Here is a 129,736-nt window from a genome sequence, read left to right as displayed (position 1 = left end):
TGTTGCTCTTGAGTGCGGGAATGTAATAGATGTCTATAACAAGTTTTTTCTCATCGGTTTTGCTTTGAAACAGGATTGATCCCTTCCCTCCTATTTCCAACGCACGATCCATCTCCGAACTTTACCTTGCCCTTTATGTTCTCGTTGAGCTCCGAAAAGAACGTCTTGTTACCAGTCATGTGGTTACTAGCTCCATTATCAAGATACCAAACTCCTTCTTCCTTCTTGTTGGTATCGTAGTTCGTTGGTATTATTCTCTCTTCATTCAAAAACACAATTTCATGCATATAAAGTGATATCTCAGCCTTCTCTCCACTTTATTTGCTTCGCCCTTTGTGTCCTCTCCGGACATACGGAGGCGAAGTGGCCAGACTTGTCACAACGATAACAAATTATTTTTGATCTATCCTTCTTTTCTTTCCCTCGGCTTTGATCACTGTGATTTGTTTCTCGTTCTTGTGTGTTGGTCCTTCCTCTGCCTCGTCCCTTGTTTTCTCTTCCTCCTCTTCCACGTCCTCTTCCTCGTGACGACGTAGAACTGTGATCTTCGGAGTTTGAGTATAACAGTTTGTTTTGCGTTTCTCCATGGTTCTCCTCATCAACAATACGTTCTTCATAGGCCTTTAGTCTTCCAACAATATCTTCAAATTCGTAGATTTTAAATCTAGAATCCGCTCGAGGGTCGCTATGATATGAATGTACTTGCTTCAGTAGACCATTGAGAAATTTCTTCACAAGTTTGGTTTTCTCAATCGTTTGTCCAAGTGAGGCTGATTTAGATGCAATCTCGGATAACTTTCCCGCAAAGTTATCTATTGTATCCGTGTCGTTCATCTTAACTCTCTCAAACTCTGATATTAGGGTTTGGAGCCTTGCTTCCTTGACACGATCAGCACCTAGATGACGAGATTTAATTGCATTTCATATCTCCTTTGAGGTCTCTCTCTCACCGACTTGTAAGACAAGAGACTCCGGGATTGCTTGAAACAATAATCCAATGGCGATATTGTTTTTATCTGCATCTGTCGTTCCAGGTTCGATTGTGTCCCAAACTTTATATATCTTCATCAACACCTTCATTCTCATGGCCCATACCGTATAATTTGTGGCGTTTAGTATAGGACATTGAATTGACGAAGGCGTGAATTCTTTTGGCCGTGTTGCACGCCGCTCCCATAGTTCTACATTTACAAGAATACGTTCGTATGATCTTCGTATTGGTGTTTAACGAGAGGCTGTTAGGATCGACTTATCCTGCAGCTCTGATACCAAATATAGTTTCTTAAGCACTTAGCATTTGAATAAAAACTACCTTTTTTTATTGATGTTTAGAAAATCTTTTCTAAAAACTAAACACAAAGCTAATGCTTTTTCTTGAGGGATACCACAACTCGGCATCTCCTTATATAGTAAATTCTCATTGAACAAACTCCTATTTCTATACGTAATGGAAAACTACTTTTTTTCTTTTCTTAATAGAAATAGCTATGTTCCTTATTTAGCCTATCGTATCCTTTAACCGACTTGTTACGGATGTCTTGAGCTCGACGTTATTGAAGCTTATCCAACATAACTCATTTTCCATTTTAGTGGATACCTTACGGCATGCACAACAGAAGTATTTTCTAAAAGACAACAAGTCTTAAACTCAACATTCCATTTAACTAACAAGAAGAAGACGACAAAGGTCGGTCCATATCGATTCAAAGTATAAAAGACAAATGGCTGCCGTCCATTTGGAGTTCTCTGTTCCTGTTTTCGAATCCTGTAAGATCGGGGGAAATTGTTGCCTTGTCTAGGTTACTAGTCACCAATGAAGTGATGCTGAGATGGGATCTCCACTCTTGCGGTGGCTGTTGCTGTGTTGGTAGCTTGATCATGAAAAGCCTTTGTTAGGCCCACTATAAATTCCAAACCCAACCCAAAACATCTAATTCAATTACCCCACTATTATATACGGCTAGATCTCCTTAGTTAGTTGACGTCAGGTGTGACTTTAGTATCCAAAAATGACTGACACGTCATGCGAACAAACAAACACGTGTCTCCTCCTCCGTTGTCGTTTGCTTCCCTCAAATCCATCGACACCGTGTATTTTGAAACTAAAACACAAATAATTCATAAAAAAACAATATCAATGGCTGCCAGTTTTTGATTCCCCTCGTGATCTTTCACAAATTTTATGTTTCAGGATTTAGCAGGAATTTCTTATCCCTTATGTGCAATCTTTGATTGCTTCTAGGCACTTTGCCTCCCTTTTTTTTTAAAAAAAAAAAAAAACAGTGCTTGAGCTTTTGCCTATGCAAAGAAACAAAGAATCTAAAATCTTTTCTTCAATTTGAAAAATTACTCGATATTATCTTCTTTAACATTTTCATTCACAAATATATACGAGACTTCATCCTTTAAGCCATTATTACAGATGCTTGTTATCTTATTAGTTAAATTTTATTTTACAATAATACAGACAATTCATATTTAAAATGACAAGAGATTCAAGAAGAGTTAATTTGACATTATTATCGACTATTAGCTAATGATAATCAGTAACAATAATAATTTATTAATATCATATCAGTATTATTTAATTAAATGTGTTGGTTGTCTATAAAAAAATTATTTTAAAAAGTGATATTTTATGAAAATAAAAAAGCTGAGAAAATAAATTTCGTAATGTGAAGATAAAGAAGGGATAATAGTATTTAATATTCTTAAATGCTTCCTTTGTTGAGTGATTGAAAGAGGAGTTTGGATTTTCTTTTCTTTTCTGTTTCTTTTGAAATAATCATAAAATAAAAGAAAAGGCCAAATGGAAAATAAAAGGAAAAATATAAGGTTACAAAAAAAGAAGTATTCAAATCAATTTAATATTCAGAATAAACCAATAAGCATATTGGTGATTTAAATAGTAAAAAATTAAAAAAATCTTGACAGCACCGATGGATTTGCCTTTTCAATAGTTGAAATATGCTTTTGGAAAATTTTCGACTTCCCGCATATAATGCACGCATAGACACATCGCGATTTCTTTTGAATCGCAGTTGGTCGTTAGGGCACAACGAGGTCTTGCGAGAAAATATCTCTCACGTGATCATCAGTCCAGCATTGGGTCCCTCAGAATAAAAGCAAAAACCAGTGATATGTCTTAATGTACAATATCAAGAAGTAAGAAGCACACCTGATGTTGTGTCTGCAATTCCCAACACCTCCATATGCGCAAGTCCTGCCATGAACTTACGAATCAGCGTCGGTGGGTGCTTGCTTGGGTTTTCCAAACAGACACGACATGTTATTTTGTAATACCTCTTATATACGTGATAAGAACTGAAAACGAACAAAAGATATGCATGAATCGAATATGTGGATCATGTCTGATTTTAAGGTAAAACAAAAAACAATTAATATATATATGTAATTGTGGCACTGGAGCCTTCTTCCACATGGGTACGTGTGGCACAAGCAGGCTTTATGCGAGAAAACCTCTCAAAAGTCCACGACCTATCGTTGGTTATATTAATATATATATATATATATATATATACTGTTGCTTTCTCGATCACAATTCACAACTGAATTATGGGTGCGCATCACTAAGGATGGCCACGAATGATCATCATAAATGGATTCATTGGCTTGAATAGGTAAATTTCACAAGGAAAGTATGGGTGTCCAGTGTTCACTGACCACCACCGACGGCAAGGACATTGTACTGGCATACCCTATCCAAACCACGTGCAGATGTCTTTCGCGTGTGGGAAGAATGAAAAAGGCCTGCATACATGTAATAATGACCGTTGCGAGCTTTTTGTGGTGCACACAACCCGAATGCAGTAATTTCTTTATTTTTATATTTTGAAATTCTTACATTCAATTAAAAGAAAGGAAAATGAGTTAGTGTTTGAACTTAAGACCACCGACCACAAGTATGTACAGCTTTTATGGTGGATGCTGAAAGAAATTTAGTGGCGTACGGGAACTATCATTGGATTTCATGATATTTTCATTCTGTTTTAGGAATATATGAGTGTGGGAGCGTGATACCGGATATTCAATACCACCAATTCCAAATTAAATTAGATAAATTCACAATAAGGCCAAAAAAGGAAAATTTTAAGAATCAAAATTTAAAAAGAAGAAACATTCTCCAGAAATCTGTAAAAACTAGCAATTAAAACTGTAAATTTGTGAGAAAGAATTAAGCATCTCTGGTTCTTGCTTACTTTTAACGGATTGACTGCTTACTCCATTCCCTTATATTCCTTGCTTTTGTTGCCTTGTCTCTCAAGGAGTGTTTTTATTCACTTAAAATTCATAACTCGCCTCATAAATTTTATTATTTCTTTTGTATTTGAGCCCTCAAATAAAATACATATATATATAAAAATACATACTTTTGTATTTCCTTTTTAACTGCAAATAAAATAAAACTTAAACTCGAATTGAAATATAGAATTAGTGCTTGACATTACATATAATTGAGTACTTAAGATACTATACATATAATTAAGCAGTATATTACAAGTCCTTAATTCGAAGCAGTAATTTCTGCAAGTGAAGGCGGTACCCTAAGCGGCGCCGTGATCTCCGCCAAAATTTGGGAAAAGTTAATGCTGGCTTTCGGCTCTGCCCTCGGGTCCATGTGGGCCAAGGAAATCCAAACCATTCAACCATCTACTCCATCTTACCTAAAAACGTCTGACCCATATTTATTACATTGAAAGAAATCAATGAAAAAGAAAACTGCTATGTGCTTTTACTTATTGATAAATGGACTTATGTGTTACTTTTGACAAATAATTATTTTGCAATTTCCTCTGTTTTTCAATTCTTTTTTTGCCTCATTTTCATAGCTCAATTAACTTATAGTATTAATAATTTATATTTTAAAAGCAATATAACATCATTTATCAATAATAATATTATTAGTTGGATGCCTCAATATTATTAATATAAATATTCTTTATATCTTACGTAAATATTATTTTATAGAATAATTGTTTTTGTAATAAGGAAATTTAACATGTATAAAAGAGTGACTTAGAACTAGAGATGCTCTTAATTTATTATCAAATACATTATTATGTTAATATGTGATGTGAAGCCGAATCTGATTTCCTTCCTTTGATGGCCCAGATATAGAGAGAAAGAGTGGGTACAAAAGATAATAGTCTACCAAACAGCGTATCTGACGACCACCATATATTTACTTACTTTGTGAACTTTATTATTAACGATATCCTGCCAAAGTCTAATAATTAACCTAATCTCACCATCACCGTTAGTTTTTTCTTGAATTATAATCATGATTTAGACATTTTCTACACTCGCGTTGGGTAATATAAAGTAACATATTCATTCCATCTTTGTATAGTAACTGACATTTTGTTTTGTTTTTAGCCACTTGCCTTATTTGAGAGTAAGCTCGTGCGAAGAAAGTACTTTCCCATGTATCGCCACCATCGCCATTAGTTTTTCTTCAAGGAAAAAAGTACTTTCTTACCTGCATAAGCATTCACAAAATCTTCATCGATCTTGTTCTTTGCAAGCATCTAGAGAAACAGAAAGGAGAAAGAAGAGAAAATGAAGTACTGGGGTCTTGTTTTCCTTGCGATTCTTGTATTTCAGAAACAGGGGATGTTTCTGCAAGTAAAAGCAGCAGATGATGGGTTCGTAAGCACTAAAGGAGTGCAATTTATGTTGAATGGAAGTCCATTTTATGCAAATGGATTCAATGCATACTGGCTTATGTATTTTGCAACTGACAATTCTATGAGAAACAAAGTCTCATCTGTTTTTCAAGAAGCTAGAAACCATGGCCTTACCCTTGCAAGAACTTGGGCTTTCAATGATGGCCAAGATAGAGCTTTACAATATTCTCCTGGTTCCTATAATGAGCAGGCCTTTCAGGTTAGTCTTATACCCTTGTCAATTTCTCTCTCTCTCTCTCTCTCTATATATATATACTTTGCAAAAGATCTGATGATCATTTGATCTGGTTTCTAATTTTCTTCTTCTTCTTCTTCTTCTTCCCTTATTTATTTTATTTTAAATTTCCATTTTCTTTGGGGTTTAAAGGGGTTGGATTTTGTAATATCTGAAGCAAAGAGAAATGGGATTAAGCTGGTGTTGAGTTTGGTGAACAACTACGAGAGCTTTGGAGGGAAAAAGCAGTATGTGAACTGGGCAAGGAGTCAAGGCCAGTCTATTTCATCTGATGATGATTTCTTTACAAATTCTGTAGTTAAAGGATACTACAAGAATCATATTAAGGTCAGTTTCTCTCTCTCTCTTTTTTATCATCATTATTATTTCTGATGATAGCCCTGAAAGGTTAAATAACTGGCTGTTGAACCTTCACTCCTATTAGTTGATACAAGTTGATTTAAATTTTAATTCTTTCACCTTAGGTAATGAAAATTCAAAATAAACATTGTTAACTTCAGTGGATAAATTTAGTAATTACTCTGAAATTTTTAACCTTTGTGTGATAAGACTGTTCTCACAAGGAGGAACAGCATCACTGGAGTTGCTTACAAAGATGAACCAACAATCATGGCTTGGGAGCTTATGAATGAGCCGAGATGCACCTCTGATCCTTCAGGAAAGACCATTCAGGTTGGAGGCATCTCTTTTCTTACGAGTGAAAACAAGTGCATATATATATATATATATATATATAAAGCATGGTCTATAAGTTTAGAATTTGGTTTAATTGTGCTTCTTATGGCAGACCTGGATTACAGAGATGGCTTCTTACGTGAAATCCATTGATAGCAACCACTTACTAGAGGCAGGCTTGGAAGGGTTTTATGGGCAGTCATCATCAGAGAAACAGCACTACAATCCAAACTTTCAAATAGGGACAGATTTCGTTGCGAATAATCAGATCCCTGACATTGACTTTGCCACTGTTCACTCTTACCCTGACCAATGGTAAATTTTGGAAATATCAATTCTGCCATATATTTTTCTAGGTAATAAGCTCAATGATATAGCTGATAATATGGGACAATATTCTTTTTGAACAGGCTACCTAGTGCAGATGACGAGAGCCAGCAATCTTTCTTGAACGATTGGCTCAACAATCACATTCAGGATGCACAGAACATTCTTCACAAGCCAGTTCTCTTTGCAGAGTTTGGAAAATCATCAAGAACCGCTGCTTATAACCAAAGGGATCAGCTGTTTAACACAGTCTACTGGGCTATATATTCGTCGGCAAGAGGTGGAGGTGCAGCTGCAGGTGGCATGTTCTGGCAACTTTTCACTGGAGGAATGGATTCGTTCCGTGATGGATATGAGGTAGTCTTCAATGAGAACCCCTCGACAGCCGGTATTATAGCTGATCAATCTCAAAAGCTCAATAAGATTCGAAAGATGTATGCAAGACTTAGGAACATTGAGAAGTGGAATAGAGCACGGCAGATTAGAACAGCTCAGTGGTGGGCTGGGAACAATAGCAATAAAATAAAAAACTGAGGAAACAAGTTAAAGAAAAGCTCCAATCATATCAGACTAGTAACGTATAAAACACTCCATAAAACTAATATAACAAGTTGTATCAAGAAGTTCCAAATTTGAGAAGGGTGCTCCTCCCCTCTTCCTACTCTACTCAACTAAAAATGATAGGTAATGGCAGCTCCGATCGCATGGAAGAGTGTAGGATCGACAGAATTGTTAATTCATTACTTGCATTATTTGTAATATGTGCCTTCCCAGTGTCATGTATGAATATTGAAACCATCTATCTATATAAAGAAAGCTTAGCGCTTTGATTATTCTAAGAGGTTAGACCACCGCCTTTTACAGGATGATGTTCTGTCACTCGTAGAAGGAACATATAATTTACATATATAATCATTATTGATTCGGGCTCGACGCAACCGAGTTAAGATGTTAGATTAAGTGCTTCGTCAGCTCCATTGCTGGCTGAATTCGAATAGGAAGCCCTTTCAATGATTCTTAGATAATGGTTCCGTCGTTAATTGTTGCATTCTCCATTATAACCGTGATCCCAGATCTAATATAAAATCCTTCTTCTGGCCTCTCTGCTTCTTGAACACCCTGAAAGAAAGGAAGCATTGTATAAGCCAAGATTACCAAATTAAATACAATAAGGAATTGAAGAATAATCGGTTCCTTCACAAATGTAACTGTAAATTTTCTATCAGAGAGATGCATAGAATCAAAATGACACTTGAATTGCACAAAAAAGGCAAGCTTACATCAGCATTTGTGATGACTACACCTCTTCCAATCTTGGCATTCTTGTCAATGATGCAATTCCTTTAAGAAAATGACAAACGTTCAGCCAACAAATTCATGTATTCACTGTGAAAATATCAATTGTGTATTTAAGTTGTTAAACAGCGTCATCTTAAGATCACTATCTCATAGCTATCAAATTGACACATCCCATTCTACATCCTGGAAATTTCTGTGCGGAGACAGATATCCCCTTTAATTCTCACCTGATTTTGGTATTCTGCCCAACACCAATGGGAACCTTTCCTTCTGCTTGTAGAGAGGCAATTTCAGATTCAGTTTGATAGTAATCTGCACCCATCATCATAGTATCCTGCAAAGATTAGCAAGTTTCCATTAACAGTGTCCATTTCCATAATTGAGGAAATCCAAACTGGAAGTGTATAATAATAAAATTTCATCTCAAGCATAAAGAAAATCCTATTTTAATAAAATGGTGCTGGATTCCATTTCTAATAATCATTCACGTGACTCCTGCTGCCAATTCCTCATCTCGAATGAAATCTTGAATCACATAAAATGTAAGTCAGACCAATCTCTCGGCATCATTACAAGACTGTCCTATATGTATATTAAAGAGTATTAACCAACAGGGTCTCAGAAATTGGTACAAGGAGCGGAAGTCATTCTTGTTTTATGACAACCTGTGTTTGGCCAATCCAATTAAATTAGAAAAGAGTTAATTATAATGCTATTTCATCCAGAAGGCTGCTTCAGTAATGAAAATTTCTCACCAAAAGGAGGTCCTACTAACTCATTAGCTAAAAGAGACGGCGGCGGACGAATATTGCAGAGAAAAAGAAAGTAAGCTCACCATAAGCTCAACAGCACTCTCTAATCTTGAACGTACACCAACTATAGAATGCTTAATGCTACATTCTTGCAAGAAGCAGCCATGTGAAATTATGGCATCTACAATCTGAAATAAACAAATGCGTGGTAAGATGCAACAACCTCAAATACTACCAAAATATTTCAGTTCAGAATCATACCCTGCATTGATCAACTTTTGTAGGTGGCAAGAATCTAGGAGAAGTGAAGAATGGTGTCTTTGGATCATAAAATTCAAATTTTGGTGGCTGCATGAGATGGAAAATATCTGATGAGTTTCCAAAAGCATAGCCTCTTTTTAGGAATGAAAAGTAAATATTAAAAAGGAATTTCTGCCCATTGCTAGGTAGGTTTACCATTGATATTTAACAAGAACAAAATAATATATTTCTCATTGGAATAAATCAATTACCATTTACCACCCTTTCCTAAGTATATGACAACGGTACCAACCTGTTCTGTCAGGGCCAAATTAGCATCAAAAAATGACTTTATAGTCCCGATATCTTCCCAATAATCATTGAACAAATATGCCTGACAAAGTAAAAGAAACAAGAAATCCAATAATTAATTACAGATTAAACTTAAAACACAAAATTACCAGAAATGAAAAATTAAAAGAAAAGTAGTTCATCTCACAAATTCGGTTTTTGGTTATCAATCTCACCTGGACATTGTGGTCCTTCACAGCATATGGAATAACTTCAGACCCAAAGTCAATGCATGATGGATAACTCCATCTAAGAAGCTTACATAAGACCTCAGTTCTAAACACGTAAACGCCCATTGATGCAATGTAAGGATATTGTAAAGCATCTTGCTTCGATAATCCAAGAAGCTTGGTATCAATTTGCTGCAGAGAAAATGTGCAATTACTAAATCAAAATAATAATATACAAGCCATCTAGTAAGACTAAACATAGGGAAACTGAGTACAATAGAATACCATTGCTTTCAGGTCAAGACCCTTAGGTTTCTCAGCGAATTGGATGATGCGTCCAGTGTTGTCTATCTTCATTAGTCCATAGTCCGATGCGCGGCTGCAAAATAAATAATTTGGGATGTATTTCAGGTTTCATTAAAAGAATGAGTATCTATTTATTAATGCTGAAATAGTTACCATCCTGAACAAGAATTGTTTACAGATCATTTAACTAGTCAATTACAATCAGAAAAGAACAGGCAATCAAGAAACCTGGTAAATTATTTTCCTATGATATGCATGTCAAGCCTAGTGGAGGATTTATACTAATTATCAAGACCATGGACCATGATATTAGATTACATCAGACTACCTGTCATCCATGGGTACACAGGAAACAGTAATATCTGCACCCGAGTCAATATGCTTCTGCAAGTACAATAGACATTGATAAGCAGAAATCAGATTTTCAGAAATCAAGCATGCAAGGAGAGAATTCTTGGATCTTAACATTCCAGCAAGGTGCAGAATCACTGACCTGCACAAACTCCATATAATCCATCCGGTAAAGATGATCACCAGACAATATCAATACATTCTCCACATTCTTGTTCTTTGCATCCTGAATGGATCATATGAAAACCAATTTATACTGAAAATGCGGAGCTTGAAACACATAAAAGAAAAGTATAGAATTTTAAGTCCTCACTTCAAAGACCCATATGAATTGCCTGACAGCGTCTGCTGTTCCTTGAAACCACTTATTTCCTGCCTCTCCTGGTGTTTTAGTGGCAGCCAGAACCTGGTCCATGGGAGATTATGCCTCAAAAAGTTTGTAAAGCAACGATTTGTATGCCAATATAGAATTCGGAACCACCCAAAAAATGCAGGGAACGGAATAACTTTATAATGTATTTCAGCTAGTACTAGTACTAATCAGTTCGGCAACTTAAATATGACTTCGTTCGTGAAAATTGTATATTACCTCCACGAAACCATCTCCAAAATTAACACCATTTCCAAAGTTATACGTACGAGCAAGGTGACGATTGAGTGAGAAGGAGTTAAACTGTGTCATAATAAAAATCTTCCTTATACCACTATTAATGCAGTTACTCATTGGAATGTCAATCAGCCTGTAACATCCTCCAATTGGAACCTACCAAGAAAATATAAAATTAATGCACATTCGTCGTCTTTTTTTCTTTCTTTTGCAATATAAACAAATACAGTCATCAGCCTTCAATCCAAAAGAAACGACGATTTCCTGCCATGTTGCATCAGTGAATTCCTTTTATATATACACAAACAAATTAATTAATTTCTGTACGATATCTAAAGTCTACGTTTAACTCAAAAAGCTAAATCTTAGAAAAACGTGTGCTTGCAATATCTTACCGCTGGCTTGGCTCGTTTACTTGTAAGAGGAAAGAGGCGTGTCCCAGCACCTCCACCCAATATGATCGAAGCTACTTTTTTTGGGTCTGCCCTTGGTGTTTCAAAAACTGGTGTATCAAATGTCTAAAGCCAAAAAAACGAAATTTTTGAACACTTGAGCATCAACAACCGAATGTAATGAAAGAAGGAAGAAACAGAAGTCACTTTTAACTTTCTGGGTATACAAAAGGAACGCTAAAGGTCAAAACTTGATATGTTCTCAAACTTTTTAAATGCCAATAATAATGTAAGTGTGTTTTTACTTACTAGGGTCTCTTGGTTAAAATCTGACGTGAGAACAGAGTAGGTGACTACAGGCTTGACCGTCTTAATACGCTTACCATTTTCTGTTCTCAAATTTTTCATCTGCGCACTAAATTTCTTGGCTTTTAGGCTTCGGTTAATACTCTCTCCGCAAAAAGGAGTACCTCTATTGACATCTAGAGCATTGGCAGCAACCCTCAGGGCCGCGCAGCAAGAATCCATTGCTGAACTAACCAAGAAATTAATGACCCAGATTATGCTTCACAGAAAATATGCAATGAGTAAATTAAGATCCAAGGATATTGGAATCTTAAAATGGAAAGACATATGACATTGTGTGTAGAATCAAAGTGAAAAGGCAGGATTATTTTTGTACTCCACACCTAATGGTACCAGAGTTACACAGGTACGAATTAGAACAAGGAAAATAGAAGAGAAAACCGAGATCAAAAGAGAGAGGCGGAGGTACCAAGATGTGAAAAAGAGTAAGAGTTCAAGGCAAGGGAGGGAGGGAGGGAGGAATTTGAATAGAGAAGTGATTGTTGTGAGCGTGTATCTTTGAAGCAATGTCACGAGGAATGGCAGAGAGCTAAAAATAGTTTATAGAAAATTCCACAAAACAGCAAAACTGTGAGTCAGTGATCTGTAGGCCACTTCCAGCTCCACAGTATGCGGTTGCCACACACTTCCAGGGAATTTTTTGAAGGAGTCTTTCTCAGCTCAAACTCCTTTTTATTTCAAAGCTCCGTGTTTATCTTTTATGTGTTTCTTTTTGCGTTAAACACTATTTAATTCTTTTTATTATATCAAAATTTTATTAAATTTTAATGAACCAGTTCCGGTCAGATTTATTAATTAAATAATTAAATGAATAGATTTAAAATTATAATTTTTTTTAAATTATAATTATTAAATTCATTTAAAATTAATTGTATTATTGTATATTATTAAAATAAAATTTTATTTTCAAAACAAATTAATTTTAATATCTACTTATAATAATTAACTAAAAGAATTTTACTAACCTTTATAATATTTGATTTAAATAACTTTAAACATAATAAAATTATTTAAATTTACAATAATAATATTAATTTATATAATCTAATTTCAATTATTAATACAAAATTAATATTTCTAATTAAAAATATCATTCCATTACTATTTTATTTATATATTATAATTAAATTATTAAAAATAAAAATAAAAATAATTAATTATATCTTAATCTAGTAAAATAATTTAGACATTAATTAGTTTCACTGAGAAATATTAAAGTTGAACATTTCATAATAATTTTATGTGTTAAAAATAGAATTTTTATAGTCATTCAAAAACAATTGATATAAATAAAATTTTTAGTATAATTTAATTTTAGCGTTTAATAAAAATAATAATAATTTAACTATTTATTTTATTTAAAAATATAAGTAATTAATAAAATTAAATAAAAATACTTTTAAATTCTAAAAGAATTAAATTATACTAAAAATATTAAATTTTATTATTTTAATTAAAAATTAAAGCTAACTTATACTAAAAATGTAAATTTATTTTAACTTAATATTTATAATTTATCTGTTTAATTCTTCAATTAATATGAAAAGATATACTAATTTATTTAAAAAATATTTATATGAATTGATATTACATGAATAATAGCCTTTTAATCATAATCAAATAAATATTTCAATGATTCTCGTGTTCATGCTAATAAAATAACTGCATAAATATAAATTATTTCACGATACTAATAATTTTCAAATAAAATTTAAATTTACTAAAATTAGAAATATATCTCTCCTGCTAAAGAAATATATGTATGTTCACATCATTAAATTTTAATTTTATATTATATTAATTTTAGATATTTTAGCATTTATGTGCTTTTCTTTGAACATATTCATTTTATATATATTATGAGAAATATTGAGGAGAATTGAGTATTCTTTTTTATTTAATTGTTTTATTATTATTTTTATTTTTATGAAAATCAATTACGGAGACTTCGTGTAGCCAAAGATATTTGTTTTGTATTTGAGAAAAGAGGTAACAGGGAGCAAGTGAAGTGACAATTTTCGGAGATTTGAGTTTAGTAAGTGACGGGTGGCTGAGAACGAATGAACCGTCGTGCGACGACTCCCACGTGGTGTCGCTGTCTCCGTCCCCTCGTTGTCCCTGTCACTGGCTGTGCGTCAGACCTACCCATTCCCTTCCACCAACATCTTCTGATTTTTATGTTGTGCTGGCGTTTTATAAATTATTGGTTAGGGTAATTCCACTGCTAAACTACAAATTTTCATGGCCCGGACCAGATGTTAGAAGAAAATGCTTCTATGCGTCTGGTCTTTTGCTGCGCCTGGCAAGCATTTCATGCCCTTCATCAGATATGTACTCTACGCTACATACAATACAAGCTTCTCTTTCTTGTCTAGCATGTCAATTCTCATGTTTACCCCATTTTGAAAAGCAAGCCAACGGAAAGACATCTTGGGTCTATAATTGAATTATAAGATCGAAATTTATAAAAGGCCCAGATAATAGCCCATAGACGAGCCTCTCATCCAAAGCCAATAAAGCCCATAAAGAGAGGCTCATTATTCTTGGATCCAAATAAACTGAAAGCAAAAAGCCCAACAACCACAAGTAACCTCATCCCCAATCACATACGTTGCCACCGTCAGTATCACCACTCCTCTTCCTTCACAATTCACTCCAAGCGAAAACATGGCGCACACTCTAACCAACACATTCCTGCAAATTAAACCATTGTCTCCTCCGCTTGTACCCATCAAGAAGGTCAATTCAAAACATTCCAATTTTCTCAATTTCATTTCTCCTCTCAGTTCAGTTATTTAATATTTCCCTATTTGAATAGCAGGTAAAGGCGAGTGCAGTGAGGAATTTTAACCTGCAGGTGACGTGCAGGAAAAAAGACATTCACCCGGAATTTCATGAGGACGCTAAAGTGTATTGCAATGGAGAATTGGTGATGACCACAGGTGGGACTCAGAAGGAGTACGTAGTTGATGTTTGGTCCGGTAACCATCCGTTTTACCTCGGTAACCGCTCGGCTGTCCTTGTCGACGCCGACCAGGTCGAGAAGTTTCGCAAAAAATTCGGTGAATTGTCTCAGATTATGGAAATTCCTGTTCTTAAAGGCGAAATTATTTTGCCTTCTAGGAAAAAGTCTGCCAAAGGGAAAAAGAAGTAAACAAGAAAGAGGGTTTGTGTTTTATTTTGGTAATCGTGTAATTGCCTGTTAGTTCTTTGATGGAATGCATATTATTTGGGTATGTTAATTTGGCTAGCATATTCTCTTTAAGTTATTTGCTATGTTTTCTTGTGAGATCGACGTATTGTGCTGCTGCAATTTGTATATTTTTGGTGCTTAATGTGTGGGTTTAGTCACTGTTATTGGAGCATGATAAAAGAATAGAAAGTCGGACTGAGATTATATCTACTTTTTTATAATTTGAGGAATTGGATTCAGAATTTGAACTTTTAGGCAGTTAAAAAGCAAGCGACTTTTCAGCCTTCAGGTACAGAATTTGCAAAAATATGCCTTTGCTAATACTAATAATACCTTGTCATTACTTTAAGTATTTGTTGATAGAGGATGTGACATGGATTTGGTATCAAATGCTAAACTATTGGTTTCTATTATCATCAATTTCATGTTTTATATTTGATTTATTTGGTTGAGAATGTATTGCTCTATTTGCCAAAATGTTATGGTATGAGGACGTGAAATCTCGTTGTTATCCTTAGCTAATTTGAGGATGTTAATGCTGTTGGATGAAGTTAAGATGGCGGTATTCTCCTTTCAGAAAAAGACTATAAGTTAGTCCAGTTCTTGGCTTCTCTCAAGGAAAAAGGATATTGTAATTGGATTTTCAGAAGGGTTTTCTTCATGAATGCCTTTTTTCTTCCCCTTTATCAGCCACCAAAACAATAGAACAAGGTTTACCTGTGTTGCTCAAGGCATATCCAATTATCTACAAGTGGGTCTGTCTCTGCGCAGACCTGGACAGGCATAGACATCTGGATGCACACACCTTCTTACATACATAGGCAGAGTAAGGGATACTTTCAGCAAAAGTTTATTTGCATTAATGAGAGGAAAGAGAAACCTTGTTGACATAGTTCATTGCTGGTTATTTAGTAGATACTCTGGCACACTGGTAGTAGTAATATCATCTCTACAGAGTTGGTTTGTGAAATTTTACACTCAAGAGCATAGCAATAGTGCTTAGAGCTTGATTAACATTTGAAGTAACAGAAACATGCAACTCCTGGGAACTGTGCATGGCAAGCTCCATGCAAGGCGCCCTCCCAATTCTTGCATTGACGGTCACAGTTCTTCGTGCTTCCACAAAATCCTGACCATGTCTTGCTGCGCCTCTGGCAAACTTTTGCTTGTGTTACTTGCATCTCTGCATTCCGCCAAACATAATCTCAGAGTAAAATTATGAATTTGCAAACACATGCACATACACTTACAAACTCGCAAACGAAAACATAGAGCACCTAGTGGCAGCATGTAAAGATGATATAAGAAGATTTGTTAGGGATTTGTACCTGTAGAAACAAGGAGGAAGAGGAAGATAAAGAGGCAGAGTAGGGTGGGAAAATGTAGCTTAGCCATCGTTTTCCTAGTCGATATCCAAAAAAGGGAGTATGCAAGGTCGTATTTATAGCCTGTATCCTTCAATTCAAGATTAGAATTTTTATTTCATCATCATCACATGGATCGACATACCGTGTCTATATGCATGTAAGGGTAGACAACAGAACACAAGAAGTTTGAAAATCTGGATTGGATTATAGATGATAAACGACAATAACGTTCAGCAAACTCGGCTGCACCTTATGAAATTCAGACTGCAAAATGTCTACTGAGATTTGACTCTTCTTTGATGAAGATGAGAGCAGACTGGATTAATATCCAAGTATTGAGGTCAGAAGAGTTGGACTTGAGCTGCATTGTGGGCGGCAAGTGGACAAGGCTCATTGAGTCTCATGGGCTTATGGGAATTAAATTGTTTCAAACTGGGAGCCTTTGTGCGACAATTATGAACTTTTGTTTGTAAGGTTGCCACACTGGATCACTATCCAATTGTAGCTTTTCAATTAATACTGCCTTCCAACTACTGGATACAAAACTTTGTAGTAATTTATTATTGGTGTATGCCACTACTTTAAATTCTTCCTTTTTCTTTTTGCTGTTTGGCTTTAGCATTGCATGATTCTCCTTCTGGAAAAATGTTCCCTCTTCTGTTCCTTTTTCCCTCTTTTAATTAATACTTGCACGGATTTCTTTTCATTCCTTCTTATCCAACTAGCTTTAAGGTCCTCTCTCGCAGATATATTTAAGGGCGATGACAGAAAAGCATCCACCAAAAAGGAGCATAATTAAAGAATTTTATAATTTTATTTTTCTTCAAATACTTGTATTGAGTCAATTGCAGTTGGTTGGTCCAACTGTCATTTATCGTAATATTTCTGATGACTGTTGTCAATCTAAGTAGAATGAGTGATAAATAAGAGGATAACTAAAATTAAAAAAGTGCCGTTCTATTTGACTATTTGGGCAATTGATATATTATATTTGGCTGTGACGATTGCAATTCAAGTGCACTGACGAAACACCAACGACTGCTGTGTCAATCGTATTGGCTCTTCGTCTGAGTCATTCAATAACTACTATCATTTTATGACAGGATAATGTATCTATGCTTTCTCTAAAATTTACCTTTTCACTGTAACGAGAGGAAGTGATAAAGTCACGGTTAGGTTCTTACAAGTGGCAGATTGTTTGTGATCTGGCAGCAAAGGATTCACCCATCGAATCTGGGGAAATATAGAAGCTCTCTAGTGTAAGAAAAAGATTGACATTATTATTACTTGGCGAGTGAGATTCTTGCTTTCTATCACTCCCTTTGTTCATCTCTCTCTCCTTTTCTTCTGGGTTTTCCTTTTCGGGGATAATTTTGCTTTACTTAAGCTGTTTAAACAGCTGGGCAGTTGTGGAAAGGCACCTGCACACTTGTTTCCACATCATCTTGCAAGAAAAAAGTATTGCCCTAATACTTACACAGAAGATTATTATGTTCATAAATAAATCTCGTTTTCAAAAAATAAAAACATTTTTTCTGGGAAGCAACATTTTAAATTCCAAAAGCAAAGAACTAAATAGATAAAAAAAAAATAAAAATGGTTTGTTAATAACTTAATGAAGTAATGTACTGCTTATATTAATCTATCAGTGCCCATTTTCTTTTTAGTTACATAAATCACCACCACATCTTATGTCATTATAGATATCCTTACTGATAAGATTGTGGTCAATGTTTGTTGGTAGTTCACATTAAAAAAGAAAAAACAATACTTGTCAACTTGTATTTATTTTTACAAACATATATGTATATATATATATATATATATATATATTTGCAGACATGAAGATATTAGTAAAATATATTAGTACATATTCTTATGTAAGTGCAATTAAATTAGAATTGAAAGAAAATCCTGTTATCCTATAGCTAGTTGTTGATGATGCTTTTTGCAATTAAAAGGAAAGGTCGGGATGGATAATACTGGAGCTGGACCAAATGGTACTGGCTGCTTGTGATCTTATCCAACTTCTGTATTCTACTGGTCTCATCCAACTTTTATTTATTTTTCTTAAACTGATTATCCACCTTCAGGACGTACTTGACGAGAGAAACGTTCATTCGCTTGTTTTTCTTTTCCTTTTTTTAATTTTTTCTTGCAAAGAGGGGCACGCTTCCGAAGTTGACACGACTCGATTAAAGTTACAATCTCATTTGGGACGATTTAAGATTTTTCACCCACCCAACTTTCACATGAAAATTAATTGGCGCTATCTATACTTTAAAAGTCTTCTTCTTCTTTTTCTTTTGGCATGCATAAATTTAACTTTAAACCCAATTAAACAAAAAGAAATTCAGTTATGCATAAAAAATATACATGAAATTGGCCTCATCTGTTCCTATAACATAATATAAACTTATAATTTGGTTTTCGGTCCATTTCAATAATAAGAAATTGGAAAATAAATATTTCAAACATAATCTCCCATGACCAAATATGCAGTCAAAAGAAGTGATGTATATGGGGGAAGAGTCAATCTTCTAGTTGCCGTTGATATAATTCATTCTATTATTGCAAACGACACCTAATGTAGCCAAATCATCCCATTTCCCCATTCTCAGTGTTTTCTTTTTATTTTTCTCTCCTTCTGAATTGTTTCGGGGACTTAGTATTATAAGTTTATTTTTCATTTTTTTAGTTTGTTAGGATTGGAGACCATGAACTATAAGTCACACAACACACTTGCTACTTATTTATATATCTCTACCATAAACATGATAATTTATATAAATCCAATGAATATACCTGAATTTCGTCATTTAAATAAAATCATGGGATGGCCTGACTATACATATACATGGTAATTGGTAAGCCACAATAATTGAAACCAGTTAATTTTAAAAATTAATTTGCACGTATTTGTTCCTTTTCTTTTAATTAATAAAACAAATACGGAATAGGAAGTCTCACAAAATTATAACAGATTTATACAAAAGCATGTTAATTCAATTTGTTAATATAGAAAATAACACTTATTTAAATCGTGTTTAATTGGAAGTAGATATTAGATATGCATGATTATGACATGAATCTTTGGATATGTGTTTTGGGTCAGAACAAGCAATTGGCTGCTAGTCTTTCCACATAAACCCTAGAGATGCATAATGCATGATTACCTTTTTATTTTGTTGGGGACCCAAAAGCGACCGTAACTTTTTTCCTTTATTCTTAAATTTTTTAATGCTAGATAGTTTTGTTAATGAAGCATCATCTTTACCTAATCTCAACCTATTAGTCACTCAATTAATGACGGGCAGTGTGGAGCTGAGAGAGCTAATAAAAATTTAAGCAGATAAATGCACTTTCGTGCAACACTGTATTTACCCTTGGATGTGACAGTGTCTTCAAAGGGCTTATCGCGAAGCTGACTTTCATGCCAATTTGATTCTCTTGTTTGTATGCAGCACAGCTAAAACTCAGCTTCAAATACCAAACCTGGTTGATTTAAGAATTACAATTTATGTTATGTGTCTGAAGGATTAATGGGTTTTACTTGTACAGTAAGATAAAGGAACAGTCTATTATCCTTCTCTAATTTTCTTTTTTCTAATGCCGTTTGATAAAAGAAAAAATCTCTCCTTTTTGTATAACATTGTCCTTTATAGAAACTCCTGAGTCAAAACCCCTAGTCCTGGTCCCAAAAACCATAAATAAAAACTACTGGTCTCTTAATTTTTCTTCTCTCTTTTTTCTTAATTCTAATGGTTGAGTTTCATGTCACACGTGATCTTCGCTACTAGTGCTTGCTTGCTTGTTGGTCCCTTTGATTTCCCAAGAATGTATGATATGATATATTAGAGCCTGCCTTTTTATTTACATTATCTTTTAAAGAAAACTGTCTCAATTTTATTTTTATTTTTTTGGTTACACATTATTTGGTCCCCTTTTTCTTCCATTGTTTTCTGTTCCACGATGAATGTAGTGTTTCGTCTGTAAGTTTTTCTTGATCAATTATCTCTGACCGCCGCCGCCGCCGCCACCACCACTACCAGTAGTTAAAAGATTCCAGTTTAGAAATAAATGAATTTTATCTGAATAACATAAAAGTGTCCTTTAAAAATTGTATGATAATCTACGCAATTGTTTCTTTTCTTTTCTTTTTCTCTTTTTTTTCTTTTTTAAGTTCAAGTCCGTGCTCCCTTTTCCTTCCTTCTAATTTATTTTTCACTGTGTGTGTACTTGAGTTTTAATTTCCGGATTAAACCTTCAAAGATGCCACTCAATATATTCGTGATTCCCATATTTCTTTTTGGATAATGACTTTGAAATTCCAAAGAGTTTTGCAGTTCCTATTATCCAATTTAAGTTTTTATATCTTATATTTGAGCTACTGAATGTTTTCAAAATTCTCTCATTTTTATAATAAAATGTAATTCTTATTTTTATAATTTTATTTTCAAGTTTTTTTTTTTTTAAAAAAGTGACGTGTTTTAGTCTTTTTTTATATTCTCATTTAAAAAATTAAATTATTAGGTAAAGTATGAAATACAATCTTTAAGTATGCAATGATGTTAAAACTCTTAAAGTTTTGTTTTACAGCTTGCAAGAGTCTTGTTTGGTACAATCTAAAACTTGAAGAATTATATATATAGTTAAAATTTGAAAATTGGGCTAATGAGAATTTGTTTGACTAAAGGTGTGACTGACGGAGAGGGTTTATTTTTATTTTTTGTAAATGTTAGAAATTGATTGTAAAAAGGAAACTTTAGGATTTAATTGTAAAAAATATAAAACATTTAAGACTTTCCGAAGGGGTGATCCCTCTTTCTTTCAGCTATTTTCTTTGATTTGGGTTTAAAAGAAAGGTAAATAAGGATAGAGGATTGGACTTTGTACTAGCCATATGTTAAAAGCTGCTAAATTATATTTTTATAATCACTGTCTTAATATTCCATTTTACATGCATTTGTCAATGTTAATGTAGTAATATGTAGTTTGGCATATGGGTTCTTCATTCATCCCTTTGACAATTTTGCGAGAAGTTTGTATTAAAAGACTTATTCTATATTTACTATTAAAATTTTAATAACTTTACATTAAGAAAAAGTCTAATAAAATATAAAGCGTATCACTTTTCAAACTTACAGAAATAATTTATGTCAAGAAAAAGGATTTTAAGGTTATCAAATTGAAGTGTAAGGAATTGTCATGGGACAGTAATAGAAATATATTTAAAAATAAGGACTGCAGTGAAATTCACCCCTATATATGAGAGTAATGGTTACGGTGGCTAGTCTATACATTGAGTTAAAAGAAGTCGGTGTCCCCCTCGCGCGCGCGTCCATCAAGTCCAAGTCTTTATATACGTACAGGTCAATTTCCATTACTCATTCTACCACGAGGCCTCGAAAAATAAAAAGCCGGTAAACTCCCAGCTAATTAGTTAATTGGGAAACATAATTTAAAATTTTTAATAAACAATTAATCCATTGCATTCATTTCTAATTAACTCAATTTTTATTTTATTTTTTGGGTTTATTGAAAAAACGGTTATTAACTAGGTTCTTTTTTCCCACTAACTGAACTAACCATTTTTTTTAATTGTAGATTAATTTTTTTGTTCAAAACTTATAAATATTTTATGTGAATTTTTTAAAAATTTTAATTATTATAACTGCCGCATCCTACAATTGACTGAAATTATGAGTTCAGTATAAAATTTGTGTGCCGAAAAGATAGGGGAAAAAAGAAAAAAGAAAAAAAAAAAAGGGTTTTCCAGTTGCTCAAAGAAAAAAAAGAAAAAGAATAATAATTCTTCACGAGAAGTCAAGCTCAGGTCTATAAAAGCCTGGAAAATAAACCTCTGGCATCGCCAGTTTCGTTTTACTACTTCCTTAGTCTCTCCTTCGCGGCTGAAGAAAAGAAAAAGATTAAAAAAAAAAAACAAAAAAAGATCATTGAACTCTCTCAGCTCAATTGCACTCACTATCATATTTTCATTATATACTTCGGTTGATCATCAAAATGGCTTCCTCTGAGTTTGATACATTAAAAGCTGAAAAAGCCGACGCCATGAGAAGATACAAACGACAGAGAATCTTTACACTCTGTTTACACTTGGCAGTTACTTTCGCTCTTCTATGGTGGTTCATTAGTTTGATCATTCCTGTCGTTGAAGGCATGCCGTCACTTTATCTCCCTCTTTTAAACCATCAGTTCGTCATTTTTGGCCTGATCAACACGCTCGTTTTCCTTATATACAGTTTCTCCACCTCAAACCAGAACCACAACGTGTCTAATCACAACCTTTACGACCAATACGTCTCCTTCTCCTCCTCCTATCACCGGAAAACGCTGTCCGACGAGGAAAAAGAAAATCAGAAACAAACAGTCGTCTCGCCGGCACCGGAGATTATTCAACCGGAAGAGATTATCTTTAGCGACAAACAGATTGTTCATTACGAGAATGTTGCTGCTATTGATCATGAGAATCAAGTACGCGACCTTATGGTTCCAGAAAGTACTACAGTTGATGATACAGAAGACAAGCGTTTTATGAGGACGCAATCCGAGAAGTATGCGGTGGAGGAGAAGAAGAAGAAGAGGAGGAGTCAACGAAGAGTATTGCGGCGCTCGGAGACAGAAATTAATGGAAGGGAAATGGTAGTGGTTGCCGGTGGTGGTGATCGGAGACACAGTAAGTCAATAAAGGATATGAATAATGAAGAGTTCAGGCTTACAATTGAGAGTTTTATAGCTAGTAAAAAGAAGAGTTTGAGAGATGAGAATTTTGCTGCTCTAATGCAAGAGAAAGAGGAGTAATTTACTGTTGTGATTAATAGCGGTAAGAAAAAGTGAATAGAGAGATTAAAAACGGAAGGAATTAGGCATTAAGAAGTTAAAATCTATCTCGATTTTAACGAAAGTAGATTGTATGTAAATAGCATAATTCCTGTTTGATGGCAATTATGAATTATGAATTATGAGTTTCTTTTGCCATTTTCAATCGTTACAGTAAGCATTTCTATGCAAAATCCATTTCTTTTCTTGATGGCTTTTTAATTTTCCTTAAATTTGTTCTCGGTCAATTGAATCTGTTTTGGTGAAGTTTTGAAGTACAGATAATGTTGTGTCCTTCCCTGCCTGAAAGTTTAAAAGAAATGACTTGTGAAAAATATGAGATGAATCCAGTTTTGCTTGTGTAATTGGTGACGGGGATTTATCACTACCAAAATCATACAGCTTTCTTTTTTGCTTGCCCAGAACATGAAAGTGATGTCTAGCTACAATTAAGGACATTCTTTCTTTTATTATTACAAAAGCAAGAGAAGAAAAGCACCCCTTTTCTTTAACCCCCTCTTGTTATTACACGTAAGAATCAGGTGATACCATCTGCATTTCGGCACCCTTCTGCGCAGCAAGAAAGATTTTCAATATCTCGATATGTATTGGGACCTGATTACTCATTAATTAATTTGTTCATCATCTTTGAACAGCGACAGTTATTATTAGTGGTATTTTAAATAATAAATTATGCAACAAATAGATGCATAATCTTCTTATAGATTTTGTGTTTTTTCCTTTTGTTTATAGCCTCATAATAATCCTGTTTTAGAAGTAGGGGATGGACTTTGGAATTCAATGCAATGTGGAGATAGATGTTTCAACAAATTAGACAAAGACCATAATTTTCTTTATGTATGATTAGCAGTCTCTTCTTAGATAGCCGCAAAATTGGGCTTTTCTTAAGTGCACGATTGCTCTAAGCCAAAATAGAGTAAATTGTATATAGCCTCTAAAAAGTTGCAATGTTCTGAAGCCGAACGTCTTTTGTTCTTTTTCTCCCCACGCTTTAGTTTAGGCTAGGTTTAGAGTAATTAGAACTTAATTTGTTCCAAAGGTTTCTCACAGATTAGATAGAGCATGAAGGCAAAAGTTGCCACCCACCCCTTCCTCCACATTGTCTCTTGTAGGGACACAACAATGATTCCCTATTCCTTCCGCTCTGCTTCCTATTCTTATTGTTCTATCATAATTTTCTTTCTTAAAAATTTGTCGTTCTCTTCTTTTTCTTTAGATTGTTTAAAATGATAGGAACCCCACTTAGAAGGTAAAAGGTAGAGAAAATATGGTTAGTTTATTGGTGGTTGCAAGAAAGAAGTGTCTTCTATTAATTCTGTATAACGAAGCAGCTTGGTCTTAGTCTTATCCACTTGTCCTGGGAGTTATGCAGCATAAGGGATAAATATGATCCCTTTGCTTATTTTCTTCTCTTTTGTTATTGTATATTTTAGCAAGGGACTGGCAATTATTTTCTTGGACCTTGACGAACCTCTTTTTTTGTCCATTTAGTAGCTCAATATTTGGTCCAATTTTATTTAATGCAAACCACCACCAGCCGAGATAAGACTTGGTCGGTTTTTCAATTCTATGGGAAGTACAATTCCTTCTCCCTCTCTCACCTTAACAACTTATTAAAATTAATAAATGGATAGAAAACAGTATAAAGGGAAGAAGGAAAACACTGACTGCAGTTTCCTGTAATTGTGTTTTGACCACGGCAGGGATTTTTTACTTTCTTTTTTGAAATAACGGCAAGGATTTTAAGAGGAATAGACAATTGTCAAAATGGGCTTGGGCCATCACATTTAAAAGTGGGATGCAAATCAATTGTGGGGCAAGGTTTTGGTATGTCTTTTTATTTATTTATTTATTTATTTCTGTAATTTAAATTTAGGAATTCCTCATTTACTTAATAAATCTAGCCAAACTGAATCCCCTATGTTCACTTAACATTGACAAGCTTCTATGAATCTTAATTAAGCCTTTGATTAATATATATAAAATTTAAGAATATTCTCCGATAAAATCATGTCAATAGAAATTAATATCTCATCATAGAATATTATATAAAATACGTAAAGTTAACATAACAATATAAATATCGGTTAATATTGAAATATTTAAGTTTTATAAAATAAAAGAGGAATGAATAATTATTTATTAACAAATTAAACTTCATTATAATCTTAAAATAAATAAATAAGCTACATGTAATTCTAATAAAATCTAAATAAGTTGCTCACAGGCTTAAACTTAACCTGTTTATAATCAAAAGGAGTTCGAATGAAGCAGGTGAAGTTACTGAACTTTTCATACTTAGAAACCTCTTATTTCTTGAATTCTTAAAACAGGATTTTGCTATTCTATTTAATATAATTCTTGTTTTGGTACCTTATTTATTGTTTCTCGATGATGGGCCTTGTCTCTCTAACAGAAATCGATGTAGTTTTCTATATAATAACCAAAAATATGAAATGGAAGTAATAGAGACAACAACTATTTATAAATAGAATGACCAAAACTTTGTACTAAACCTGTCCTTATAGTGAAGCAATGCTCTTGTCTTTCAGGTTTGTCATTTCTTTCCCTCCTAGCTGTCACATGACCCCCAAAAGAAAAACAAAGAAACCCTTAATTTCTCTTTTACACAAAAAAAAAAATTGAAATCTAAAACACCAAATGTTTTGAGCCTATTACACTTGTAATACTATGCAACCATAATCCTTATGTAATAAGATTTTATCTAAATAACAAGTTGGATTTATAGAAATTAGAAGATAATGGGTCTGTGACAAATTCATTTAAGTCAGATATTTGTAAAGACATAAATGATTGGCTAAGTCAACATCAGAACCTATTCATGAGTAATTGGATTAGAAATTTAATTAATGTTGCAACCAGAAATTGCAACAAATCATAAACTATACTAAAAGAAATGTTGTCCCCACAGTTTGTTTTTGAGATTCCCAAGTAGCAGAGCCTTTTCTAGCTACATTTCAAGTGTCAATTATTTCTTATTTCTAATCACATAATTAACCTTTTCTAGACTTTTGGATGGTGGAATTAAACAAATGATTCAGTGTCATTTTTTGAATTGAACACATATTTGTTTCTTTTACTTTTAAAATCTGGTGCTGAATATTAAAATAGACATTGCATTCATGATTGTGAAGTAGATGACAAATCATATATGGACCAGCTCCTTTTAAGTAATCAGTGCTTAACATATTTCATATATATTAAAAATTTCCTGAGAAATATCCAAAATGTAGATGTAGTGCAGAATTTGGGTTGCAATTCAAGTTTCTCATGAAAAATTCGAGTTTTTACGAATTAATTTTGGTTGTGAAAACACATTCATAAAATTTATTAGTCTATATATATTTCAGGTTTATGCCCCCTTATTTTTCTTTTTTCTTTTTTCTTTTTTCTCAAAGAGAATATTTAATTTTTATTATATATTTATATTTTGTTTATTACCCTTATAAAAAATTATAAATTAATTGTAAAATCACTAACAAAAACTCTAGTATATAAGTAATTAAGTAGCAGAAAGAGCATTACTTAATAGGAAAGCAAGAATTGGGGAACGTGGAGTTGATCTAAAGGGGCTAATATCAAATTGGCAAAAAAGGCATGCATTCGTGTGAAGCAGGCGGCCACAATATAATGAGCCATCAATTTCTAGTATTAAAATGTAACTAGGCCAATCAAAAATAGGAGGACCCTAAGGAACTCAGCAAAAAGAAAAATATGAGAATTATTTTAATATTAACATCACTACAGCCAAGTTAAAATTTATGATATTAATTAATGATCCACCATCCAATTATTGGCATATTTATAAATTTACAGGCATTAATGATGTTTGGAGTGATGGTGTGGTTGGGAAACAATACCATATTATAATTATATATATACACATATATTAATCCATTAACAAATTAAACAGTAGCTACTTGGCAATGGAAATTGCATATATATTATACAGAACCGAATTGGGTTCTTTTTTACTAGAATAATAATGGTATGTGATATGACGAAGACCTTCGAATAAGAATTTTTCTTTTTAAGAGCCCAACTGTAGGCCTCAGGCGTAATAGAGTTCCGCACGAGAACGGGATTCATGGAGCTGAATGAGAGCTGGTTAGTGAGAAATGATTTGACCCCACCAGCCAAACAAGAAAGGGTTTGGTTCTGTTATTTGAGAAGAAAGTGAGTCGAAATCGAAGAGATTGTGATATGCCCTAGGATTAAGGGTTGTATGCCTGCCTGGTTTGGGGATGTAACATATACATATATAGGACAATGCCGGTTCTGCTGGCTCAGGGATAGACATTGGATATTGATTTTGTGCATAGAGTTTGGTATTCATTTTAATATGTTACCAACATATGCCATGTACCCACCTAAAACGTCTGTGCGGGTTTCCCTTTCATAAAAAAAAAAAAAAAAAATTAGAATTAGAATAAATAATTTATAATTATATATTATAAGAAACAATAAATTATTTAGTAATTGCCTATAGGGTACAACTTCAATGTGCTCACTGTGCCCCTATCTCAATGTCATTTTATGCGAATTTAATAGATTAGTTATGAACAATACTATACAAAGATAAGACTCACACCACATCTATTCACACATCAATTTCCATTTGAAAAGTTCCAGAAGTTCATTTCAAGGTCTATTTCTCTTATCTGATTTTCATTCGAAATTAATCTAGCTTGCATCTAATTACTGATATGACAGGCCAGGATATAAACTAATATAATTTGTATGATTATTGAATAAATTGTCTCAGGGAATTGACGATCGCATGCAATAAAAAAGAAATTCAAATCTGTTATTGTTCATCAGGTTTTCAACATAGATTAGATAAATGCAAGAGAGCCTACTTTAACTCCACAATGCAAAGATCATGCATAATAAAAAATGTTCTCAGCTTAGCAAATGCTTTGATACATTCTGAAAGTCAACATAATATCTAGATACTTTTGACCTTCTTCTTCCTTGTTCATACATGTCATGCTAATATATGACTTAGACTTGGAGAATTACACTAACTGCTAAGATTAGGTGACTGATCTCCACTTTAACTACCCAATTAGCTCTGCAAACAAAGCTCTCTTTATTTTCCCCTTTTAACTTTTATTTTAAGATCCTGATTGGTGTAATAACTAATTATACAAATAAATATGTAATAACTAATTGCATATTTATTTATTTTATAGATCATTTCATCTCTTATGCTTCTGTTTTATGAATATTTAACTACCCATTATAATACTATTCATATAATGAGTTACTAATCATTTTCCTTTTAACAACCCATATTATCTTTATTAGTGCTGTGGAGTTTTATTTTATGGAGGGGCAGCACCCTTAATTTGTAATGCTAGTAACATGGATCGGACAACCAGATTTTAATCTTGAGAAAAGTGCCCACTTCTCTATACTCGAGTCTGAAGCAAGCAACTTCCACCTGCACAATCGAAGTTCATCTTTTACTTGCATAATATTGATAAAGTGTGATCATTACTTCGTAAGATTAGCTGTTGAGTAAGAAATGGAATAAGTGATACTATATAACACATGGCTAAGCCAAAATATATCTCTTGTTAAAGAAAACTTACTCGTATGTGGTGATAAGACGGTGGAGGAATACAAGCATCATGGCTTTTGCCATGTTCATACCCAAACATGTTCTTCTTCCCATTCCAAATGCTAAGAAGCTATACGGCTTAGAGTCATCCTGTAAAATAAAAGACATACAATTTCAATTTGCTATAGTAAAAAGAAAAAAGAAGAAGTTACTTCCCAAGAATTACATACAATAATTTGATGAGATATATATATAAAATAATTATAAAATTTAAAAATATGTGTCGTTCTAACATTGTCAAATCGATAATAGCAATAGAACTTATATGTTCATTATGCAATAATTAAGTGCAATATACCAAAAATAGTCAAGATCGATAAATATAAAGATAGAATTTAACAGAAGAGAATTGGGTTTGACATGGATCATAAACATACCTCAAATCTTGGTGGATGGAAATTGTTGGATTCCTCGTATAGAATAGGATCGCGATGTATTGATCTAGCATCAATATTAACATTCCACCCTTTCATTATCTTAAATCCTATAGGAGAAAATTCATTGAAAAAGTGAACAAAGACTTATAAATGATATTATTATTACTAAGAAATTTTCTTGACAAAAAGAGATATATTTTGATGTATGAGCAGGAGACAAACCTTCAATCTCACAGTCCTCAAGTGCTAATCTTGGGAACCAGGGAACAACAGATGCCATCCTTAATGATTCTTTAACCACCTGTTCATCAGTATTAATTACAAATTCAGTATTTAAGAATATTGAAAACATTTACGCTTGATCTTTCTTGACAAACAGTTTCACAACAGAAAGTTTTATTTGTTTCGCAGAGTGTATGTTAAATCTTTAAGGGCTCACGAAGAAAGCTGGCAGTGAGTTTTATATACTTGCTGTTACCTTAGAAGCATATGGCATCTCACTAAGATCTTCCAACGAAAGAAATTGTCCCTCTGAAGCAATTTTCTCTGCAATATGAAATTGCTCAGCCTGCTCCAATCAAGAAGCAATATAATTTCACTTTGAGTTTATTTAGTCAGGAAATAAGAACCCTAGCTGGTAGTTTAATTATATTTTAGAATGGAAAAGATGGTACTCACACAAAGTGTGTCTAAAACATTTTGATTTTCACCTACGTACTTAACCATCCATGTGATAGCACTTGCTGTTGTATCCTGACCTGCGTATTATCATCACATATTATTTACCAACATATTTGTTACTCTACCAATAATCTGATAGTTATCCTGCGTTAACACCAGTTTCTGACCTGCAATTATCATAGTTAATATGTTATCTTTAATCTCTGGATCTGTCAGCTTAAAGGCTCCATCGGAACATGACTTTTCGTCTCCTATTAAAAGTTGCTGTAGAAAATCTCGCTGATTGGTATCTGAGCATCTTCTTCTATTAACCATCATCATTTCTAGTCTGTTCATGATTCTTTTCCTGGCCTGAATCATCATTATTTTTTTTTTAAGAACATCTGAGTTCATAAATCATAACCAATAGATAAAGCGACTTTTATGGGCTTATAATTATTGTGCAGATTACCTTGAGGCCTTTGTGGAATCTAGTGCAGGGAAGTCTGAGAGGGAATGCAAGCATTGCTTCACAAACATGAGTTATATCGTCTTGCAACATTTGTAGTTCTTGTTCATTTTCTATACTCATCAACATCTTGCACATAGCTTTGAAGGTTATCTGCCTCAATTACAATGCCAAAATTCAACCAATTGTTATAGCTTTGAAGCGTGTCTTGCCTCAATAACAGTACCATAGATGCTTAAGACTGCAAAATTAGCACAAGATGGGTCATCCTAGAAAAATTGGAATCATAAGGCCCATCATAGGTATCGTCATTTGTTTCGGCCTACTGTCACTTGAGCCTATAATGGCATCATTTGAACTTAAAAAGGACATTCGGGAAAACATGGGCACCACGTTTTAAAGTGGCCGACAGATTCAGTATAGCATGGGCCATTGCAAATTACAAGTAGGGATGGAGACAAATAAGGGCCTAAGAAACCCAACTTGCACCTTACTTCTTTCTTTTTTATAAGAGAATTAAAATATTTTAGAAATTTTTAAAAATTAATAAAAGATATCATTTTTATAGTATAATTTTTTAAATATATCATTTATTATTTTTTTAAAACAATACAGTAATGATTATTTTTCAGTTATTCTTTTATTATTTTACTAGAAAAGCAATCGAATAAAAAAAAATGAATAAGATTGTAATTTTTTCAAAAAAAATTAAAAGACTGCATTTTTTATATTTTAAATACAGTAAGAATTGAAAAAAGTACAACACTGTAAATTTGAGTAGAAAATATAGATATTTTAATTATTATTATTTTTTTAAATGTGCCTTGGGCAATAGTTGAACCCGGCTTGAAGTTGAAATAAGTCCGTTTCGAACCTCTAGTCATGGTTACAAGATTGAGTTTCAGACTAAGAGAATCAACTTTCAAATGTTATTTTTTCAAAAAATAAACATGTTTAAGTTATTAGATTAAAAATAACAATTAACAAAATAAGAGATTATTATTTTTTTACATTACAATTAGTAATATATAAAATATTAGATATTGATGATAAAAAAGTTAATGCTTAGTAATAATTTTATTTTTTTATTTAAATTAGCCCGACCGCTAGTTCAAGTTAGCAAAAAGATGTTTAAGGGATAGTTATTCCTGTTCTGTTGCCCATTAGATATTGACCCTTTTATGAATTAAAAAAAAAAAAAAGTTGAAAAGAATAGCCTCTTTCTTTATTGTTACATGTTGATCCATGCATCCTAATTATTAAATTATTTAGTTTTAAATACGAGTCTAGTCAATTTTAGTCAGATTTTATATTTAGATATGCTTATTGACTAACCTAATTTTTTTATGTTTGGAAGTTTAAAAATATTAAACCTAATATTTTATCACATAAGAACATTGGTATATTGGAATTTTTATTTTTATAATTATTTAAATTTAAAAATATTAAATCTAATAATATAGATTAAATCACGAGAGTTTTTTTATCTAAATTTAGTGTATACACCACAACTAATAGAAGAGTGGTATGTATGTATGAGTATTTTACACTTTGATATTAGATAATTAACACATATTTTATCATTTAAAACTAATAAATATTATATCAATCATCTAACAGTTTAATACTATAAGTGGGGACATATGCGCCAAACCTAGACAAGAATTTTCTCCAAATCAAGAAAGCTTGTAAATAACTAACCTTAAGTGCCTGGTCAAGCACAATTACAGTGCCCATATTTTTCCAGCTATGGAGACTTGTGATAACGAGCTGATCAAATTGTTCGATGAAGAGAGAAAGTGAAGTGGTGGAGAATAGATTTATCAAACGGCTCCGTATCAGTTTATGATGCAGGTGAGAAGCACACAGGAGACTTTGATCTCCAACAAGCTCTGCAATTGATTTAATGTATTTCTTTGTAAATTTACCAGACTCGTTGTTTAATATCGTCTTAGCTGACTCCGTGCTTGAAATAAAGACATGTGTCTGCCCAAATATGCTCGTCTTGAAGCAGTTTCCGTACCTGAATTCAAAATAAAAATTAAAGTTTGTGTTCTTGGTATAATAATGTTACTAATTTAGAAATTACAATTAAAAAAAAGAAAAGAAATCGGAGTAATTAATTAAGACCTTAGACGACGAACTCTGACAAAGTCGTAGAAACCTTTGTCACTGTTGATGGCAGAAATGAACTGTAGGGTCTCTCCAATCAAAGGCAGTCCTCTACTACCAGGTGGAATATTAGCCAGGGATTCCTGAAAAGGACCCCAAAGCATCTTCCTTAATATAAATAACAACAAAAGCAGAACAAGAACTGCGTAAAAACAAAGGCAATAAGGATTTGCATCTGCCGAAAGGAAAGAATGCATTTTGGTTTATATTTGATGGTGGGAGAAGAAAATTAGTATATAAAGCTACGCTAATTCTCTGCTTGTATTAATAAATGAAAACTTGGATAATTAGTACTAGAACTACTTTTCCAACCATTCATGTCTTGAAAATAAAATATAAAAAATCTTAGACAAGTGTACGGTTGAAAAAATAGATGTTTGTATTTTGGCTTACATGCTCAAATATGATCCTTCGAATAGTGCAATGGTGCCCTTGAATGTGGACACCCAACCGCAGATTAATAATAACATTTTGAGTGGTTTCAGAAAGAAAAGATGACAATAATAATAATAATGTAATGGGTTGTCAAGTCAATGCATTGATGTATTTAATGGCCCAGGTCAAAAGCAAAATTCATTACAAAAGAACAAACCACAGATGATGATAATATAATAGACTAATAGTAAAGAGTATGAGTTATGCTCCTTTACAAATGCATCAAAAGAAAAAGAAAAAAAAGAGGTGAGTGAGAGAGAGAGAAGGGAAATTAAAGGAACAAAGAACCTTATTATCTTTCCTGATAAGTAACAATAGCTGGTGTCTCATTGAGTACTTAGTTTTTTGCAGAAACTCTGCTTCTTTCCAATGGCATCTCGTCTTTTTATGTATATGTATTTATTATCTCTTTTGGACATATGGGATCTGCATGCTCTCGATAATTAACCTCTAAACCTACTCCATAAGATATTTAGAGTCGTATCCTTGCATTTCTTTCTTAAAATCTAAAGAATTATTCAGTACTATAGAGTCAAACTCCTCCAGTATCACTATATATATTTTGATAATGGCAGAAAATTGACCTAGAATATTAATTACGATTTGTTCTTGATTTATATTGTAATTATTTCATTTTCTAATAAATAAAATACCATATAATTATCTATGATAAAATATTTCGCAATAAGGTATTACTACGGATCTTCTACTTATAAAAGAAAGAGAGAAATAAATAAATAACAAACAGACCTCTTTAATTCTAGAGATACTTCATTTCCTAACTGATCGTAAAAGCTTTATTAAGATTAAATCAGAGCAGCATCTTCATTTTATTACATGTAGTGTAATACTACTACATATTAGTAAGACAGAACCCACAAAAAATTAACCAGGTTCATGAATCGGGTGGCCTTTTAGCCGCCAAGCCATGATTACTGCTCCTTCCTTAACAAAGAAATTACCAAGTTAACGTACTTGGTTCTATTCTTGGACAAGTAATCATCCACCAGCTCGCCAAACCTCTTAAATAATTCGTCCATTATGTGACTACCAAAATGAGTTTCCAGCATCGACTCCACCACTGCTCTAATTGTCTTGGATACCCTTTGACCACGAGTTAGTGCAGCGGTTGTCACATGCCCATCATTAGATCCTCCATCCCAATCAATTTCAAAGGCTTCAAGGCGATCAATTATGAAAGACCCTTCTTTTTGTACCTCTAACTTCATTTCTTCTGCGCAGGGTGCATAGTAAGGGGCATTAAAAGAATCAACCTTTTCCTCTTTAATCTTTCCCTGCACGTACGATTACAATAAAGGTAACCCTGAAATCTTTATATTGACTGGAGACAGAACAATTCTGATTCCCATGTTAACAAGTTGGTTTTTAGTGTTTTATCCATTCAATCACATCTTGATATTTCCTAATGAGATTATTCTTTGTAGGTAATTGACATATATTGGTGGCTGAAAGGATGAGTGCCAATCATTGATTAAGATATAAAAAGGTACCAGGTATTGCTCCACTATGCTTTTGAAACGACATGACTTAATAATATTATTGCCATAGATTGCTTCAATATAAATCCAGCCTAATCTTTTATTCGAAATGGACAATCTTATGTTCAAATTCAATATTCTTAAATAAATTCTCAACTCAATTATTTGTGTCATATTACGAGTTTATATAGTTTTCATAATTTCTTAGTTCCTCTCATATGGATATTAAGGTCGGACTAGAGTTTTTAAAATGGTATAAATTGAGTAAATCCCTTTCTCCACAAACCCTCTTAGTCCAATCAGGCAATCATAAACTCTGCATCTTTTTATAACCCGTTAGCCTCTTACTTCACCTTTTGAGTTCTAAGGTTAGGTTTGAGTTTTTAATAGACATCTGTACTAGAGAATGAAAATCTTAACTTTTCTATGGAGTGTGAGGGTAAATCTTGAGCCATGAGCATGTCTATCTATCTGATTTAAAAGAGCAAAGATAGAATGGAAAAATTTCCAATTATTTTGGTGGAGTTAAAAAGAAAATGCAAGATTTAAGAAGTGCACCTCTGAAACCATGCTCATTAGTGCTTTTGCTAACAGCTCCCAGTGATAGCAACTTTCTTCAGTAGTGGGATCAGAAGATCTCCTGCCCATGAATGACAAAACCATGCAGCCACCAGGAACTAATTCCTCAGAACGTGATTTTAGAAACATTGAAAAATCCTTCTGGTACTGCTTCGAGTATGCTTCCAGTACAAAACTTGGACTGCTCTTTGAAATGTATATCTTTCCCTTGTTCACGGGGTTGCTTACGTATCTTTCTAAACCAGTTGGAACCTGTATGTTCATATTGGACACTTCTTGTCAGGCTTGCAACAGACATTAACAGTGAGATATTAATTCTCTAAAATAACATTAAAGAAAAGTATGATTTTTTTTTTTGTCAAGTAAAATATTTTGAATAATAGTTTTTCAAATTATTTAATGTCGATTAGGATTCAAAATTGAAAATTTATAGTCATAAGATGACTCTTTGTACTAATTAAGTTATACTTGATTCATATTTTATTACGAAATTATTTTTTATGATTTGCATAATTTAAAAATATGGCATGAGTGTTAACATCATAAATCCATTTGAAAGTACATGAATGATAGTCTTTTGGTTAGCTTAAGAAGGCTACTTATTTGAAAGGTGTCAGAAAATAAGGAAACCCATTTTCAACAACTTGGCTCCATTCATATTTCCTTTGCTCCTTTATTTTTGGCATTTTCAAAGAGTTAATAATTATTTAGTTGAAACTTGTCTGCGCTATTGAATTTTTTTTACTTAGGGTCTATGTCTCTATTTATATATTAAATTGATAAGTAATTGACATGTATTTATTAGTTTAAAATGATTAAACATGTATAAATTATCTAATATCAAAATATAAAACACTTATACATATATATATTACTTTCTTATTAGTTATAGGGCATATTTGGTTCAGCTGATAAATTTAGCTAGTAGCTAGTGGCTGATAGCTGATGGCTAATAATTAAACTGTTTGGTAGAATTTTATTAGCAGTTGTTGTTAGTATGTTAAATGACCAGTGAATATATAATTTATTGTTAAATATATTTTTTATTTTATTACATTATTTTTAATGATACAAATTAATAAAAATAACTTATAATAATTAAAAATATTATAGTTAATTTATTGTAACTCAATTGTATTTATTATTAAAAATATTTATAAAAATTATTTTAAGAATTTAAATTTATATTTATATTCTACTAATAAAAATTTTTAATTTTAAATATTATAATTTTAAAATAATTATCATTTATTTTAAAATATATATGAGATTAATTTAAGTAAATAACTATTAATAAATTTTAATAAGAATAATATTGTCTAAATAAATAAATAAAAATTAAATCAATTATCAACTGATAAGAAAAAACTCTAAAATATAATTGATATAATCAGCAGTTAATTGAAACTAAATCAGTTATTAGTAGCCGTCTTTACCAAAAAATTTAATATAACTATTTAGCATCAATTTTTGAACCAAAGATCACCGTATTTAGACTAAATCTAGATATATAACAATAGATGGGACAGCTTTGCTGATATAAATAATCTAATCCCCAATTATAATGTATGCGATTTCTTAGGGCGATGGGAGATTCATTTTAAAACAACCCATGTTATTAATACGTGCACCACAAAAACTATTTTTGTCTTTTTGTTAAGAATAAAAAGATGATAGAGGCTGCAATGGTAGTTTGGCTGTAAATGATCACCACTAACAAAATAATATATTTCTTTTATTGTTTAGAATACAATTTTATGTTATTATCCTTTATTTAATCACTCCGATTTTTACCTTATCGATTCTCATATGGTATTTGATAAATTTAAAAATTTGTAGTAAACTTTAAGTATATATATAATAATTTTTAAACTTTTAAATACCGAATAAATTTATTTAATACTTACAATTATTAAGATTGGTTAAATTTTATTGATTAAATATATACTCAATTTGTAATACTAACTTTTTAAAGGGGTATTCGGTAAATTTAAAAATCCGTATTAAATTTTAAGTATGAAATATAAATCCTTTTAAGTTCTTAAGCACGGAGTAAATTTGTTTGATACTTAAAATTATTAAAATGAATTAAATTTATTGATTAAATATATATTTAATATGTAATACTAATTTTTAAAATTACTTGAAGGATAAAAATCATAAATAAGAAATTTAGAAACAATAAATATAATGAGAATAATATTTATAACAAGTCTTTTGTCATGTTAATCTTTAAATGAGCATTACAAAAATTGATAAAATGAGTATCAACAATCTTTATTTAATATAAACAGAAGCCAACTTAAGAATATCATAGAGGCATAAAATTCGCCTCAATAAAAATTCTCAAAAATTCAATGGTCAGAATATTCAATAAAAAATTTAATTTACTATTTTATATAATTTTAAGTTGGAACCGCACTACCATTTTAAAATTAAAAAGTGATGAAAATTTTAATCTTAAATGGTGAATTGGGTTATCCAAACCCCACTTATGGTACATTTGCATGCATGTCTTTTAAGTAGTGGCTAGTGTTTGCAGGATCAAAATTATTATTCTTCATTTTATAATCCATTAAGATATATTCTGTACTTATCAAACACAAATAAATGAGAACTGTTGTTTCTTATTTAAGGAAAAAAAAAAGAAGAAGAAACCTTCTCTCGTTTCATTGTGTATTATAATAAATTGATTGCATTAAATAGTTCTTAATTATCAGTCAACTGAAAGGCACAAATGCCCTATCAGGTTTTCTTTTTATTAATAGTACAGATTCGTTTAATAATAAATCAGAAGAAAGTTATCAAGATTTGCCTCCAGTTTACGTGCAATTTATAGAATTTAAAGGAACTATGGCTCTTAAGTGGGACCAACCTGTGAAAGCCAGTGAAGACTGGAAGAAGAGTGAACACAGTGGAGACTCTTGCTAGGAAACAATCTGCCATAGAAAGAACCTGGCGTCCCTGAGATAAAACATGACCCAAATCCTGCACCTTTTTCTTCCTTCAATTTGTTGTAGAGTTCAGGCAGTAACCCAAATATACAGTTGAAGTCATTGCAGGGAAGATCGTTCAGAAAAACCCTAAACTCAGGTATTGCACGGCCCAGATCTTGATATCTTGTGTAGATAACATCAAGTGTTTCAGATATTACTCGCAAGGCATTGGGTCCTGATGAGCAACCCAAGTCTGCTATGCCTATACTTTGAGGCATCTTTCGAGTGCATAGCATTTCCAAGATTGCTTCATCCATAACTGATTTTGCAACGGATATAATTTTGCTCTACAAAATGAATATAAACAAGTGAGAATCTGAGAAAAGAAGAAAAAAGAAGGACGAGATTTTATCATGCATGGAAGACGCAGAAGAAAGATAACAGGTTGATAATTAAACCTGGACAGTTGAGTTCTTTGCATAGCTAGTTTCACCATTTCCTTTGTTCATGTGAAAGACTTGCATTGTTTCCATCCTTTTCTTTGAACTCTCTCTGGCTAAACCAAAGAAACAATTAAACAAACGAGATCAAGACTTTGAGAAAATGATTACTTGTCTATCTCTCTCTCTTCCCACCTGCACCCAAAAGTTAGAATTCAAGCTAAGAGTGAAGAGTTATGATAAGACGGAAGCCCTTTATATAGAAGCAAGGCAACATAAAGTATCTCTATACAAGTTACAGCCTTTGACCTTAACACCTAAAACCCAAGTTGAGTAATTATATGCATTAAATGAGATTTTGAAGAATCCTCGACCATTATTGCGGCTTAAATGCATGCAAAAGCCTATAAGCTGAACCTGTCGTTTGTTTTCATGGGACCACTGCGATAAGGGTAGACCCGCATCAGTTACATTCATGGGACCACTGTACTATTCATGGGAAGATGTTCATGTGCTGTTTGGTGAGACGATATCAGGATTAGGCTATGCTTATTTGTCAAGAATATCTGCACCCAATTTTTTTTTCTCTTTTTTCTATTAGCAAATTCTAATGAAAAAGATGACAAGCTTATTATTATGCTTATCTTTTCCTACTTGTAAAATAGAAGATTATATGATTTAGTTTAATAGTTTAATTTAAATTTTATTTAAATTTAATTATTTTATAAATAAATATTTACATATGGTAAAAATAATTAATAAAAAAATAATAATTAAGAAAAAAGTGATATGTTTTCTTGTGATGTGACTAAATTATAATTAAATTTAAAGTTGAATGATTAAAATAAAATAAATTAAAAAATTTATATTATTATTTTATAGAATCGGTAAGTAAATGTGTTTTTTTTTCTTATCAGGTTATAGAGAGAGATGATTGATTATATTCTTTTAAGTTTTTTTTATGATTGATGATATTCTTTTAAATTTTTGATGTAAAATTGTGATTTAGGGCGTCAATTTTATTCTGCATACTTTATGTTAAAATTTTGAAAAGTTAAGGAGGCGACGGTCCTTTGTCACCTGCTCGGTCATTGGAAGTAAATATACTCATTGAAATTCTTACGTTAATTATTAGTTCCGTCACATGAAATATATTTTGAGTTACAATATAAGAAGTCTCTTTTAAAAAAAAAATAAAAATTCAACGTAAGAGATCTTTTTATTTGATATTAATAAGTCTAATCAGGTAGAAATGATCTAATAAAACAAAATGTGTAATAAGAATATTTAAAGAAAAAGGTGACAGAAGTAGCATATTTACTAGAAAAATCAAAGTTTGTTAATTCATATAATAAAATAAAAACGGACCATTAAAATATGAGGTAGAAAATATTTTTATATTTCTGGCGATCCATTATATGCAGAAGTTAAGCGTTTTAGTAAATTTTGGTCCGACGAGCGTGTCTCATGCTATAGGACACGGAACTAACAGAAAATTACATCCCAAAACATTAGCCGCCTCTCTTTATATATATAGCCACCATTCATCACTTTTAAATTGGTGGGTCTTTTTATTTTTTATTTTATTTAAATACATTTTTATTATATTTTTTAAAACATTTTATGATTCTCTAAGATGGTGAGTTCTTACGATGATTTACTATAAAGAAATTGATTTTTTGATATTTAAATAATTGGACTTGTCAAATAGCACTATATGTAATTTAGTGATAACGGGTATCTCTTAATGTTTTATATTTATTTTAAAATGTAATTAATGAAATATTTATATTATTTTATTAAAAAGAAAAAAGCTACCAGTACTTTAATTACATTAACTTCCTTACTCGGGGCATGAATTTTATAACGACATTTAGAAAGTGGTAGCATTTCGTTAAAATCTGAAATTCCTTTTACAGCAACAATTTTTTTTGGAGTGGGAATCCAACTTGTCGTGGTCTTACATATAATTTCGTGGCATATGCTAAAAATGCCATCGATCCCCTCGTTTTAAATGTTCCATTTTATCTACTGATCTTGAATCTCAAACTTGTGGTGTTGGATAATGATGCCTCCTCAAAATGTGATCACATTACAATTTTACACTATTAAAGAATCTCAAATCTCCGAATAAAAACATTTCAATTCTCTGTTTTACTATTCATCTCTTTTAGTAGGATTTTGAGCATCTGTTAATATTATGCTTAGACTAGTTAAAATGCAAAATTGATTTATACTTTAAATATATCATGTGTCAATAGTTAAATATATATATTTTTTAATTATATATAATTATCTATAGATATAAGTAATTTTATATGCACTGGTCTATGATTTTATTTATTAATTATTATAGTTGTATTGATTGGTCTTTAGTTACAAGTGATTAATTATATAAATAATTCAATCAATGTAAATAGTACACTTAGTAGATAACATTAAATCTCAATATTTAAATTGATGTGCAGTATTTAATTTCTGGATAGTATGATATTTGATATGTCTTTTTTAGTACTCGCAAGTGCACGAACCATTCCTATAGTAAGGGTAAGTTCACCACGAGGTCGATCTCTCAACGAACTATGAGGCCACTTATTATAAAAACTAATTATCAACACAAAATAATAAAAGTAAATCTAAACACTCTAAATCATTTGTTTGAGAGGATAATGGTCATAAAGTAAAGTAACTAAACAATAAATAAATATGCAATGCAAATGCAAATGCTTATGATCTAAAACTATATGCTAAAAATAGTATTTAATCTAGCAATTTACTTAGTAATCTCCTTGTTTTATTTCAAGCCTAGATCTAATGAATGAGATGGTAACGTGCCTTTTCCCTAAATCACTCAAGCTAATGATGCAACTTAGGTTTCTTATACCAACATAGATTAAAGTAAAGATATTGTTTCTAATACTTTTAAACCTAAAGATTTTCATAACAATTACTATTGCTAAATTAATATGATGGTTAACTAACAATAGTAACTGAAAATAATAAAGATACGAAGGTAAAGAAATCATTCATTAAATAAACAAATAACAAGGTTCATACAAAAGCAGAAAGACTAAACTAAACACTTATAAAAACTAGCATAACATATTTAACCCAATGATCATGGTATTAAATAGAAAGAAAAAAAAATAAGAAAGTAAAAAGCTCTCTCAAGATCCAGAATTTCTTCAAGTAGGAAGAAGATTGGTCCTCAGTCTCCACTTCTTGAAAAGCTCCTTAGATCCTAAAAGAACAATGAAAACTAAAACTAAAGTGTTTATGAAGAACTGTAGAGAATTATAGAGAGAATAATAGTGGCAGGTGTAGAGAGCAGGTAGGAGAAAACTCCCATCCTTCTTCTTTTCTTCTTTCTTGCAGAGATTTATATAGAGGAGAGTCCTCCTCTAAATAAATCTCTCTAGAGATGAGTATACTAATATAAGTCTATCTAAGAGATAAGACTTAAAATATCTTAATCTCCACCAAATACTATTCTATAAATAACTCTTAATGTAAATCCTAATATTTATACAAAATGACTAAAATATCCCTTGGGCCTTATAATTAGCAGTCCATGCATCTTAATCTTGGGCCTTGGTACGAATATGTCCCATTAAGCTTCTTTTAGCTCCATATTTTCCTCTTTTTGCTAATATTCCTGAAAATAGACAATTAAGCTTAAGTGAGGCAAAAACATATATTTTCACCATTTTATATATAGAAATATATCATTAAAATTTTAAAATACCTTTAAATATCTATACATAATTTAGACCGATCAAATACCCCCACACTTAATCTTTTACTTGTCCTCAAGTAAATAGCAATTGAGAATTAACTTTTGCAAAAATCATGAAAAACATCCCTACTTAGCTTAAAGATATTATTCAAAAGAATATCACTAATGCAAAGATCATGTCAACCCAAGAATATTTGAGTCATAATAATTTTCTTTAAAAATATAAACTCAATCATTGTTAATCAAAAGACTCAAGCATCCAATCCTTCACACCTGTTTCACAACAAATAGTTTAACTCATCTTCAAAGGATACAACTATGATGCATAATCCAAATTATCATAACCCTATTCAAAAAGGCAAAACCTTCATTCAAAAACAAGAGATCAATAGGCATTTATTACTTACTTTTGAAGCTCTTATACTTTTTTTTCTTTTCTTTATACCCCTTGGATTTTAATTTTTTATACTTGGGGTACTTCTTTCTTTCTTGAGATGTTATGCCTTTTTACGCAAATACAAACATGAGTAATGAATGCATCTGGTTACTCAACAAAACATACATCAAGATGCTTTGCATACTCATAATCTTGATTGCCTTTTTATGCGAAAATTGATATTGGTCATGAAAATCCCCGGTTACTAAGCAACTAAAATTAGCGGAGTAGAGTTATTAAACTTAGAGCTTTAAACTTGCCCATATCATATCTCACAAACTTAGGTAAGCCAATTTAATAACAAGGAAATTATAATCTAAATCATACACTTCTAATCATATCCATGTCGAATGTTATTAACCTATTCATCATGTCCATATACAAAAGATGAACACTTGATCATTTAAGTGCAAATAACTCATGAGTTTATATTTATACATGTTAAAAACTAACTCAAGAGTTCAGGAATCTTAACATAATAGCATTCTTTCATTGACTCTTATATAGAACAATAAGAAAAAGCTGAGTGAAAAAATTTAAAATTTTGTAAAAGATTAATTAAAGTTGTTAATTCTCATGGCATATGACGTATAAATTTAATTGCAGAAATATTCTATTTCCCTCCCCCACACTTAAATTTGACATTGCCCTCAATGTCATTGCATAAAGAAAAATAAAGAACAAAAAGAGAGGAAAAAGATAGAATACTCCCATGGAATTTTGCAATGCATAGTAAGCCATGAACTTGAATTCCAATCTCCACCATCCAAACCTTAGAAGCACACTTGAACACACATCATTGATAATTATAAAAGAAAGAAAGAAATAAAAATTTAAAAATAATGAAGAATTAAAAATAATAAACTATACTAGAAAGATTAAATCCTAAGATAATTAAAAGTTAGATCCTAATAAATAAATATAAATTCTAGAATAAAATTTAAAATAAAGTCCTAGATCAATGATATGACTATTTATGTGGAGAAGATAAATAAATATTTAATTTTAAAAGAGGATATTTTAACTAAAAATAATTCATAACTAATCCCAATTTCTTGGATTTAATTATTTTAATTTTTGCTCAACATATATATTTTTTTTACGGCCATGGTTGCTTTTGGCTGCCTCGCTTACGCGGGCCCTTCGTTGCTACTACGGGCCCTTTTGTGCTCGCCTCTGCCGGGCCCATGCGGCGCCGCCTTCATCGCGGGCCCATGCGCGCGCTCCGCTATGGACCTGCGGCGCGTTGCTCGCTGTTGCGGGCGCGCCGCCTGCGGGCAGGCTGCAGCCGCTTCCTCATGGAGCATCCCACGACCCGGCCGCTGGCCGCAGCAGTGTTGTCTCTGCGGGCCGTGTTGTCTCTGCCACGGGCCGATGTAAAATTCGCTTCAAACATGGCTCGCTCATTTTTTTTTTTTTTAGTTGGAGCTTTAATTGCTTCTCATGGAGACATATTGCCTTTTTTGGGGATCAAATACAAGCCTACAAGATAAACATAAAATAAATAAAAATAGAAAAATAAAAAATAAAGAATAAATTAAAATAATTAAAATAATAACTTAAATGCATAAAAATAAAAATACAATTGCTAAGTTTTTTATCTATAGCTAGACATTCCTGATTATGCTCATGGTGGGCGTTCATCTGCGCACTCCACCTCTTCGTCATAAGCCATTCCTTTTAAGTATGGCTTTATACTTTTAATGCGAACATCTAAAGTGTCACGAAAACTCTTGTCAATTAAGAATGGAATATCATCATATAATTGTTCATAAACAAAAGAATCTAAATAATTATACGAACACTTATCAATAGTAGATAAAGTTAGAAAATCAAACACTTTAAATTCCACAGTTTCTCCTAAAATTGTCATGGTAAGTTTTCCATCATGCATATCAATCACAGTTCTAGTAGTTGCCATGAAAGGTCTACCAAGGAGTATGGTTTGCTCTTTATCTCTTGCCGGTGTGTTTTCCATGTCAAATACTACAAAATCAACTGGAATTATTAACTTACCTACTTGTACTAGCAAGTCTTCCACTATACCTCTAGGATATTTTATCGATCTGTCTGCAAATTGTAGAGATATAGTGGTAGGCTTCAACTCTCCCAAGCCAAGTAGTTCATACATCGAATACGGCATCAAGTTGATGCTTGCTCCCAAATTTAACATGACTTTTGTATCTTTTTTGTCACCTATTGTAATATTAATGGTGAAGCTACCAGGATCCTTCATCTTAAGGGGCAATTGATGTTGAAGCATTACACTTGCTACTTATACTTTTTCGTTGTTCGCATATCGCCTTTTGTTGATATTCAACTCTTCAAAGAATTTTATATAAGCTGGTTTATTTTTGATAACATCCAACAAAGGTAAGTTAGTATTAACTTTAGAGAGCATCTCAATACTTTCAAAAAAAAATTCATCATTTTTGCTCTCTTTGTTTTGGTTTAGAAAAGAAATAGGGAGTTTATAAGGCTGAGCTACCTTATGAAATTTAGGTCCAGAAAATGCTTCCTTTTCTTTCTTCTCCAGCCTAAGATTAGGCTCTACCTTTTCTTCCTTTTGTATGCTTTCCTCATTGCTTTGCACTAATCCATTATTTTTAAGTGTACCTGCATAAGAAGAAAAATTCCTTTCAGTTTCCATAGCAATATTATCGACAACCTCACCCCTTCTAATAGTAGTAATGGAACTGGCTTGTTCAGGTTGACTTGATAGTTCCTCTTTATTGATGTCTTCAACAATTTATTCCATTTGAGCTTCTAAACGTTTTAATGAAGCCTCAATGGAATTTGTCTTTTTCTCATTCCTTTCCATCCTATCATAAGAAGCCATCATAAATGATTGAAGTGTTTCTTCCAAACTTGGCTTCCTTTGTTCATTAGATCGAAGAGTTTGTTCTTGATCTTGAAAGAAAAGATTGGAGTCCCTTTGGAATTGAGAATATTGGTCTTGGTAATGAGGTTGATTTTGATTTCTCAATAATTGTGGTGGGTTTTGGTCATTGTATTTCCAAGAAAAATTTGGATGGTTTCTCCAACCTGTATTATATGTGTTGGAATAAGGGTCATTCATCGGATGCATAGGTTGGTAAGAATCCATCAAATTTGTTTGGTCACACATATTTTCTCTGTAATTATCAAAAGATGAACAAACATTAGCACTATGACCATAAATACCACAAATACCACATACCTCATTATTTGGTGAGTTTTTTTATTGAAGTAAGCATATTAACTTGCTTAGTCAATTCAGCCAATTGCATGACCATCTCACTATTAGCTACCACTTCATTTACTTCTATTCTCTTTATCCTCATACTCTTTTGTTGAGAATTGGCTCCTAACATCTCAAAGATGTTGTAAACCTCATCGGGTGTCCTTTCTAACATAGCACCTCCAGCTGCATTATCAACCATACATTGATGTTGGTGTGTCAACCCATCATAAAATGATTGGTTAGTTATTGGGAGTGGGAATCCATGGTGTGGGCATTGCAATAAAAGTGATTTGAAGCGATCCCATGCTTCATGAAAAGATTCGGATTCTCTTGATAAAAATTAGAAATTTCACCTCTTAATTCTTTTATCTTTTGTTGTGAGTAAAATCTACTCATAAACTTTTGATAAATTTCATTCCAATTTCTCAAAGAATTAGGAGGCAAGGTCATTAACCAAGCATTTGCTCTTTCTTTCAATCAATAAGGGAAACACCTCATTCTTAGTTGATCCTCATTAAGTCTAGATAATGGAAAAGTATGAACTATGGCATAAAATTCTCTAATGAATGTTAATGCATCCTCACTAGGCATACCATAAAGTGAAGGAAGCATATTAAAATGAATGCTCTTAAGTTCATAATTCCTAGATGTATCACCTAGAACTATGCATGAAGTAGTGTTACCATTTGTAGGCAGTGCATAACCTTTCATAGTCATTCGCCTTTCAGCTCCTACTTCTCTTGGTGGGTTTGCCATGATATCAACTTCTTCCGTTGATTCTTCTTCTAATTGTTTCCTACTAAGCATACAAAATAAATAAAAAAATTCATATTAAAAGAAAAAACTTAAAAATAAAATTTATAAACAAAACAAAAATACATAAACAAAACAAATCACAAAACACAAAACACAAAACAAACTAACAAACACAAGACAGTTTTGATAATCAATCAATATAATAAATTTGGACACAGTTCCCCAGCAACGGCGCCAAAACTTGATGTGTCTTTTTTAGTACTCGCAAGTGCACGAACCATTCCTATAGTAAGGGTAAGTTTACCACGAGGTCGATCTCTCAAGGAACTATGAGGCCACTTATTATAAAGACTAATTATCAACACAAAATAATAAAAGTAAATCTAAACACTCTAAATCATTTGTTTGAGAGGATTAATGGTCATAAAGTAAAGTAACTAAACAATAAATAAATATGCAATGCAAATGCAAATGCTTATGATCTAAAACTATATGCTAAAAATAGTATTAATCTAGCCATTTACTTAGTAATCTCCTTGTTTTATTTCAAGCCTAGATCTAATGAATGAGATGGTGATGTGCCTTTTTCCTAAATCACTCAAGCTAATGATGCAACTTAGGTTTCTTATACCAACATAGATTAAAGTAAAGATGTTGTTTCTAATACTTTTAAACCTAAAAATTTTCATAACAATTACTATTGCTAAATTAATATGATGGTTAACTAACAATAGTAACTGAAACTAATAAAGATACGAAGGTAAAGAAATCATTCATTAAATAAACAAATAACAAGGTTCATACAAAAGCAGAAAGACTAACTAAACACTTATAAAAACTAGCCTAACATATTTAACCCAATGATCATGGTATTAAATAGAAAGAAAAAAAAAATAAGAAAGTAAAAAGCTCCCTCAAGATCCAGAATTTCTTCAAGTAGGAAGAAGATTGGTCCTCAGTCTCCACTTCTTGAAAAGCTCCTTAGATCCTAAAAGAACAATGAAAACTAAAACCAAAGTATTTATGAAGAACTGTAGAGAATTATGGAGAGAATAATAGTGGCAGGTGTAGAGAGCAGGTAGGAGAAAACTCCCCTCCTTCTTCTTTTCTTCTTCCTTGCAGAGATTTAAATCTCTCTAGAGATGAGTATACTAATATAAGTCTACCTAAGAGATAAGACTTAAAGTATCTTAATCTCCACCAAATACTATTTCAGAAATAATTCTTAATATAAATCCTAATAATTATACAAAATGACTAAAATATCCTAGGGCCTTATAATTAGCAGTTCATGCATCTTAATCTTGGGCCTTGGCACGAATATGTCCCATTAAGCTTCTTTTAGCTCCATATTTTCCTCTTTTTGTTAATATTCCTGAAAATAGACAATTAAGCTTAAGTGAGGCAAAGACACATATTTTCTCTATTTTATATGTAGAAATATATCATTAAAGCTTTAAAATACCTTTAAATATCTATACATAATTTGGACCGTTCAATATTGCCATGTTTGCATCTGTAATAATTTGTGTAGAGAACATCGTATTGATGATCCTTACAGTAGACTGTAAACTTTGAGTTACGTAGGTAACACAGAGGAGATGATCCTTTCTATTATACTCCTACTTTATATCATAAATAGAAGATGCTATTGGTAATTATATATTGAAGCAAAGTTCATATTTATCGTATTTGGGTATAGTAGAGTAAGATTTGAAGCCTTGCCATACCATCCCTTCCCTTCCCTTCCAGGCTCTCATTTGATTTGAATTTATTATATTCACAATCACAAGCACAAATTCAATCATCTGACCCACTACAAATTTAAGTGTTTGCACGGTTTTTTTGCTTTTCATGAAAAGCATGCGCACTCTGTCTTGCTCCAGCGTTTCCCATTCCCATCACCTGCTTGACTAATTACCGTGGCAGAAACTTCTCCCTCCTAAAGTGACTAAAGGACTCAGAATAGCCAATGTGGAAACTTTTCTGCTGACTCCAATACCCAACGTCTATGTGCTCATGAAAGGAATAAAGTACAGTTTTTCTATTCACTTTATCATTGGCATTGGGATTCTTTTTTAAATTTATAATTTTTAAACTTAAAATAATTTTAACTTTTATAAAAATGACAGAAAAGATAGTAAATTCAATTAAAAGAAGAAATTATTAATTTTTCCTTTTCAGTAAAGTGGCTCTCTTCCAACTGATTTTCCTTTTTTTTCCTTTTTTTCTTCCAATTCCTTATCTATTATAATTGTTACACTCGTGTAGCTCAAAATTGCAAGATTATTTACTCTCCCTTAATTTTATGTGCAGTATTTATAATTAGTTTACATTGGTAAATGGATAGAAAGTAGTACAAGATTCATATGCGCATGCATGGTCCCCGAGAAGAAATCAGATTGAGAGCAAGCAAAATATATATTAGGGTTTTGGCGCGTCAGCGAGTTACATAGCAGCAGCAGAAGTATTTGTCTTTTATACTCTTAGAATTTGTGTGAGATTTGCATCTGCTAACGCAACTTTGATGATGGCAGTGGTGGTAGAGCCTAACAAGGAAAACTGAAGAAGACTAAGTATCTAACCAGCAGAGTTGGTTACGAACTGTGAATTTGTTATAAGTTTGTTGAGGCTGCTGTGTATCCTGTGTTAGAGACTGTGAGTTCAAATTCAAAGGAAAGAAAAGAGAGAAACAGAAAATCATGTTGGGCTTTATTAGCTGATGCAATCACACCATATATATAATATATATATGGATATTACTTTACGGTATGAAATCAGCATCCAAATAAAAATAGTTTTAAACCAAAATCATGCGTGCTCTTTGTTTTGTAAAGTAGTGAAATGAGTGAGAGTGCGACTGCCACTTTACTACAAAGTCCCAATTTAAGTCGCACGAACCCATCAACTAGCTGTTGAATTGAGACACTTTGCTCTTAATGTCGGCAAAATGGATCATTAATGTCCTTCAGCAAATTGCCTCACGTTTTGTGATAAGAAGAATGGTACCCTATACTAAAGGGTACATACATCACGACTCTGAAAATGCCAGAATTTTTTCAATTAAGTGGGAATCCCACCTCATATATTATTATCCGCGATGCATTTGTCAGCATCCATTCTACACTTCCATAATCTGCTTAATTCTAACTTGTTATTCTTCTCATCATACTGTCATTTTGGAGGGGAAAAGAAAAATCCTCCTCGGTTGAGTTTTGATTCGAGTATACTGTTATTAGAATAGATAAGAAATGCCCTCCAAATTATGTTACTCGAATTCTTTCTAGCATAAGGTGGAGAAAATGGTAGGGACCCATAACAGATGCATTAGAGACGGTAATGGCCTACCTTGCTATTTATATCTAAACCCGATAATATCTTACTATTCGGACCTGTTTCAAATTCATTTTAAAATAGATAATCAATTCAGATATTTCATCTACATAGCTAAACCAATGAAAATAAATGCATACATGCCATCCATATAATTATAAGTTTTACAGCCATTATCTTAAAAAAAAAAAAAAACCCTATTAAAGGGATATACAAATATATCATAAATTCATATATTTCTAATACATAAGATGATTCTTTATTTTAAAAAATTATTGGAGTCTTTTTCTATGAAATGACTTTTTATAATACAAATTTTGATAAATAAATAATGATTTTGAAATACTCCAACAATAAAAAAAGGAAGCTCTTTTCTTGTCTCAATATCTTATGTAAATCACTTTTACCATAGCCTCAAACGAATATTTTTATTATAAAACTATTTAATTTTTACTAGACATGAATTAAATAAATTATATTGTGTTGAATAACTTGATTAATTTGATATATATGATTAAGTTTAATATATGTATAAAAATGAGCAAATGAAGAGCGTACATAATTCCACCAACCACAAATTTTATTATAACTTTTAAAACATTGATCAAAATGAATAGCCCATGAATTCAATAAGTGCATTTCTATTTTCTCAACAAAAACATTCAAGAAGTCTCCTCGTACTCGTAAAACACGGCATCCTTTCTGAACCCATCGACTTATTAAAAGTCCATAGGCATGCGTATTGACGGGCCTTCGTCATCCTCATGGGCTGATTTAGACTTCTGATTCCATTTCCATCCACCTGAAGAATATTGTCGTGGATTCCGAGGAGGTTGCCTTCTCCTTTTTGCCCCGATTAGTTTTGGCCTTTTCCGTCTTTTAATGGCAAAATGTGAACTATTCCGAAAAATTACTTAATTTATCTCAATTAAGTTTTAAATTCTCTTTAAGACTACTCAATTTCCAACACCACTAATATATAATCTCATGCACGTAGATAAATTGATGGTTCTACATGAGAACCATATCTTAGGCAGAAGGTTTTCGAAAATTGTAAAGAAACTTTATTTGTTAAAAACATTGTAATCTATTTTAGGCATTGGAATATGTTTCTGAAATAGAAAATGAAGAAAACGAATTAAAATTATATAATGATGATAGAGGAATAGAAATAAAGGCATTAAGCTAAAATTATTAATTTATTCTTTACAAACTACAAAATATGCTACTTTAAAAATGAACATTGGATGTTTAAATGGGTTTCCTCCAAATATTTCAAGGGTTTATTTATATATATATATATTTATATTTTTTATTAATAGATGGGTTTTTGGAGTTTAGGTCGAGATCAGCCACGCAATCCCAGATCACCTTTTGATTGAAAGGGCACGATAATCTCCTTTCCTACTTGTACTTTTTGGAATCCAACTTCTTTCCCAAAGTACATCAACCGAAAGCAAAATCAAAATGGGCTACGCATTCTAGAGAGTATTTAGAATTTACCCAAAGATTGACCCTAATTAAATCAATTGGCTCCATTTTTTATTTTGTAAAGAGTTTAAATATTATATATATATATATTTTATTTCTCAAAGAGAATAATAGAAATTGTTTGCGTAAATAAATTTTGATATAATCTTTCAAATTGAATTTGAGTAAAGTGAAAAGCGGTCAACCAGAAAGAGTGCAAGTATACAGATAAAATAAAATCCAAATTGAAAAGCGGTCTATCTCTTTTCCCGTTAAGTAAAGCGTCGCTTTTTCTCTACCTTTTTGTTCTGCAACTTCATGAGCTGAGGGATTTGAGTAAAGTGAAGCATCTTCGTCACGCTTTCAATTTCCACCATTCGTTACGATTCTTTGGATAGTGTATGTCTTAGGGTTTTAAAATTTCCTTACTTTTGATTCTTTTTATGCTTTACTGTATTCAGTGAGGTGTAATCTTATAGTGTATTGAACTACAGAGAGATAGCTCAGCACATACACCGAATGGAGGTCAAATTAGAGAAAAAGGATGTAGCTGATTGGGTCTACAGAGGCGAAGGTGCTGCTAATCTAGTCCTCGCTTACACCGGATCATCTCCCCTTTTTGTACGTTCATAATCTGTTCCATTTTTTTAACCATTTTTTTCTAAAGAGAAATTAATTTATCTTGTTTTTTTTTTTTTTTTTTTTAAATCTTTTATGTGCTTGATGAATTGTATTACTGTTATAATGGCATTAAAGATTGGCAAGGTGATGAGAGTACCAAAAATAGAGAGGAATGGCACATTGCATTTTGTAGAGGATCGCGCAGTGTTAACGGAGAAAGAACGGTTACTATGGAGAGAGTTTGAAGAGTTAATATCTTCCTCTACAAAAGAAGTGACGGGGTTGCTTTATGTGAAGCATGTTATGTGCCCTCTATTAGGTGCCGACCACGTTGATCCCGGTGTATGTGTACTTTGTCTATGTTAGGCTGTTTCCGAAAATAAAAAAGCTACACTTTCCCTGCTCTTGTTTTTAGATTACTAATTTGATTAGGATAATTTCTTACTGGAATTTGGCAGATGCATGTTGAGGTATCCAGGGAATTTCTTGAACGTATAGAGCAGAAAGTGATTTCTCAGCGTCCTGCTTGGCGAGTTGATGCTGCTAAGATTGATACAGATCGTCATTCTGTGCTTCTCATGTCTGATCATTCTGTTTTTTCTCGTGGTAATTCTCCATTCTTGTTGTGCTGTTGTTTCATAAAATTGTTCAAAAAGAAAAATGGTTCTGGCAAGTCCTTTGTGCTCCATTTACTTAGCTATGAATATGATTGTATAGGTTCAGTTTCGAATGACCTATATATAGTCCAAAGGATGGACAAACAAGAACGGAAGCATATTCTATTTTATTTGATTCATCTTGAGTCTTAATTTGACTGTCACCATAACAAACACTCTTCTCGGTTTTGTTTTTCTCTTAAAGCAATTTTAGGGCATTAAATGCACGATACGTACCTCCTTGCTACAGTGTGACCTTTTTATCTCGTGTGATAAACATCGTCTACAGTACTTTATTTGGTAGAACAAGGACCGGAACGTCCATTATATAATGCATTCATTAGATAGCTTAGTTGATTTCTCCGTGTAAAGTACATTAGTCTGGTTATTCATTCTGCTCTTCTCTTCATCTTAGGTGCTCTTAAAGTTGGGTCCTGCTTATCTGTTGAAATAAAGGTACTCATGCATGTTTATTATTTTATATTTCTTCTTTTATCAGTTTTAGCTTTTGTGAGTGATACATATTTCTTATAGGCTTTATAACTTTCCTATTTGTTTCCATCAACTAGCCCAAATGTGGATTTATTCCATTATCAAGATTGATAGCTGAAAGAAATGCTCTTAAGAAGAGCACAACTCGTTTTAAAATGCATCAAGTCCTGAAGTTGCGCCAACATGAGGTAATTTCCTATCCTTTATATTACCTCATGGTAAAATTACTTCATCATGCCATGAATTGATCTACCATGTCAGCTGACATGTGTTGCTTTGTTGTGCCAAAACTCATGCTTTGTTGATTAGCATTGCCGATACTAGCTTTAAAGTCTTGTGCACCTCATTATTGAGATTTTCTCTATGTTCTAAATTTCATTCTGGCTCAAGCATTTTAACTTTTCAGACATCGGAGGTAAGCCAATATGATCCATTGGATATTTTCTCTGGTTCCAAGGAAAGGATCCAGAAAGCAATTAGTGATCTTTATGCTACCCCTCAGAACAATTTCCGTGTGTTCTTGAATGGTTCACTTATATTTGGAGGCTTAGGTGGTGGCACCAACAAAACTAGTATTGTTATTGGACAAGGTTTTGAAGATGCATTGAAGGGATTTATCCAGGCAGATGATGGTTTGCGTACAACAAGTCTCATAGAGCTTGTTGCTGAGGCAATTTATAGTTCTCAAGTACTGGATCGGCTTCTTGCAGTCCAAAAACTTGATCATCTTGACATTGAAGGGGCAATTCATGCATACTATAATGTTATATCTCAGCCTTGCGTGGTATGTAGAGAATTGGATGAAGCAGGGCTTCCACACAAGTATGTGGCCCTGCATTCTATTCCAATGGATGAGAGCTTGAAGATTGTGAAGGATTTTTTGATATCTGCAACTGCAAAGGACTGTAGTTTGATGATCAGTTTTAGATCAAGAGAAGATGCAGATTTTGGTTCTCCATATAGCAATATATACCTGCAGTCAACAAACCAAAACTTCGACTACAAGGTTGGTCTTTAACACATTTCATTTATATTTTAATTCAAATATCAGATATCAGATTACTATTGAGACATTTAGAGAATCTGTTTTATGGACACTGCATGATGTTATTATCATAACATTGGATTCTCACTCACGGTTACTTTTTCCAACGGCTCCACCCCAGGTGAAGCGGGGAGCAAAAGGGAGGAAATATTAAGGATGTTGGCATCATTGCCAGAATGATTTTGGAATTGATCGTGTGCTAAAATCATAATGTGCTATTCATGATGCAATATATACTAAGGATTTTGTTTGTAGTTGATCATTTGAGTCATTTCTTAAATTCTTAAAATTATTAGCTATTTGTGTGTCCAATGGTACTCACTTCCCATGGGTGAAGTGCACTTAAATCGTTTAATTCCTGCAGCTACATGTCTCCATTATAGTTTTATATCTCATTTATGCCATTGCCTTAGGTGAATTTCCTTGACTTGGATTTGAAACCTTTAAAGAAGATGGAAACCTATTATCAGAAGGACAAGAAGATATTGGATTCCTATGCTCAGATGCTAGAAACAAATCATTTGAGAAGCAACGAGAATATGGAGGTTTGTGAAACTATATAGTGAAATTCATCAAGACTATGGAGCATTCTTACTTTTTGTGAAATTGAATCGGTAAGTGCAAATAATTTGACATGGCCATGTTTGTTCCTTAACTATTGGTATACTAGTAAAAAATGAAGATGAGACCTCATCTTTTGTCTCACAAATTATACCCTTTCTCTACACTCCGGAAAGATTGAATTTCCCTACATGTACATTATTCTCTTGCTATATATTCCTTTAAAAAGTTCCGAACACATGAGAGATTTGACCCTTGAGTTTGAGTTGGCTAGCGAATTTAATTGTTGTATGCATTTGTAAGTTTCGGTTGAAAGCTCTTATTGTTTATATTACTTTATTATCTGGTATCTGATGTGTTGAGAATTTTTCTTGTTTAATTGATTACATAACCCTTGAAGCCATTCATAGCGAACCATACCCCATAGAATAATAAACAGAGACCTTAAGTTCTGGAATTTGGGCATGCTACTGCTATGGTGCCACAAGAAATTTGAGTAAGGCTCTTCAAATACTCAAGTCAAGACAATGATATTTTCATGTTTGCAGGAGTTGGCTATATGGATGTTTTTTTTTCTCCTTCCTACATGATTTTTGGGCTACATTGTTAAGAGGCCTAAAAATTCTAAACCTAGCACTCACCCTGACCCTGTAGCATCTTAAATTTACCCCTCATCAACTCACCTGAATGAATTGGATTTGCTCAACCTTCCATGCTTGGGCATCAGGTCCTGACATCTAAGTAATGCCTATTAAATACTATCTACAAAAGCCTAAAACGTTAAGTAGTACTATCTACAAGCAAGCTCACTTGTTGATATCAGATATGATCCATTCAGCTTTTATTTTGCTATGTTATTTGATGCGAATTTAATGAGCAAGAAAGGGTAGAAAGTGACAGGAAATACGTTTTAGCATTACTGGGACAACGCTATGTTAACCACTTCTGTTGTCATCCATCCCCAAGTCTTGGATAATCTGATCATTTGGAATCTCAAATAGCAAGGCTGATTGCATTTCAGTGTTGAAATTTAAGATTTAAGCAGAGTCCAATGGCAAAACTTGAGATCTAGCAATTTATAGCAAACTCCACTTGCAGATATTGCCGTTGCCTTTTCCTATAAAATGGTAGGAAAAAATGGCTTGTAGGCTTTCTCCTCCATTTCTTGGTGGTATTATTAGCAGTCAATCACCTTTACTGTCCTTTGTGCATGATTAAAAATTTTGGGCAATAATTTTAATCTATTATTAATTGAGTAATGATTTGTATGCAAGTACTATGTTCATAACAATGCACTATATAATTGGATAACTCCTTGCTTGGTCACTGTAAAAGTTCCTAGTAAGCCTATCAAATGTTTGCAATTTCTTGGAATATTAGTTACAATTCAGTTGCATCCACATTTGCCTGTGATGGTTTACTTGAATATTTATAGAGCATTCTAGGAAATTATAAGTGACTACAGAGCATTGGTGCTTTGGGATATTTATAGAGCATTCTAGGAAATTATAGGTTTTCTTCGTTTCAACTGCTTTCTTTCATTGCAATTCGGTACTCTGTTCCATGCTTCCGTTGGGAGGTTATTCTACTTTATTTATTTTGTGAACATGTTCTATTTTCCAGTCATTTATGCTTTTGTATTGTCTTGAGGAAATTTTACTACAACATTTGGCATGTCACATACACATCTTGAGTAGGCAGTATTTTTATTTTACTTGTTTCATATTTATCAAAGTTGCTGCATTTTTCTTTTCCTACACCTTGGCTTGTGCAGCAGAACTTTCCATTAAATATCATGTACACCTATAACATTGTAAATGACTTTCAATTTGCTGGACATGTTAACTCAAATTTATTATTATATTTTTAATCAGAGCAAGTAAATTTCTGTACTTGTGTCTCCTTGGATTATTGTCTAAAGTTTTCAACTGAAGTACTAAATTTCATTTTATACAGAGCAATAAATAATATTGAAGATCAGTAAGCCTGATATCAAGGCAATATTTGAGATCAGGAGCTGCAGCCAAGGCGGAAAGTCTGAGCTGCTAAGCAGAACAAACATGCGGTCCAGTACACTGGCAGCGGTGTGCTGCTGCACCATGTGCTCTATACTGAGCTGCTATGTTATTATCTCTTCATGTATAAGAACTGGACCTATTCAGGACCCCTTTTGTTGTACAACATATAAAGAACATAAAAAGGTGGCAGAAGTAGGGTAAGTTGTACTCTTTCAACTGACCCCAATGCCCATTAAAGCTGAATCAATGTACTAAATGGCTGTCTCATGGCTTCTTAGCCACGACAATGTCTAATAGCAGGTTACTGATACTATTTCTTCAAAACATCCTAGATCAAATGCTTCAGTATTTTGCTAGTCATGCATGCTTCAATTCTGTGATCAACCATTGAGAGGGATTTTCCTTTTAGAGATACATTTACCTGAAGGAACCGTGATATGCTTGACTATGGAATCTGGTCCATATGTGGGCATGCCATGGAGGGTTGCATGGACAATCATGCACTAGCATCCCTCTTGCTCAGTTAAGGGCATGTTCTGTTTGTGTATGAAATCTGACAATTAACATTGTTGCTCGTCTAAGATGATCATATATGAAGGCATGTTCTAAATTAAAGAATTGGCAAAGGAGTAAATTCTGCATTCAATGCCTGTTGGAGGTAACAGTTGATTCAATCAAGAACCTTCTGACAGGCATTTACTTCTTGTCACCTACTTACATTTACTCCAATTATCTTTTGTCCGAAATCAAACAAAGTAAATAGCATATAATTTTATTGATGAGATGAAATAAGTGCCTAATAATTTATATATAGCAACTTATATCCTTCAAAGCCTTCTATACCATTTTTCTCCAGTTTGATTTTCTGAAATTTTTTCTTCTAGCTGCATCAGAATATGTCAAAGGTTATCCTGTCTCATTTTTGTTTTGTTTTTTTCTTTGAAAAAAAATCTGTTCATGTTCATGTTCATGTGATGTTTTATCTGTTATAATTAAACATCTTATCCTACTATTATATTTCTTACACTGACACTCTGCAGTACTTTTTCTGGATGTTGGGTATGGCATATATATTTTGCAGGTCTGACTTCAGCCGAAGTACAGAAGAATCTGACATTATATTTTGTGGTGCAGAAAACTATTGTGTCAGTGGAGCTTCTCTGTTCAAAATGCAGACAGAAGGTGATGAAGTTAATTTCAGCCATAGAAGGGATAACTTCTATTGTCCTTGACCCTTCAAAGAATACAGTAACAGTGATCGGTGAGGCTGATCCAGTCAAGATCATCCGCAAGGTCAGGAAGTTTCGAAAGTCAGCAACAATTGTGAGTATAGGGCCTCCTAAAGAAGAGAAGAAGGATGATAAAGATAAAGATAAAGGAACTAGTAAAGATTCATATAAGAAAGAAATAGTTGTTCCTTATGCACCAAAGACGTGCCAGAGATGCGACGTTTGGTATGTGGTTGGTGATGATCTTTATACTTATTGTTCTATCATGTAAATAAGCATAATCTTGAATATGTCTCATCGGATATGTTCTATTTCAGCTTGTAGTTATTATTATTTTTTTCTTTGGTTCTATTTGCTTGCGGAATAACAAAGCATTTCACAACATTGTTGATTATGTACCTTGTTTAATGTTATTGTTTTCAGTTATAAACTTAATGCGATCTGCTAAAAAGCCACTATAATTGAACTTGTCCTCTCAAGATTTGAGTCACTGAAGCTATAGTTGTATCTATAAGGCTTTTAGAAGCTATAGTTGCTTTCCATATTCAATTTTGTGTGCCATAACTTTCACTGAGTTCTACTTGGCATTCTGATAGATTATAAGTCTGATTTGAACTATCTTACCAAGAGAAATACACATAGAGCTGCATTATCTGCTCAGAAATGGTTTTGATCCCACAAGGATTTTATTGCTGTATAGGCGGGCCATTTTAGGCACCCGAGTCCACTGGTCTATGGTGAAAGACCGGTTGAATTATAGGTTGAAAACTAAAATTGTTTCTTCACCAAGAGGTTGAAGGAGGTCACAACAATTACTACTGCAGCTGCCTATCCACCTTTGGTAGGGCCATGTACCAGTAAAAAGAGAGGAAGAAGTACCTCTCCAAATCCATTCTTGGGCAATGTGACCATGTCACAGACTGTTGCGTTCTGTCTTGTTGTAAAAGAATGGTGGATTGACTAAAATGACATTTTTTATGTTGACATTTCAAAGTGTGGTAAAACCAACTTTTCCTCTTCTATATTTATTTATTTATTTATTATTATTATTAATGAATGTCGATTATATAGTACTGCATGGTTGGTTCTAAAATTTAATTTCAAATTCAGTAAAGTTATATTAATTATGCGAACAGACTTTTGAGTTTCATCAAAGGATGAATGAAGCATGATATACATACACTCTTTTTTTGTAGATCTCGAAATGAAGTTAATATTTTTGGACAAGTGGGTCTCTTTCTAATTGAAAATCAAAACTAAAAGATGTGGTGTTATGGTGTCAAAACATGAAAAATGTTTTAGGTTTGTCGACAAGTGATTGTTGATGAATACATGTGATATCAACGTCTTTTGCTTTATCGATGAAAACAATTTTTGATACATTAATAACATTATAAGATAATAGATTGAAATGTCATTTTGGTTGTCTTTTTGATCGATGGTAATGTGATATCGATGTGAAAGCTCATCTTTTTTGCCTTTTTTCAAGAAAGCGGTGACGTTTTGGATTTTGCTTCATATATTTATTTTTCTTCTTTTTAGGAATCTATTAAGGATGTATCTTTTAGGAATCTATTAAAGATGTATTTGGAATTTTTAAAATTCAGAAAATAATAAAATAAAAATTGACATTCAGTCTCAGATATTTTACTTTTAGTTTTTCTCTTTCTTCTTGGAAAATTCTCAGCGAACAATTTATACTACAAAGACAGTAAAAGATTTATAAGTTAAAATCGACTCCTCATAAATAATCTTAAATAAAATTTTTTAAGAATATATTTGAAAAAATCAATAAACTAATACTTCTTCCAGAAACAATTTCATAAGAGTAATTAGAAAATCGAGTACTAAGTGATCTCACTGTCCGTATCACTAAAACGTCCACCACACCAACATAAGTTGGGCTTATGCCTGGCTACATTTCCGGCCTGTTATCCTACGTTTATACCAACCATCCAATTGTAAACCTCAAAGGGCCTCTTAAGTGTCTGGAAAGGCCCATTTCCAAATCAGGAGAGACGTTCAGAGAATTCTAGGTGTTCAGTTTCTTTATCATCAAGCCAAAATCCCACATAAACCTCAACTTCTGCAAGCCGAAACCCCTATAAACCTTAACTCGTATTGGCTTCCCTGTTCTGAATTTAATAAAATTCAAAAACATAAGAAGAAAGACGAACATGACAAGTCTGCCCAAAACTGAAACGCTGTTATCAGCGGCGGCCTCTTTTGCTGCCTCAGCAATTGTTTTTCATTCCATAGCTAAAGATCTTATCCCACAGGCTGTGCAGCAATACCTAAATTCAACTGCTCGAAAAATATCAGCCCTTCTATCATCTCAACTAACTGTTGTCATTGAAGAGTTTGATGGCCTCACTACGAACCAGATGTTTCATGCTGCTAATGTATATTTGGGTTCCAACTTATTGGTATCCAAGAGAAGAATAAAAGTAAACAAGCCAGAGAAAGAAAAGGAACTAGCAGTGACTATTGATACGGATCAAGAACTAGTTGATATGTTTCAAGGAGTAAAACTGAAGTGGGTCTTGGTGTCTTCACACATTGAAAGTCATGTTGCTTCTAATAAAACGAGCAATGGCAGTGCCTTTTCGCGCTCTGAGTTGCGATATTTTGAGCTGAGCTTCCACAAGAAGCATAGAGACATGGTGTTAAGTTGTTATTTACCTTACATTCTTAAGAAAGCCAAAGCAATAAGAGAAGAGAAAAAGACTCTGAAGTTGCACACAATTGACTATAATGGCACTGATTACTGGGGTTCCATTAATTTTGATCATCCAGCAAACTTTGATACAATAGCAATGGATCCAGAGATGAAGGAGGGGTTGATAAAGGATCTTGATCAATTCACAGCAAGGAAGGAGTTTTACAAGAGGGTAGGCAAGGCATGGAAACGTGGGTATTTGTTTTATGGACCACCAGGAACTGGAAAGTCGAGCTTGGTTGCTGCCATGGCTAATTACCTTAAGTTTGATGTTTATGATTTGGATTTAAAGGAGGTTCAATGCAATTCAGACTTGAGGAGGCTGCTGATCGGTATCGGAAATCAGTCCATATTAGTTGTGGAAGACATTGATCGTTCTTTTGAGTCTGTGGAAGATGATAAAGTAAGTTCACATATTCTGTTTCATTTAAATGCTGGACTTTATACGCATGGCTAGCCATGCCTCATATACATGTACAACCCGAGTCAACATGCAATTGAGGCTACCTAAAAAGCTAATAAAAATATAATGTTTCACTAAAAATGATAAACTTGATATTCTCACTGTGAACTCTAGTTGGGATCAATTAACCATAAGAAAAAGAAAAGGAAGAGGAAATTGTAACCTTGCCTTTGCATTTTGCAGGTCACGCTCTCTGGTCTTTTGAATTTCATTGATGGCCTGTGGTCGAGCTGCGGAGATGAAAGGATTGTAGTGTTCACAACCAATCACAAAGACCAGCTTGTCCCAGTATTGCTAAGACCCGGACGCATGGATATGCACCTGCACTTGTCTTACTGCACTTTCAATGGTTTCAAGACACTTGCATCTAATTATTTACATATTAAGGACCATCACCTGTTTGATGAAATTGAGCAGCTGTTGGAGAAGGCTCAATCTACACCTGCTGAAGTTGCAGGAGAGCTAATGAAATGTACAGATGCAGAACTTGCACTAGAAGGCCTAATCAAGTTCCTCCAAGGTAAGGTAAGATCAATAGTGCTGTAGGCAATATTGAATGACCAAAAGCATGAACAATCCTGAGTAGGATTTGTTTCTTTCTTCCTAGGGAAAAATGTAAGCAGTGTCTCGGTTGTCAATATAAAACCTGATGTTTCTGTTCAGGCTTCTGCCTTAATGCACTGCTAAACCTTTGTATAAACATGAAAGAGATCTTGCAGAGAATTGTACAAACCCAAATTCTCATGGGTTAACAACTAGAACCTGATCATATCATATGCAAAGTTCTGGTTTGATGCAAATACAACCTGGCCAACTTATGCCTGAAAGACTAGAACGGCTATATTTAGAATTTACAAATAAAATGAGCAAAATTTCATTCTTGTCATTTTAAAGATCTACACTGAGATTTTTCATATCTATATACTCATGAGGATCATAGCCTATGAGTTGAAAGTCAGATGCCTCAAATGAATCAATATCCTTTTTCGCAGGATTTATCCTCAGAATCTGCATTCGAATGAATGGGATGTATAAGCAAAAGAAATAGGTAACGAACAATAAGGTCTAGCCATTTTGAAGGCCACATCCTCATGCCAAAGGATATGATAATATGTTCTATAAGTTATTAGCCAACTGAACTCAATTCTACATCTAGAGCACTTACAGGGAAAGGTGTAGGAAGTTTCTGAAGCTGCTTCTGCAAAGGCCCAATATGAGTTGTACAAACACGAGCATCCCCAATCAAATGGATAAAATCACCAGGAACAAGAGCTGCATAGGTAAAAGTGGCATCAGCAATAAGATAATATTGACAATGCAGACTACTTCCGGTATTAAAACAAAGCATTGCTGAAAGCAGATTTATATGTGCTTTGAATGAACAGGATATATAAATGTTTACCACAAACATGGGCAATTATGCATGTCAATAAAGCATAAAAGGCAATGTTAAATGGCACTCCAAGACCGATATCAGCAGATCGCTGGTACATTTGACAAGACAGCTCCCCATTAGCCACATAGAACTGCAATTAATAAAGACATTTGGAAGGTGATAATTATTTCAAGACAGACCAAAAATTATACTTCAACAGGGTACCAAAACATAGACACCCACACATATGGTAGAGACAAAGGAGAAAGAGAAGTGGAATATTCCAAACCTGTGCAAACATGTGACAAGGTGGAAACGCCATCAATTTAAGATCTGATGGATTCCATGATCTGAGGATAATACACCTGTCATCTGGTTTACTCTTGATCTTATCAATAACGTCTACCAGCTGATCAAATCCTTGGCCAGAGTAGTCAGCATGCATATCTGTATATCTGCAGGCAAAAGAAAAGAATAAGAAAAAATATGAAACAGAAGTTGAGAGTAATTTTTGGGAAAATGATAATTACCAACCTAGCGCCAAAGTATCTCCACTGGAAGCCATATATGGGTCCCAGGTCACTCTCTTCTATATCTTTCAGGCCAATACTGAGACATACAAACTCATCAGTTGAGTTTGTAGAGAAAACATTTGCAATCAATGTGGATTCTCATAGCCAAGTGGTTACCTGTCAAGGTAGTCTCTGGATGCATTACCGTCCCATATATGAATGCCTTTCTCTTGTAGAACCTATTGCAAGAATCTCTAATGAAATTACAGAACTTCAGGAATTAGATTTTCTTCTAAAAGTATGTTATTACTTAATCCATTGGTGTGTGATGCTTAGCAGCAATGTCAATAATACCAGTTACATGTAAGAAAACAAGCCACTCATAAATAGAAGGGAGGGAAAAATCGAGCAAATATGGTTACTTTTTATGGATAGGTATCATATTGCTTAATTGTTCACTTTAAATATTTGACTGGATAAAAACATGAAAAGGACATCCAATTTCACAGTACTTGAAGAGAAGATCACCTTTGCATTGGTTGAACCACTAATAAACCACAAAAGTTCTTCAACAACTCCCATCCAAAACACTCTCTGTGCGATTGAAAATGATAACCACAAGTAGCAATTTAGGTAAGGCATACGGAAAATATCCCATAGATAACCTATGGCGAGTAAACGAGATCTGATGAGTGAAGTATAACACTGATGTCCAAAAATTTTGGTAATTGCAAAGCAAATGGAATTGAACTTTTGAAGGGAACTGATACCTTTGTTGTAAGAAGCGGAAAAGATTTGCGCAGATTGTACTGCATCTGCAAAGTGTAACGAGTATCAAATAGTGCAATAAGAAGATGCCCTTCATCAGATGGCAGAAAAAGAAAACAGAGTAGAGAGATGCATAGAAAGCCAAAGTTTGGTATTACCTGACCACCAAATTTTGATAGGGTACCAGTGCCTGTCCTGTCATCTTTCAAGGTGCCATTTGAGATAATTTGTTCAGCCAGTCTTAGATACATATATTCATCATGTTTCTTATAAATGATACTTGGAAGAAAGGTAAAATTCTTTACTTCAAACGTGTTGGAACTTAAATTGCCATTTGCTGAAGCGCTTTTAGAAAGAGTACCATTTTCTGAATTCTTAACACGAACATATGTCGCAAAAGAATATCGGACATTGTTTTCCACTATTGGTAGAGAGGAATACCATGGGTGAAATAAAGAAAAATCAATAACTGGAATGAAGGTGTCACATTCAATGCTTGTCTCAATTTCAGTGATGTGGATAGCATCACATCCTGGTGCATTAATTGTTTTCCTGTATTAAAAAATATCAATATCTGCCACATTGACATCTGCTAGTATGTAATTTATTTGTTCAGGTGCAAATTACCTCAATATCTGGCCACCGCCGATAAAAAAAACCTTCTCAATTAAAAAACTGTAAGGTGCTTCTGCCAATAACTCCAATGCTGATGGAATACTTCCACATGTTAAAACATCTTCTGCAGTTGTGATATCACAACCCCCAGAACAAGTCAGCACAATATTCAAGCGTCCAGGTAGGGGTCTGTACTTCAAGGGAATACTTTCCCATGTTTTCCTACCCATCACAACTGCATTCCTTTTTCCAGGACTTGATGTAGTCAATGTAAGCTCCTTGAAAAACTTAAGATCAGATGGCAATCTCCATGGTAACTTCCCATCCTTCCCAATCCCCATATCACGAGTAGCAGCAACCACAACTTGATATCTCCTATTTCGATCAAGATGCATATTGGCATTGCCTCTAGGAATGCCTATTGAAACGTCGCCACTCATAACAGATAATCTTCTGTAAGATCTCCACTTTGGAGATTCACAAGATACTATCTGTAGTCGGGTGACTGCTACAGATAGATAAGAAGAATTCCAGAAGCTATTCTTACAAGAACTCAATAAAACCTGAAAGTAACAAAAAAAATGCAACTAAGATGCTACAAACTGGATATAACTCAGAAATTCAGAATAGCAATTCCAAGAACACGACAGACCTGCAGAAACATGCTTAGCCAAAACATGACCAAAAACAAATACCATGGGAAATCAATAAAAATGGCATTTAAGTTGAAACCATAATAGATATATGTTTGTCATGAAAACCTTTGAAAGACACATACTCGGGTGAGCATAGCTGCATCAAAATCTAGATATCTTCTGAAAGCAAGCCGGATCTTTCCATCTGAGTCAAACAGGTCAAAACTTTCAATAAAACATATATTAGAAAATATTCTAGAGAGAGATAGTATAGAGACATTTCATAATCAAGAAAAGATAATGAAATCATCACACAATATTAAATAGTTGTCCGCCAATACAAGTAACACGCACCAAAGTAAACATACACATTGTCAAGGATAAGGTTAAAGAATAACAGATTATCATTCAAATTAACAAGATTAGATTTACTGTTGTTATTAATTCTGTTTTATACTTTTGTAACAGCTCATTGCTTATCCTGGCAGCTAACTCTTATCTTTCTGTTGTAACCATATGCTAAATATCTCTTAGATATTTTACAGCTGCTCTTGTATATATACAGAACATTTCTTATTCAATAAAGTATCAAGCTTAAATTACAAACCATAATTCTCTATATGGTATCAGAGCTTAAACACTCTAACGAGTTTTGATCCTATTTTCTTCTCATGGCTCCTACTACGTCAACAGCTTCTATTGTGCCATTAAATGCCCCAACTCATTTTCCTATTAAGCTCAGCTCTACCAACTTTCCAGTTTGGCGAAAACAACTTCAATCAACACTTATTGGTCTTAATTTGCTAGAATACATTGATGGTACTGTTGCTGCACCATCTCAATTTCTTGACGATGACCGCAAGAAAATTAATCCAGATTACACAAACTAGTATCGACAAGATCAAACACTTTTTAGTGCAATCCTCGGTAGCTGCTCCGATATGATCCAACCTATCATCGCCTCTGCTGAATCCTCCCAAGAAGCCTGGGAACGACTCACACACAGCTATGCAAATTCTTCACGATCAAGAATCATTTCGCTTAAAGCGAAGCTTGCTAAGTCTCCCAAAGATAATAAATCTGTTGCTGAATATCTTGCTGACATGCGATCCACTGCTGATGAGTTAGCCCTCACTGAAAATCCTATTAATGAAGACGATCTTATTGTTCATATCATCACCCAATTAGGAGATGAGTTCAGTCCCATTGTGGCAGCTATTAAAGCTCGTAAATCATCGATTACTTATTCTGAATTATTTGATAAGTTGGCGGACTTTGAGAGATCTTTGAAAGACAAAGACTCAACATCTCTTCCTACCATTCCTACAATCAATGTGACTCAAAGGCAACCTCCAAAGCCACAACAGTTTCAAAAATCATTTCAGGGCCACAATTTCAACTATCGCAAATCTTGTGGTGGTTATACTGGCAATAATTATCGTCCTTGGCAAAATCCAACTGGCAATCGCTCATTTCGGGCCGATTCATTTTGTCATTTTTGTGAAATTGTAGGTCATGATACACGTGATTGTAGGAAGCTCACAAAATTCTTGAAAGAGAATAACATGTCTGTGATTAACTCTCCATCCACAAATACCATTTCACCTCCAGTAGCAAATGCCACCACCAGTTATCCAACAATGCAACAACCTTGGCTATTTGACAGTGCCGCTTCTCACCATGCCACTTCTAATTTATCTGGCCTACAAACTTATTCTGATTATGGAGGTCCAGACGAGCTGTTCTTGGGTGATGGTAAAAGTCTATCTATTTCACATACTGGTCACACAAAAATCCATACACCTCACAGATCACTTTCCTTATCTAATGTGTTGTATGTTCCAAGTTTACGTACTAATTTGATTTCTATAGCTAAACTGTATAAATCTAACCCTGTTTCTATTGAATTTTTCTCCTCTCATTTTCTTGTGAAGGATCTTTGCACGGGGGCGCCTCTACTACAAGGGAAAAACATTGATGATGTTTATTGCGCAACTATTCCCTCTCATCCACAAATTAATGTCAGTGCCAAATTCTCTGTCTCTGATTGGCATCACAAACTTGGTCATCCTTCCAATAAAGTGCTTCGTCTAGTTCTTCAACAAAATTTTTCAGGTTCTAATGTAGGGTCCATTTTAGATTTTCATTGTAGTTCATGTTCTATCAATAAAAGTTATAAACTCCCATTCTCTCTCAATTCTCTTGTTAGTACTCAACCATTTGAACTTGTTTATACTGATGTCTAGGGACCAACAAAGTAATCTCTCGATGGTTATGCATATTACATGATTTTTATTGATCATTTTACCAAATACATCTGGCTATATCCTATAAAGCACAAATCTGATACATCTACTTTATTCCCTCAATTTAAAAAGCTGGTGGAAAATTTCTTTCAAACTAAAATCAAGGCGGTTTTTTCTGATAATGGGGGGGAGTACCAGAAGCTTATTCCAATTTTCAATTCATATGGCATTTCTCACTTCACTTCTCCCCCACACACGCCTGAGCATAATGGCACTGCCGAAAGACGCCATCGACACATAGTTGAAACGGGTCTGTCCTTGCTTCATTTTGCATCTCTTCCTTTACATTACTTGTCCTATGCTTTTCAAGCTGCTGTCTATCAAATTAATCGTCTTCCCTCTTCTGTATTATCTTTCAAATCCCCATTCCAAGTGCTTTTTCATAAGTCTCCTAACTGTCAGTCTCTTAAACCATTTGGGTGTTTGTGCTATCCTTGGTTACGTCCATATACATCCTCTAAACTTCAACCTCGGTCCATTTCGTGTCTTTTTCTTGGTTATTCGACGTCTCAATCAGCATATAAATGCCTTGATCCTACTACAAATCGATTATATTTATCTCGTCATGTCAAATTTGTTGAGACAGCATTTCCTCTTCGAGTTCGCAATAAATCTCATCAGTTTACTAACCTTGTTCAAGATGCTCTTCATGCAGGTTCTTCACAAGATACAGAGCCACAAAATCATTCCTTACCCACCACCACTCAAGTTTTTCCGAACGACCCAGAAATCATTTCTTCGCATCAGATTGCCCCTCCTCCTGAACTGCCTCTTCAGTCTATTCCTACTGTTGCTGAATCAAATCCATTGATCACATCCTCTCCACTTGTAGCCTCCCTCGACCACTCACCAGATTCTCCTCCTACTTCACCATCTTCTCCATCTCTCCCTCTTTCTTCATCAGATTCCAATCCCAATCCACAGCACACCGTCCCATCCGTGTGAAAAAACCAAACTCTAAATACTTCAATAACAAATTTATTAACCTTACCACCACACATCCACTTCCTTCTACCCTTGAACCTACCACTGTGGCACAAGCTATTAAAGATCCTTTTTGGCGACAAGCTATGGATGCTGAGTTCAATGCTCTCTTACAGAATGGAACTTGGGAGTTAGTTCCGAAATCATCTCCAGTGGCAATTGGCTGCAAATGGATTTTTCGTCTCAAACGTAAACCCGATGGTTCGATAGACAAGTACAAAGCTCGTCTTGTGGCAAAAGGTTTCCTCCAAGAACCTGGGCGTGATTATTTTGAAACCTTTAGTCCTGTTACAAAACCTGTAACTATTCGCATTATTTTTTGTCTTTCCTTATCACACAATTGGCCATTATGTCAATTGGATGTTAATAATGCTTTCTTGCATGGTACACTCCAAGAAGATGTTTACATGACTCAACCTTCTGGCTATCTTCATCCACAATTTCCCAATCATATTTGCAAGCTTCGCAAAGCGATTTACGGTCTCAAACAGGCACCTCGCACCTGGTATACAGAGTTAACTAATTTTTTGCTCATGTCTGGTTTTCGCAAGTCATTGGCTGATGCCTCCTTGTTCATTTATGCTGAAAATGGTATCACCGCTTATTTTTTGGTTTATGTCGATGATATTGTTCTTACCGGTAACCATTCCCAATTTTTGGATCAATTTGTTCACAAGCTAGCCACTCGGGTTTCCATTAAGGATTTGGGTTCTCTCCATCATTTTTTGGGAGTTGAGGTCATTTCTACTCCATCTGGTGTGTTTCTCTCTCAGCATCGTCATATCAGTGATCTTTTATGCCAGTTTAACATGGATGGTGCCAAAGAGGTTGCTACTCCTCTTAGTTCCTCTGAATCTTACTCTCTTGTTGATGGATCTTCTAAAGTTGATGCTGCATCTTATCGTAGCCTTGTTGGTTCACTACAGTATTTGGCAATTACTAGGTCTGATGTTTCCTTTGCTGTTAACAAATTATCGCAGTTCATGCATGCTCCCACGCAAAAACATCTACAAGCATTAAAAAGAGTACTCAGATATTTAAAAGGTTCTGTTCATCATGGTTTGTTTCTAAACCGAGATTGTCCTATCTCCCTTACAGCCTTCTCTGATTCTGATTGGGGTGGTATTCAGGATAATGGGCGTTCTACTACTGCCTATATTTTATATTTGGGTTCTAACATTATCTCTTGGCGATCAGCTCGTCAGAAATCTGTCTCTCGCTCCTCCACTGAAGCTGAGTACAAAGCATTAGCCAATGCTGCAGCAGAAGTTATGTGGGTTCAGAACTTATTACATGAATTAGGTATTTCTCTTCAACAGCCTCCAACTTTATTTTGTGACAATACGGGTGCGACATATTTATGTGCCAATCCAGTTTATCATTCCCGCATGAAGCATTTGGATCTTGATTATCATTTTGTACGTGAGCGAGTTTCTTCAGGCTCATTACGTGTTCTTCACATCAGCTCCAAAGATCAATTAGCTGACATGCTAACAAAGCCATTGGGACGTAGTCAGTTTCTTCAATTTCGATCCAAGATTGGAGTCTCTGATGGATCCTCCATCTTGCGGGGGCGTGTCAAGGATAACGTTAAAGAATAACAGATTATCATTCAAATTAACAAGATTAGATTTACTGTTGTTATTAATTCTGTTTTATACTTTTGTAACAGCTCATTGCTTATCCTGGCAGCTAACTCTTATCTTTCTATTGTAACCATATGCTAAATATCTCTTAGATATTTTACACCTGCTCTTGTATATATACAGAACATTTCTTATTCAATAAAGTATCAAGCTTAAATTACAAGCCATAATTCTCTATACACATCTCTATAATTTGCATTCAACGATTACGAACCAGCTAAACAAAAATAAAAGAAGAAATGAGTAAGCACCGTGACTATAAAAGTATCAATCAGGTTCAAAAATAACAGATAACATTGACATTCACTAAGGTAAAAGAGTACAACTCAATTCAGATTTCTAATAAAAAAAAAGGTAACAATTAAAAGAACAAAATTAGAGATTAAATATCAAGAAGTGGATGTGAAATACAGCAAAAGTTGCAGGATAACTTACTCCACCGATCCCCAATAGAAAAGCAGCCAGTTGTTAGGGTTTAACGGAAAAGACTGGAATTGGAAAGAAAGCGGTTGTTTGATGGGAAGAAAACCAGAACCGAACTGGAGGGAAATAAAAGTGAGGAGGAGGAGATATTTGATTTTAGTTGAATCCATCATTTTTAAAAGTCAGTCTACAAAAGAAAAGAAACGAAAAGGTGCATATTTGGCCCCTGATCTTTACCTCAATAATCACATTCGACCCTTATAATTGTTTTGGTCAAATAAACTCCATTTATTTTGGAAAATATTAAACCCGTCTCTAACATATTTCAAAAACATCCCATATTTTACACTTGAAATAGATCAAAGAAGGAAATGGTTTCCATATGGGTCCCGTAAATAAGAGCTTTGTTAATCATTTTTCTTTCAATTTTTAAAATACGGAATCCTTTTTAGTCCCTTGTTATAATAACAAATTTCTCTTTTTCATATTCAGTATAATCTTCTTTTACTTGATTTATCCAAGAACTTAAATAATCTCTTAAAACACCTATTAAACAAGATTGAAGTGTTATCCCAACTTAACTAGATATCATATCCCATGACTTTCTGAAGCCTTGCAGTAGATTTGTATTTCATTAGAAGATTATATAATGTTTCATCTCTGTTATTTCTCATTTCTTCTCACATTCTAGTTGAATGAATTATATTAAAATTATAAAACTGAAAAAGTTCATTTAGTTCAGACATGTTCTCATGATTAAATGCGACACCAATTGATCCAACTTCCTGTATTTTATTTTACTACTCTACTAAAGTGAAATTGTATTCTGAATCTTCAGTTCGTAGACAGGGATACAATCAGGTGATAAACATAGGAAAACAGCGGAGTCCCTGTAATTTCAACCTCCTTTTCTTGTAATTGATTTACAGTTATGTATTTTATCGACATATTCATTATAAACACAGTTGTAGAGATCCCAAACAAATATAGAGAATTCTTCTTTTCATGTTATTGATACCAAATTCTGACCCCCATAGCAACGGGATTCTGTACATAGCAAATACTTCTCCAGAAGATGAGCTATAGAAATGAAAATGGTAGTATAGCATGCACACGTTAACGAATTCCTCCTGTACAAACAACTCTTATTCACCAGCAAAACTTCTTTTTCTGCAGGCCAGAAAAAACAATTCGTGTTGATAAATGAGAAAAATATCAAAATTTAATCTGTCCCAACCCCCAAGCATTGGTGCAAGCAAGAGTATAATTCAACTTACCCGAGATCTGGCTTCCTCTTGGCTATCTATAAATGCAAGAAGCTCTTCTTGTCTGATTAAAGCTTCATGCAAAGACTGTAAGAAAAAAGAATGAGTAGATAGAATCAGGCCCCCACCCAGTCCACAAACATATTTGCACTGACACCCATAAGTTCAATTAGTTACCACCACCACTACCTAAGTTCAGTTCCAAACTACCAGAGAATTTGTACCATCTAATGTTATCCTGCACATAAGATAGGATGATAGAAGAGATGTAATCACCTTCTTTGTAGTAATTAGCTCTGCTTCTAATGCATCCACTCGACAAACGGCAGCATTCAGCAACTCCTCTTTCTCACAAGGCATCTGAAAAGGCTTCATCTGTAGCATGTCAACCTTCTCTTCAAGTTCTCCCAGCCTCTTCAAGACAGATGAGAGGAGCTGTGCCTGATTAAATCCTGGAGCAGGAGAAGGAGGACGAAACTCCTCCTTGAGCACTGATTCAGAAGTTGGGTGAGTTGCATCAGAGACAGAATCAGGCGAAGAATATTTCTTCTTTGCCCAAAGTGGCAGTGAATGGATGAAAGCAAGGAAGGCCATAAAGAATGCCATGAGCAGAGCCCAAATGCGAGCACAAATTCCTGCTGGAGTTCTCCCTATACTTGGCAAAGAAGGTATTCCTACAATGAATTTCAATAAACTATTCAGCATCAAATTAATAATAATATCATACAAGATATCGAAAGTAACTCTAATTTGGTCAAGAACTCACATCAAATAAAACCAAAAAAAAAGCATAATACCAGAGCCTATTAGAAGTCCTAGGATGGTATTTTAACTAAACTCTCCATACAACAGTAGCTCTAGAACTCCATCCTGTGAAAATTAAATGCTGACCATTTTATTTTATTATGTGAACACCCTACCTGAAATAGTGGTGTATCTTCATTTTATACGATAGATGGTAAGATAACTCTTGAAGCAAACATTTTGAGTAAACTAAATGAAGCAAAAGAAAATCAACTTCCTCTAAAAGTTTACTTGCTAAGGCTAGAAAAGTTATATCACTTTTTTGTTGAAAGATCCAATACTCTGCTCTAGTGGGATTCTCCAATTGGATACTGGATAGATCTTCTCAATGTGATAAGGGTTGATAGTGAATAAGACCAGGATGCGCAAGAGTGTTATTTTTACTGTGTAGTTACACTTGCTAACCTCTGGAGGTATGTTGATCTTGAAAGGATGCTTGTTTTGTCCATCCATCGTCCACAGTCTTGTCAATCATGGGAACATATTCATCATATTCAGCAAAAACTCCAGCAGCACTTGCCTTACCAGCCACCCTAGCCTATATAAACATCCAAGCATACTGCAAATTAGTTCATTTCATGAACACATGAGCATTCCATTCAGTACCTGAATTTTATATAGTGACTGGTTTTTGAAGAGAGTTAACAGGTGCAGTCTCTTTAGTTAGCAAATTTGACTAACTTCAGAAACTCATACATATAAACTTATAATATCCTAGGATATTATCCAAACAAGAGATTATATTTCATAAAACAAGTATGACAAGAACCGGAAAGATTTAAGCAACCTTATCAAACACAAGGAATGCACAAAGTAGAAAAGAAAAAAGCTGCAGTGGCAATCAAGCAAGAGATCTTTATCGCTTAATACTTGCAAAAAATTAGAAACCATTAAGATTTCAAAGTAATCTGGATGTCTACATCATGAACTAAATTTTTCATTCCAAATGTAAATAATACTTACTTCTTCGCTGACAGGAGTCAATCTTGGGAGTAAATAATTCCTAGTTGGTTTGGGGGATGCAACAACGTCTTCCACTTCAGATCCCGACTCTGCAGTAGACGTGTCACTAGTTTTTACCTGGATTTACAGGGAAAAAGAAACAGCATTAGAAAAATGAGAGTGAAACTTAAGTTGTAAGAAAAAGCTAGGCATGTGCGTTGAAAGAGAGCCTATTGAGCAATACTACCGGATAACGTGGCTTTTCAGAAGCAATCACCCTGCCTTCACTATTTGAAATTGTTACTATTTGTCTCGAATATAGAACTTCACCACTGAGGACCATCTGCGCACAAAATGTTTGAACATATGAGCAAAATTTTTAATTAAAAAAGGCACAAAAGTACAGTCAGAACAAAGCCCAGAAATTTCAAGATGATCACAACCTTTAGGATGTCCGGATCTTTCCATGGCCCCTTATCAGATCTCATACAACCTCTGTGATCTGCACAGGTACAGCTACCGCCAAGAAATTCGGGCAACTCACTAGACAAGTTTGAAGATATTTCAAAAGTTTTAGACAGTCAACATCATTGAAAGGGGAAAACCAGAAAACTCAAATTTTCTTTTGGAAAAAAGGTTACCTTTTATCTATTATCTCAAGTAATTTGTTCTGATATTTGTTGCCAAGAACCTGAGATTCAAAAATCAGCCAACCCTATGATATACTTCTCTTAAGTAATAATAGTAGATGATTGATTTAAATAAAGAAAAGCACCACTCACATGAATTTTGCTAGCTGTTTGAGTATCAAGAAAAGATTTTACTGTGTTCCAGAGTAGCTTAAAACCAGGACCAGCATTTATTATAAACATTCGGCGGAGTGTCTGTGGAAGTTGACATTTTAGATGTTGACAGATGATGTACTATCAATCTCATTTCTAGTCCAACATAATAAACTAAGAGGACCATTCTCAAAAACCTTATGAGAATATAGAAGCAAAAGTATCTACCTCAGGGTAGTTGTCACCGTCAATTTTCTGGAGCTGTATGACCAGTTCTCGTGCAGACTTTGTAAAGTTTTTTAAACCCTGGGGAACAAATTGATCAACAAGAAATAGAGGATTTAAGTATAATCCTACTCAGCCAAACTTTAAATGGTTTACTAACAGCAACATGAACATTAGCAGAAGAGATAAATAAATGGAAATAGAGAACCTACCACTCCTTGCACATCCAAAATAGTTGTACTCGAATCTATGTGTCTCTTTGCAGCAATAGAACAAGCTGGAAATTTAATTGCAAAACTCTTTTCAAACTCTTGCACATGATATCTCAAATACCGTTCCACAGTGGTAACTTGCATGAGCTTGCTTGGATCAACTTTCCCTAGTCTTTCAATATAGACAGGCCTGCCCTCCTTATCAACACCATGATAACCCTGAGGATAGTACTTTACAACCTCATTCAACTCACTGAACTCAAAATCCTGAAAATAAAGAAGAATAATAATTAAGATATCTTGTCGCTAAAATTACCATGCATGAACGCAAAGCTTTTCTTGAAAAGAATAAGAAAAGAGCAAAACTCTACAATAGCAACTGCTAAATTGAGGAGTAACTATATAGCAGCAAAAATTGCATTCAGTATAGCAAAAACAATAAAATAACATCACCTCCATAATTGTGTCAGTACCAAAGTCTTTCCTCCATTGAATCATATTGGCCCACATTTGCTTCGCTTTCTCAATGTCAAATTTTCTTGCTTTTAAAAATCTAAGAAAAAGTAACATTGAGCATAAAACCAAAGCCGAATTAAAGGACCAATTTAGTTGAACCAGGCATAGTTTGTTAAAAGGAAAAGCACCTTAGCAACATATGATAATCATCATGCCTAGAAGGAAGCAAGTCATCTCCAATGAGTGCCTGTCTAAAAGCATCTACAACTTGCAGCTCCTCAACATCCCGAACATCTTCAATCGCGGCAGAAATCCCTTCACCGCTATTTTTACTCTTCCTCTTATGAAGAGAACGTCTAAATCTTTTAGATGCTTTCATTGCTTTCTTCTTCAGATTCCCAATTCTAGTTTTCCTGTCTTCCTCTGAGTTTTCGAAATCAGATTTCCGTTCCCTTCTTTCATCATTTCCAGAAGAACCCTCAAAGCCTACAAAAACATCCAAGGACTCTAAATATAATTGTAGAGTGCAATGAAATTTTATTAGCCCCACCAAGCTATTACAAAACAAATTACCAAATAAGCAGCCAGTATCCATTTCAGGATTGGTGGGCATCGATTTTCCTTCCTGCTTTTGCAATTTGAATTGATACATTGACTTATATACCATGTATTATAATTCTTACTTTTGGATCAAAAAATTATCAAAAGAAAGAGGCAAGTTAATCACGAAAAGGTTTAGTGCATGATTAACTAATTGCTAACAGTAACAAGAAACTTAAAAATCAATTTAAAAACCTAGAGTCCACAAACACAGGAAAGGATCAAAACGAAATAAGAGCGTGTAGAAGTTATAGTGAAACGAAGCGGTCAAAGAAGGACACTTACAAGGTATAGCGAAACGATCCAATGGTCCGGACATGTTGATTTTAAGCTATCAATATCAAACTTCGGTCACAGAATATAAAGAACAGATATTATTACAAAGGAAAAAAAAAAAGAATCACAAATTTAACGACTGAAAGATCAAAGATCAATGGTATAGTTAATTTTGGGATCCGCCATCGTATAATTCAATATAAAGGATCTTTTTGTCGGCTGGCTCCAGCCTCCAGCTGGTTGAGAAGACAAGAGCGCTGTAGCAAAGAGAGAGACAGAGTTTACGTGGCGTTGGTAAGAAACTGAACACAAAAAAGGGCAGTAGTAATTTGTTGCTGAAGTAAATTAGAGAGAGAGGGACTGGCATACAATGGAGAGAAACGGTGCGCATAACGGTGGGGGATGTTTCTTGGTCTTGTCCAGTAATTGGTCATTTTTGTGGGGTCCTATGGTAATGCCTCCGTGGCAGTCAAAGGAGTGGCGTAGTGCATGTTCGCTTGGCGGGAATTTTGCTTGTTTGCTTGCTTTTGCTTACGGTCGTGGCGGGGTTACCGGACTTCTTTTTAAATGCTGTTTTTTCATTCGCGACGTGAATTATGTTCATCAAATTTGGTTTACCCGAATTAGGGTTACAATTAGGAAGATCCATGGGGTAAATCTGATTTCTTCTCTCATTCACTGGACTGGGGGTGTCAATACCATTTAAATATATGGCAATTTATTATTAACGAAAGAAAATTACCATACACCTGCAAATTTTCTGGATGAGATGAGAAGAAGATTTGCAGCCTCATATACTCTTCCGAAGCCATCAAGTGAGACTTGACGAGAAACCTTGAAAAATTCAAAAGAAGGCGGATACACAGTCCTTAAATCATATTATAAACGGCATCGGTTTCTTTTCCCTTATATTGCTATTTTCTTTAATTAGGTTCGGACTTCAAAAAGAGAAATATTCGAATAAGTATTCTCCGCTGCCTTTCCAACCATCACGGACCCGAGCAAAGACATTATCCCATTACTTAATATATTGCCAATCACTCTCAAAGAATAATAGTCGTATTACTTGCCAATTTGCAAATCCCAAATTGGATTTCGTACGCGTCTTATAATTGGTTGGAATTTTGAAATTGCACGCGCGGGTTAATGACTCCCCACCTAAACAGCCGACACACCAGGTAACGTTATCATCATCGATTATTAATACAGTCGGCAATCGGCATGTCCATTGCAGTTCAACACTGAATACAAACAAGGCCGCTAGGTGAAGAACGACAGGAGCCAGATGAAAGAAAAAGGAGAAGCAAGGCTCGCATGCGAGTTCCCGACGCTATGATGGAAGTCCTCTTAGCATTCGGAAAATGGACCAAGACCAGCTAAAATGAAAGAAACTAGACAGCGTTCCTCAGAAACATGATTGCACAAAACTTCGTAAAACAATCTTAGCAGAGATATCAAGCACACAACAGCAAAATGAATGACAACCCTAGTAAAGCTTTAGCATATATATGTATATATATATTTCAGCATCCACAGCAGAAATTAACAAGTGTTAATTGCTTCAAGTTTCATAAGCCAAGTTTATCTATACACATATTCACAACCTTGGTTACATACACATTGGTAGAAATGGAAAGGGGCACGACTGGTTACAGCTCTATGTGGCTGACCTTCCAACAATGGTTTCTATGTACAAGTTCTCTCCTGGAACATCTGAAACAAGAACATATGCTCACTAGATAAATTCCTTCAAATGAATCACATAATATACAGATGTTCTATCAAAAATAGTGGCACAGATACCAGTCATGTATATTTCTTCAAGTTCCTTTTAGCACGAAATTGTCCAAGCATATCTCTCCATTGAGCTGCAATAAAACATGATCATCATTAAATTGTAAAAGCTTTTAATAGTTAGTGACAATAAACACATTGAAAGAAATAGGGGAGTTTCATGATGCAACTCCAGTATATAAAAACAATTATTGGTGGAAAACATGCAATTAGGCAATCCATTATAACATCATCATTGACATCGGGATTTTCACATCTCAAAGAAAGAAAATTATATCGACTTTATATTTGCAAGAGATTTTCAAGTTGTGCATCACTGCAAGCATATAAATTCGGTTACAATTTGAAAGAAATGGTGCATGTGGATACTGTAACTGGTCAGACAATGTCAAGCTCTTATAATTGGCAAATGTATTTTCCTTTTCATAAGAAAACATAAAGAAACTTTAAAAGCAAGTCCATGCATATTCAAAACCCAAAATGTCCTCAACAGACAACAAATGTGTAAAGATAATCATACCAGCATCTTGGTAGCGTTCCTCAACAACCGCATTCATCAAGTTGGACACAAGATTAAACTCCTTGGTGTCAAGACAAGGCTGACCAGTTGGCCTGCAAATATATCACTTGTGAATCAAAATTTTTCTTTCTCCTCCTTCAAAGCAGAGGCACCATGTAGACAGATTCCAATCCACTTTATAAGACTACTGATTCCGATATCAATCTTTTTCTTAGTGATCTCTATTTCAGTCATAATGGCTATATTGTTTATGAATTTCTACTCAGTTCTTAATTCATTATTTTCTGGATCCTATCAAAACTTCAGGTAGGTGCAAGCTTTTCATGTCTTAGCCAGCATTTAATATTAGGATCTTGCATAGCAGCTGTAACCTTAGATGTGCGGCATCAGTCTCCAACTAAATTACAAGATGCATCACGTGAAATCATAACTGAACCATAGGGCATAGAAATCTCACAAAGAAAAACAAACTGACACCTGCTATTGGATAACCAAGATATTCCCCCAAAAGAATAGCCTCTTCTAATAGAAATCCAACAATTTTTCTTAATCTCATTTCCCAAACACCCCTGAGAAAAAGGTAAAAGCAAAAAGAAAAGTTTCCAACTTTAAGGATGTGAAAACTAACCGATCTAGTTCAGTAAATAATAAGCCATCTGAACCAGGTGAATGTGTTATCTTTCCAGATTCAATAACTCTCATCCCATCGCTGTAAGCCAGGTACTTGTTCACTTGAATTGGTACCTAGACAGAATATGAAATTGATGCATAGTTGAAGATCAGTAAACCACTAATATAAAGCATTAGCTTCACCCCGTAAGAAAAGTTATAAGAAGAGAAAAACTAGAAGTATCCCGATCAAATTTGCTTATGGCCTCTGAAGAATTAAAGATATTCTACTTTATTTTATAGCAGGAAGAAATAAGTAATTACTCAATCCGGATTCACACTGCTTTCATATCAGTAGATTAGCATTCATCATAACATCCATATTTCGGAGTCAACTGTAAATAATAGGCCAACACGTAGACATGCAGGAGAAGATCTACAAAGCCACAACATGTGACCTACATTTAGATATTTTAGGCTGAAAAATCTCCAATTAGCATATCTTTGGCAGCTAATATACTATTTTTCCTTCATTAATATTCTCTGCAACATAAGGACCTATGTGATTAGAAATTTCTCTTACCAAGGGTAACAGAAGCAAGCAGGCACATGACACCAAAGCTTAATGGAAAAGAAAATTAACAAAAATATGTGCTTGTGGATTTGAACGTTAGCAAGTTAACTGGTAAGATGCCAGAGTCCGTTAAGAATGTAACAAAGATGCATACGAAAAAAATTACTTTTTGAACCCACTCAAAAAAAAAAGAAAGAGAGAGAAAACTGTTCGCATAGACCACCTTGCATCTCACTGCGATATTGATGGCATCTGAAGGACGAAGATCAAAGCTGACACATTGTGTCTCATTGCCAACCTACAACACATCCAAAGGTACTAGCGATTATATTCTATGCTTTTACACGTCAACAGTATCAGAAAAGACTTCAACTGTATTAAGGACTAAAGTACCTTGGTGAGATATAACTGCGCAAAATAGGCCTCATGCACCCTCTTAGTAACCCTAACAAGTCTGACCTGCAAAGAGGAGGACAAAGATTATGAAAGAAAGTTAAAAGTGAAAAAGAAGAAAAACAAGTAATTCTATTTTGAGTGAGCCAAAGCATCGAGTCGGTCAGAACTTAGTCTAAAGATAAAACATTACTTTCTAAGATATTTTGACTTGACAATAATAATTTGGTTTGAAAATTGAGTTGGAACAAAAATAACCGAAAGTTACCAGAATTGCTCTGTTAATGAAATCTCCAATATAGTATATTCTTACTAATCAAATTGATGTATAAGAAAATAAATCGTCATTGTATGACTTGTATCCCCCCTTGAGTCTATAGCTTCGCTCCCATTCAACTAGAAAGCCGCAACCTACAGCTTGCTTGTATACTTCCAAGTATCTATGGTCTAGCATAGCCTCTACTTTTCTCCCCTCTCAAGAACTCCAATTCATCTAGAAAGCCGCAACCTGCAGCTTGCTTATATACTTCCAAGTATCTATGGTCTAGCATTGCCTCTACTTTTCTCCCCTCTCAAGAACTCAGGCTCACCTCTATATATTCACATCAAACAAAAAGTAAACGAAATCAAACTCACTTCATAACCCATCTTCTCAATCATTTCCTTCACAACTTGATATAGAGTTGGTCTTGCCTGGAAAGAAATAAACAAATAGTATCTGTAAGTATGAAATGTAGAAAAATTCAGACAGTTAACAATGACAGCTCCATTAGTCCAACAAAGATTCTAACATAAAAAAGTAGGCTAGTTATAAAAATATACAATTTGAACATTGCGCACAGCTGCCATTAGCAACACACTTGGCATCTCCACTGCAAACAAAGACATCTCACGATTTCAAAATTTTTTTAAGAAAAAAAAAAAAAGTGAAGATATATAATCTATACAAATGAATTTCCACTTTTTCTAAGAACAACCAAATGCAGTGTGCACGTACAAACGATTATTGGGAGGAGTAAACCAGTCCCATCTTCCATCTTCAATACAATTGCAGGATGCGGAGCGTAGTCTGGCAAATGCCCACCTTGAGGGTTATTATGGACACATCTTACATGTCTCCCGTCCCTCATTTTAATCATGAAACCATCTGCTCCACTCTTCACCTCAACTGTATAAGAAAATCAAGTAAAACAATCACTAAACGACAATATATTGAAAACTAATGTATACAAGTTCAATAGAATGCATAATTTAAATTTGCGTACCAGCTTCAACTACACTAGAGTGTACATAATCTTCATCATTTACATTGAAATTCTCTGCTGTATTTCCATTACCATTAGAGGATGAACTCAAACAACACTGTAGAGTAGTATTACGCGCTTGTTGTGGAGAAAATCCAGTCAATTTAGTTTTGTAATCACTAATACCCTTGAATCTCCATAATCCACTTCTAACAAGCCTAGCCTTAAACAACGGAACGTTCAAGGGTAAAGTGTAAGTTCCTGCTTGTTTTGCACGCACAGCAGGGCAAATTACTGGTCCTTGCAGTGACGTCATTTCACCTAAAAAGGAATTCAAGAAAATCCATGGACTATAAGTACTGAAAATAAGAAAATAAGGTCAAACTATAGAGCAGAAGCGATTGAAATTTTATTGATTTCTAATTTAGTAATTAGCTCCACATTAACAAAGACAAACAAGTTTCCTAGAGACCAAACAAGGGATATTTTAGAAGTCTCTGTCGATCCCTGACAGTGAGTTATTACTGCTAGAGTAAAATCATCGAACAAACTAAAAGATCACCTGAATTTCCCAAAAAAGAAAACAGCGATCAACAGTCAAAACTCCACCAATCACGGTCAACACAATTTAGGTTTTCTCGACAATCGAGAATCTGGTGATTTCCAATTAAATTCAAATTTTAAGTAGAAGAGAGAATTAAGCTAAGCAAAGAGAAGGAAGTGATAGCTTGAAGTGTAAGCAAATGAGATCATCTAAAGAAAAGAAAAGAAAGAGAGAGAGAGAGAGAGAGAGAGAGAGAAACTGAGGATCCGAATGAACCGAGAAGAAAGGATCAAATAAAAGGAAACGAGAGATGGGCGAGAAGATAAGAGATTCTCTTTTATTTTTTTTGTAAAAACTGTTTCTAGTAAGGATGACGGTGATGATGACGACGACGATGCAGCACCGAGGGAATTAAAATCATTGAATGAGTAGAATGCGAGAGCTAAGGCACCTTCTCCTTTCGGCTATGATGGTATATGGTAAATGACAGTTTTACCCCCGTTAGAGAGTGTAATGGCATTGCTGGTCATTAATTTATCACCCCCAGAATTAAGCCACACAATTAACATGCAGAATGGATTGGGTTTGGAATTTAATTGTGTTTATATTCGTTGATATTTTTGAGATATTTTACTTGTTAATGTTCAAGTCACGTCTCCTGACTTCTGAGCTTACCCTTACAAATAAAATGGTTTTAAAATTCTTTGATATTATATTTTTCCCCTTTTTCTTCTTTAAAAACTATATTTAACATGCTAAATTTAAGTATTAGATTTCAATGATTAAATATAAGCTGTAAATGAAACTTAATAAATACTCCTATACTAACAAACTTGTATATAGCCAGGTTTTTTTTATCTATTTTCATTGCCTTTTATCATCTTTGCTAAAATAATAAAAACAAGGTATGTGTTATTGACTCTATTGTAGATATTAAATTATAATTGGTTAATTTAATTGTATTTTTTTAATTTTTTATTAAATATAGTAACAAAGTAAACTATTTAATAAAAACATCTATATATACTGTCTGACATTAAAAAATATTTTAATTTAAATATCTCTCTATTTATATTAGTTAAAAATTATTTAAAATAACACATAAAATATAGAAGAGTCGAGTTTTTAATAAATTTAAGAAAATTATGATAATACGCATTTATCATTATTATATCTAAAAAGAGCTTGCAAGACAGAATATTATAATTGTTATTTTTTATTGACCCACCAATTACAAACTTCTTTAACTTTGTAATGAAAAATGCAACAAAAGTTTTCTAAAGTTAGGCATGGCATCAATATTTTCAACTTGGATTATCTTATATTTGACCATTTCATCACACAAAGTTAGTATAATACAATTTAAAGAAGATAAACACTGCGAGATGAAATGAATGCGTGCAATAAGTTAATATACGAAACTTCATAACAAGAGTTAATAAAAAATATATATATTAGGCTTAAATTGCATCTGTTATATTTGTCATTAAGTATGTTTCTGTTATTCATAAATTGTAATTTATATCCTAGAATTTTATATGTTTTAATTACATACTTAATTATAATTTTATTTAAACATGAAGCGATATTATATTATTATAATTTTTTTAATTTATAATAATAAATATACACTAAGTTATAATGACACACCCTATATTTGTAATGAATTTTCTTTTCAAAGTGTGTCAAAAAAATTATGATGTTATTAAAATGAGTCACAATTTGAGATAAAAATCGAACATAGAAACCACAATGAAAAGCATGCTTAAAGCTGTGCATAATAGTGAAATCCTTTTATTTAATTATATAAAATTATTTTATAGAAGTCCATTGAGAGTGTTGAAAAATTAAGATATTATTAATAAAAGAAAATGTGATTTTAATGAAACCAAACCAATCTGGACAAAGTAAAGAAGAATTTGCGGTAACAGAACCAACAGGCGTAGCTGGACTGACATATCACCTCAGAACAGTGAACTGACGGGCGCACACGTGGCACAACATCAAAGTGTCAACTGCAATTCTCACAAGCACATGGCTGGATGGATAGGTCGGGGCCCTCAAAGTCTCTGGCGTAATTATCTTGAGGATAGAAGGGTATTAAAGACATATACTCAAAACGGATAAATTGGACAATACAGAGCATCGACTGAACCTTTTCTCAGTGTGACATCGAAATTAGCTAAACGACGGAGAAAATGCTCGATGTCTGAAAAATATCAAGATGCCTAGACGACTGCCACGTGGTAATCATATTATAGGATAATACTTCCCCCCCCCCCCCAAAATATCCCATTTCTCTCGTTTCTTTCCTAAAAAATATCGCAATAAATAATATATACAGAAACAGAACCACACTCTCTATATCATGTATGCTACAGCGACAAGTATACACTACGTACGTTTCTTTTCATATACAGTTGACCAGAAATCAGGCTTCAAATAAATTGAACAAATAAATGGATAAGAAATGTTTGTTAATACAATTAATCTCGGCTTAGGGCTCGCTCGTGACAGCCCGTTTACAAGTTGCCATGAGTTGGCACGTTGCTTTCATATGGCTAATTTCTATGGAGAGTTTAGTAGGCGGTAAATTAATAATCACTTTTTTAAAGTTTTATAAACATAAAAAGTTTATTTATTTGAATATAAAATCTCTTTCTGAGAAAACTTTTTTATCACTAAAAATGAGCTTTAAATGTATTATTAATTATAAGTTGTTATAGATTTTTATACGGATAATTTTTAAACAATTGAGAAATATATCAGTTTTAATATCTTAAAATTTATATGAAAAGTGTCGTTTTAATATTTTATTAATATATTTAGAGTTTGTTTTGCAACGGCTTAAATGATATGGTAAGAAAAACGTTTTGTATTGGAACTAAATTAATTAAATGAATTAAAATTGATATAATTTCGTGCTTTTTACTTTTTTTTTTTTTTTTTGTTATCACGAGGTGCTGAATTGAGGTAGCAGAATTGGGTACTTTTATCAAAAGATTAATTTGGATAAATAAAGAAGAGCATTCATTACAAAATTATATCTATTGCTTCAGATATACTAATTTACATTGCCTTCTAAAACACTCCAATCTAAATTATTATCTGTTGTTTTATATTTATTATTTTTCCTTTTCCTCGTTCTGGTGCACACAGTCCGCAATTATCTTTACCATTTCTTCTCAGCCTCATCTGAGGCTACGGTCGCTGGTGTATGGTAAGATGATTACATGAGCCCAGTCCTTCCCAGAGGGCAGGAGGATAGTTTGCTCGTTATCTGATACGTGTAGCATTTTCGCTTTATTTTATTTTCATTTTTTTGTTTTCAGTTTGGAGTCTCTTTTATCAGAGTTGGCCAAGACGTGGACAAGCAGGTTTTCCACAATCACACACAAATTATCCACTGCTATTCGTCGTCGTTTCAGTTCTCTTTAAGACTTCGACATGTAAAGATTTTGTAAAAGACACAGAAAGAGAGGTATAGAAGCCAATCCAAACAATAACACTGAGAAAAATATGATTACTCGCACTAGTTTCCCCATGTACATCTTAAAACAGAACGAAAGCTAAAGCCTGGTAAAGTCACGTTGGATTGGGCCTTTTACGGACTGAAAACAGGAATCTAAAGCTTAGAAATAAATGAAAGAGAACGGGAAATTCTTGTCAGAACCAGTAATTGTTCACATATGGACTATGGACCAGGCCACCTTTTTTTTTTTCTTTCTTTTTCATTTTTTTTTATAGAAAAAGATCTCTTGCTAAGAATTGCCTCTATGGGCATTAGGCATCATATAATTAAAGTGAGGCTTGAACAGCCTTAGGATGGTCTGTCACCCAAAAGAGGCGTTCCTGACTAACCAATCAGCTAACTTTCTGGGAACAAACTTAAGACTATATATGATTCGTGAAGAAAGGTAAGGTCTCCTTAATTGCTATAATATGAGAAAATACCTACCAAGGAACATCACCATGGTCAGCACCTAAGTACCTCACTATGGCCTTTATATCAGTTTCCAAAATAACAGACGCATAATAAAATGTCAATTTTGTTTTCTTTATTTAATCTCCTTATTTTAAATTGTATATATTCTATATGTTTTTTTCTTTTTCTTTTTTTAAATTAAAGAAAAACAAGGTTAAAACAAAATTAAATGGTGATTGTTATTCCGATTTGTAATTGCATTAATTTTGCTCTTCACCTTGTATTTTTTCTTTTTGTCAAATACTCCTCTTTTTCTATTTTTTTGACTCTTATATGATATTGGGATTTTTTATCAAGTTATTCTCATTCTCTCTTTTCTTATAACAAAGGCATGGGAACTTAAATGGATAGTTGAGCACAATAATGGCGGTTCATTATGAGAAGGAGAGAAGAACGGAGGTTCATGCACTACTTGTTAAGTAGCTTGGTTCATAGCCGAACAGGTGGATCATAGTCCAGTAAGAATTTTCTAGAACGAAGAAGATAAAAAGAAGAAGCAGCGAAAGATTGGCAGGTAATGCAGTGTGAAGAAAATGTAAGAGTAGAAGAAAAAGGTTTAAATTACTTATGAATGTGTTGTCTGAATTGTTAAAGCATGGATGGCCATCCTAGAATCCTTAATTTTACAGGATGACCAAACTTGCTCCATTCAAACAAACTAGACATCCAACTTAGCTAATTATGCTTAGTTCCTATTCAACTTGAACTTCCAATTGAACAAAGCTACATAGACAACGTACTAGTCTTGCCCCATATGGAGTCAATATGGTTCCTCATGATTACACATTACTATGTTCCTCCGCCAAAACTAGGCGGCGGCCAGATGTTTCCACTACTGCCACCGCCGTCGCCAGTTACGTAAGACATGCAAGACAATGGAACGAGACAGAGCCCTCGACTTCTTAAATCTTTCTTTGGCTCAAAATTCCCTTCCTCCACGGTTGGACCCTGAAACTATTTGCAATGATTTTAAATATGCACAAGTTAAATGAGTCGATCCGCATAAAAAAGATAAAGAAGGAAAGAAATCTAGCTAGCTTTTCTATATATTTATATATAGTAATAGTAAGTAAAATTAAAGCCTGGAATTAGTTTAAACCGTAACTCAACTAAATACCATGGATTGACTGGTTTATTCTAGCTACAGGATCAAGAAGATAACTAGTCAATGAAAGATTTCAACATAGAATATGTGTCTTCAGATTTGCAACAAAACCAAGTGACAAAAGGGTTCCACACATCCAACGTTTCCCACCATAATGCATTGTGTTAGGAAGCGTATTGACTTTGCAATTTGGTTCACTCTATTAGGGCATAAAGTGCATGCATAAAAATTAAGAGAGCTTTTAAAATTACTTACTGATTGAGAATTCCTACTGCTCTTGTTGCGGGATGACTTCATATAAGGCACGCTTAGTGTCTGCCAAGACCCAAAAAAAAAAAAGTGTCTTAAAAAAATTCAAGAAATTGTTCTTCCCACTCATTACATTACTTTCCCCGCTTTGTACTAAGAATCGCTTTCGGTTCCAGCCAACTAAGGAAAACGAGAGTGTGTAAAAATAAGTAAAGAAAACAAAACACAGAGAGCCAGAAAATAAGAGGAATCTCGGTACAGAAACCCTAGCACTCTGTCTGTGTTTACACGTTTACTTATCCTTCCAGAAGCATGTGGATTAATATTCCTTGCTCTTTCAAGTCAGAATTCTAGATGACTGGAGGGTCTTGAAGGATTTGACGTATATAATAGTAATAGCCAACAGGTCTATACTCAATAGCGTAAGAATATATAATATTTTAATTTCATCTTATAAGGGTAAACATAATTGTGTCAGAGCTGTGTACTGTAGCATTGTAGGAAGACATTGAAACCTAAGGAGAATGTTGGGAAAGTGAAAGTACCTCGACCTGGTTTTGAAGGAATTTGATGTATCCAATAGCCTCCATTAGTACGGATGCTGTGTCTGTCTGCAATATTCTCCATAAACCCCACATGCAAAATTATATTACACGTTATTTCACATTATCCATATAAATGTATACAACATAGAAGTAAACATCTCTATTTTTAAATTTAAATTATAGTAGACTCGAAATTTGAACCCAACTAGAGGGAGCAAGCCTCGAATTAATAAACTCCGAAACACAAATAGAATTAGTTATGATACAGAGACATGGTGCCCTATTATCATAATTCAAAAACACATGGATTTACTTTATTGGGTAAAGAAAAGTAGAATCATTAATTATCAATTTGGCCCATGAAAGTATCAGGGATAGAATTACCTTGCCAAATGGTGCAACCAATTGCTGCAGAGCTGCAATTCTATCTCCTAATTTCTCTTTCCTAACCTGTGCAAATGCCAAAGGAACACAAAGATTAATTAAAAGAAGAAAAAGAAAAAAGCAATAGTTTCTGCTCTATAAAATGGCTATTACTGTATATGCACACTAAACCACATGAAAGCTTCATTTATACTTTCGCACCTTAAAGGGAGGACAGGAAGCGCGTGTTTCCAATCGCGATTTCTTGGGTGCAGCTTGTAATGTTGCCTTCGGCTCCATCAAGCTACTGCCGGGCCTCTTTGCCTCCGTTGTTTCTTTGGTTTTGATGGAAGATATCTTTGAATTAAAGAGGAAAATCATCACTAAAAGATCCTTCTTAAAGAAATAAAGACACTGATGATTTTTCTGATAAAGAGATTAGTGTTTAAAGCTGAAGAAAGTACCCAGTAGTGTAGCAAAAAAGAGAAGGTATTCTTTTAGTGCCATAAATTGCTATAGAAAAATGTATAAGAAAAAAGAAAGAAAGAAAGGGTTTCAACTTTCCAATTTTTCCTGTATCAGAGAGAGGAAAAGAAACGGGAAGAAGACTGAACTAGCTAGATAACATAGATCGAATCCTTCTTAAGTAGCAAAATAGACAACCTAGCTAGCCAGCAAATGCTATGCTTTTGGATTGAAGTAAGCCATTGAAAAAAAGTAGATTAAGGATTATAATGCAATTCATAATGCTCGTAGAAATTAAAAGAAAAGGAAGAAGAAATTAAACTCACTTTACTATGGCTACATGATGGCATATGATTCTGCATACGGTCAAAATCATAAGAAATGTTATCTTTATATATGCCAAGATTATCATGAGAAGGCTGCCCAAAGCTCCCACCAAATCTTGTAGAAGTTAAGAGATCCAGAGCCTGCAAATTCATGTCAAAAGAACCTGAGATTGATGGCGACGTTGACCGGTTCAAGTTTGAAATGTTTATACTGGGGTATATCTGGCTAAAGTTTCCTCTGCTGGGAATGGGACTTCCAAAACTAGAACAAATTAGTGAGGGAGAAAACTGAGGATGCCCATTGATAGGAAAGCCAGAAGAGATAGTCTTGAGCAAGAGCTTTTCGCTAAGGTCAGTCATATATTTTTGCTCATCTTTAATGTAACTTGTGGATGATAGATGCGAATCTTGATCAGTGTTTGAAGCAGCAGAAGTACTGTTTATCATTTCAGTAAATTTGGTGAAAGAATCTGAAAGTTCATCTTCTTCTTTGATTTTGCCAAGTTGTAGGTCATGATCATGAGAAGTCTGGTGGTTTGTGAGGCTTACTGCTGCTGCATTATTGCTATTAACATTCCAGTGGAAACCCAAGTCTTGTATCATGGGATTGTTGAGAGGAGAAGAGATAGAAGTAGTTCCAGTCTTCTGCCTTGGGTTTATGGCAACTTCATTATTGTTGAGATTTCCAGTACTTCTTCAATTAAAGAAAAAGAAAGAAAAGAAAAATTAAATAGAGGAACAACTACATTAATTGATTACTTCTTTAAATCCATTAGAAAGACCAGTTACATTATGGAAATCAAAGCAGGCCCAGCAACTATATGATGAAGAAAAAGAGAAAAAGAAAAGAATATATAGAGAGTAGATGATCTATAGTTTCTCTCTGCATTGTTTATTTTGTTTAATGGATATTATCTGAACCAAAAAAATTTCTTGTATCATAGAAGCTAGCTATATAGTAATCACCCTTAGTAAAACATTTCCAAGTTGAAATGGAATCATTTGATGATTTAACAAAAACTACATGCAGCTCTTGCGAAATTTTTTTGATTGATGTACATCAAATCAATAAAGAAAAGGAAGGAAAAACTAAAACAAGGGCAACAAAAGAAAAAGATAGATTCGGAAATCCAAAAGTTAATTCATGATGGTAGTGTAACAGCTAGCTACCTTCATTGGAGAAATAAAGCTTATAGTTTGAGAGAGAAAGAGAGAGAAAGAGTACTCACAAAGTGATGTTTTGGGTCCAGGCATGGGGGCTTGGAGCTCCATAGTTAGATGGGGCAGATAAAGAAGAAGACCTAACAAGCTGGCCTTGAAGCTGATGCTGGTGGTGGTGATGGAGATTAGCAGACTCCATAATAATGACACAGTTTTTTTAAAGGTTTCTTGAAAATCCCGAGATGATTGTAATTAAAGGTTTTTAAACAAAACGATAGCTAACCATATAGCTTTAATCCAGGAATCTCGTCTCACTCTATTCAAAGGAAATAGCTCACCAAACTGCATCCTCGGGTAAGTCCATATCTCAAATTGGACAACATCTCGAGTTGGAATCATCTCATCTCATTTGTATTTAAAAAAAAAAAAAAAACACAGTTCAGTTGACACCCACGTACCTTCTTGCTTTTGGAAATCTCACTTTTCTCAGTTTGTTTTCTTTAAATTTCTCTTTAGTCTCTCAAGTTTCCCTTCTTAAAGTAACCCTTGAAAAGAAAAGAAAAGAAAAGAAAAGAACATGAATAACCCATCTCCATACCTCTTTCTGACTTTAATTATTTATTCTTTACTTCTTTTTTTTCTTGGTAGCTAATTCTCAGCTTAAACGATTTTAATAACCTATCCTTCTCTCTCTCTCTCTCTCTCTCTCTCCTTATGCTCTATATTGCAGCCTCTGCAATTACAGGAAGATGATTACTAGTACCTCTGTGGCATGATTAAGATCTGTGCCTTCGATCCCAAGGCTTTCAACAAAGGCCTGAGAAGAAAAATGATGACAACCATGCTCTCTCTCTCTCTCTCTCTATCCCCACATGTCTAAGTGTGTTCTTTTTATATTGCATTTGGCAAATGTCAAGTATCTTATAATCTAATTAGTCATGAGTCGGCCATCAGGGTTCAGTGTAGAGTACCTTTCTTTAGTCCTCCCTTCAAATGATAAAGTTCTGTCTAGTGGTTGTGTATCATTCAATCTTATATCATCTATAGCTGTTGCTGTATATGATATAATCATTTAATTATTAGTATAATTAGCTCTATTAATTACTAAAGCCCTTTTACCCTGCAAGTATGTCGGGCCTCTTGTGAGTTCAATGCCAAATCCCTATTAGGTTTACCTCTCAACTCATACCAAAACAAATACAGAGCTTGAGTCACATTTCCCTTTTTTTTATCTTCAATCTTCAATGTTATATAAATTTAAATTTAAAGCAAAATACGAGTTTGATTTATGTAGCTTGCAAATTACCATCTTACACTTTGTATGCAACTATCTATGCGCCACCATATCTCCACTCTATAGTAACAATTGCCATGCAAATCAGAATATGTAAGAATATGAGGGAATTAATTATTTCTATATTCGTTTTTTTTTTTTTTTTGAAACCTCTGACTTCATACTTTTTTACTGTCTGTATAAAAAGGAACAATAAATACAAACTCTTATGCCATAAATAAAATTAATTTTTTTGGTAAGATTCGTTAGAATTTAATTTGCTAAAAGGCCCCCCGTAGAATTTTCACAATTTAGAGAAAATTTAATAATTTGCTGTATTTCAAATGTTGACCTCTGTGAGCTAAAGACAATTCCAGGCGTTTGAAGACATTATTTTAGATATGATTTAATCAGTTAAATCTATTCTTTTAAATGATTTAATTGTCGTGCCATTTATATCCTTTGTTTATTCAGTTATTGAATACATAAATACTCACATTTACAATGTTGTCATAAAAGAAAGAAAAAGAACCAAAATAAGCACATTTAAATAATATCATTTTTCTCTGTTTAGTTGCGGATGAAAATCTAAATATATGAGGGCTACATGATAACTTAAGAAAGTGACTCCTGCCTTTTAGTCAATATGGCTTCGATACCTTTCAACTTCACTTTTGCTTGTACCAAAAAAAGAGGAAAAAAAAAAAAAAAACTCTCTTTTGCAATTTTCATCACCACTTGCATTAAAATAAAATAGTATTGAACGAAAAACACTAAATTATTAAATATATAAACCCTTAATATATATTTATCGAGGGATGTTGGGTTAGAAAATTGCATTATTATTATTGTCTAGTGTTTCGGTACTTTAATCTCTTGTGAATATGATAACGTTCTCCTAATATACTTATTATCCATGCTTTTGAAATCAGATTGAGTATTGCATAGGTTTTATAATTATTCTCAGTCCGATCGCTTCATCTCAGTTTAATAATATGTAATTTTATATATATATGTTTTAAAAAATAATAAAATTATTTTTCGATAAAAATTCTGAAGATAAAAAATCCATGCACCCATAAAATATATTTAAAGATATCCAAAACCATATATTTTCTCTTAAAAATTTAGATAAGCTTTCATTTATAATAGTGTTTTCTATTAAAAAAATTAAGCGGTTGGAAATCAAAACTCAAATTTAAAAACTGAACTAAATTTTGAATTATGATACTTTTTTTTTTAAAACATATTAAATAAAGAGGAGGGTTAATAACTAAAATAAAATGTAGAGACTTAAATTAAACTTTAACCATAATTAAGAAAAATCTTTTTTTTTTTAACTTAAATAAATGAAGAAGAATTATAAAGTCAACTTTAGAATAAATATATATATAAAACCTTGATATTTAATTTTAAAAAATATGATCAAAATTTATTATCTAATAAATAACTATTTATTTCTTTAAAATTCTAAATTCAGAATTTAATTAATATCTCAACCATTCAATTCAAATTAAAAAGAGATATTGTTTAAGTCAAATATAAAGAATCTCAATATGTAAGAAATAAAGTCAAAAGCCAAGAAGAAAAGTATTTTTCTTATTTAATAGAGCTAGGGCTGGTATGTATTTATTTCATATTTCATAAGCTAGAGTTCAAGAATTAAACTGAGTAAGCTTTTTTAGTTTTAATAATACTTGATTTGCTTGGGTGAGGCTAAGTCACTCCAATTTTTTTAAAGCTAGAGCTCAAGAATTAAATATTATTATTAGTGAATGGAATGATTCTAGTTTGACAAGCTATTTTAGTTCCATGGGAAGAAATTAAAGGGAGATGAAAGGAGATTAATAAGTTAAAAAATCAGTGTGTTGGTTTAGTGTAGCAGAAATATGAAAGTCATTTAGTTTGGTAAGAGAAAAATGGTTTCGTTTTCATAGAAGATGTTTTAATTCAAAACGGGTGATGATGATGCTTGGGGGAATGATCAAGCATTCATCTAATTTCAATCATATCTCCTACTGCCAAAAGCTAATACCCTACTCTCTCATTTCTTTGTGACGTACAACTGTATCTCCTTCTTTTTCACTTCCTTTCTCTCTCGATCTGATCTGCTGCTTTCTGTGATCGCAAATTAAGCACGATAACCTGCTTAATTATCTCTAAACATTGCCACATGCTTGTATCTTTCTACATTCGAACAATGCAAAAATACGTATCATTTTTTTATAAAATACGATTGAAATATATGTAAAATATAATTTGTTTTTGTTTATAATGCTAATTAAAGAGAGAGATTGAAATAGATTAATTAAGTATATGATTAAGCTGTCATTCCATCAAATGAGGCCTATAAATAATAATATGTTTCAGCCCCACACAAGTTCACATCAATATAAAAGTTGATGGGAGAAAGTGATATCAGAGTATGGGCAAGCTTATAACTTTGCCTTCTGCCCTTTCTCCTTTTACCATTAGCATGCCCTCCAATTATTTTATTTCATTTTATTTTACTTTTTAAATGTTCTATTTGCCTGTATTTATTATTACTATTATTTTAATACTTTCCTCACTTCCCCTATCTCTCCTCAAAGCAATTCTTCTTTTATTCAAAAGCTTTTCAATCTTCATAGCTGGTCACCTTTTTTTAAAATGTTGTTAGTCCACTCTCACTCGCTATCTTCCAAGATTCAATTCACAAAAAAAGGCTGTTTATGCTTCAATCTTACAGAAAAAAAAAAAAAAAAAAAGATAAATAAAATAAATAAATTCTACTCTCACTTTCATGAATCTTCAGAGATTCGGCTTTAGAACCCAAACGTGTATTTAAGTGGACAAATAATATTTTTATCTTAATTCTACAGACACACATAAAAGTTTGTGTTGTTTCTTCTTTAATGTATATATAGATTTCATATTTGCTGCCATGGTTAGAAATAGGAAAATAAATTATTCACTGAGCCATCGGTTGTATAGTGTCATAAAGATTTCTTGTTAATTCAAATATGCTTCTGTAATCGAAATAGATATATAATTTTGTTCCCCTACGCAAATAAATAACATTAAAAGGTTTTAAAGATAAGCATATTGCATATTGCATATTAGACTATTACTGTCCCCAACTAAGGAAGCTCAAATTTCTTTCTTTTTCACCAAATCTTATCACTGAGAGCAATTTTTGTAGCCTCATGTTTTCAATTTAAACGTCTCTAATTCTTTTATCAAATAAGATCAGCAATTAATCTTTATATATATAGAAAGCAGGATGATGATAATGGAGTGGGCTATCAGTTAGTTGGTTATAGCCACCCATATACAGCGATGAATGTAACCAAACTGTTGTTAAATAAATAAACTAATTAAACACAAGCAATGATATAGCTCTCTAAAAGGATTTGCTATCATTGATGACTTTAAAGGGTCCATTAACATTTCAGTCACAAAATAGAATTAACTTTCTTCCCTTTTGGAATTGTAGGCAGTCAACCCTAGGGTCAAAACACCTATACATGTTCCTTTTCCTTAGTGCTTCTTACATAGATGAGTTGATTGTATATATGTATGCCAAGATGCCCCTTTTTCTAAAAAAACCTTTCTAATTGATTCCCCTACTTACACTGCGATGAGTCTAATATTAATTATTTCTTTCTGTTGATATGTAAATGCTAATTCCAGTTCTTTATATTTTGCTTTATCAGTACAACTAAAACTGCTGATAACCCATCTGTTTACCATGAAAAGTGGTATGACAAAAATTAATTATAATTTACTAGAACTCTCAAGGAGTTTCAGTGTAATCAATTCAACAATAATGAACATGCTTTTTAGTGTATATAAGAACAAAATGTTTCATTTTTCTGCCAATTGATTAGTCTCTGATGAATCAGTTGGAATTGGTGATGCCTTTTCTTCTCACCCCTAGAGACCCAACTCAAATGATTTTGAGACTAAATAATGATGAATTAATTTGGGGATAAAAAGAAACATGCATGATTTCCTTGAAAACTATTGAGTCAAATTAGTATATGGCAAAAGCCCTTAAAAGGAGGTCTAAAGTAGCAGGAATTATAAAGGTGTCTTAGAAGAAGACAAACTCTTTTTGGAGCCGGAGAATATATGCTTTGTCAAGCTATTAGGGCATAAAAATCCAAAACAATAGGGAGGTGGGTCATTGCTCTTCCCTTTGCTTTTCCATTATACCCACTTAGCCATTAATATTATTACCTTATTCAATAGGATTCCATCTCATCTTTTCTATAATCTATTAGGGTCGTATTGTATTCCTGATCTCTTCTCAGAGACTGACGGGCTCCATACTGGCTATACCATCCCCACATTAAGGGCACATGTTTTTCCCACACATTCTTGTCTATGTCTAAAAATGTTTTCAACCAAAAAAAAAAAAAAAAAATTGCACATGTCTGATGTGATTTTTGCTTTCGCATTATGATAATAACAAGTTCTTGAACAGATGCAATCGAGTTGCCTTTTGAAATATGCACCAAATTGATCAAAATCATATATGTATGTATGTATAATTGAGAAGGTGAAGATTTGGAAGTTTATTGTTCTTTTTCTGCTCGCTGGTTGAGATGGCCATTTCTGAAGCAGCGATTGGGATAAAACGAAACGTTTCAGAAGGTGATGGTTATTCAATAAGGAGGAAGCCAATTAATCATGAGAGTGAAAGCAGCAGTAAGGCGTTTACTAGATGACGAAAAATGAAATGTAGCTCGTTACGGAAAAGCCCAAAAGAGCCTTGGAAAGTGAATTGTTAAAAAGGAGAAAAAGATTGACGAATAATCGTCCTTCTCATCAATTTCACCAAGCATCTTCTAGTTTTCTTTTTTTCTTTTTTCTTTTAGAAAGCAAGAAAGATAGGATACAAAAGAAGGATAGAAAGAACGAAAAAGAAAAAGTTGAATGATTTCTTTTTCCGAGCAACCAAACATCTTTCATCTATAAGAGTGAATGGGGAGCAAAAAAAAATTCATTAGTATACGCGTAACATCAATTCATCTTTAATTGAGCCCCTAAAATCTTCATTATCCATAAGAATGAAATAAAACAAATTACATCTTCAATTGATTCCAAGAATAATAGGCCAATCCATGATGCCGAAATCATTCCCCTACTCAAATCTGTTATAATTCTGCACATGTATAAATTATAATACAAAGACCTTTTACTTGACCAATACGTGCGTTTTTAGTTCCATTAAATATCCGCAATCAGATATTATCCATGTGCACTTTCTAAACCAAGCACCCCGATTACATATATGAATGTATCCTACAGGAATACAAATCACTCTCTATAATGTTGTACAAATCACTGCTTCTCTGCTCCCATGAAGCCAACATTCTGGCGAAACAATGTTAAATACAATTCTGTTATGTGCTCGTGCAAGAATAAACGTAGACCCCTGACAAATTTTAGATGTGAGAGGAAGAATTCTAGTTATTAGGATGACAATACCATACCTTCCTTTGTTTATTTTTTTTTGAAGAGGCAGATTCCAGCTCTACGCCATTCTCCAGCTCCTCTTCTATCCAAGCTTCACCATCAGTATCAGCATTTATGGTTTCAATAGACATCTTTTTTGCAGTTCCTTCCAATCTCCTCCTCTTCAGTGTCTCTCTAATTCGGTTAGCATCAATCTTACTGTAGAAACCCCTAACAGATACAATCTTACAGCTTGAACTCAAATCAAACTTCCCTGTTCCCGGTTGACTCTCACCATCATCATTGTTAATAACACTGCTCACAATACTACCGCTTGTTTGACATGGCAAAACTTCCTTAAGGTTTATCGCACCCAATACCTCGGATTCTACCACAGTTCCATCATTAGAATGTGAACCAGCAATCGATGCACTTGTAATAGTTGATTGTGAGCTACTAGTCATCATCCTTCCAACTGAAGCTCTAGACTGAGCAATCCTTCCATCTGTTGGAGGCAGCGCTTTCTTTCTGTCTTGCTCCAACAGCCGGACCATCTCTTGGATGACCTCTGAAAGAATTCGTGAAGAACAGCCAGTAAGCTATAGCAGCTAAGGACACATGCAGGGATAATTAAATAACTGCCGTAAGAGGGTGTCATAGACATTGCAGCAGTAAGAGGGTGTAATCTCTCAAAGATATTATGTTTGAACAAAGGGAATGTGCATGTTACAAATCCAACACTTCCTGATAAGCTTATATAACATCCTTAAATTTTCAATAAACTATCATCATAGTAACAATATGTGACTAATTACATAGACATTCATGCCCACAGATATTTATATATAACCAAAGGTAAGTTGACATACCCTCTAATTGTTTAGGTGAAATATCAAACTCCATCCACCAAACCTTTCCCTTATTTGTAGGCAGCTTCAGTTTTTGAAGTTTTGCAGCAAGGAACAGAGAACCAGCTGCAATGTAATGGGGCTTGTACTGCAAGCACAATGTGGTAGAAAGCCTGCACATTCCATTCATTGAAAACGATAAAATTTGATCGTTCAAAAAGATCAGAATAGATTCTGTTTTAAACATATGCTGGACCGTGTATGAAGAATCAATTGTTTACCAATCATTTACAAAATTCCATGCTACTTTTGCAAGATCTGGGAATATCTTCAGTTTCTTTAAAGCATCAAAAAGTGGCCTGTAGGGGAGTTTGATACCAAGATCAAAAGCAATTGTTGTCAATAACAATGTCTCTCCACTTATAATCAATTCCTTCTGCTTGTCACAAAATTCCTAAAAAGAAAAGGTATTCGATAGGCAAGCATGAAATTGAAAAAAAAAAGAAGAAAGAATCAGCATCGCAAGCAATCCTAAAGTAGTTTGGCCACGTAAGCTCACTGTTCTTCGGATTCTGTCTGGGGCAGAAGGATCCCATTTGTATATCATCTCATAAGCCACAACAACTACATCCCTCAGCAAGCGTGGGGTGTCTTCTATTTTGCAAGCAAGAAAAATGCTTACAGTTGCAATTGTCTGCACAATTTGAAGTCATAACTCATCACTAAGAACTAGAAATCAGAAGCAGCAGCATGTGTGTAACAAACAGGTACGTAAGCCACATGTACAGTCTACTTGCATAGTGATCCTATTCAGACTGATGGGAATAAAAGCATAGAAACAAAATCTGCAAAGGCATGGAGATTGAAGTAGCCACAAAAGATTTGTTTCGAGCATCTAATAAAAAATAATACCTAGAAGAATATTGAGTGGAGGCTCAGCTAGATTAACACAGAGAAGACCTTAGTTTCAGTTGAAACGAATCAAAGCACAAATAAGAGTAGAAAATTTTCGAAACATAAAAATGATAATATTGAATTTCAATAATTTGATTGCAACCCAGAGAACACACAGCAGAGGATGCATAACCCTGTTTTGAACATTTACAAATAATAAGCATATGAGTCTTATACACTCATTCATGTGTGAGTGCAATGTTTTATTATTTGATCATAAGACATAGCACGCATATATTTATCTTGTGTGTCAATTAGATAGGAATGATGCTTATTCACCAAGTCGCGTTGCCAAATCAATGATAACATAGTCACTATGTGCAAAGTGCAAAGAAATATAAAATTGGATACAACATGAGAATGCGATGAGTACCTGCCAATCATTTGTCGCATGAGATTGACGCATGTAAAACTGGTGGCATAACATCAATGCACATGCTATTGTCACCTGAGGTCTGAAAGGTAGACATCATTGATCACCATCTAGGTGAATATGGATGCCAACAGGTACAAGGAAAAAGGAAAATAGTTTCTATCCCATGGAAATCACAACACGATAAGGATAATATCGTAGTTAGAAAACATTATAGAGCAATATTCTTAAGGCCTTTCTGAGGGTTCAATGAACATAGTAGAGGATGTGCATATCAGTTGTTTTAAAGGTATGTAAATTCTCTCTAGGAGACTAGGACAGTGGACCCATAGTTTCAGTATCTGCTAAAAGATGACTCCAGAAACTGAGAGTTGGTAAGAGATTTGCAACCAATCTGAAACTTAGTGGTTTACATGTAACAGTCATGCCTGCAAGTTTGATCAAATAAAAACAGTAAGGCACCAGGAATCTAACCAACCATAAAGAAAGAACCCTAGTGTCAAGTCACGAGTAACATTATTAACATAAAGAAGAATGGTTTAGTAACAAACAAGCAAGTAAAACTTAACTGCCAGTAGGCAGCAAGCAATACAGAACAAGTGAAGCAGAAAAAAAGGAATATAAGAACAGTGTGCCATGATGAAACTGAGTCAAAAAAATTCCAACATTGAATGAGATTGTGGAAAGACAGGTGTAACAAAATACGCAAATGCAAAATGCATAAGCCAACTATCAGTAATATGATTTTAGAATATCTAGGAATAGCGGCTAAGAAATGCTACTAAAGCAAAGTACACGAGTAATTTGAATATTATCCTAAGCTTACATTTTAAGCTTCTTGCCAAGGTCTTGAATAAACAAGCAGTACAACCTCAGTAATTGAGACTCCTTCTCAAAGTCAATTCCATCCTTTCTAGACGGGGAACAGCGCTCGATTTCATGCCTGCTGAAGTACCATTTACCAGCATGAAACTGAGGCTTTTCTGATATGTGCATGGCAGTGGCAGTATCCTGTCGTCGTTCTGCCATTCTTAACTTCTCGTTTCGATAGACAAGAGAGATAAACAAACTATTCAGAATATGATGGCGAAAAAGGCCTTGCTTAGCTTCGTGAGAGTCAACTAATTTTCTGCATGCAGAAAACACCATAATGAAATTGAAATCCTGAGGTAACACAAAGTTTTATCATTTATCAACTCGAAAAGAATTTAAAAATAAATTCCTTTTTTAAGGAATCTAAAAGGAGATTTGAAAAGAAGAGGAAAAAGAATGTGAATTTTAAAAGTGACAAAAACAATTACATTTGGAGGAATCAGAATAGAGTACATATGTTAAAAAGTGATAACTATCCAAAAAATTTAAAAAAATGGGAACACCTGGTGAAACTTCCCCACATTGCAGAAAAAAGGAAGATCATATAGCACCCAAGAAAAAGTTTAATCACAGAAACACAAAGATCCAATCAGAAGCGATTTTCCCCATTTAAAAAAAAATAATTATCCAAATATCTTTTTTTCTTTTTTTTTTTTCCTTTTCTGCTGTTTTTATCCTGTAAGCTAAAGGCTTCGATTCAAATAGAATTCCAAAGTTGGCGCCTATAAGTCTCCCAAAACTATATTAAAATAACAAAGAATTTGACAATGCGAGCTCCTGAAAAATCCACAAGACCGCTTTCAAGTTTAAAAGAAAGTGGAGCTAAATAAACAAAATTAGAGAAAATATGGTACCTGCAGGTTGAGGATGTGCTCAGAGTTGGTGTAAGTTGTAAACCCTGCCTGCGACTTTAACGGATTTTCTGTTATTTTTTTATTAGTATTTACTTTTTTCAATATCTAATTTCTTTCTTTCTTCCTTTCTTGCTTTTAGTTTCTGAAGAATATCTGGATATTTTACGCGAGCTTGCAACTTATCTATTTACACGCGTTAAAGTGACGCGTGCTTTTCAGTTTCTGCGGATAGGAGTCCATGGGTGAGTCGATTCTTAGCCCAGTTGCTTCGCCATTGGGCTATCTGAGTGGCCCTTTTAGAAGAGTTGTAAGTAGTTAATAAGGGCCCATTCAGCCCAACTTGATAGGTAAAGTCTTAAAAATTCGGAAATAAGTAAAAGTTGCGAGGAAACTTGATCCATGCGAGCGGTCACAAGCACTCTTGACTGACAGCTCATGCGGTTGCGGTGCGACCGATGAAATTGAAATTTGAGACTTTGTTTACAGTTACACCAGAAGATATTTGAATTGTTCACTACTTTTCCCTTCCAAGATTCTCTTTTATGTTTCATTTGCTTTCAATTCAAGGACTGTCTGCTGACACCCTCCTCCTCCAATATCTGCTAATCAAATTACTTAAGTCAATTTATTTTATTTTTATATTAGTCCTTTGTAAAATTTGATGTGTTTTTTTTAGTACTTGCAAATGGACGAATTGTTTCTATAATAAGGGTAAGTTCACCACGAGGTCGATCTCTCAATAAACTATGAGGCCACTTATTATAAAAACTAATTATCAATACAAAATAATAAAAGTAAATCTAAACATTCTAAATCATATATTTGAGAGGATAATGGTCATAAAGTAAAGTAACCAAATAATAAATAAATATACAATGCAAATGCAAATGCTTATGATCTAAAACTATATGTTAAAAATAGTATTTAATCTAGCGATTTACTTAGTAATCTCCTTGTTTTACTTTAAGCCTAGATCTAATGAATGAGATGTTGATGTGGCTTTTCCCTAAATCACTCAAGCTAATGATGCAACTTAGGTTTCTTATACCAATATAGATTAAAGTAAAGATGATGTTTCTAATACTTTTAAACCTAAAGATTTTCATAATAATTACTATTGTTAAATTAATATGATGGTTAACTAACAATAATAACTGAAATTAATAAAGATATGAAGGTAAAGAAATCATTCATTAAATAAATAAATAACAATGTTCATACAAAAGTAAAAAGACTAAACTAAAAACTTATGAAAACTAGCCTAACATATTCAACCCAATGATCATGGTATTAAATAGAAAAATATAAAAAGCTTCCTCAATATCCGGAATTTCTTCAAGTAGGAAGAAGATTGATCCTCAGTCTCCACTTCTTGAAAAGCTCATTAGATCCTATAAAAAGTAATGAAAACTAAACTAAGTATTTATAGAAAAACTGTAGAGAATTATGGGGAGAATAATAGCGGCAGATGTAGAGTGCGAGTAGGAGAAAACTCTCCTCCTTCTTCCTTTCCTCTTCCTTAGGATTTTATAGAGATTTATATAGAGGAGAGTCCTCCTCTAAATAAATCTCTCTAGAGATGAGTAGACTAATATAAGTCTATCTAATAGCTTTAAGTATCTCAATCTCCACCAAATATTATCTCATAAATAACTCTTAATATAATAAATCCTAATAATTATATAAAATGACTAAAATATCCCTCGAGCCTTATAATTTGCAGTCGATGCGTTTTAATCTTGGGTCTTGACACGAATATGTCCCATTAAGTTTCTTTTAGCTCTATATTTTCCTCTTTTTGCTAATATTCCTAAAAATAGACAATTAAGCTTAAGTGAAACAAAATCATATATTTTCACTATTTTATATATAAAAATATATCATTAAAGCTTTAAAATACTCTTAAATATCTATACACCCATCAAAACTGTTTAGATTGATTTTTAAAAGGGCGGGACAAAAATATTAATATGGTCAAAAGTCAACAATACAAACAAAACAAATCCCGCTCGCGCCAACTTCATCTGGATTTTGTGTTCAATTGGCCCAAAACAGTGTAAGCCTGAGCTTATTTGATAAAAAAAAAGTACAAATTCAGCCAATGTGTCCCAACGTTACAAGTTGAGGGGCTAAAATGATCCTTTTGTGCTTTCTAGATCGTTGGTTGTGAAATAACATATGTTTTAACAGAAAACGTGCATTTTTATCACACAAGTGTCTTAAATCAGCATGCTTTTTCATTTTCATGGTCTCTATCCACATCTGCTAACAAAACTGAAAACTTTATACATCAATTAAGTAATAACTCACAATTGTCTTTCTGAACATTTCCCTTTTCCTTTTTCTTTTTTTGAGAATTTCTTTTGTGAATAATTTAAGTTGTGATGACTATTGTCATTCTTCAAATTTTTGGAACAACGTTAGATTAACTAGTAATTATAGTATGAAAAAGCTAGATGCAAGAGGAATTGAATTCCCTATTTATTTGGTGAAAGGAAAAGAAATTTAATTATTATTATTTGCTGTGATTGTAGTTACATGGAATCACCCGAACCAAGTACAGATTTAGTGGGGTTGATAGAGGTGAGGCAGGATCAAATCCTATAATGTGTGGATCTCCAATATTATATGCCTAATTAATTTGCTCAAGGAATTATTTCCCTCTGCAGGAAACCCACTATAAGTCAGATATAATAATGCAGGCGTGTAGTTATTTAATCATGGATTAGACTCCAATACTAATTCATTATTGTTTTTTTAATAATTCTTTTGAAATAAAATACACCCATTACCAAATCCCAATAATAATAAGGGCGTGACTCACTTAATCTTTTTTTTTATTTTTATGTAAAGCATGTAACCTATTTTGAGCTTTTTAACCCGGATTAATACTTTTAATCAAGCCATTCGTATATATAACTTTTCAATTTCGTATGGCTATAACTAGTAATTGATTATTTTAAAGTATGAACTACTTTTTCTTTTTAATATCTTCTTTTTCTTATTGAAGATATAAGAGTTTTGGAATATATAAGATGGACCATTTATTTTATATTGTTTACCCTTTTTTTATTTATTTATTTATCTATCTCTTATAACTTTGATCTTTTGATTTATTTTCTTTAATTTTGAGATATCAGAACTTTTTCATATAATATTAATTTTAAAGGATTTGGCGTAAAATGATAAGTTTAATGGATTTGGGTAGATTAGAACTCCTTAATATGTTATTTTCTATTTTAATTAATAATAATTTAAAAAAAAATAACATCACCCCATGTATCTATAGCTCTCGTCATAAAATGATGAATTCTTCTAACATTAATGAAAGGTGGATTAGAAGATTCAAATTCAATAAAAATGGAGAGAATTCAGTTGGTTACATCATAAAATCTCATTTTATATAAATATTAACTAGGTTTCTTACTACATAACATAATAGATTATGTTAATATAATTATAATTTATAATTGAGATTTTTACTATTTAATGAAAGATTAGTATATAAAATAGGGTCTATCACGTTCAATATTAAATAAGAGGAAATAATTAGGTAGTGAGATAAAAATTACTTATCATTAGAGACTCTATCGACGACACGTGTCTATGAATGTATGAGAAGTGGAAGGTATTCCTAAATGGAATGCCATAGAGTTCCTTTATGACAGAGGAGAAGCACTACCTCTCATGTTGGTCTATAAAGCAGCCTATTAGTGGCCTAGTTGTCCAATTAACATAATAATACTCATTCATCTAATAATTAATATAACCATCAACTTTATTTCCTGTTATGATGAAACATTAGGAACTTTCTTTTCTTCCTACACACTTTTGGAGATTCATGACTACATCATCATTAATATAAAGGATTATGCTTCAATTTCACTCCATCAACTAATTGATAAATAATTAATATATATTTATTAATTTTAAATATATATTAATTATTATATATCAATGTATAAATTTTTTTTTATATATGTACTATTTCTTATAAATATATACACTAAATTTATTACAAACCACAGGGAGCCGAGAGCTGTTCATGGTATAGTCCTCATGCTGTAAACTCAAGGCATGTGAATATCCTCAAGCTAAGACCACAAAGAGGCACCTCGCCATGGGGCTCTTTCTGCTCTTTTGGATTTCTGTAGCCGAGTTAGCCCTTTTGGATCATACCAGAAACAGATTGTAGCAACTATTAGTTCATTGCCATTGGATCGAGGAGAAGAGAGGGGAAGAGTTTAGAAGGCCATGAGAGTAAGAAATATAAAAGAGTAAGAAATTGCTTAATGGGAACTTGCCTGATCTTTATTTAAAAATGACTTCTCCTTATATAGGGAGGAGAGTCTTAACTAGAGTACAAAAGGATGCTAAGTGAGAATCCAACTCATCCTCCACTTACATGATCATAAGGACGACTCCTCTATCACTCACATGTCTAGTAGGACAATATACAATAATACTCAAAGTAATAGGAGTGGCCGACAGCTTTACATGCCTAGTAGGACAATATACAATAATTTACACCACTCACATACCTAATAGGACAATATACAATAATACACTCATATGCCTAATAATACACTCCACTTACAAGACGATAAGGACGACTCATCATACACTCACATGCCTAATAGGACAATATACAATAATATTCAAAGTAATAGGAGTGGCCGACAGCTTCACATGTTTAGAAAATATCGTCATATTGATCATCATCCATTGGCTGGGAGTCTTGCATGAGAGCTTCTTGTTGTGCCCTGGTTAAGGTAGGATCATCCAGTGGGGTCGGAAGGTTACAGAAACGTTCAATGGATTGTCCAGTTGATTGATGTCCATTGAATGTGCATACTAATGGTGTTGAGACATTAGTCATCCTTGATTCATTTCTGTATTGCAGGGCCTGTTTTAGGTCTTCTGTGATTGCTAGCGAAGCAAGATGTAGAGGACTATTAAGTGTTCTCCAATGGTAACAGATATTCTGGGTTGCATATGTGTTTTCTGTCAGTCGGAGATAGGGCCTGTGTAATATGAAAATAGTATGGTATTCTGAGGCTTTGGAAATGTTGTCTGAGAATAACCGATGCTCATGGATAAGTTTAAGGAGATCTCCTGTCCATTGATATGGAGTTTTAAACCAGGTAAGGAATTTCCATGGATATGACCCCGAGTTTGCTTCATTGTTGAAGAAGTGTAAAAGATTCATAATGGGCACTTCTATAGCATGATGACAGACTGTAGATAGGCACCATAGGAACCATAACTCACTTTTATGCTTTGGATGTTCAGGAGATAAGTGATAAATCAGACACCAAAGGTAGTCTGGAAAGAAGAAGTTGGGTTGTATCGGGAGTGAGAAGGTTTGTTGAAAAGTTGCCAAATAATGGAATATCATATTCCGGGCAAAGTCAGTGACTTGTTTGGTTGTGAGATTGTTGGGAAGATCTGGTGGTGAAGGAGGTTGCATGTTGGTTCTGGAAGATGAAGAAGCCATAAAAATTATGGGAAGATTTATGGTACATGTGAGAAGGACTATAGGCTGATTCTGAGGTTTGGAAAGCCTGGATAAGAAATCTGGGATTAGGTTTCTTATCCCTTTTATATGCTCAACCTTAAAATCATACCTGCTGAACCAAGACTTTAATCACAATAGTTGGGGCTCAGGCAAGGTCTTCTGGTTGGATTCAAGAATCTTTGGGAAGGAAGAGTTGTCCATCCGAACCAGGAAGTGCTGTCCAATCAGGAAGAATTCAAACTTTTTTATCCCGTACTTGACCGCCAAAATTTCCTTGTAGGTCGTGTGATAATATTTTTCTGAAGAGAAAAACTGACCCGATGCATATCCATATAATTGTTCCTTGTCGTGGAGCTTTTCTAGGAGGATGGCCCCCCATGCATAGTCAGATGCATCTGTTTGGAGAATAAGTTCTCCTACTGACGGGATTGTAAGAGGTGGCGGATTGTGAGCCAGATCTTTTAGTTTTTTGACAGCTGTTGTTTGTTCCGCTCCCCATGGAGGAGGGTTCTTCTTGAGCATCTTTGAGAGGTGGCACGTGTAACTAGACAGGTGTGGAATGGCCTCTCGAACATAGTTTAGGATTCCAAGGAACTGTTGAATTTGTTTCACTGATAAATTCTCTTCTGGAAAATCTTCAAGTTTCTTTGTCAGGTGGGGACCATATGCGTACTGGCCATTCTTAAAATGCATTCCGAGAAATTCAATTTCTCGTTGGCCAATAGTGCTCTTCTTTTCTGACAGCATAATGCCATATTTCTGGATGATGGCAAGAAACTGTTGTAACAGTTGGTGGTGGTCCTCTGCTGTTTCTGAGAATAGTAGGATGTCGTCGATGTAGATCAAAGACGAGTAAAGGATAGGCCCAAAAATTTCAATCATGGTCTTCTGGAATTGAGATGGGGCCGTCTTGAGCCCAAAGGGCATAACGATCGGTATTGGGCATTAGGGATACAAAATGCTGTCTTGTATCTCTCTGTGGGCTGGATACCGAGTTGCCAAAAGCCCGCCTTTAGATCAAATTTGGAATAGTATTGGGCCTTTTGGATATGGACTTTGAGATTTGAGATCCGAGGAAGAGGAAATTTGTTGTCTTGAAGGAAATGGTTTAAGGGCTTGTAGTCTATGACAAGCCTTTTTTTCCTCGAATCCTTTCAGACCTTTTTTTCACATAAAAGGCTTGGCAAGCCCATTGTGAAGTAGTGGGTTCAATTAGGCCTTGCTGTAACAGTGTCAGGCATTCTGATCGGGCAAGGGCTAGGTCTGTGGGAGACATTCCCATGTGTGTGGCTTTAGTAGGGTTAATGTCTTCATTAAGTTTGAAGGGGAGGCTGATATAGAATTTTGGATTTTTCCAAAGAAAGCTATTACTAGTACAGGCTTGGAGTATTTTGAAGATAGGATCTGTATGGGAATATATGGAACTGGAGGGGATTTTGTAGTAATTTGAAAAGTTTCAGGAGGTGGAGAAGAAACAAAGAAAGAAGACAGTAGGTTTGGAGTACAAGTCTGACAGATGTTTCATCTGCAAAAGAAAGGGACACTATACAAAAAATTGTCCTAGGAGTCCAGAAAAGTAGCTTTCTTTGACACTGGAGTACAAAGAAGTATGATGAACCCAATGGTTCTCCCATCAGAGTATTGGAAGCCCCATGATCAGTTCTTTAGGGCAGCCAATGGTCAAACCTTCAAAACCACTCTGATCACAAGACAGAAGATCGGAATACAGTTCTTTCCTGATTGCGTTGTATGGACGCACATCATTGGTTCGGATCTTCCAAATAAGGATATCCTGATAGGTTTTGATGTTTATCATCAAGCCCAAAAACTTTAAATTCTTCCAACTGGCATAAAGTTCAAGAGACAGTTTCGGCCATACACTGAAACTTCAAATCTGTTTTCTCTGACAGATACTATTCCACCATTCTTACCATACACAGAAAAATTCCTTCAGTTCTGTCCAGAATCTCATTCACATTTTCAACATCCTCTTCCTCTGTGGAAAAATCCACAATTCTATATCAGCCTCCCCTTCAAACTTAATGAAGACATTAACCCTACTAAAGCCACACACATGGGAATGTCTCCCACAGACCTAGCCCTTGCCCGATCAGAATGCCTGACACTGTTACAGCAAGGCCTAATTGAACCCACTACTTCACAATGGGCTTGCCAAGCCTTTTATGTGAAAAAAAGGTCTGAAAGGATTCGAGGAAAAAAAGGCTTGTCATAGACTACAAGCCCTTAAACCATTTCCTTCAAGACAACAAATTTCCTCTTCCTCGGATCTCAAATCTCAAAGTCCATATCCAAAAGGCCCAATACTATTCCAAATTTGATCTAAAGGCGGGCTTTTGGCAACTCGGTATCCAGCCCACAGAGAGATACAAGACAGCATTTTGTATCCCTAATGCCCAATACCAGTGGACTGTTATGCCCTTTGGGCTCAAGACGGCCCCATCTCAATTCCAGAAGACCATGATTGAAATTTTTGGGCCTATCCTTTACTCGTCTTTGATCTACATCGACGACATCCTACTATTCTCGGAAACAAGAGAGGACCACCACCAATCGTTACAGCTTTCTGCCATCATCCGAAATATGGCATTATACGCCGGAAAAGAAGAGCACTATTGGCCAACGAGAAATTGAATTTTTCGGAATGCATTTTAAGAATGGCCAGTACGCATATGGTCCCCACCTGACAAAGAAACTTGAAGATTTTCCAGAAGATAATTTATCACTGAAACAAATTCAACAGTTCCTTGGAATCTTAAACTATGTTCGAGAGGCCATTCCACACCTGTCTAGTTACACGTGCCACCTCTCAAAGATGCTCAAGAAGAACCCTCCTCCATGGGGAGCGGAACAAACAACAGCTGTCAAAAAACTAAAAGATCTGGCTCACAATCCGCCACCTCTTACAATCCCGTCAGGAGGAGAACTTATTCTCCAAACAGATGCATCTGACTATGCATGGGGGGCCATCCTCCTAGAAAAGCTCCACGACAAGGAACAATTATGTGGATATGCATCGGGTCAGTTTTCCTCTTCAGAAAAATATTATCACACAACCTACAAGGAAATTTTGGCGGTCAAGTACGGGATAAAAAAGTTTGAATTCTTCCTGATTGGACAGCACTTCCTGGTTCGGATGGACAACTTTTCCTTCCCAAAGATTCTTGAATCCAACCAGAAGACCTTGCCTGAGCCCCAACTATTGCGATTAAAGTCTTGGTTCAGCAGGTATGATTTTAAGGTTGAGCATATAAAAGGGATAAGAAACCTAATCCCAGATTTCTTATCCAGGCTTTCCAAACCTCAGAATCAGCCTATAGTCCTTCTCACATCTACCATAAATCTTCCCATAATTTTTATGGCTTCTTCATCTTCCAGAACCAACATGCACCACCAGATCTTCCCAACAATCTCACAACCAAACAAGTCACTGACTTTGCCCGGAATATGATATTTCATTATTTGGCAACTTTTCAACAAACCTTCTCACTCCCGATACAACCCAACTTCTTCTTTCCAGACTACCCTTGGTGTCTGATTTATCACTTATCTCCTGAACATCCAAAGCATGAAAGTGAGTTATGGTTCCTATGGTGCCTATCTACAGTCTGTCATCATGCTATAGAAGTGCCCATTATGAATCTTTTACACTTCTTCAACAATGAAGCAAACTCGTGGTCATATTCATGGAAATTCCTTACCTGGTTTGAAACTCCATATCAATGGACAAGAGATCTCCTTAAACTTATCCATGAGCATCGGTTATTCTCAGACAACATTTCCAAAGCCTCGGAATACCATGCTATTTTCATATTACACAGGCCCTATCTCCGACTGACAGAAAACACATATGCAACCCAGAATATCTGTTACCATTGGAGAATACTTAATAGTCCTCTACATCTTGCTTCGCCAGCAATCACAAAAGACCTAAAACAGGCCCTGCAATACAGAAATGAATCAAGGATGACTAATGTCTCAACACCATTAGTATGCACATTCAATGGACATCAATCAACTGGACAATCCATTGAACGCTTCAGAACCTTCCGACCCCACCGGATGATCCTACCTTAACCAGGGCACAGCAAGAAGCTCTCATGCAAGACTCCCAGCCAATGGATGATGATCAATATGACGATATTTTCTAAACATGTGAAGCTGTCGGCCACTCCTATTGCCTTCTAAACTCTTCCCCTCTCTTCTCCTCGATCTAATGGCAATGAACTAATAATTGCTACGATCTGTTTCTGGTATGATCCAAAAGGGCTATTGAGTTCGAATTCTGTAATTCACATTGAATAAATTATGTTTTATGATAAGTATAAAAAAAAGATTACTTCTATATAATTCATAATTTGTTAACCCTCGAACGAGTAAGAAAATTTGTCACAAACTATAAACATTATTTTATAACTTTAATTAACATGAATAAAGTTGCAAATTGAATAATCAATTAATTAAGAGAGAGAGAGAGAAATAGGCATGCGCAGGCTATACTCTTCACTTTAATCAGCCATAATCTTAAAAGATTAAACTGGGATTGAACACGTGCAACTATTTCTATCTGATCCATTGTAGTTAACGGAATTTTCCCAGCCAGGTCAAGTGTCAGAGCATAGCATAGATCTGCAAATAACATCAATCTGCTGCACATGCTGGAAGCTGGCATTCATCATTTGATCAATGCTTCTCAACAAGAAAGAAAAGTGTTGATCACTTCGCCATCATTTGCTATATGAAAAATAAATAAAGTGCATGGCTAATCGATAGCCACTTATTTTATTTTCGGACAAAATACAAATAAAAGTAAACGTATATAATTTTTTAATTATATATATATACTGTATAATATAATATCTAAATTTAAAATCCTATACATTAAAAAATATAAAATTAAACTCGTATAAAAAAGCATAGTATATATTGGCATATAAATCAATATACAAATTACACTAACGACATTTATGCTACTGTCTTAATCTAGCTTTGTCTTCACAGTGTTAATCAATCGAAGTAATCTTACCAACTTAAAATTGACAGTTTGCATAATATTAATAGTATCCTTGTTGTTAATTTATTATTGGATTAAATTGAGGGAAGAGAAAGGAACTTAATTCACTGAATAATTTAAAATGCTAATTCTATAGGATGCTAATGCCGGTCCCATGTTTAAATATAGCATACCTAATTAAAAAGATACATGATATTCCCACAAATCCCAATTACTTTCCATTCATGAGTCATATTAATTTAATGGTTGATCAATAAAACGTATCACTTTAAGTAGTCATTCTTATTTTCTTTTCCTTTCTCTATTCCTACTTTAATTAGTAGTTCTTAACTAAATTGGGCAACAATTAGATGTAATTAATTATAGGATTTTAAATTCGACTCTGATCAGAATTAATAAAAGAATAGTCAAATCGAAGCTACTTTAATTAGTAGCTCTCTCTCTCTCTCTCTCTATGTATGCATCTGTATATTGAAATGATTAAAGCCTTGAATGAGTTAGCTAGCTGCCGGATAGAGAAAGAGGCAAATTGCTTTGAACTGGATTGAATTATTCACCCATTGGTATGGCAAAAGTATATATACAAGACAACTTATGCTTTAAACTTTGTTGACTAATGTCTCTCATTCTGCTAGAATTTTCAATATGACGACGACGAATGCAATTATGCAATAGATGAGGTGGGCGTGCACATTTATAAATATCATGTCCTTCAATTTGAAGTCTTCCTCAATCTCGTGGCGTTTGCCATCAATGAGACGTAATTGACAATATAGATGACAAAAGAGGCGAATGTAAAAAGAAAAGAAAATCTCACCTATAGATAACGACCTTCCTCCCAAAGCTAATCAAGGATATGCAACAGGCACAAACCATACCACGCCATAAAAGGCTATCTATGAAGAGAGATGTTGGACCTTTGTAGGGGCAGCATGGTGAAAGGAACACTTGGGTACACAATCTAATTTCAAAAAGATGAGAAATGCAAACTAAATTTTTTTATAATCTTTAAAATTATAAACTATGAAGAGAGATGTTGGACCTTTGTAGGGGCAGCATGGACCTTTATTTTTTTATAATTTTTAAAATATCTCACGCATTTTTCACTTATAGATTCAGAATATAATTTCAAAAAGATGGATGCACATTCTTTTTAGATCATTTAAATTTGTGTTTTTCTTAATTATTTAATCAGGTGCGACAAAAGGCAAATGCAAACTAAATTTTTAGAATTGTGTCAGTCAGATTTCACCTTCACATGGACGTACCCGTAGTACAGTAGGTTGATCCCAAGGTGCTTATTGAGTGAAACAATTATTCAAAAAGAAAACAGTACCTACATATGGCATAATAAGGCATTTCAAATCAATCTGTTTTCTTCTAACAGAACCCATTGCCATTTGCATCCTTAGTTTCTTTATCCCAAAGGTCTTCCATCATATGATACTCAAACTTAGCAGCCACACTTTCCGGCACCGATACCAGCACGGTTACCGCATTAACATCACCAATAGCCGGTAAAAACAAGCAGTAAATATCACTAGATAAAGGACCCATATGCAAGGGCTTCCCTTCTCCGAATTCTAAATCTTCTAATCCTAATTTAGACCATTGAGAAATAACCAAACTTGCAGAAAGGTCTGTTTTAACCGTTTTATCCTCCAATAAATCAATCATTGACCTAATATAATCATCACTTAAACTTGATTTAGCGTGTTGGACTAATTTGACCCCATGGTGCAAATTACTAGTGGTCAAATCCTTGACCATGGTCTGTGCACAGCCCAGCACAAACCCATTCCCATAATACCCTTGTGGCATTTCTGGTATCAACTTTTTCCTGACATTAACTGAGAAAAGGAGCTTCACATTAAGTGAAGGTGACAAGTCCAGAGCTCTAACCCAAGAGCGCCATGTGTGCGATGCCAGCGTTTCAAAGGTGGTGCATTTTAGCGAAGGGAAACATTGCCTCTTGAGGCGTAGGATATGAGATGTGGTGAAGGTTAAGGAGGTGGGCACTAGTGGCTGAGACTGTAAATAGTGATTGAGGCTGAGGCCAGTAGGATCATTGTCCTTATTAGGGGTGTTTCTGACATATCCAGGATGTGTGAAGGTTATTTGCGGGGGATTTCGGGGTTTTAACACGTGGCGAGCGTGGAATGGTACGATCGGAAGATCAAGATTCGGTTTCGCGGTAACATGGGCCCATGCTTGTAAAAACTGAGATGTCCCAATGCCATCACATAGACAATGGTTAATCCCGGTGCATAGGATCATTCCTCCGCACCTTAGGTTCGTTACCTGTAAATGGTAAAATCGGAATAAGAAATAAAAATAAAAATAAAAAGATAAAAGAAGAGAAATATTAGGTAGGGCGTCTCATTATTATTATTATTATTTCCTATGAATATGTAGGTCCTCCAATAATTTCTTATTTTGACATACGTCTACTTGTCCTTTTCTTTCTTTCTTTCTTTTTTCATCAAGAATTCCAAAATCAATAGATTTGATGCCATTTACAATTATAAATTTCAAAATTAGTGTATTCTGGAGGACTGATATACATTGAACTTCTATAATTATCCGTTTTAATAATGTCATGTGTAAAGAGAACCATTGGCTATTTGCTAATATAAGAAGGAAAATTGGAAAAGGAAAAGGACCAACCCTACTATGCTCAGTGAATGAAAGAGAGAAGTAGAAAATATAACTATGAAAAGTAGGGTGAGCAAGACTTTTATGGGTGACGTTACCTCACCATGAAAGTTAAACATCGTCGATGTAAGTTGTAACAGCAGAAAACGACGTCGCTATGGCATCAGATTAATCCAGCCCAGGCCACAGACAAATAGAGTTTATTTTGTTCGTTGCCTTGGCCGATTTTACTTCTCCAAAAATCGTAATTGATTAGAAAAATCAAACTGAAAAATCTACATAGTTAGCTATAACCCCTTCCTATAGCTCTCTCTCAGTTTATTTAATATCATCATTAGAATAACTTAATTAAAAACTCATCTACAGTTAAGCTTCAATTTGTGAATCAATCCAATGAATTTGTTTCTGAGATAGCAAGAATCGACTAGTGATTATCAGAATATATACATACCTGAACTACGAGAGGAGGAATATCCAGGAAACTTTGAGCTTCAACTCGATACAAAAGTTTTCTCCAAGACCTGTTTGGTTTCTTGGAAAGTTCAAGAAACTGTTCAGCAGTAATATCCAAGAAAGCTTCAGCAAAGACAGAACCTTCACCATTACAATCAACTTCAAGCTTGTGATCGCCCTCAGAACTAGTTTTTAACCTCCCAGCTAGTGGATAGTAATCGACGAGAACTTTAGAAAGTGAATATTTCAAGATATCTAGATTAACAGATTTCTTGAAAAGGTAAAGATATTTAATGGAGAACCTAAGGAACCTTTGATCATCAAGATTTGAAAGATAAAGAGAATGTTTTGGAGTTGGGGTTAAAGGAGAGACCAACACTGGTTGGTTTTGATAGAAACAATTTGGAAGTTCTTGTGAGGATGATGAGGATGATGATTTGAACATGATGATATAATAATTATATTATATTATGTATTTGTGTGTTTTCTTGAATTTCTTGTTCTTGGTTTTATATGGTTTCTCGGAGATGAATAAGAAGAGGTTCATAAGAAGGGGGAAAGAGAGAGAGAAAACAGAGATCTACGGATTGATATGGAGCTGTACGAAGAGATTCCTTTTAGGAGGGAGGGAAGAGGCTAAGGTGAGTGCCTTGCATAAACATGCTTTTTATAAGCTCACTCTCGAACCAAACCTTTTTTTTTTTTTTTTTTTCAATATATATTTCTAAATTTTATAAAATGCACTTTTCCGTACGCATTTATACATAAGAAGCCATTTTCTGTCTTTTTATAATAATAAAAACAGCAGCAGAAATTCAAATTATTAAATATAAATTAAAAACATTATAACTAATTAATCAGGGAATAACATCTCTGGTGGTGGGACAAATTAAAATTCTAACTAATAATAATTTATCATTTTAATGAAGTAGTGTATATATAGAATTCAGTAAAATAAATCCAAAATAATATTAATTTGATGGCGCACGTATTGTTCGTGCGTGTCCTTTTCTTTTCAATGCCGAAATCAAATACATAAACTTCAGCAATAAATATATGCAAGTGCATGGATATGGATTAGTTAGTCTCTTATGATATGAAACGATATACCCAGCAGTCCTACTTAACTTCAAAATCATCAAACTATCTCTCTCAAAACAAAAAAACAAAACAAAACAAAAAACATTCAGATTATATTAATACAATTATATTTTTTTAGATATCAAATATTACATCTAAATTTTAATGGGTTTCTTGTTTTATTGTTGATATAGTAATATATATTGTCTTCTCTATTCTTATTGTCGACATGGTTGTTCCATAGTTGCAAAATCTGAATACTCACGAAAAAAATACCATATCCTAGTATTTGAATTGATATTTTCAACTAATTACCAAATTTTAAATAATAATATTTAATTAAAATTTTATATGTTTTAGATGAAGTGCAAATTAATTTAGTATTCTATATAATCAAACTTGTATCGAATTGGTTATAACTCAACTAAATTTTAACACAATAAACAGAAATTTTTCAAATGAATTTTACGTCATTAAATCAATACATTTCATAATATCAAAATATCTCTTTCAATTTTATTATTTTTATTTTAGTTTATATTTTATTTTTTTTAAATAAAATAATTTTTTTTATAAATTTCAACCAAACATGTTTTACGAAGAACCTTTTTCTTCTTTTCTAAAAGGAAGACCAACTTTGAGTTGGGCTAGAATACATGAATGTGGCCATTAAATCACAATATTACTGGAATATTTATGAGGTAAAGAAATAAAAAAAGAAAAAAAAAAGTGTGGAGGAAGGGTGCATGTAAAGAATGGACGCAAGGAAACAGCATCGTCTCCAAAAACTTGTTTAGACTTTGGGAGACACATCTCTTAGTAAAAGAAACATGTTGATAGCAAAAGAGGATAAAAATCTCCTGCCAATCATATACATATTATCTCATGATTTTGACAATTGGAACTTCACATTTTCCTTTTCCTTTGCCTTCCTTCCCTTACTTATTCGCTCTCATCCCTTTTTGCACTCTTTATCTCAATTTCATATTTCTCACTTCTTCTTCTTCTTCTTCTTTAAAAAAAAAATAAAAAATTTTAAACAATATCATCGTATAGCTCTACTCTTTCTTTTGGCCTATTAACCCAAGAAGATAACCCTAACTTTTATTTTAGATGTTGTTCATTGTTGAGTTGATAAATAAAAATTTAATTTCATTATTTAGTTTATTGTATAGGCTTAATGATCATAGATTATATAGTAGTAGTAATTATTTTTTTATATTTCTATAAAATTGGAGATAATAGCAAAATTTCATTAATTCTCATAAGTGAACCTTGATTTACTTAAAACCATTTCCTTTACATTTGAAAAATCATAAGCTACTTGAAAATTGTAGTAACTGTATAAGCTTTTACATATTAAAATTTTAATGTTTAATCATAATTTGTATATGTTAACCTAAGGATCAATTGATTTTTATTTTAATCTTAATATTCAAACTGAATATTGCTAACTTCATGTTTGAGTGTTTCAAAAAATTTCAAATCGGTCACAACATAGTTAAGCATTCAAGAAAGTACTGTAAAAATTCCTATAAAGCACGACAACACTTTTCATGTGGTCAAAATTATCTAAGTGGTCGGAAACTTCATATGACAAAATTTTAATAATAGAGAGACAACTGTCAATCAACTGGTCAATACTTTTAAAAGCATGATAACACTTACAAAATGTGAGAACGCTCTCATTTGAGGTAAAAGACCCAAAATGGCAGATGTTTTCACGATGGGGAGCGAGAGGGTGCTTCTGAGTGCGACCAAGACAAGTGCAGGGTGCTATTCTGGTGCGAGGGTAGTTTTTGCATTTAATGCAATATCATCGACCGTTGTAACTTCAACTACTAAGTTAGAGCTACATGTCTAGAGTCGTTGGAGTCCTAACGACTTCTCAAAAAGCGCGAAGACGCTCAATAAGCACAGGGTGCTATTCTGGTGCGATGATAGTTTTCGCATTTAATACAATATTAGTGATTGTTGTAAGTTCAACTACTAAGTTAGAACTACATGTCTGGAGCCATTGGAGCCCCAAGGACTCTTCTCAGAAAGCACGAGGACGCTCGACAAGCATGGAGTACTATTCTAGCGCGAGGGTAGTTTTTGCATTTACTGTCATGTGAGTGACCGTTGTAACTTCAACTACTAAGTTAGAGCCACATGTCTGGATTTAGGTTAGCCTAAAAATACTAAATTGTTGGGTAAACTTGTAAACTTCAAAAGTTATAATCTTAAAAATTTAGTAAAATACTCAAATGTAATCTTTGTGTGAGTTTTTCTGATTCTAACTCTTTTCTAAATTCTTTCAATCTTCTTTAAAATCATGTGTTTCTCTTACTTCAATATATAATCTACAATTTGAAGTTATCAATTTAATTTTCAAGAGACAACAATATATTTAGATCAAAAGGAAAATAATAAAAAATAATTTATTTAGAGCTTTACAATTTTTAATAGTTAAAAAGTTAAAAAGTTAAATTTATTTTTGATTTTATGTAACAGTGTAAAAGAAAAGTGATATGTTTTGATAAATGATATAGACAGTAGAATCATTATTAGTAAATAATTCACATAACCTTATTATTCCAGAAAAAAAAAATAAGGAAAACAAAAAAGAAGAGAAAAAAGAAACTTAAAGAATTTTGGATTGGGAATTAATTAATTAATTATAGTGCGAGTAAATAGTGGTACGGAGAAGGAAAACATCCGGACGAAGCAATTTGGGAAGGAGAAGGAGGGACATTCTGAAAATCGATGAGCACTGTTTGGGGGTTGGGAGACCAATCATCAGTTGCCAGAATGGCAATCGTATTTATCCCATGTGTTCTGGTCTCCTTTTATTCGTGCATTCTGTTATGCCCCTTCCTCTCCAAAATTTAAATCTAACTGATCTCCGGCTAAAATTAAACCTAATCTAACAGAGTGTATTAGTGTAAGTTTTAATAAACTTTTTTCCTTTTCTAAAAGAAAGAAGTCAAATTTGACATTGATAGAGCTTGCTCTAATAACTAAGCATTCATATTGAGGAGATTTTTGCACATGTAAAAGAAACGTCTGCCGCAGTAAATGGAGTAGGTCTTTAGTTTGTTTAATTTCTTTAAATCCTTAATTATAAAAGTTATTTAATGACTTAACTGAATAAGAACCAACCATATTTTTTAATGAAACATAATTAAAGGTATTTAAAGTATTAAACTTTTTCTTTTCTGAAAAATGCAATTTTGTGGGCATATTTTAGAGTTTTGACTAACTTATATATGATATATGAAATGGAAGTAAGAAATATTATATTGTAATTTTAAAAAGTAAAATGACACTAAACATGATTTTTACCTAATGAATTTAATTATGGTTTCCTTTAAACTAATAGATTTAATTATTAAGTTAGCGAATGGCCAAATGTAAGGGCAGGCCATGTTCTTTTCTGGCTATCTTTTTTTGTTTTTTTTGAAAATTCTGGCAATCTTATGTTTAAAGTTTTTTTTCTTTTTTTTTCCTTTCCCTGTCATATCAATTTTTTCACTCATTTCTTTCTATAATTATTCGCATATACAATGCAACCCACGAAAACCATTGTATCGGGCAACGAAAATATACCAACTTGACAGCCTAAGATTCCCCCGGACGCTGTGTCCTTTTAGTCGCCTCAAGAAAGGCAAAAAGGCAGATATGATGTTTTTTCTTTTTTTTTTTTTCAATTTTTTTGTAGAAGAAGAATAATTATTATAATAACTTAATAGAATTAGATGATCTGATAAATAATTATATTATTGATAAATACAAGAAGGAAAAATTATGTTGTAATTGCATTCTCACACGGACAACATTGATCATAAATTGTTCAATTTAAAAAAGAAGCCGAAAAAAATAAATAAAAAGAGGGCATGGCTATTTTGTTTAGACTACGGCCCCCTTTATGAGTGGCCATGTTGATTTGGGTTTCTTTCTCCGGTCTGAACTGCACCTTTAGGAGATAATCAAATTGAACAAAAGAAAGTATAACGCTTTATTCTACTCCATTGATCTACAAATCTTTGGCTGATTTTCAGCTTTAGTTGATTGAAATGATGAAATATGATTCATGTTGTCGACATTAGCAAGTCAAAATTAACCACTAATTAATGTTTATTGCATAAAAATGGAAAACAAATGGACTTCTAACAAGTAAAGCAAATGGTACGAGCATCAAGTTCCTGAAATCTGATTAGAATTAAATATATAATGTCAAAACCCCCCCAACAAAACAAAAAAAGAAAGAAATTCTAGGGATTGACATACAGTGTCAGAAAAACAACATTCAATTGTAATCTCTTAGTTATGGAAAAGCAGAATATTTCCTTGTTATCCGATAAATTTTTCTCTCAGCTTAGCCTTTAGAATCCACATTATTTAAGAGCATTTTGATTTCTTCTATTCCAAGGATATAACCGAAAGATTAAGCCGTCCAACTTTTATCTAACTCACAATTTAATTTAATTTAGTATTTTTTTCCGACTTTGTGATAAAATGGAATCATGTTCTTGTCAAACCCATCTTAACTATTAGGTATATATGCCTTGATCATGAAGCACGAGAACGGCAGAGAAAAGCAAAAGAAATTCTAGAATCCCTGGATCATTGAGTAATTGCTCTCTGAAAAGACCCTTAATATTACAATGCTTTTCATAGAATCTCCTTGTTAAATCACAATAGTGTTGGTAGCCATACGCAACTTTAAAGCTGATATAAGCGTTTCTAAAACCATTCACAAATTATGAGTTTTGTGGAGCCATGAGCCATGCAGGAGATAAAAGGAAGCAAGACAATAAGATATATTTACAATACTTTGAGATTCTTTTTTATTTTTCTTTTCATTTGATAAAGGTGAAAGTGACCAATACCAAAGAAAAAAGGGTTTAAAAAGTGGGAAAATTCTATAAATAAACAAGAGTAGGAGCAGATGAAGTGAGGGCTGCAATTACAATCGAGCAACATAGGAATTTGAATTTGTGACATATCTCACCCATCGATATGGGTTAGAGGTTGATGCTTTCTTCTCTATTTGCAAGTACTTGACCTGCATCAAGAAAATGAAGAAACATAGATCTCCATCGCTCAGATGGCGCTATATTTGAGAAAAATCAATACAGTGAATTTATGTAATCAACCTGAGAAACTAGTATTCTGATTCGCATTGGTCATTAGGATAATCAAATCAGTAAAATACGGAGCTCATATTTGATTAGTCAACTAAAACAAGCTCACTTATACATCATGGTTCTAATAGATAGCTAAAAACTGTGTGATTTTTAAGAAATGAAATTGAAGTTGCGAGCTTGTTAACATAATAGTGGTTGACTTTGTCAAATCCTTACCTCAAGTCCTGAGGCATTGTACATTGGAATAATAAAGGTCATGTTAACTGGTCCAGCTTCCTTCGTGATATTTCCTGCAACAAAGAAGTAAAGTACACATGATATTTGCTCGCGAAATTAAGATTTAAATTTATATAACCTACAAAACTAAATTAATAAGAGCCTCTTACCATGCATTGCTTGTGAAAATGTCAGCTTTGCACGTACCGTATGCTCAGATCCACCAACAATCTAAAATGTATTACATCTATGAGCGATGATTCATTCATTGCAGTCATGCTCAAAGCCTATAATTTAAGCAAGAATACTTGCAAGATAGCTATGAGCATAAACTTTTCTGAGGTAAGGAAAAAAAAAAAAAAAATATTGTATTCAGGTAATACCTTCTTCAAACCCCACTCAATTTTCTTACTTGATTCCTTAAAATCAGTAGTGACTCCAACTGCTCCAGGCTCCAACTCAAAAGTAACCCTGAAATTTGTACATGTACAACAGATGTCTTAATCAGTGGTATCAGTATAATTCTGTTTCCAGCGAGACAAGGTTTCTCTTGGTGTTTGGTTTTTTCTTTCTCAAATCTCACTGCTTTCAGGCCATACATAGGCTCTGTGAAATCACATCAGCAACTTACTAATTCTTGCTAATATTAAAAAACCCTGTAAAAGCTGTGCCTCACTTAGTCTGACCTGTTTTAGATATTACAGAAAGTACTGCCTTGCTTAACACCCAAGATGCGTTCCAATAACTAACTTCTATTGGATAAATTGAAAACAAATGAGTGAGTGACTAGAATTGAAGAATAGGAAATTAATTTTTCTCAGGGGCAAAGAAGGAACTAAATGAAGTACTGATGACATATGTAGAGTTTGCTTGACAATTTCTTCGATCATTCAACATAGCGATTTACAATAGTTTCTTTTAAGTGTATTATTAACCACATATTATTATGAAATTGACCACATCTGCAAATGCTTGCACAAGATCGAATTTGTCAAACATGTCATCAGTAGAGTTTGCTTGACAATTTCTTCGATCATTCAACATAGTGATTTACAATAGTTTCTTTTAAGTGTATTATTGACCACATATTATTATGAAATTGACCACATCTGCAAATGCTTGCACAAGATCGAATTTGTCAAACATCAATACAAGTTAAATAGCAGCTACTAGAAAGTTGTCATATGTCAATATTTTTCAACCAAACTATATGAATGAATTAGTATTTAAGAACCAAACAGACAGGATAATAACATTTTCTCTGAAAGCAAATGTAGTGATTTTGAAGCATTATTTTTGCTCATTGATCCAGACAAATTTGTACATAGTGCAAGTAAAATTACCTGCTAGTATATGCTGGAAGTGGCACCTCTATGAGTACAGTATTTGCAGTGATGCTAGAGGGAAATTCAGCTCGCACTTTGACTATAACTTCAGCCTGAAGGAAGGCAGTGTTAGTTCAACTAAGAAATAGATGTGAGCAACAGCTTTTCTTTTGGTGGGGGAAGGTACACTTAAAGTAAAAACAGAAGGTACAGTTTAGTCACCTTAAGCTGTCCCACTTCTTCAATTAATGCATTAATACGGAAGGGAGGTCTAAACTCCTCAGTGATGCGGTAGTTCATGACAGAAAATTCGCCATCTGGTGCTATCTGTCATAGAAAAGGAACACTGAATAACATTATCAAATAAGTGAAGGTCATATTAAAAATAGTACACTTTACATTTTGCACCATCTCATTCACACTCACCAGAGTCAAAGTTCTGTCATTGTCAAAACTATCAAGATGCACTGATTCATGAAAATTACAATTATCCAGAATCACTGCCCCTGCTCCAGATGAACTAGTGTAACCTGTTGCAGAAAGCAGCACGGCAGAATTCATGCAATGAAGATGGGGCAAGTTTCAAAGCATTCTTGCTTACAGTCTTTTCAGGATACAGACAGTACAACCCAAATAACACTCAACATTATTGTAAACTACCTCAGACATCTTATCTAAGACTCAGGAATAGAGGTGAGCTATAAAAATTAGCAAATGATGTGGAACTGATAATTCAGGAGACCTGAACTTACTCTACTATCATCCTAGAGACACGTCTCTTCAAAAGCAGTTTCTGATAAGAGAGAAGAACCTGTTGTTTAACAGATACATAACTTCTATAGTGCATGCCTGAGTGAATCAGTTAATGCTAACAAATGGTGAATAATTGTTTATATAGATTTTTAGCAAACTCAAAAGCCTAGCATGTAAGCAGCAATAGAAAATAAATTAAACTTCATTGAAGATCCAAAAATGACAGGATATGGCCCTTGCACTTCAAAGATTCTCAATTTATTTGTTACATCTCTTTCATCTGCGACATGGAAATCCCACAAACATCAAAAAGTTCAACCAGGTCCTAAAAGAATTTCCATGAATGAGAAAAATACCATAGGTTGACCTTCCATCTCTTCCTAGACTTAGGTCATCATTTAGGGCAAGCCTAATCTCAGGGTTGCCAGTGAGAAAACTTTTCATCTGAATGGTGCCATCAATCTCAGAAGTCAGTATGTATCCCTGTATGAACTGAATGATGAGTAAACTAAAACCACCAATAGTAGTGAATTTTCTGTCTTTTCCTTTTTGGTTTGACATACTCACACTAGAGCTGAATGTAAGACTTATTTTCTCGATGACATCTACAAAAATTTCCTCTCTCTTTCTGCCACGAGGCTGATTGGCTATAACCGATTTAGTAAAAGCTGTCACAGGCATTCTTTTATCCCCTTTCTGCAAAAAGCAAGCTCAGAAAGTTAATTAACATACATACTCATGTTGACAAGTGCACCAGAATGAAATTAGATATATATGTCAATACCGCAAAGATGGCAGCAGGACCAAGACTTGGCAAACGTGCAGCTTCAATCATGAGTGGCTCGTTGAATACATAGGACTTGAGAACCTCAGTTGATGTTGTTTGCACACAGCCAAAATCCTGCAAAGAAATACTCTGTCAAGCCTGTAACAGGAACAGGAATAATTTACTATACCATAACGGAGAAGCTTTCAAATTTCCAGTCAATAAGCAAGAACTCAGTATTTGAATGATGATGCAATGCCTAATACTTACAATAATTTCGTCCAGTAACTCATACACTAAAACGAAGTTTTTTCGGAGTGAATCTTCATTTAGAACACCAAGGTAATCTTTGATGACACGTGCATTTCTTTGAAGAAATTCAAGAACAAGTGAAGGTGAGATATTAACTCTTGTTGTAGCAACAAATAGCAAGCCAGCAACTTTCACATGAAAGTAGTTCACACCATCCACATTCTGAAAAAATAAAAAAAGAATATCATTACCCCATATACATAAATATATATACTAAATCCAAGTTAATTGAACTTACACAATTAATTTGTTTTTTTTTTTTTTCAAAAAAGAAAAGGAAGGCATTTAACATGTCAAATAAATTAAGAAACACAATAATAACAAAAATACCTACAAAAACAGGTGGAGCGTCCCCTCCTTCATTTTCTTTCCAAAACTTAACTTTACGGAAAAAAATTTCAGTGCTTCCTTTGGGTAACTCACCACGATCTGCATTAAATTAAAGAACAACTATCTTGTTTACTGGCTCTATATATGCTAGTATTCAACTGCATACATAATTGAATTAACCGAATGAAATGCACAAGTTAAAAGATGCAGAGATCAAATAGCTAGAGAGAGAAAACTGACAGTCACGGAAGATGATATTGTCGCCTCTTTGAGAGAGCACGAAGAACTGTGATATCATCATTAACAACTCAATTCCTTGTCCCTTTTGATTTTCTTCTCAGTAATGGTATTTCTCTTGAGTTCTGATTTTAGTTAAGTTGAAGCATAGAGGGTAGAGATAGAAAGTTTGGTGCTTGAGCTTTTTTATTTTATTTTATCTTTTTATTTCTTTTGGGGTCCTTTCTAAGTACCCTACAAAGCCACGTTTGCATTGGGAAATGTCATGTCCATGTTCTGCTGCTGCTCGAGTTTGGCGTGGAACTCGTGATCACTTTGACTTATCGGTTATCAGTTGTCTCTTTGCAATAGCTTATGAATTAAAGTGATTGCCTTTTTTTTTTTTCTTCATATTTTATTTTTACCGCTGCATAATGTATGTATATTTCATTTCCTCATTATTTAAATTAAAATTCTTCACTCTTTTACACAATAAAAATTAATAAGTAAAATTTAAATGTTTTTGGAATAAAATAGAATATCCCTCTTAGGCTAAGGAGAATGAATAAGAAGAACGACGGATGAAGACAAAAGTAGGGAAAAGATATGATTACTAAGCTTTTGTTTGGGAAAAAGTAGGGTGAGGAAAAGGAGGATAATGGAAAGAAAGAGTAAACTCCTTTTTCTATTTTATTCTAAAAAAATGATAAAAATAATTTTGTGTAAGAATTCGTATTTCTCCGTTCTTTCATTCCAAATTTAGGTGAATTATTTTTTTATTTATCCTATAAGGATATTACATTATTTTAAATCTTTTGCCTTTTCTGTTTGTGTTTCTTACACAGGAAAAGAAAAACCTTATTTTCTGCTTTTCTTTCTTTTTTCTTTTATTTCATTTTCCACCTTTTTCCTTCTTTCGCAAGAGACTATAAATGTTCATTAATGTATCGGACCAATCATTTTCAGTTTGAAAAGATTCATTTTTTCTGGGACCATGTCCTTTCTTGCTCGATCGTGAAACCGAATAAAAAAAAGAAAGAAAGAGAAAAACAAGATTTTCTCCCTAGTTTTTCCATCCCTCGATTTCTTTTTTTCCAGCCAAACACAGTGTTAAGAATCCTGGAAGAATATGCCTTCCGCTGGTCCACGGGAAAGAAGATATTTTCAACACTCGTTCAACGAAACAAAACCGAAAAATTAAAAAAGGGACCAGAAACGACGGCGTTCCTGTTCCTGCAAAATCTTCGAAACTGACACGTCACCGCCAAAATTAAAAATGAAAAATTTATCCGTATGGGCTGTCGTTACAAGAGAGAAACTGGGGTTCTGATACGCGATAAACCAAAAAAGATCCAAATTATCTTAATTTTATAATCATCATTATTATTATTGCAATATTATCGATATCTAAATTTTGCTTTCTTTCGCTACTCTGATCGCGACGAGATAACGGATCTTGATCGCTGTGGAGAAATTTCTTAGAAGCCATCGTTGACAGGCAAACCACACGCATACAGACAAAACACTTCACTTGCAGCAGATCGAATACAAAGCCCTGCATACCCACAAACGCACTCACTTATCAGCTTCTTCAGAGGCAGCAGCGATTGACGCAATTATGGCGTAAAATTGAACGGGGCTGAATGGTGAATTAGCTCCGGGGATTGGTATAATGGATCAATAATTGAGGGGTTTCATGCAGCTTCCAGGGTAAATTTGGGAAAATAAATGTCTTTCTTTGTTAAGAATTCGAGAAGATTTGTTTTTTCTTATAAAGTTGGTTTATTTGGATAAGGAATACTTTCACAAGATTTTGGGACTTTCACAAGTAAGCGCTTTTCTCTTTATTTTGGGACTTTTATGAATTTTTTCCTTTTTTTGTACTTCAGATTAATATATTTTTGCTTTTTTTTTTTTTTTTCTTTAGTATTATTCCAGTAATTGGGCTTGAACTGGAAATTTGATGGCTTTATTGAGAATAATATTATAGGTGCTAGTCCATCTTCTTTGATTATGCTTTTTGACCAAAGTGAATAAAAATGACAATTTGAAAGTCTCAATACATCGTCTCCATTAATGACTTCGCAATTGAACTTCAATATGCTGGTCAGCCTTCTTCTTATTTTTTTTCTTGGTAACATATTTCTGTTGAATTTACCTGCAGGAAATGGCTACTCCTGTTGAACCTCCAAATGGGGTTAGTATTCATGGGAAACATTACTATTCCATGTGGCAAACTTTGTTTGAAATTGATACGAAATATGTACCAATCAAGCCAATTGGCAGAGGAGCCTATGGAATTGTGTGTTCTTCTGTGAATAGAGAAACGAACGAGAAAGTTGCAATTAAGAAAATACACAATGCTTTTGAGAATCGTGTTGATGCACTCAGAACCTTACGTGAATTGAAGCTTCTTCGGCATCTCAGACATGATAATGTTATTCAATTGAAGGACGTTATGATGCCTATCCATAGGAGAAGTTTCAAGGATGTTTATCTTGTTTATGAACTCATGGACACTGATCTGCATCAAATTATTAAGTCTTCTCAAGCACTTAGTAATGATCACTGCCAATATTTCTTATTCCAGGTATCTACATGCTACTCTATTGGTGGATGGGATGGTTTTTAAGTAGATTTATAACTGGATTTGTAAAGCAAAAGGTTAATACTCAGAAGTTTCTATCATAAGCGATTGTGGAAATAGAAAGTAATTGATGATTTTGTTTTATTCTACTTCTTGGGTATGCTTGGTTTTTGTTAAACTGTATTAGCTTGGTGATGTAGATAATTCAGGTAGAAGTTAATCTATTGGTCAGATCTTGGGTTTGAATGTTATAACCGGCAGCGATATTAATATGCTTTGGTATTTGATAGTCTTGTTCTGGCAGCATGTTTCTTACCTTCCTTACCCGGTGTGTGTTATGAGTAACTTCATGTATAGATGCAGGGGTTCTGTGTTCAACCAGGATATTCTATTGATGTTCTTTGGTATAACTTGTAAATGTACTAATTGTATGGGTATCAACATCAGCAGTAGGTTATTGTAACCTTGAATTTTAGATAACTTTTCAGAATACTCTATTAACTGAAAGGCATGAGCTCACCTGGAGCACTCAATGACAACTTCTTGCTTAGATGTTAGGCTTGTCCCTTTCATCAAGCTTCCAGTCATTAGATGAGATTGTGCCACAACAATTTAACTGTTTGCTGGAATCATATTGATGGATAAATTTCTATTAGTTGGTTTTTATGCTTAGTTGTGACCTGTGAAGGGTAAAAATAGGACATTATGAGAGATAGGAAATCTGAGATAGCATTTGGGAGAAACATGTTCAAGATGGATTATCTTTCTAGGAGGCTATTTAGTACTCACCTAAACTTCAGTCCGACTAGTATGACATTGTGCCAGATAACATACTAAGTCGGAATCATGCTATGGGTGGTTTTGGAAACTAGATATTTCATATCATAGTGCCCTTTCTTTTACAATTAATATATCTTAGCATTTTAGATTCCGTTAAAAGTTAACTAGAGTCTCAGAAGTTTTCCTGAAGTTCTGTTCTTTTTTTCGATATTGATTCACCGTCTCCACTATTTTTAATATTAAACATTTTGACACTGGAATGAGTCTATTTTGTCTTTCATTTCACTTGAATGAAGATTACATATTATTTATTTCAGAAATTGCTGGGATTAATGAGACAAAGATTGTTGTCGCTTTCAAATTTATTTTATTTCGAAGGGATTTTGTGCTAACAACAATACTTCCATTGATATTGGACCTCTTCAGTCCTCCAAATAGTTTCCAGTTGATTTGGTCATGTTTCTCCTAGTTGAAATTAGTGAAATTGCACTTGCCTTCTTTGGCTTCCCAATCTTGAGTTTTTGTCATGTTCATGTGGAATATACTTATTTTCAGGCAGAGGAGTCTGATGAATATGGTTTTGTTCTGTTACGGTGTGCAATCTCTGAATATTCCCATTTTATAGCCTTTGCACTGCTTGCTTTGTAACAAAAATGCTTCAGCAATTTTTTTATTATTCTTTTGGTACATTCTTTTGAAAGTTTATGCATTTCTTTCCCTAGACATTTTTATCTTTAAGTGAATTCGTACTTTCTGGTGCAGTTACTCCGTGGTCTTAAGTATCTTCACTCAGCAAACATTCTCCATCGTGACTTGAAGCCTGGGAATCTCCTTATCAACGCTAACTGTGATTTAAAAATTTGTGATTTTGGGCTTGCACGTACTAGCAATGGCAAGGGCCAGTTCATGACTGAGTATGTTGTTACTCGTTGGTATCGGGCTCCAGAACTACTACTCTGCTGTGATTACTATGGGACATCCATTGATGTCTGGTCTGTTGGATGTATCTTTGCAGAGCTGCTTGGCCGGAAGCCTATCTTCCCCGGAACAGAGTGTCTTAACCAGCTTAAACTTATCATCAACATCCTTGGCAGCCAGAGGGAGGAGGATCTTGAATTTATTGACAACCCTAAGGCCAAGAAATACATCAAGTCTCTTCCATATTCCCCTGGCAGTCCCTTTTCTCGCCTTTATCCTAATGCTCATCCCTTGGCAATTGATTTACTGTTGAAAATGCTTGTTTTTGATCCATCAAAGAGAATAACTGTTACTGAAGCACTCCAACATCCTTACATGTCCCCACTGTTTGATCCCAGCAGCAATCCTCCAGCCCAAGTCCCAATTGATCTTGACATAGATGAGGATTTAGGGGAAGAGATGATAAGGGAGATGATGTGGAAGGAGATCCTCCATTACCATCCCGAAGCAGCTACAGCCACTGGGCTGATCTGTGCTTGATCATGCTCCATAATTTTCCAGAGGGGCCTCAGATGTTTTTTCTTTGTCCTTTTCATTCTGGCTTAAACTGAGGAAGTATTTGTTGGCGGTTTAGTCCTCTTTTTTCTTTTTTACTTCTCTTCTTCTTCTTCATCCTTTTCTCTTCTTTTTAATGTCTGTTGTTGTATCGTCTGCTAATAATCTTAAGGAAGCATGCACCAGTCAGATGTGCCGTTGATGCATGATTCGACTAACTTTTGTCTTAAGAGCTTGAGCTCTGAACTTTACGGGTCCCTTCAGTTTGTACATAGGTGTGCTTTTGTAAGAGTTTGGAAAAACTTTTGTTGTATATTAGAATATCTTGGATGTAATTTCATGCTGTCACAGCCTTATGGTACACTACACAAGCTTGGACAAAGAGAATTTTGCCTGCCGAGGTTTTCAAAATGATGCATGCGAGTTTAATTTTGTATCAACTTTTACATCAGCAGAAATGAATGTATATATTTGCGCTATTCAGTATCAATTTTCCCAGAGTTTTGTGGAGTCATTTTGAATTTAATCATTTTATCCAATGCTCTCGAGTCTTGATCGATAATCACATTTATCGGGCCAGGCAACTTCCTGAGGCCTAAATTGAGCGCCCCACCTC

General features: G+C 33.7%; 17 protein-coding genes, 1 long non-coding RNA gene and 1 other non-coding gene across 32 annotated transcripts; 7 read left to right on the top strand and 12 right to left on the bottom strand.

Annotated features, from left to right (window-relative positions):
• Positions 1 to 1,296: 1,296 nt before the first annotated feature.
• LOC125369210 lies at positions 1,297 to 3,344 on the bottom strand. The gene is made up of 2 exons (XR_007214849.1): positions 3,179 to 3,344; positions 1,297 to 2,102 (listed from the first exon to the last, which is right to left on the bottom strand). It is a non-coding gene; the product is annotated as an uncharacterized LOC125369210 (long non-coding RNA).
• Positions 3,345 to 5,271: 1,927 nt separating this feature from the next.
• Positions 5,272 to 7,784, top strand: LOC8288960 (mannan endo-1,4-beta-mannosidase 7). The gene is made up of 5 exons (XM_002510372.4): positions 5,272 to 5,907; positions 6,076 to 6,270; positions 6,493 to 6,615; positions 6,731 to 6,933; positions 7,029 to 7,784. The coding sequence occupies exons 1-5, from the start codon at positions 5,581 to 5,583 to the stop codon at positions 7,477 to 7,479; spliced, it is 1,299 nt and encodes a 432-aa protein (XP_002510418.1). The 5' UTR covers positions 5,272 to 5,580; the 3' UTR covers positions 7,480 to 7,784.
• Positions 7,666 to 12,435, bottom strand: LOC8288961 (glucose-1-phosphate adenylyltransferase large subunit 1). The gene is made up of 14 exons (XM_002510373.4): positions 11,723 to 12,435; positions 11,417 to 11,539; positions 11,004 to 11,177; positions 10,728 to 10,820; positions 10,557 to 10,640; positions 10,392 to 10,447; positions 10,043 to 10,136; positions 9,764 to 9,949; positions 9,550 to 9,630; positions 9,258 to 9,344; positions 9,080 to 9,184; positions 8,472 to 8,578; positions 8,226 to 8,286; positions 7,666 to 8,064 (listed from the first exon to the last, which is right to left on the bottom strand). Exons 1-14 carry the CDS (start codon positions 11,939 to 11,941, stop codon positions 7,963 to 7,965), a joined length of 1,572 nt encoding a protein of 523 aa, XP_002510419.1. The 5' UTR covers positions 11,942 to 12,435; the 3' UTR covers positions 7,666 to 7,962.
• A 1,599-nt stretch (positions 12,436 to 14,034) lies between these two features.
• Positions 14,035 to 15,068, top strand: LOC8288962 (50S ribosomal protein L31, chloroplastic). The gene is made up of 3 exons (XM_048370874.1): positions 14,035 to 14,064; positions 14,345 to 14,518; positions 14,601 to 15,068. The coding sequence occupies exons 1-3, from the start codon at positions 14,035 to 14,037 to the stop codon at positions 14,931 to 14,933; spliced, it is 537 nt and encodes a 178-aa protein (XP_048226831.1). The 3' UTR covers positions 14,934 to 15,068.
• Positions 15,069 to 15,809: 741 nt separating this feature from the next.
• Positions 15,810 to 16,535, bottom strand: LOC8288963 (defensin-like protein 19). Its single transcript, XM_002510375.4, has 2 exons — positions 16,301 to 16,535; positions 15,810 to 16,155 (listed from the first exon to the last, which is right to left on the bottom strand). Exons 1-2 carry the CDS (start codon positions 16,365 to 16,367, stop codon positions 15,983 to 15,985), a joined length of 240 nt encoding a protein of 79 aa, XP_002510421.1. The 5' UTR covers positions 16,368 to 16,535; the 3' UTR covers positions 15,810 to 15,982.
• Positions 16,536 to 21,912: 5,377 nt separating this feature from the next.
• Positions 21,913 to 23,338, top strand: LOC8275759. The gene has a single exon (XM_002510376.4). It carries the CDS (start codon positions 22,364 to 22,366, stop codon positions 23,159 to 23,161), a length of 798 nt encoding a protein of 265 aa, XP_002510422.1. The 5' UTR covers positions 21,913 to 22,363; the 3' UTR covers positions 23,162 to 23,338.
• A 4,666-nt stretch (positions 23,339 to 28,004) lies between these two features.
• Positions 28,005 to 32,803, bottom strand: LOC8275760 (abscisic acid 8'-hydroxylase 2). 2 transcript variants are annotated; one of them, XM_048371418.1, is made up of 10 exons: positions 32,484 to 32,803; positions 32,055 to 32,376; positions 30,357 to 30,506; positions 30,073 to 30,256; positions 29,903 to 29,982; positions 29,703 to 29,795; positions 29,447 to 29,525; positions 29,225 to 29,331; positions 28,819 to 28,937; positions 28,005 to 28,667 (listed from the first exon to the last, which is right to left on the bottom strand). In XM_048371418.1, the coding sequence occupies exons 1-10, from the start codon at positions 32,720 to 32,722 to the stop codon at positions 28,568 to 28,570; spliced, it is 1,473 nt and encodes a 490-aa protein (XP_048227375.1). In that variant the 5' UTR covers positions 32,723 to 32,803; the 3' UTR covers positions 28,005 to 28,567. The 2 variants fall into 2 exon arrangements, with proteins under 2 accessions (XP_048227375.1, XP_002510423.3); XM_002510377.4 differs by having other exon boundaries at positions 29,703 to 29,792; positions 32,484 to 32,801.
• Positions 32,804 to 33,734: 931 nt separating this feature from the next.
• LOC8275761 (probable jasmonic acid carboxyl methyltransferase 2) lies at positions 33,735 to 38,661 on the bottom strand. Its single transcript, XM_002510378.3, has 4 exons — positions 38,433 to 38,661; positions 37,914 to 38,321; positions 35,018 to 35,290; positions 33,735 to 34,255 (listed from the first exon to the last, which is right to left on the bottom strand). The coding sequence occupies exons 1-4, from the start codon at positions 38,505 to 38,507 to the stop codon at positions 33,893 to 33,895; spliced, it is 1,119 nt and encodes a 372-aa protein (XP_002510424.1). The 5' UTR covers positions 38,508 to 38,661; the 3' UTR covers positions 33,735 to 33,892.
• Positions 38,662 to 46,066: 7,405 nt separating this feature from the next.
• On the top strand, positions 46,067 to 46,173 carry LOC112535374. Its single transcript, XR_003079531.1, has one exon. It is a non-coding gene; the product is annotated as a small nucleolar RNA R71 (small nucleolar RNA).
• A 5,317-nt stretch (positions 46,174 to 51,490) lies between these two features.
• LOC8275762 (inositol-pentakisphosphate 2-kinase) lies at positions 51,491 to 58,384 on the top strand. Of its 5 annotated transcripts, XR_003078886.2 has the most exons (10): positions 51,507 to 51,767; positions 51,863 to 51,989; positions 52,125 to 52,331; positions 52,448 to 52,595; positions 53,061 to 53,101; positions 53,215 to 53,325; positions 53,544 to 54,143; positions 54,596 to 54,796; positions 56,700 to 56,958; positions 57,896 to 58,033. XR_003078886.2 is itself a non-coding variant. In XM_025157069.2 (9 exons), the coding sequence occupies exons 2-9, from the start codon at positions 51,888 to 51,890 to the stop codon at positions 58,259 to 58,261; spliced, it is 1,707 nt and encodes a 568-aa protein (XP_025012837.1). In that variant the 5' UTR covers positions 51,491 to 51,767; positions 51,863 to 51,887; the 3' UTR covers positions 58,262 to 58,384. The 5 variants fall into 5 exon arrangements, 2 of the variants coding, with proteins under 2 accessions (XP_025012837.1, XP_015575742.1); XM_025157069.2 differs by lacking the exon at positions 56,700 to 56,958 and having other exon boundaries at positions 51,491 to 51,767; positions 54,596 to 54,727; positions 57,896 to 58,384; XR_003078887.2 differs by lacking the exon at positions 56,700 to 56,958 and having other exon boundaries at positions 51,506 to 51,767; positions 57,896 to 58,027.
• Positions 58,385 to 60,002: 1,618 nt separating this feature from the next.
• LOC8275763 (AAA-ATPase At3g50940) lies at positions 60,003 to 61,848 on the top strand. Its single transcript, XM_002510380.4, has 2 exons — positions 60,003 to 61,112; positions 61,356 to 61,848. Exons 1-2 carry the CDS (start codon positions 60,168 to 60,170, stop codon positions 61,716 to 61,718), a joined length of 1,308 nt encoding a protein of 435 aa, XP_002510426.1. The 5' UTR covers positions 60,003 to 60,167; the 3' UTR covers positions 61,719 to 61,848.
• A 47-nt stretch (positions 61,849 to 61,895) lies between these two features.
• LOC8275764 (putative bifunctional dihydrofolate reductase-thymidylate synthase) lies at positions 61,896 to 70,710 on the bottom strand. Of its 2 annotated transcripts, none has more exons than XM_015721191.3 (12): positions 70,449 to 70,710; positions 65,204 to 65,282; positions 64,455 to 65,005; positions 63,986 to 64,379; positions 63,830 to 63,874; positions 63,588 to 63,653; positions 63,237 to 63,298; positions 63,082 to 63,156; positions 62,837 to 63,002; positions 62,575 to 62,698; positions 62,338 to 62,444; positions 61,896 to 62,180 (listed from the first exon to the last, which is right to left on the bottom strand). In XM_015721191.3, exons 2-12 carry the CDS (start codon positions 65,216 to 65,218, stop codon positions 62,061 to 62,063), a joined length of 1,725 nt encoding a protein of 574 aa, XP_015576677.1. In that variant the 5' UTR covers positions 65,219 to 65,282; positions 70,449 to 70,710; the 3' UTR covers positions 61,896 to 62,060. The 2 variants fall into 2 exon arrangements, with proteins under 2 accessions (XP_015576677.1, XP_015576679.1); XM_015721193.3 differs by having other exon boundaries at positions 65,221 to 65,282; positions 70,449 to 70,707.
• Positions 70,711 to 71,208: 498 nt separating this feature from the next.
• LOC8275765 (phosphatidylinositol/phosphatidylcholine transfer protein SFH6) lies at positions 71,209 to 76,518 on the bottom strand. Of its 3 annotated transcripts, XM_048371110.1 has the most exons (16): positions 76,368 to 76,518; positions 76,008 to 76,255; positions 75,696 to 75,747; positions 75,311 to 75,608; positions 75,120 to 75,219; positions 74,667 to 74,933; positions 74,458 to 74,535; positions 74,230 to 74,331; positions 74,089 to 74,138; positions 73,891 to 73,990; positions 73,695 to 73,790; positions 73,469 to 73,585; positions 72,911 to 73,043; positions 71,978 to 72,375; positions 71,714 to 71,788; positions 71,209 to 71,606 (listed from the first exon to the last, which is right to left on the bottom strand). In XM_048371110.1, the coding sequence occupies exons 3-16, from the start codon at positions 75,733 to 75,735 to the stop codon at positions 71,586 to 71,588; spliced, it is 1,875 nt and encodes a 624-aa protein (XP_048227067.1). In that variant the 5' UTR covers positions 75,736 to 75,747; positions 76,008 to 76,255; positions 76,368 to 76,518; the 3' UTR covers positions 71,209 to 71,585. The 3 variants fall into 3 exon arrangements, with proteins under 3 accessions (XP_048227067.1, XP_048227066.1, XP_015575097.2); XM_048371109.1 differs by lacking the exon at positions 76,368 to 76,518 and having other exon boundaries at positions 76,008 to 76,338; XM_015719611.3 differs by lacking the exons at positions 75,696 to 75,747; positions 76,368 to 76,518 and having other exon boundaries at positions 76,008 to 76,340.
• Positions 76,519 to 77,472: 954 nt separating this feature from the next.
• Positions 77,473 to 82,090, bottom strand: LOC8275766 (bifunctional nuclease 1). Its single transcript, XM_015719618.3, has 11 exons — positions 81,695 to 82,090; positions 81,154 to 81,453; positions 80,886 to 81,056; positions 80,711 to 80,760; positions 80,525 to 80,581; positions 79,889 to 79,954; positions 79,719 to 79,793; positions 78,941 to 79,056; positions 78,313 to 78,404; positions 77,802 to 77,866; positions 77,473 to 77,711 (listed from the first exon to the last, which is right to left on the bottom strand). Exons 2-10 carry the CDS (start codon positions 81,446 to 81,448, stop codon positions 77,805 to 77,807), a joined length of 984 nt encoding a protein of 327 aa, XP_015575104.1. The 5' UTR covers positions 81,449 to 81,453; positions 81,695 to 82,090; the 3' UTR covers positions 77,473 to 77,711; positions 77,802 to 77,804.
• Positions 82,091 to 86,186: 4,096 nt separating this feature from the next.
• Positions 86,187 to 90,857, bottom strand: LOC8275767 (transcription factor bHLH110). 5 transcript variants are annotated; one of them, XM_002510384.4, is made up of 7 exons: positions 89,944 to 90,855; positions 88,715 to 89,408; positions 88,146 to 88,280; positions 87,945 to 88,010; positions 87,561 to 87,626; positions 87,022 to 87,081; positions 86,187 to 86,609 (listed from the first exon to the last, which is right to left on the bottom strand). In XM_002510384.4, the coding sequence occupies exons 1-7, from the start codon at positions 90,072 to 90,074 to the stop codon at positions 86,451 to 86,453; spliced, it is 1,311 nt and encodes a 436-aa protein (XP_002510430.2). In that variant the 5' UTR covers positions 90,075 to 90,855; the 3' UTR covers positions 86,187 to 86,450. The 5 variants fall into 5 exon arrangements, with proteins under 5 accessions (XP_002510430.2, XP_015573858.2, XP_015573855.2 ...); XM_015718372.3 differs by having other exon boundaries at positions 86,187 to 86,615; positions 88,715 to 89,405; positions 89,944 to 90,852; XM_015718369.3 differs by having other exon boundaries at positions 86,187 to 86,615; positions 89,944 to 90,846.
• Positions 90,858 to 96,203: 5,346 nt separating this feature from the next.
• On the bottom strand, positions 96,204 to 100,772 carry LOC8275768 (cyclin-T1-3). 2 transcript variants are annotated; one of them, XM_015721733.3, is made up of 8 exons: positions 100,493 to 100,772; positions 99,592 to 99,894; positions 98,766 to 98,847; positions 97,998 to 98,132; positions 97,720 to 97,892; positions 97,460 to 97,611; positions 96,629 to 97,158; positions 96,204 to 96,509 (listed from the first exon to the last, which is right to left on the bottom strand). In XM_015721733.3, exons 2-8 carry the CDS (start codon positions 99,792 to 99,794, stop codon positions 96,477 to 96,479), a joined length of 1,308 nt encoding a protein of 435 aa, XP_015577219.1. In that variant the 5' UTR covers positions 99,795 to 99,894; positions 100,493 to 100,772; the 3' UTR covers positions 96,204 to 96,476. The 2 variants fall into 2 exon arrangements, with proteins under 2 accessions (XP_015577219.1, XP_048227369.1); XM_048371412.1 differs by lacking the exon at positions 100,493 to 100,772 and having other exon boundaries at positions 98,766 to 99,193; positions 99,592 to 99,739.
• An 11,480-nt stretch (positions 100,773 to 112,252) lies between these two features.
• On the bottom strand, positions 112,253 to 115,279 carry LOC8275769 (alcohol acyltransferase 9). The gene is made up of 2 exons (XM_002510386.4): positions 114,149 to 115,279; positions 112,253 to 113,343 (listed from the first exon to the last, which is right to left on the bottom strand). Exons 1-2 carry the CDS (start codon positions 114,593 to 114,595, stop codon positions 112,423 to 112,425), a joined length of 1,368 nt encoding a protein of 455 aa, XP_002510432.1. The 5' UTR covers positions 114,596 to 115,279; the 3' UTR covers positions 112,253 to 112,422.
• Positions 115,280 to 120,011: 4,732 nt separating this feature from the next.
• On the bottom strand, positions 120,012 to 124,653 carry LOC8275770 (AP-4 complex subunit mu). Its single transcript, XM_015721327.3, has 13 exons — positions 124,305 to 124,653; positions 124,069 to 124,163; positions 123,693 to 123,896; positions 123,441 to 123,557; positions 123,224 to 123,352; positions 123,013 to 123,139; positions 122,330 to 122,433; positions 122,126 to 122,230; positions 121,922 to 122,016; positions 120,962 to 121,049; positions 120,749 to 120,809; positions 120,579 to 120,652; positions 120,012 to 120,280 (listed from the first exon to the last, which is right to left on the bottom strand). The coding sequence occupies exons 1-13, from the start codon at positions 124,363 to 124,365 to the stop codon at positions 120,182 to 120,184; spliced, it is 1,359 nt and encodes a 452-aa protein (XP_015576813.1). The 5' UTR covers positions 124,366 to 124,653; the 3' UTR covers positions 120,012 to 120,181.
• Positions 124,654 to 125,489: 836 nt separating this feature from the next.
• On the top strand, positions 125,490 to 129,481 carry LOC8275771 (mitogen-activated protein kinase homolog NTF3). The gene is made up of 3 exons (XM_015720516.3): positions 125,490 to 126,108; positions 126,445 to 126,870; positions 128,410 to 129,481. Exons 2-3 carry the CDS (start codon positions 126,448 to 126,450, stop codon positions 129,103 to 129,105), a joined length of 1,119 nt encoding a protein of 372 aa, XP_015576002.2. The 5' UTR covers positions 125,490 to 126,108; positions 126,445 to 126,447; the 3' UTR covers positions 129,106 to 129,481.
• Positions 129,482 to 129,736: the final 255 nt, after the last annotated feature.

This window comes from Ricinus communis, chromosome 2 (assembly GCF_019578655.1).
Source record: "Ricinus communis isolate WT05 ecotype wild-type chromosome 2, ASM1957865v1, whole genome shotgun sequence".
Taxonomy (NCBI): domain Eukaryota; kingdom Viridiplantae; phylum Streptophyta; class Magnoliopsida; order Malpighiales; family Euphorbiaceae; genus Ricinus; species Ricinus communis.
This window is presented reverse-complemented; position numbering and strand designations above follow the sequence as displayed.

What these genes read in the sequence shown, in the direction of transcription:
- LOC8288960 (XM_002510372.4), top strand. Translation starts at nt 5,581, where the DNA reads ATGAAGTACTGGGGTCTTGTTTTCCTTGCGATTCTTGTATTTCAGAAA. An exon ending in ATAATGAGCAGGCCTTTCAG is followed by an intron (nt 5,908 to 6,075) that starts GTTAGTCTTATA and finishes TGGGGTTTAAAG; the next exon opens with GGGTTGGATTTTGTAATATC. An exon ending in CTTCAGGAAAGACCATTCAG is followed by an intron (nt 6,616 to 6,730) that starts GTTGGAGGCATC and finishes TTCTTATGGCAG; the next exon opens with ACCTGGATTACAGAGATGGC.
- LOC8288961 (XM_002510373.4), bottom strand. Translation starts at nt 11,941, where the DNA reads ATGGATTCTTGCTGCGCGGCCCTGAGGGTTGCTGCCAATGCTCTAGAT. An exon ending in TTGGAGATGGTTTCGTGGAG is followed by an intron (nt 10,821 to 11,003) that starts GTAATATACAAT and finishes CCCATGGACCAG; the next exon opens with GTTCTGGCTGCCACTAAAAC. An exon ending in ATTTGGCCCTGACAGAACAG is followed by an intron (nt 9,345 to 9,549) that starts GTTGGTACCGTT and finishes CATCTCATGCAG; the next exon opens with CCACCAAAATTTGAATTTTA.
- LOC8288962 (XM_048370874.1), top strand. Translation starts at nt 14,035, where the DNA reads ATGTTAGAAGAAAATGCTTCTATGCGTCTG. An exon ending in AAAATGCTTCTATGCGTCTG is followed by an intron (nt 14,065 to 14,344) that starts GTCTTTTGCTGC and finishes ATAAACTGAAAG; the next exon opens with CAAAAAGCCCAACAACCACA. An exon ending in CGCTTGTACCCATCAAGAAG is followed by an intron (nt 14,519 to 14,600) that starts GTCAATTCAAAA and finishes TTTGAATAGCAG; the next exon opens with GTAAAGGCGAGTGCAGTGAG.
- LOC8288963 (XM_002510375.4), bottom strand. Translation starts at nt 16,367, where the DNA reads ATGGCTAAGCTACATTTTCCCACCCTACTCTGCCTCTTTATCTTCCTC. An exon ending in CTTCCTCCTTGTTTCTACAG is followed by an intron (nt 16,156 to 16,300) that starts GTACAAATCCCT and finishes GGCGGAATGCAG; the next exon opens with AGATGCAAGTAACACAAGCA.
- LOC8275759 (XM_002510376.4), top strand. Translation starts at nt 22,364, where the DNA reads ATGGCTTCCTCTGAGTTTGATACATTAAAAGCTGAAAAAGCCGACGCC.
- LOC8275760 (XM_048371418.1), bottom strand. Translation starts at nt 32,722, where the DNA reads ATGCATTCTTTCCTTTCGGCAGATGCAAATCCTTATTGCCTTTGTTTT. An exon ending in TGCTTGACCAGGCACTTAAG is followed by an intron (nt 30,507 to 32,054) that starts GTTAGTTATTTA and finishes TAATTGAGGCAG; the next exon opens with ATAACCTTCAAAGCTATGTG. An exon ending in AGATGCCATATGCTTCTAAG is followed by an intron (nt 29,526 to 29,702) that starts GTAACAGCAAGT and finishes ACTGATGAACAG; the next exon opens with GTGGTTAAAGAATCATTAAG.
- LOC8275761 (XM_002510378.3), bottom strand. Translation starts at nt 38,507, where the DNA reads ATGGAAACAATGCAAGTCTTTCACATGAACAAAGGAAATGGTGAAACT. An exon ending in CAAAGAACTCAACTGTCCAG is followed by an intron (nt 38,322 to 38,432) that starts GTTTAATTATCA and finishes TTCATTTTGTAG; the next exon opens with AGCAAAATTATATCCGTTGC. An exon ending in GTCTTCACTGGCTTTCACAG is followed by an intron (nt 35,291 to 37,913) that starts GTTGGTCCCACT and finishes ATGAACATACAG; the next exon opens with GTTCCAACTGGTTTAGAAAG.
- LOC8275762 (XM_025157069.2), top strand. Translation starts at nt 51,888, where the DNA reads ATGGAGGTCAAATTAGAGAAAAAGGATGTAGCTGATTGGGTCTACAGA. An exon ending in TCATTCTGTTTTTTCTCGTG is followed by an intron (nt 52,596 to 53,060) that starts GTAATTCTCCAT and finishes TCTTCATCTTAG; the next exon opens with GTGCTCTTAAAGTTGGGTCC. An exon ending in TGAAGTTGCGCCAACATGAG is followed by an intron (nt 53,326 to 53,543) that starts GTAATTTCCTAT and finishes TTAACTTTTCAG; the next exon opens with ACATCGGAGGTAAGCCAATA.
- LOC8275763 (XM_002510380.4), top strand. Translation starts at nt 60,168, where the DNA reads ATGACAAGTCTGCCCAAAACTGAAACGCTGTTATCAGCGGCGGCCTCT. An exon ending in AGTCTGTGGAAGATGATAAA is followed by an intron (nt 61,113 to 61,355) that starts GTAAGTTCACAT and finishes TGCATTTTGCAG; the next exon opens with GTCACGCTCTCTGGTCTTTT.
- LOC8275764 (XM_015721191.3), bottom strand. An exon ending in TGGAGATACTTTGGCGCTAG is followed by an intron (nt 63,003 to 63,081) that starts GTTGGTAATTAT and finishes TTTTGCCTGCAG; the next exon opens with ATATACAGATATGCATGCTG. An exon ending in CTTGTCACATGTTTGCACAG is followed by an intron (nt 62,699 to 62,836) that starts GTTTGGAATATT and finishes TATTAATTGCAG; the next exon opens with TTCTATGTGGCTAATGGGGA.
- LOC8275765 (XM_048371110.1), bottom strand. Translation starts at nt 75,735, where the DNA reads ATGCCCACCAATCCTGAAATGGATACTGGCTGCTTATTTG. An exon ending in ACGGTGACAACTACCCTGAG is followed by an intron (nt 74,332 to 74,457) that starts GTAGATACTTTT and finishes CAACTTCCACAG; the next exon opens with ACACTCCGCCGAATGTTTAT. An exon ending in AAGAGGAAGCCAGATCTCGG is followed by an intron (nt 71,607 to 71,713) that starts GTAAGTTGAATT and finishes TCTGGCCTGCAG; the next exon opens with AAAAAGAAGTTTTGCTGGTG.
- LOC8275766 (XM_015719618.3), bottom strand. Translation starts at nt 81,448, where the DNA reads ATGACGTCACTGCAAGGACCAGTAATTTGCCCTGCTGTGCGTGCAAAA. An exon ending in CTGTGCGCAATGTTCAAATT is followed by an intron (nt 80,582 to 80,710) that starts GTATATTTTTAT and finishes ATTTCTTTCCAG; the next exon opens with GCAAGACCAACTCTATATCA. An exon ending in TTGAGAAGATGGGTTATGAA is followed by an intron (nt 79,955 to 80,524) that starts GTGAGTTTGATT and finishes TCCTCTTTGCAG; the next exon opens with GTCAGACTTGTTAGGGTTAC.
- LOC8275767 (XM_015718369.3), bottom strand. Translation starts at nt 90,074, where the DNA reads ATGGAGTCTGCTAATCTCCATCACCACCACCAGCATCAGCTTCAAGGC. An exon ending in TGGACCCAAAACATCACTTT is followed by an intron (nt 89,409 to 89,943) that starts GTGAGTACTCTT and finishes CTTTAATTGAAG; the next exon opens with AAGTACTGGAAATCTCAACA. An exon ending in TGGTTGCACCATTTGGCAAG is followed by an intron (nt 87,627 to 87,944) that starts GTAATTCTATCC and finishes AGAATATTGCAG; the next exon opens with ACAGACACAGCATCCGTACT.
- LOC8275768 (XM_015721733.3), bottom strand. Translation starts at nt 99,794, where the DNA reads ATGGCAGAACGACGACAGGATACTGCCACTGCCATGCACATATCAGAA. An exon ending in CTTGGCAAGAAGCTTAAAAT is followed by an intron (nt 98,848 to 99,591) that starts GTAAGCTTAGGA and finishes TCTACCTTTCAG; the next exon opens with ACCTCAGGTGACAATAGCAT. An exon ending in CAGACAGAATCCGAAGAACA is followed by an intron (nt 97,893 to 97,997) that starts GTGAGCTTACGT and finishes TTTTCTTTTTAG; the next exon opens with GAATTTTGTGACAAGCAGAA.
- LOC8275769 (XM_002510386.4), bottom strand. Translation starts at nt 114,595, where the DNA reads ATGTTCAAATCATCATCCTCATCATCCTCACAAGAACTTCCAAATTGT. An exon ending in TTCCTCCTCTCGTAGTTCAG is followed by an intron (nt 113,344 to 114,148) that starts GTATGTATATAT and finishes TACCATTTACAG; the next exon opens with GTAACGAACCTAAGGTGCGG.
- LOC8275770 (XM_015721327.3), bottom strand. Translation starts at nt 124,365, where the DNA reads ATGATGATATCACAGTTCTTCGTGCTCTCTCAAAGAGGCGACAATATC. An exon ending in AGTTACTGGACGAAATTATT is followed by an intron (nt 123,558 to 123,692) that starts GTAAGTATTAGG and finishes ATTTCTTTGCAG; the next exon opens with GATTTTGGCTGTGTGCAAAC. An exon ending in CTTCCAGCATATACTAGCAG is followed by an intron (nt 121,050 to 121,921) that starts GTAATTTTACTT and finishes TACAAATTTCAG; the next exon opens with GGTTACTTTTGAGTTGGAGC.
- LOC8275771 (XM_015720516.3), top strand. Translation starts at nt 126,448, where the DNA reads ATGGCTACTCCTGTTGAACCTCCAAATGGGGTTAGTATTCATGGGAAA. An exon ending in GCCAATATTTCTTATTCCAG is followed by an intron (nt 126,871 to 128,409) that starts GTATCTACATGC and finishes TTTCTGGTGCAG; the next exon opens with TTACTCCGTGGTCTTAAGTA.